This window comes from Perca flavescens, chromosome 8, assembly GCF_004354835.1.
Source record: "Perca flavescens isolate YP-PL-M2 chromosome 8, PFLA_1.0, whole genome shotgun sequence".
NCBI lineage: Eukaryota > Metazoa > Chordata > Actinopteri > Perciformes > Percidae > Perca > Perca flavescens.
The window spans coordinates 18,271,038-18,415,216 of NC_041338.1; the positions used below are offsets into that span (position 1 = coordinate 18,271,038).

The 144,179-nt window shown below is 40.4% G+C and overlaps 2 protein-coding genes and 1 long non-coding RNA gene across 3 annotated transcripts; 1 reads left to right on the plus strand and 2 right to left on the minus strand.

Moving 5' to 3' along the window:
* The first annotated feature begins 4,824 nt into the window (after positions 1-4,824).
* LOC114560872 (A disintegrin and metalloproteinase with thrombospondin motifs 20) lies at positions 4,825-88,802 on the plus strand. Its single transcript, XM_028586531.1, has 39 exons — positions 4,825-5,263; positions 5,444-5,805; positions 10,022-10,190; positions 20,259-20,512; positions 24,006-24,089; positions 24,593-24,717; positions 24,815-24,855; positions 25,193-25,298; positions 29,006-29,152; positions 32,281-32,422; positions 32,972-33,076; positions 43,098-43,243; positions 43,574-43,755; positions 44,535-44,671; positions 45,104-45,221; positions 48,753-48,848; positions 51,990-52,156; positions 52,436-52,565; positions 53,355-53,481; positions 53,580-53,790; positions 54,111-54,275; positions 54,912-55,082; positions 56,186-56,305; positions 57,301-57,408; positions 59,169-59,333; positions 60,011-60,280; positions 62,918-63,079; positions 63,382-63,558; positions 75,623-75,790; positions 80,411-80,584; positions 81,467-81,637; positions 81,925-82,131; positions 82,280-82,409; positions 83,278-83,372; positions 83,472-83,566; positions 83,751-83,884; positions 85,463-85,554; positions 85,747-85,851; positions 86,165-88,802. Exons 1-39 carry the CDS (start codon positions 5,173-5,175, stop codon positions 86,252-86,254), a joined length of 5,739 nt encoding a protein of 1,912 aa, XP_028442332.1. The 5' UTR covers positions 4,825-5,172; the 3' UTR covers positions 86,255-88,802.
* Positions 66,580-74,375, minus strand: LOC114560873 (uncharacterized). The gene is made up of 3 exons (XR_003693256.1): positions 74,098-74,375; positions 73,156-73,209; positions 66,580-68,874 (listed from the first exon to the last, which is right to left on the minus strand). It is a non-coding gene; the product is annotated as an uncharacterized LOC114560873 (long non-coding RNA).
* Positions 88,803-105,337: 16,535 nt separating the features above from the next.
* Positions 105,338-107,024, minus strand: LOC114560579 (SLAM family member 9). Its single transcript, XM_028586049.1, has one exon. The coding sequence runs from the start codon at positions 106,874-106,876 to the stop codon at positions 105,929-105,931; it is 948 nt and encodes a 315-aa protein (XP_028441850.1). The 5' UTR covers positions 106,877-107,024; the 3' UTR covers positions 105,338-105,928.
* Positions 107,025-144,179: the final 37,155 nt, after the last annotated feature.

The window sequence follows — 144,179 nt, forward strand, 5'->3', positions numbered from 1 at the left end:
GTTTGGGGCTGATCCAAGGAAGATGTTTACCCTTGACCTTTGTAATTCTCCAGGGAGCATGTTTGTCCACAACATCAATAAACTCAGAATGCAGAAAGTCCCACACATCTTTTACATCTGGTATTAATTAGTATCTGTCCCAATTAATAGCAGTCAAATCATTAATAAATAAATCTTAATTTAATTTCCTAAATTGTCTGATTTTGATAAGTTTTAGGCAATTTAGGAAGTTTGATTTTCCATACGCAGTAGACAATTGAGTGATCACTAAAGCAGTCAGGCATAACGCCAGACCTTATGATTCTGTTTTGGGGTGTAACAATTATCCAGTCAGACAAAGATTGGGTTCTAGGGGTGATTTGAGTAGGCTCATTAATTAATTGAGTAAAATTTAAACTATTAAATATATTTTTTTCTTTGTTAGATGACTTATCTAACCAATTTATATTAAAATCACCTAGTAAAAAAAATTCATTTCTACAGGAAATGGAATTAATAGTAGTGGTCTGGCAGCTAAAGGACTTCACAGGTGAAGAGGGTGGCCTATAAATACTACCAATAGTTAAACATTTATTTGCATGAAAGATAACCTTAACAAAGACACATAAAAAATGTAGAGGCTCAATTGTGGGTGTGATTAGCTCCGAAACGAGATCAGAGGAAACGTATATCGCCACCCCTGGAGCACCTTTCAGATCGATATAAGACATAATTTGTGAGGTTTATTTTGTTACTTGTTACTATGTTACTGTTAAGCCATGATTCAGACAGTGTAATAATGTTAGGTTTATGTAGAACAACCCAGGCAAGAAGTACATTTTTTGGCACAAGACTCCTAATGTTTAAATTAATTACTTTTAATCCTTTAACATCATCCATTAAAGGTGCAAAAATAACCAGTGGTAGGCCTACTGTCACTTATCAAACTGGATACACTGATGCAATACATGGTTGTAAAGATTCCGTAATTCACAAGTTTTAGCAGAACAGACACAAAAATAAATAACTAAATAAACACAAAACAGCCACACCCTTTAAGAACAACCACAGCAGCCCCAGACACCGTATTCCAGAGCATTTCCATGAGTAAACCAAACTATGTTGGTAAAGACCATCTATTGAACTCAAATGATTGGACTTCGCAAAAAGCACACTTCAAGTTTGAGGATTCCACAATATAAAAAGGTCTGAAGCACAAACTGACTCACTCATGTGCAGAGAGCGGACTCTGTACATCTGGTAGAAATTGAGGATGTTTCATCCATTAACTTTGGCATCTGTGGAGAATTAATGAGTATGTGGGTAGCTACAGTAACCCTAAATAAGCTATTCAGCGCAGTCATATGGCTAACTTTATAACGTGCCGTAGGTGATAAAAGTTAGTTAGTGGCTGGCTGGGTGAAATGAAGTTAAAGTGATGGCTAGAGGCCTTGGCACCTGTGTACAGGACCCAATTGGTAACATCCCTGCAGAGGTTGTTACAGTTTGCACATCTGGGGCTTATCATTATTTTCACCCAAAAACATTTACTAGCTATTCAGACTCCCTTTGCGTGTTAGGGCAAAGGGAGTTTTTCATAAAAAGGAAAAAACATACATTTGAGGTCATCATTTAATTTTTAAAGATGTGATTTTTTCTGTCCTTAGAATGAATACGTTTATTTTGTATATGGATATTTTATATATTATTACTTTTGTCATACCAGAAACATGTTTAAAACAGCATTTGTTTCTTATGTTTATACACACAACTTTATCACTTAAACACTTATACATTTTCTTATAAGCTACATATAAATATGCCTTTTTGTCATCTGGTTTCTGTTTTTCAAAGTCAATTATTTTTGCACATTCTCACTTGGCTCTTGATGATGAAAGAACAGTGACAGTGGTTTAGTAGAATGAATAGCCTCACAGGACGCTCGGAGACTAAATGAATAACACATCAGGGAGGCATCAGAGGAGTTAGAGTGGAGAGATTCTGCTCAAAATAACAATAACTTCATCTCAGGAGCTCTGAAACGCAGATGCAGCTTCAACACTGAGCATTTGGATTGAATATAACCATTATTTTATGAAAGTTTTCAACTAGGAAAATGGAACGTGTGAATCTTGTTTTATTAGCAAGTTTGAATTTTTTCGAGATGTGTTTCAATGTGAGTTCCCTTTGTAAGGGTTTATTATAGCAGATGTTTACACATTCAGATAGACATTGATCTCTATTAACATATGATAAAATGGTGCACAAAATATTTAAAGAAACAAAACATAAATGGGTTTTAGAGTTTCTCTCATATATTTTAGCTGTGAACATCAGCATATTTGCAATGATGACGGGACCATATCTGATATTCAGCAAAAACATGATGTGGCAAACCACTGACCACACTGTGCTTTTAGCTGAAATGTGTCCATGAAACCACTGAGAGAGAGAGAGAGAGAGAGAGAGAGAGAGAGAGAGAGAGAGAGAGAGAGAGACTTTTAAAAGTAATAGCCATGACTTGGAGACTAGATGTTTTGTGTCAAAGAAAGAGCTTATGGGGTCCAAAAGTGTTTCCGGTGAGCCCACCGAGTCTAATTACTCACAATGCTGTGACATTAGTCTTCAAAGGACATGAAAAACAAGACTCCTTTCATATGTCCATCAATTTTGTGTAAGACTTTACGTGCCCAAATGATTAACGAGAAGCTGACCACATCATGGCCAAGGAAGTCTAACTTCCTCCAATAGATGACAGTGAGGAATGGCTCATAATGCCCTCTGTGCTAATTACTTTGTGCTTTGATTGCCTAATATTTTCCCACGAGTTATAATTACATACTACTGTGAATACATCCAAACAATACTGCACTTTAAATGTACAATACATATAATATGGGCCTAAAGATTAAGATGGATTTAAAACTCTAATATTCTCATGAGGGTTAAATTGACTCCGGTCAGTGTGCATTATATAAACGCTATTAACACTATCATCGAGTTACTGTGCATTATATAAACACTATTAACACTTTCATCGACTTACACTGGTGATATTGCTGCCTCAATATGTGCATATGGTTAAATTACACTCATATCATAGTATTATTGGTGCAGCCAATATTAAGACTGTTATACCACTGGAGATAAGGATGTAAGAGGCTCCTACACACAGTTTCTAGTTTATTAGGTTCACCTGTAGCTGCATGTTGTACAATTCAATACATCAACCCTCAAGTTAATCTTTCCCTTATGAAGCTATTTACATTAAGTGTTTAAGGTCTGGCAATGACCCCTCTTGATTTCTTTTACTACTTACACAAACAGTACCGACAATAACGCAGTGACTCATACTCTAATCTGTATATTTATATTTATTCACCCATTGGGTGTACACATGTCTGTTTCTAATATTTTGTCCTGTCCATGAACAAAGTGACTATCCCATTGAATAAATACTTCTCTGGCAGTTTCAACAAAAGCTGATTATGATAAAAAAAATGTCAGTCTCCAAAAAAATAAAACTGATACTAAATGTTTGAGGCTGATGTTGATATTAATGTGTGGGAGTTAAAGAAATATGATACTCAGCTGATATTCATTTTGTTTTACATATACATTTTACATTAACAAACATTTCTGATAATGGATTCCTTAAATGTCCCTTAAATGTATTGAAGACCAAGCTACCGAGTGGGTCATTTAACTTTTAAAACAATAAACTTGTCAGCAACCGTGTTGGGCAAGTTTCTTAAAAAATGCAATCAGTTACTCATTACATATTGCTAATTGTAAACTTATTTACATTACATTACAAAATACTCATTAGAAAAAGTAATTTGTTACATTACTCATTCTCTCTTTTTTTTTTTTTTACAGCCCAGCTCAGTCAAGGATGCCTTTTAAAAACCTCCAAAATCCTTCACACCCACATGACATATCTGTATTTAACACAAAATAGAAAAGAAGACATTAATGGTTTAACATGCAGCCAGCCTACCTACCTCCTTGATATTTACTGACCATCAAGAGCTAGCTTAATGTTAGCCCCAGTGAAGTGAAGTCCCATCCTCACAGGGAAGCCACGGGGTTCACACTCTCCAGCTGATTCCTGAAAGTATCTTACCAGATGTTTGCAAGCTACAGTAGCTAAGAACACACAACCGAGTTATTGGGATTACTTAATGTAGTGTATTACTGAATTTCAAATTGTAGTCCCTTACACTACACTATACTTGTTACTGAAAAAAATTATTTAATTATTGCCATGCATTATTGAATACTGTTCTACTAAACACTGCAATGTCAGTGCTCTCTTGTGGACACACTATTTAATGGAGATAGAGATGACCTTAAACATATCTTTGGCATGTCTGTGCTGCAGTTTCTTTTTACTTACTGCCATTCATCCCTTACAGATATTATTATCGATGCTGAACTAATATTGGTAAATATACAGGCTCTGCCATATTGGTCTAACTCTACAGTGTACTGTGTAAAACAAACGTGAACTCGCTATGTAATGTACCACCTCAGATACATTACAAGTCTGTAATATTAGCCTGATATAGCAATGCTATTCATTTTTTATCATAGGAGATTTTGAAATTAAATAATTTAGTATTGCATAGCTTCAATGTCAGTGCCCTTTGACAGTTTCCTTGAAAGGTCATTCACATTTTGTATTAGCAATAATCACTATTAAAGAGGACACACTGGTATATTTTATTCCCTGGCGTTTTAACACTGCACCACTAAAGCCTGCCCCGTGTGTGGTGGTCGAGGCGCACTCACCATTGGCTCGGGAGCCGATAGGGGCGTTGCTTCTCGGTTGGTGAGTGCTTAGGGTGCACGGGGTGTGCTAGGGATGGCTAAGGGAAAGGGTACTGGGCAATGATCCCTCCTTTCAGTATAGACTGCAGTTTACATTAGGCAGCAACATTTTTTGTTTTGTCAGAGGGGATGAATGTGTCATAAATAGTTGGGTTTTATAGAGGGTATAGTTGATGCACGTTTAGCAATGCGATGAGGCCAATGCACTTTGCAAGACTTGCGCTGCAGAGAGCCTCCGCGGATCCCACGACCTGTTGCTGACAAACCGGGGGAAAAGGAGAGGGAGAGGGGGAGCCGCTCGGGAGAGACAGAGGGTACTGCCTTGGAGACTACAGCCTCGGGATCTTCGCGGAGGGAATCATGCAGTTTGCAATCTGGCTGCTTGGACTAATGTGTCATCTGTCAGCGCTTGTCCGGGACACTTTGCAACACCGATTGCATCCGAAACAAGGTAGTGTTTTGTTTTGATTTAGGAGTAGGGTGAAGTGATAGGCTACTGTTGAAGGTGTTTAAACAGTAATCTGTGGTGTTTGAGAATGATGCCTGGCACTGGCCGGGCTGTCAGGCTGCAGCTGCACTTATCAGGATACATTGACGCACTCTACTGTCTCTCTTTACTTTTTTTTTGCAGAAAGCTTCATCAAGCAGCTGTCATCGTATGAAATCATCACCCCGCTCCGTGTGAATGACTTTGGAGAGTCATTCCCCCACAAATTGCACTACAGAAGGAGACGGAGGAGTTTAAATGATGACCTGTCGGGATTACGGGTTTGCTACAGGATCGATGCATTCGGGGAACGCTTTCATCTCAATCTGACCGCAGACTCCGGCTTCATCGCCCCATTTTACAGGGTGACACACTTGGGAGCGGAAGAGAGCAACGCCACGGACAGACACGTCGTTGACCCGAGCGATATGCGCCACTGCTTTTTCCGCGGACAAGTCAACGCCAAGAGCGAGTACCCGGCCGTCTTCAGTCTGTGCACTGGCCTTGTGAGTATTCACATTTTGCTACATTTGTTTTAGACGCTTTAATCAAGCGATGCTGACAGCCCTTCATCCGTGCATGTCCCCCACAACCCACAGCTTCAAGTGAAGTGTGTAGGAGTGTAACAAGAGCAACTGGACTAATGTCCCTGAGGAGGAGAGCGCGCAGTGTCTGTTTGGAGATGCTGCTAGTGCACAGTGCAGGGGGGGGTGTAGTGGTTAGAGACAACAAGCCTCCACTCTGCTGAAGTGCTCTTGAGCATGACACACTAAAAATCGCCGATCAGCTCCAGCTGAGGTTGCTGCTCTTTGGCTGACCCTGCTGTGTTGCCACTGAGGATAGCAAGCAAAAAGGTTGATTTCCCTCTAAAAAGACCAGTAGAATTGAATCTGCAGTAGCCTATGTGCATGCCTGTGCTTTTACTTTATCAACCACTTCTTTGCTGCTACAAGAAGTACCTAAATATTTACAAAAATAACAGTAATAAACAGCAGACATGCTTTGGATAAAAGCATCAGCTAAATGACATGTAATGTAATGTAATGTAAAACAAGTTGTTAGTTAACCAATTAGTTAAACAAACGGACATTTCTAAGTAATCAATCAATCAATCACAAATGCCAAACATTTGCTGGTTCCAGCTTCTCAAATGTGCAGACTTGCTGCTTGAAATCATTGTGAGTTTTTATTTTTATTCATATAGGCCTAACATTTGTATTTGCAGTTTGCTTGTTTATTGCCCGTTATCATATCTTTTAGATCTTATGGGGCTGTAATAAAGTTGTTGGGATAATAATGATTTTACAGCCCCATTATACCATTTGAGGATAAAAATGCCCAAGTCATTTAGTTTGAAGACTCCTGTGTGAGAGAATTTGATTGTGTTGAAGGGGACTTCATGGGTCACATAAGGTTACTGGTCCAGGGGCAGGGGGTTGACCTCAGTTGCGCCAGCCAGATTCTGCCGTGGATTCTGCATGGTGGGGGTGTTTGGCCGGCAGGAGGACCATAGCCTTGGAGTCTCCCTCCCCTATCAGTGACATCATCCTTATTTTAGATGCACTGTGTACAGTACCAGGATAGCATGTTAATCCAGTACATTCACAATGCATACAGTAACTGCACTCCGCTTGAAATATAAAATGGTTGTATTACATCTTCCAGTAGTTGGAGTTTACTCCCATTCAATGTAGCTTTGGAGAAAAGAGACCACCACATGAATTTTTTGTTTTTTTTCATGTTTGTATAGCAATTTAAGACGTGCTGTATGCTGGATTGAGCAGGGTAATAAGCCTTTCATTGTCCCTTTTCCTAACTTTGATGTATGACTCGCTTATCCAAACATGTTGCATCCTTTTTCAAGCAATCTTTGTTGCTTATCCGCTTCATCACTCATTGAGAATGACAGGACAATGGAGACAGCACCAGAGGCTATTGGGTCATAAATGTGTCCGTGGTGAGTTACTTATATATCTGATCACTGGGGCTTCATGGCCAGGCACATTTTGTTGGGATGAGGTCATTAAGGAATAATTAAGCCCTAAAACAAAAGGGGTCATTCTAGAAAAAGCAGGTTCCCCTTTCGTCCAGAGTTGCTCAAAGCCATCCCCAGAGGGGTATCGGGGGGCGGGGTTGAGGAGCTTTTGGCCTTTTCAAAGTGAGCTGTGACGGGCAGAAAAAGGGAGAAATGCTGTGAAGAGGAGACAACTGCCAATGAAGGTTGCGAGGAACTTAAGGATTGCAGCTCACACCGTGGGAAATGTCCCTGAAGGCACCCAATCTCCCAGTTCACTCATGCAATAGAAGTGTGTGCTGAGTCAGCCTGTCCTGAGAAATGAAGCTATACTTTATTTAATTCTAGCACCAAGCGATGTACCTCTGTCTTAAGATCAGGCTCATGACACCTTTATGTCCTATTTAACTTTAGAAATTGACTGCAACTGTACGTCATTTTTGGATGACTCAGCTTTCACAGGGTTTAAAAGTGTCTTTGAGGGATTTAATAAAAACAGATGTGTGCCAACAGTCATTCCATCCATGTCATGATGGTGACCTTGCTTCAAATAGGAGTCCCTCAGTTGCAAGGTCCAGTTCAGCACCCGCTACTGAACAGCAACCATTGTGTGTGTCCAAACTTTTGCCAGATTTGCTGCTGAGCTAATGCTGGGAAACCCTGAAACTCTGCCCCCTCCATTGACTAAACAGAGCATTTGTCTGTTCAGCCTTCCGTTAACACCACATGAGAACTTTAGAAAGGCTCAACCATAATCATCTAATTAAAGTTAACACACCATAGATAGGGATTTACAAGATACAGGTAAACATCTACCTGTTGTTACACTGTAAAATCATTCATTACATTAAGATCACTACAACTGGTAGTTGTACTAAGGCTACAACATTCTCATATTTAATTAAAAAGTACCTTAAACGTTTTTGCAATCAGCAAAACCTTTGCCTTGCCTCACATTTTCACAGTCTAACTGAATTCTGTCAATACTTTGATTTATTCCTGCAATGCAAAGTTTCATTCATCCACACAGAAATGGTAATATCGTAGGAAAGCTTTCGAAGTACAACAATGAGAAACATTTTTTTTTTTTTTGGTGTGGTTGTTTCTATCCTGTGTCTTGTTTTCACAAGCTCATTACACTGCGGCACTGAACACATGTATCACTCAAGGCCTGTAGCACTTTCGAGGAAGAATGGTGCATACGTGCAAGCCAACTAATCCTTCAGAGGAAAAGTACACATACAGTTTGTACACGTTTTCCATATCCGATTTGTATGTTTTCCACTGTCAAACATCCATCACTTGCGGAGATGGTTATGGAATAATGCTGCCTTAAAGATAACATTCCAGTGTCCAATATCCTGTTTAAGTGTGCGCGGAAATTACCATACAAACACCATTGTGCCTCATGGCTGAGTGAGCTAAGAAGCTTTGAGCGACTGAGCTGCCAAATCAATATTAGCATTCCTCTGTCAGCAGCTCTGTCCATGTATGATGATGTCACTAGCCCCAGTGTCAGGTTGTGAGGGGAAATGCATTTTCACAGTTAGAACAAGCACTGGTAACAGCTTGTACACAAAGGCGTAAAACGATTTACTGAATCATGATGACACGTGCATTGATAAATGTATAAAAGGTTTAAAATTGTTCCTGATTCTCATGGTTACAATGTCAGCAATGAGTGATAGTAAGCTGTCAAATATTCTCTAGTCTCGCTTTGCCAGACCCTCCTCCAAAGCGCTCTGAAGGAGAGTCTGGCTACTCCACATAGCATACGGGGATGGGAGGAAAACGTGCTCTGGTTTAATGGCATTTCTTTAAACCAATCAGAATCGTCATGGGTGGTGCCAAATTCCACACAGAGCCGCTGCAAAAATAGTCGTGCGAGAGAAAACTCAGATTGAACAGATAGTCTAGCTAGCTGTCTCAAATTACCATGCAGAGATCTGATGAGCAATCAACCATAGTCCTCATAAATTTAAATTTTTATTTAAAATTCCAACACAAAGAAAGCGTAAGGAAACAAAAAATACATGCATTTGGCGGAATTTCCTGCAGCACCGGAAAAATCCCAGAAGTGGAACGCAAAGGATATAGACTAGGTATCTCTGACCTTTGTGAGTCAGCATGTTCTTTCCATGTGCACCTGTCAAAAAAAGCATGGAAATAATGTGCACAGTGTAGGGCCTGGCAATATATCGATATTATATCAATATTGTGATATTAGACTAGATATCGTCTTAGATTTTGGATATAGTAATATGACATAAGTGTTGTCTTTTCCTGGTTTTAAAGGCTGCATTACAATAAAGTGATGTACTTTTCTGAACTTACCAGACTGTTCTAGCTGTTCTATTATTTGCCTTTTCCCCGCTTAGTCATTATATCCACAATACTGATGATTATTTATCTAAAATCTAAGTGTGAAGATATTTTGTTAGAGCACCAATTGTCAACCCTAGAATATTGCTGCAATACCGATATCGAGGTATTTGGTCAACAATATCGTGATATCTGATTTTCTCCATGTCGCCCAGCCCTAGCACGGTGGTGCCCAAGTGCGACACAGTATGACTGCAATTAAACCGCAACCTCTTTATGAATGAAACTATGTATCTGCATATTAAACATACACACATACAGTACAATATGCACACATGCCAAATGCAAGCATCATACTTAAACCATCTCTTTTTTTTCTGCTCTAGATTGGAACATTTACGACACAACATGGTGAATACTTCTTGGAGCCTCTTTTAAATGCTGCGGGGGAGGAATTTGACGAAGAGCACATCAAACCTCATCTCGTCTATCGACATGAGAGGAAGAAGAACATCTCGCATACTGACAAAAACACAGAGCCCTGTGCTGCCTCAGGTAAGAGATTACCGACTGCCTAACTGTACTGCCTTTAACCACTGTCTGTCTGATTTTCAACCACAAACACTTACCTTCTGCATTCACTTTCTGAGCCATAGCAATAAACACTGTCCTCGAATGGAAACGATCTTTGGCTTTCAGGATACTCAAAAGATTTCAGCCTTGATTTAGGGGTGTTATTGAAAACTCCACAACTTAATTAAGAAAACAGCACTCCAATACTGCCTGGTGTTTTTGCTTATGTTCTGCTGGAACATTTTATCCCAGGTCTGTGGCAGTAGCTCAGAGGGAAGGAATAATTACTTTTCAGGTTGCAGTTGTGATGAAAAGAACTGGAGAGGTTTTCCGCATGGGAGGCTGCTTGAAAGTTCCCCCAATTTCATTTGAAATTTTATGGTTGAGGCCTTTGGGTGGCGGAGAGGCCCTCAAGAGAAAGCGGGGTGACCGAGTGGACTTCACCACGATGGAAAGCCATAGAGTCGTCCTCACAGGGAACTCCGTGTGCGGCCTTTGTTGTGTGATGCAATAAATCTTTTATTTGCAGACTGCTTGATTTGCTTGTTGTCTGAACCCGGCCATTGTTGCCTGGTGGTGGCCATTGTGTGTGGCTGTGATTTAAAGAACTTGGACGGACCTGATGTGCCAGGTCAATACCTCCTTAGTGTGCTTTGCCCTTTCACTCTCTGAGTCTGTGTGTGGTAAACAGGAGGGTCTCTCAGCCCCCACTTTAAGGTACTTTTAAAATATACTCTCCCTGAACAATGAGAGAAGGAATGATCCTCACTTCTGCTGTCCCAGGAAGATCCATTGTCTTTATTCAGTTATATTATGTCTTAGCCAGTTATCCTTTTAAATCCACTTACTGTAATCCTAAATTAGATACACTCTGACTTTTCATTGCATAACCTCAACTATGAAGCCCTTGTAGAAATGATATTCAGTGTAGCGCAGGAGATGCATAGATGGATGAGACACCTGTCGGGCGTCATCAAAGGGCTGCAGGTTAACAATAAGCAGCAGGATTAAAAGAAGCAGTGGAGCTGGGGTAGGACTGTGAGGTGTCCCAGGCTGTGGCTCCTCACTTTATCAGATAGTTCCCTCTCTCCAGATGCGGTGATAAATGTGCTCTTTGAAGGCCATACTAAGCCAAGACTAACAGGCCTGTCCTGTCTTTTTATGGGAAGGAGTGCAGTACACGCGGCTACTAGCTGGTTAGATATAAACACTGGCTTGGCACGTGCTGTTCTGCTTGCAAAACACTCGTAGTAGCTGCTCATGGTCTTGGATTTTGGACATTTGTCTCTTGGCTTTGGACTTTTAAGTGTTTTCAAATCTTTGAGATAGCATGTAGCACACCGCAGCTGTGTGTAGTATGGTATTGTCTCTCTCTAGCTTCTCTTGCCTCCACTCTACACCATGTATGTACAGTCTGTCTGTCTTTCTTTTCCTTATGTTCTTCATCAGACTAAATCTGTGTCTAAGTATGGGGCTGCTAACCACAGCCTAAATGCTGAGAGGGAAAACAAGTGTTGAAAAAACACTCTACCATAAAATAAAATACTTGTTAGCTAGGGCAATGATCTCTAAGCAGCAAAACCTTTTTGGACTGTGCCCTTAAAACGTAAATGTGTACCTTCTGTATGTTACAGCAAAGGTGATGGAGTGTGTAATGTGTTAGTATTGGATTGCAGTGAAACTAACTCTAACTGCTGATCCGATTATGCATACGCAATTCATGCAAATAGTAGATTATGAGAGTGTAACCCAGCAAATGTACTGTTTGTACAGGTGGATACATACTGTATATACAAGGTTGCCAATTATTACTGTAGCTACACCAAGGAGAACTAACAGTTTGTCCACCTCCAAAAAATGAATTTGTACTGGGCTACATTTGATTTAGAGTTATCTGATAAACTGGTCACTAAGAGGTTAACAGGTTTTCATTTCAGTTTAGTGTATCTGCTATCTCTTTAGTTTAACCCTCCAACGCAATGGATCTATACCAAGTTAAGAAACAAAAAACTCTGATTTATCTCATACGTAGATGATCGACTGGAGAACCTGTGGTGTTAGTGTGGGGGAAAGGGGGGGAATCCAGAATCGCCTCTTTTTTAGGGGCTATAGAAGCACTCTTTGTCAGGGTCAGTCATCTTATGGTCCTTTCTCTCTCTCTCTCTCTCTCTCTCTCTCTCTCTCTTTCTTTCAAAATTGGAAGCTGGAGTTTGAGTGGTGAGGGGTTTGGCAAGTTTGGGAATTTGAAGAGGTCTGAAGCTTTATGGGCCCTGTAGGTCTGAAACATGCCAACTATCTCAGTTTGTCCAAACTCATGGAAATGCAGCATGGTCGGCAATGCATCCAATCTGCTAACCAGACAGCCTTCTCCCATGAAAATACATTGTTTTTTGTTACGTTGTTACATCTTTTTGAATACAACAAAGAAGAAACAAGCTGCGTTTCATCAAGGAGACCGCCAGGAAACAAAATGTATATCACCAGAAAGATACCTCCTCTGGTGAGATAAGCATTTCCCTCAGATATGATGTATCATACGTTGCGTTACAGACAGTGCCAGAACAACAACTGCAACTTCTGTATCTATTGAGGCAGCAAGAGTTTCCAATGTTTGTACAGTCCCTGCACACCTCTGCAAAAACGTGTTGAAGGGAGAGGAAGGCAATGTTTCCTCATGAGTTTAACAAAGGTGAACTTTTGTTTTTAAATTTGTGCTTGTCATCCCTGACACGTACACATGGACTTTTTCGTACATGTGCTGTCACTACCTGTGAAGTGTCAGAAATAGAAGTGCACTGATAAGGGCTTTTAAAGTGTTGCCTTGATGGAAAATGATGTTTTGTTATTTCAGCAGTCATGACATGACAAGACTGTGTGTGTGTTCATTCTATGTGCTGATGAATGGATGTGAGTTTTAAATGCAAAGTTTCCAAAGAGCGACTACATTAGAAAGCCAACAGACTTCAGAAAAATTTGTGTCGCTCAGAAAAATCTAAACATTTGGTCTCACTGACTGACATTTCTAGCAACTCTATCAGTCTTCTGTCTGTGTCAGCCAACCTGGGTGGCTTCCCTGCTGTTTGGAATACCTCTAGTGTAGATAGCTGTTGCGTGGGTGATTAATGTTTTAAAGTCACAGAGTGCCTTGTTGTTCCTGGTTCTGGCTTTTAAAAGCCTCTGGGGAAGAAGCTTACTGGGCTTAAGTCACAGCACAGCTCCGACCTTTAATGACACATTCTACGGGGTATCTGTCTCCGAGCTTGCATGTGAATCCCTGCATCGTCCTTCGAAAGAGATAGCCAGAGGGATGAGGGTGGCTACAGATAGGGGCAGATTCTTCTCTCTCCGTCTCTTCCCTTTGCTCTCTAAAATCCATGTGAAGACAAGCAAGAGACGGAGGGAAGGGGAGCTGTGGCAGTATCTCTTTCTCACAGTGCGTGTCTAAAGCTGTGGGGTGTCATATTTTGTCTGAATTAGAAACAGTGAATTGAATACAGACAGCTTGACAGCAAACATCACCAGCCGTAAACCCAAACACCAATGTTCCAGTGTTGGCTCCCAACCGCTTCAACCAGTTTCTTGATGGCTAACCGAGGGCAGCTGGGACAGCAAAGTGACTGGCTTTGATGCTGCAATACTTGGCACACATGGCATCTTTGCCCCCTGACCCTCAACACAATCATTGTATAGGATTCCCCCCTTGGTGCCCACTGTGTATACATGGTAGTTCAAATGCTAGCATCAGGTTTTTGGTCAATGGGTTCATTTACATGGAAAAATGCCCTCCCCCGCCTGGGGTTTGAACTAGCCGACTTGAATCGCTGCCCGCTCTCCCTTTGCGCTTTCATGTATGTGAATGGAAGCACTTGTTGATTGTGACCTCACTTCCCTCTTTGTTTGGAATCACTCACTGGACGGGTCGATGTGACCTTGAGTTGTTCCCCTCCTAGAGGTGCGTGGTTACTGGGCTTGCTGGCTTTGTTTGCTGGGCCTCAGTTGCAACTATGTGTGTGTTAAGCTCTTTGTTTTCCTCTTAACTCTGGCTCTTGACAGGGGTCAGGAAAGGTGGCCTGCCAGGGTGCTGTTGAGGGGCGCTGATCACTTAGACAACCCCTCTCACCTTTAGGGTCTGGCTTTAGATGGTGTCGAACTTCCGAATGTCAGATGGCTCCAAAAGGCTTAGGCTTGTTCTGTGCCCTCATGCCCCCTGGACAGACTTTACCTCCCCCATTCCAGGAAGTACCTATTGTTGCTCAGAAAAAAAAGTTAGTTTTTGGCCTTTTGTGTGCATCCTAATATGTGGTTTGCTTGCGAGTGTGTGTCAGGAGTGCATGACATCTCCCTGACCTGTCCGTTGACAAAGAGTTGCGCTGAATATTGGGAATTGCTGAGCCAAGCAGTGCAGAGGAATGGAGATGTGTTTGAGCAGTCCCTGCCTGCGCTGCATGTGCCTGTCGGTTTTGCTCCAGAGCTTGGCAGAGACCCCAGCCTTTTCCCCAACTCCTACTGCCCGCCATTCTTTTTTTTTACACCTGCTTCTCTGAAGTAGCTTTCTCACGTGCCTTGCTATTGGTCTACATAGGAAAAAAAAAATCTTTTGTATTTTGATTGTCCTTTTGAATGGACGTAGCGAATTCTTTGAAACACCAAGATGATAATGTCTTAATAGTCTGAGTCATGAGCACTGACATTGAAACTGACATTGAACCTTAATCCAACATCCTGTCCCCTGCACATTCTATATATCCGAAACTGTTGCACATCCCTCTACATTTTTGTACATTCTGCACTAACCCAATTAATGCTGTATGTATGTATGTATGTATATATGTATGTATGTATGTATGTATGTATGTATGTATGTATGTATGTATGTATGTTATTTGTTTCTGTGTTTATTTTATTTTATTGTTTTTATGTATGCAATGCACCTTCAATCAAGACAAATTCCTAGTAAGTGCTACTTACCTGGCAATAAATCTCTTTCTGATTGTGAGTGATGATGAAATGAGTGGAAAAATGTGTTTTGCCATGCACTGACTGCAAGTCTTGAGCCAACGTGTGTTAGTTTTTCCTTCAGGCATGCTGCTTTGTCCCGTCATTGCCTTTCGTAATATATATATATATATATATATATATATATATATATATATATATATATATATATATATATATATATATATGTTCAGTAACACTGCATGATAGATAATGCAATCCGCTAACAATATGTCTCATTGCAGTCATTGGCATCGATTTTTAGCTAAAAGATACTCCGGTCGGGGGGGAACAGGGCTGGGCAACTACACAGACAGTCTATAACTTTAATAGTTGCCATGTGTCTGCCTGCCCGGAGGCCTCAGCCCTATTGAACCCAATGTGTTGTGTTGTTTCGGGAGTTCCCGTGACAGATTCCATCTGGGGCTATTTTCTGCCACTGTCTACTGTCTGGGCATTCTTAACAGATGGGGGCTGATTGGAATGGTTAGAGCAACTTGAGTGACAGTGACTGACTGCACGGTGGCATTGGTGACAGTCAGAGGTGAGACGGGGTGACAGGTGAGCGACAGTTTCTCACTGAGATGGACTGGGGAGAGGCAGTGCTGAGAGCTGGCCAGTGAAACATCAGTGTCATCGCCTGCGGCTATGGCTGTTTATCATCTGAAAGGCCAAAAATCACTCAAAACTGCAGACCTGCTTTGTGTATGTGAAGGCAGAACTATTTGTTTCAGGGTGCTTGCTTTAATAGGTTTTTGGGATGTTTGAAAATATGGGAGATGTAAGGACATTATCCACACTGACCGTGTTGGAGGAGCATTACTCCTATTAACTATCAACCTCTACAGTTGTATGTATTGAACTATAGTCATAAATGTTTTTCTTTTTTCTTTGTTTTCAAACTATATTCACAGTTGTGGCTTTCATAGGTCTTATTTTCATAGTTTTTTCCAACCTTTGATCATTTCTGAGATCTGGTAGCATGATGACATTGCTACTGGAAAGTCAATTTGTCTGACTCCGCAATGCTGTGAGTACAATGTCATTATTACCGACAGGGATGATGGCAAAAACTAAACAAATAAGATCCAAGTTGTAATAAACTGGAATTATCCTTTAAGTGCCCCTCTTTGAGGCTCTCGTTAGACGCCAAAGTCAGATGCTATGTTAATTGTTAGTTTTATGATGGCGTGGTTTATTTAAAAGCCTCTCACCTGAACGTTATGGCGTAAACCATAACCTCCTTTCTCAAAGTGTGTTCCTTATGCAATAAATAAAGACTAGAAATAAGGAGCTCTCTGTTATTAAACATGAAAAGAAATGTGTGCTGGCTTCGAGGAGGATGATCTCAGTCATCCATAAATCATGTAATCTATAGTATGTTATGATGAATTTCTTTCAATCTGATCAGTCATAAACTCTTACTTTGAGTCTGGCAAAAGACTACCGTATAAACCATTGCCCGTCATTAGGAGTCCTATCCATAAGTAGTGTTTCCTCTCCTCAAATGAGTTTGCTTCTCCAAACACATTCTTCAGCTGACCACCATGTTGTCTTTAGCATGTCTCTGAACTGAAAATAACAACTGAACCCTGAGAGCACTGTTAGTGTACAAAGCTCTTCCAATGAGGTCAAAAGCCATGCCACTTCACTTTTAAAAGCTTTTTTCAGCAGCAACAATTAGCTGCCTTTGCTCCTCTCTGTCTAGCCACAGAATTGCGCTTAATTGTGCCTCTGTCTGCAGGAGTTTCAAAATTTTTTCCCCTCTTGAGGTATACTGTCAGTAACCAGAGTGTCTGACCTTGTATAGAACCAAGGCAGTACCTATACTTAATGTAAGGTATACTGTCTATTTAATTGGCACCCGGGGAAAAGGGCGCTTTAACTCTCAGCGGGCCATTGTAAAAGAATGTTAATTAGTTCAACAATGAAATGTGTGTTCTCTATTGTCGGGCTTTTGGCATTGAGACTTTTGACAGAGAGCTGAAGGAGAGCAACTCTTTGATCTAGATTGAAATCTCAATGAGATCCTTCAGAACAGGCTGTATGTACATGAATGGGCTCAAACTGAAAGTGCATATACCATACATGTTAATGAGTGAATGTAAATAAGTGTAAACATATGTACGCATTCAAACCCCAACTAGAATATTGAAACATGTATGGAACTGTTGAAACTAGTACTTGGCGTGCAATTAAACGTGTTATTGAGTGAATAGAAAAACATTGTTTTACAATATTCATTGGTTTGATTATCTTTTGGCACAGTGATAAAAAGATTTGTTTTTAAATTTACAAGTCAAGTAGGCGTTAGTAGAGCAGAAAAGTGAGTGTGGTGTAGGTCTATTTCAGCTATGTACTGGAGCCAACCAAATTACAGCATTTATAAATGCTAACACTCATGCCGTGCGGGGCTCCTTTTATTGTTCTCTGTTATGAAGAACTGCTGGAGCTCGGTTTTTATAGGCTCAAGGTCGTGAAAGTTTTGCCTGTGTAAAAAGAAATTGAATGTATCATATTTTGATGTTTGGTAATCAATTTCAACATGAAAAATACAGCGATGTCGATGCGTAGATGATGCTGATATGATGCCAAATGCCCGAAGGGAGCTGTCATGTCTCTGTATGTCCGGCGCATCAGGGCAGTCACCCCTGTCTTCTAATGGTGTAAGTAGCAGCTCACTACCCAGTGAGAGGGGGATTTCAACCTAAGGCGATTTGGGAAAGGTTGTGTGTGGCTAATCTTCACTGATTCAAAGGCTATTATAACAGGGACCATATTTTCTCCTCCTCCTCCTCTTCTTCTCTTTTTTCATCTCACACTCACTTGCTCTGAGACTTAACACCAATTTCTGTAGATGTAGATACTCTTCTGTGCTTTGATAATCCCTTTGATGTCAGGCTGTCTGCAGTGATGAGTCTGTTTAAGGGGTTTAGTGTAGTGGGTTTGGCCTTGGAGAGATTTTTCCTGGAAAATACAAAGCTCTGTTCTGGCCCAGCTGCCCGGGCTGTGTGCACTGACTGGCTTGGCTCTGACTTGGATGCAGGCACTGGCATGGGGCTGGGTCTCACGGCAGCAAGAGCTGTGTGCCTTTGTGCCAGGGAGTCACGCTCCGCCTCGTGTGCCCGCTGGGGGCATCACTTGAATGATCTCAAAACGCTCAGAATCTTTCTTTTTGTTGTTGCTTTTCTCTGACCTAACAGTTTCACACAATCTCTCTCTGTGTGTGACTGTCTGGAAAGACTGAGTTTTCCGAAGACAATGGAACTCTTCACTATAATCGGGTTATCTAAAGTTGAGGAGGTTGTTTAGGATGACGGACTCCAAACTATGCTTGGCTCGTAAACACGGACATTCACAAAATGATTGAAAGTCATTTATTTACTAAATGTCATTTTATGTTTAATTTATTTCTCAGAATTGTTCATTCACACAAGTATGCATGTTTTCTTAAAGGCAATCACAAGACACTGCAGAAGGCTATGACTGTTGACATAAAAGTGTTAAGTGCATTTGAACACGTCAATATAAGTTGTAATATAAGTTGTGGATGTCAAAAATGTGACCCCATATTTGAAATTTTTTATATATAGAATAGGAACTTGTCAAAGAATTCTCTGCTTAGGCCCTTTGCAGCTGCCGTGTCTGTGTGTTTGCACGATTTACTATTCGCTCCTGCTACATTTATCTATCACTATGTCGAGTAGCTTCTAAATCTTAAATCTTCCCCTTGCTGAGAGATGGCAGAAACTACTGCAAGCAGTCTTTCTTACATCATATCACATGTGGCAATGCATCACTGCAAATCTGGACAGCAAAATAGCCTGTGTGCCAATACTTTGTCCTCAGATGGCCTATTACAACACAAAATGGCTATTGAAATCCATTGAATGAATAAATTCTGGATTGCGGTTGTAACATTTTGATCTTCAGAATATATGATTTTGGATGTTTTCATCATTAACGTGATTGATGATGTTGAAGAGATTTATCTTGAGAAAGATCTATCAATTAGTTTTTAGTATGGGATGATGTGCTAGTCATTACAGGAATATGCTGGAGCTGTGTGTCCCAAACTAAATTACACTTTATATTTTTATTTTTTTACAATTTGGAGCTTGCCTGTGTGAAGACTAGAAAGGCTCGTCCAAACTCTTTCAAAAGGCTACAATCTTAGAAAACACCCCCGTGGACATGGACAGTCATCTGTGTATGTGTAATTAAATCTGCTTCAACCGTAACCTTTGCAGATTTGTCTTTTCCTTTCTTCCAATGAAACAAGCTCTTTACGATTTCCTAGTCTGTGTCTGTGCCTCTGTCTACCTTTTTAAATTTCACTCTGTCATGGTGAAGGAATCTATCGCTCATGGCCAGCTCAACACGTGCAGTTCAGCTGAGAAAATGTCACTTGAGTATGCACAGTACATGGCGGATGTCCTGGTTCTTTTTTTTCCTCATATGAGGCTGGTGTTGAAAGTGTTCACTGCGAGCTTATAAATGAAACTGTTTCAATCTGGCAAATATATTTGATGTTATTTGTTTCAGATTATAAACTGGCCAGGTTGAGAGAGATGGGATAATTTGAGGATTTTTATATCCTCTTGCAGATTGCATAGTGAGGCTAGTCCTTTTAAGTTGGAAAAATGTCGCCATGGGATTGTTTTTAGTTTGTATGGCTTACATTCAAACAGAGGGGGAGCACATTGCCCGACCTGAAAACTTTTATTTTCAAAGCCCACAACTGACCCCGTGGTACAACTTTTCCTGAGCACTGGAATGACACAATAATATATGGCGGTTTTTTGCCAAGTCCAGCATGCTTCTGTTATGTCATTGGAATTCAGCTAAGCTAAACCCCTTGGCTCTTAACTGTATATGTACCATTCTCTCTCATTAAATGCCTTTATAACAAAAAGCAGTGGGTGTCCAGTGTGGAAGGATTTGAGCATTTGATGGTCCAATTCTCTCATATAATCAAGATTTTAAATCTAATGAATCCTTACAGCTTTTCCTCTTTACATCATCACTCATCATCATTTGTCTTTCTTAAAACAGAGAATTCCAAGAGGCCAGCTGCTTTTGAGAGCAATGGGGGTATGGGAGAGGAGCTGGACTCTCTCAGAGCCACCATAGATGATCAACACATTTATGACAACAACTCCACCAGCACGCACCACACATCCCCACACAGACGCAAGCGCTTCCTCTCCTACCCTCGCTATGTTGAGCTGATGGTGACAGCGGATGCCAAAATGGTGCGTCACCATGGACGCAACCTAGAGCACTACATCCTAACAATCATGTCAGTAGTAAGTAAAACAATGTTTCTAAAAATTATTATTTTGTCTTCATGTTGAGGATTATTTTTTTATTTTGTTTATTATTATGAGATGATTTGGTTTGAGTTTGGGGATGTTATCATTCTACGTGAATATATACATTTGTATACATGCACACTACTGTGTGTATTCTTACACATATGGATGTGCATACAGTTCATCTTTTGAAATGGTTGATTCACCCAAATTACAAAATAATCCAAACATGTATTTCTAACTACTTTACCTGTATTGGTATCTAGCCATGCAGATAATTGGTTGGTTTTACAGTATCTGTCCAGGTTTTCTGAGATTTCTTTTTCTTAAAGCCCTAATCACAATACAAAGTGACACAGCAAAATTATTTTTGTGCATCTTTGTGAAATAGAAGCTTGGTGACATAATGACTACTTGTAGGCTAGTTGGTTAGCTATCAAGTTAACCGCTAACACAACAGCCAACTGGCAACATGCTAATGCTAGCATGTTACCATGAACTCAGTTTTCAAGGTTCACCAAAGTTGAACTCAACGTGAGAGGATTTGCTGGACTTTCCCATAGAATTGAAACAAAATCATAAACACAACAGGGCATAAATACAATGGGGGTGAAAACTTTTTTTTTGGTTCACACAAAGTTGGAAAAATGTTATGTTAAAAATGAATCTTTTACTCTTGATAATCAGACCTCATAAACAGTTTTAATTAGACCTACATTTTCAGGAAGTACCTTTGTCTTTTTTTATATAGAGATGTTTCTGAGAGTTTTTTTCAATGCTGTGAGCAACACATAAAGAATTAAAGCTGCACTTCAGCTGGATGGTCTGAAGTGCAGGGGTGTGGTCAAAATACAGGGGGCGGCTCAATATCAAGTGTAGACTACATATTGTAAATTTCATGTAAATCGGATGATGTTTGTCATAAAAGACTGATTTCCCGTTGCCAGCAGGGGATGCTATGACTATGAGTCAATATTGACATGTAGATGTCCTCAGGCCTGGACCCTTGTCAATCATGTGAAATTTTGGACAATGTACACTCAAGTTACAACAACTTCCTCGTTCATCGCTAAACGTTAAAAATGGCCACCACGCCACGCCCACACTGTTCGACGAAAACTCAAGCTTTTAATAACTTTTCATCGATAAGGTCCTGAGATGGAACAGACAAATTTTAAAGTTGATCGGGTAAAGTATGTAGGATTAGTTCGTTAAAGTATAGCACCTTCAAGTTTAGGCCTACTTTCTGTTGCCATCAGGATGCACTATGACTATGACTTAATTTTGGCATGTAGATGTCTTCAGGGTTGGACTCTGATCAATCATAAACAATTTGGGGCAGATTACAAAATGTACACTCGAGTTACAACAACTTCCTGTTTTGATGGCAAAACAAAAACTCAGGCATTTAACAACTTATCATCTTAAGATGGCCAAATTTGAAGTTGATCGGATGCTCGGTCCCTAATTCAATTTACCTTCATGTTATTGGAGTGGTGGCAGAAATCGTAAAAACTTGACACCTCAAAACCTGGGGCAAATAAAACCCAAACTGTGATGGCATACCAGAGATAAGACATGTTTTCTTTTGTAATTTGGTGAACAACGGCTTTAAAATGTGAAACAAAATCCCCCAGTCCAGGTTTGTGTTTTCTAGCCTCAGATGTTACTGTTTGACAGTTTGGTTGTAAACCCTGATGTGACCCTAGCATTCTGCTGCTTCAACGAGAGTGGCCCAGTTAATTGGGAAAATCCTGACTTAGCAACTTGACCTCTTTATGAGTCCAATATCTGATGGGGAGAACTGACTGGTAATCAATCCAGTAACACTGGGATTGATCTCTGTATATATTAAAAGTGTAAAAGTGTTGGGGCAGTCTGTGTGTCAAAGCAGCATAGGTTATCAGTTGTACTGAACGATGTGTACTTTCTCTCACTAGTATGACAGACAGTTCAAAACACTCATTAACATGTAACGGAGTAATGATTGTCAGTGGCGTGTTATCCTTAAGTAAGACTGTGAGGGTACAGTCCGTGTTAAATGTGCCAGGCCAGTTTTTATTGCCAGGTTTGAAGTCAAAACATTAGTTCTGCCTTGCTTATGTCTGCAGACCAGTGGTGCAGACACACACACAAACACACACACACACACACACACACACACACACACACACACACACACACACACACACATACACGAACACACACACACGTTTTCTTCCTTTCCTCTTTCACAGTCTCTCAGTCATGTTAGCCACAGTTTAACCAAACCAACCAAAATCTGACAGAGCAATTGTAAGCAGAATAGAGAAATCCATCAAGTCCGATCCATTGGGTTTTTAGGTATTGGTCATGCTTGTTAAGTGCCTAAGTCACATCTCTTTTCCGCACATTTAAAATGTATGTTTTTTTGTAAATGGTCTCTGACTAGTAAATGTAATAAAATGTAAAATTCAATTTTTCCAAATTCCCCCCCAAAAAATCACCCAAGAATTGTTTGATGAGCCACCAACAAAAACTATGTGAAACACCTTTTTATTTTTATTAACTCAAAACAGTCAACTTTTTAAGATATTTTGTTTAGAAATAAATAAGCCTTACAAAAACACCATGTGTAAAATGCGTGTAATCGAACAATGTAAACTCCTCTTTGTGTCGTTTAACCCCAAAGATTCCCAGAACTATTACCAAGAATATGACCACAGAGGGTCCTTGGTGGTAGCTATGGCCCTGCTGACATTTCTTTGTACCTTCACAGCTTGTTCTTGGCTGTGTGAGATACTGTAGTGATGGTCCGGTGAAGGCTGCAGTCCTCCTCACTTCTGGTTCTTGCACTGATCATACAATAACATACATTAGGGCGAGAGCATACAGAACAATGTCCTGTGTCACAGATGGACTTAGAGCATGCAAAGACAGGCTCCCTTTGCCCACTCTGGACCGGCCTCAGCCACGTATACCTCCCCCTAGGCTAAGACAAGCTAAATGTTTATAGTGGACTAATGAGATCCTGTCAGGAGACTGCACACGGCCTCAGGAGACTGCTGGCCGACCGTGACAAGGGTGCATGAGAAAAGCAAGAGAAGCGGAGGGGAAAAACTACAGAGGGAATGTTTTGCTGTCCTCACAGAGGGGCTCTAAGCTCCAGCTTTGCTGAAGTTTCACATTTGTTGCTGGGTCCAGGTTTTAGTTTATTTTTTCTTTGCCAAGGTATGTGGGGGGATTGTAATTGGTTTTAATACCCTGTTGATTAAACTTACCTTGAAGGAGACATTTTTTGTTTCTTTTGACTTGAATGAACTGTTGCTATTTTGATTCAACCCCATGGAGCTTAACCAGAAAAGTAATGGCTGCATTTTCTTATTCATATTTTTCTTATTCCAAGTGTTGCGAAGTACACTAGCTTTCATACTTTTCCGTATTTGTGCTCTGGTTCAGCTTAGTGGAGGTTTGCATTTTTTGTCTGTGTGTTTTGTCTTTGTTACAGGTAGCAGCAGTGTACAGGGACCCCAGCGTAGGAAACCTCATCAACATCGTGATTGTCAAGCTAGTCGTCGTCCACAATGAACAGGTAAGTGTGGGGTCTTTAATGCTACCTGTATCCAAGTCTCAAATATGGCTGACGTCAGTGCAGGTGTCCCTGGCGTTTTCTCTGTGGGGCCTGTCTGAAAGGACACTGCCTGCCTTGTCAGTTTCATGTCTCAAAAGAGGTCTCCTTGGAAAACAAACGATACTATAGTGAGGCAGCTAGCCACCTGCAAATGTGAGGTGGCTGAAGAGGCTTACTGTAGTTTATTTGGTCACTGTATGTTTTTATGTACTGATTCTTAAACAGGTAAATTAAAAGGAACTAATTTTAATTGGAAGAATGGATGATGTTCTAATCTATTACATTTTTGGCAAAGACAACAAAGTGAGTAAAATGCTATCATGACCAGTAGTCACAATGGACAAAAATAAGAGAGGAAGACTATCCCTATTTCATGAGATTTTAAGACATACTTACTTCAGCTATTACTACATTACAATATGTATTTTTTAGTCACATCCACAATGGTGTTTCACCCAAAACAGGAAGGGCCCACTGTAAGCTTCAATGCTGCCACGACTCTCCACAACTTCTGCGTCTGGCAGCAGAGCCAAAACGTCCAGGATGACAGCCATCCCACTCACCATGACACAGCACTCCTCATTACCAGGTACACACTCATCTCCCATCCTCATTTTGAAAGCAAAGCCAAGTTGCTTAAGAAAAGTGAAAAATGGCTAACAGCATTGTATCTTCATTTGTTTCAGGGAAGACATCTGCCGTGCAAAAGATAAATGCGACACGTTAGGTAAACTTTTGCCTTTCTCTTTTGGAAAAATATGTCCACCTCAATTCCCTTTCAATTCACTTTCCTGTCCAGTAACCACCCCTCATAAACTGCACAGTATTTAGGACATACTGTCAGCTAATAATATTATAGTGACAGAACAGAGTGGTAGAAAAGGGAGGAGGGAGGGAGGATGGAGGGAGTCGGTGGCAGTGCTAATCTCTCTTACGGAACAGAAGTTTTGATGGTTTAATCGCCTTTAACACTCAGGCAGCAGGCTTTTCTTTCAAATAGCTGTGTGTCTCTATGAGTTCATGTACATCTGTGTGTTTCTCTGTGTGTGTACGTGACCCTGTAGGGCTTGCGGAGCTGGGGACCATGTGCGACCCGTACCGAAGCTGCTCCATCAGTGAAGAAAATGGAATTAGTGCCTCCTTCACCATCGCTCATGAGCTGGGCCATGTGTAAGTTGCAGCAACCCCCCACCCCTAGCCCAACATTCATTCACACACATACATACTGTACACACATGGCCTATCTCACCCCTCACAGCCAGCTTTGACCAACAAAAGCCCTCTTATTAAGAGACGTAGGGCGCAGCAGACACAGGTGCAGAACATAATAAAGTGAAAAACTTGACTTTTAATAACATGCCACCTTATAATACCTTACTATACAGCTCAAGAAGTTAACCCTGTATGTGTCGGAGCTTTGTCTTGAGAGGACGAAATGCTCAGATGAAATTCAGTGTGGATATGTGGTATAAAGATTGGGTTCTCTGTTCTCTACAGTAAACGCATTCACAGATTTGAAAGTGGCACACAAAATTTATCAGACCGTGCATTTGCTAAACATATTTAATGTTTTCCACCTCAGCCAGGGCATTTCTTTCGAGAAAGACAAAGCATCAGTCAGTCTACAGCCCCCCCCCTTCCCCTTACATCCCGTGTGGATCTGTTGCAAAAGTTCAAGGAGCTAGAGGCCCAGTTGTCTCTTGGTGTGGTTAATCGCTGCGTTCACAGGCGTGAGCTCTCCAGAGTGTTTAGCGCTCTGGGAAAGCCAGTGTCAGGTAGTGGGAGCCACTCGAGAGCATTGCAGATTAAAAAAAGATGTAGACTAATGGATAGGAGGCCTTTCTCAGATGTCTGCAAGGATGTGTGATTGCTAATAGCCATTATGGGGATTTTCAGGCGAGGCGGTGTCACTTGATAGCTGTTTAAAGGAGGCCCATCTAATCAAGTTTGTCATTAGATGATGCCAATTCTCTAAATGTCTTATACCACAAATAAATCTTCCTGACATTTTGATATGACATTAGAGTATTTAGCTTTCTTCTTTAACATCTTAAGAAATATGAAAGGCAACACCACAAAATGTATACGGACACACATAATCTCAGTGAGCTGGCTAAAGGCCGTTTTATGCTTCTGCGTCGAATTGACAGCGTACCCACGCAGACCCCTCTGCGTCTACGCCGGACCCTACACCGTAGCCTGCCTACATGTCGCAGCGACGCACGTTGCTCGGCCGTGGCTTGGTAGCGTTGCATTTACCCCGACTCATTTCCTGGTTCTTCTTCTCCATAAATAACATGAAATCAAGGAGAGGGGTAACTTTTCCTGCTAAAGATTTCCCACCTTGGTCAGAAAACACAGGGAAGACACTTTGTTTCTCTCACTATGACTCTAGAGTCGGTACTCTCTCCAAAGCTAATCGCCGTCACTCTCTCACTTCTTCCTCGCTCTATCACCCACTCCCCAAACACACACACACACACACACACACACACAAGCCGGCTTGACGCACACACCAGCGCACACGTATAAACATCAGGCCACTTACGTAGGCTACGGCGAAAGCTCTGCATGGAGCCTACGCAGAGCCATAAAACAAACTTAAGTGGATAAAATTACTAGATTAGATTATCAATGATGGTGTGTTTTGCAGAGCACTACATTTGGAGGAGCTAAAATGTGTAATCCACTGACAAGGTAGCAATCTACCTTGCTACCTTTTTTCCCTCTGGTGTCACTGAGCTCTGTCTCTGTTGAAGTGTTGATAAAGGCTGTTCCTGCAGACTGCGCTGTTTGCTCTGACTCTTATGCACACCCAATCTGCAGGAATTCAGGTCATCATCGCTCCAGCAGTATGCCTTACTCTCGCAATTTCTTAATAGGCATTTCAGCACAGAAATCTGTTTTTGTCTTGCTGGATGACAGCAAGACATGAAGGATGTGATGTGCAGAGAACAAAGCAGCTTGTTTTGTTGAGAACTCTGTCTAAAAGTGAGTGGGCTCTAACTAATCACATTTTAGTCTGGATGCTAATAATTAAGTGCTGGGTTTGGTACCCTCCCACTGGAATTAACTCTTCTATTGAGCTGTCCCTTGATGTTGCCAAACAGAGAGCCACAAAACTTCCTGATTTATTACCTAATTACACTAAAAGGCTCTCATCTCAGAATTTCAAGCCAGTATCCTAATTTGTGCCCTTCAGATCTGGGTCAACTAAATCATCATAACGTGGTAAGAGTACAAATTGTCTGGAGCTTGTCACGAATCCCTGTCACGATAATAAGAAAGTCTACATGGCCAAGTATTGAGCTGTGGATTTTCATTTTAAACATGCCTGTTACTGTCTGCATCACCCCAATACACCTGTGCACCATCGTAAGTGACAAAGAATAGTTTGAAATTACCATTTGAGCCAGATCTGATACTGTTAGCCTCAGCCAATAGCTTGGTTTGTGTGTGGAGCTCATTACTGTGCCAGGGGCTTAATTATTCCCTGGGTGTTTGCCTTCAGGCCCTCGGCCCCTGTAGGGCGGGCCTCATGCCAGCCATGCTAGGTCTTGTTTGTGTGATGGTAAGGATTGACCCTCAGCCACAGTCCTGAGCCCAGCCCTGGCCCACATCCTGTTCTAAACATCTCAGACATCATGCGGACACAGCATATATATATATATATTTATATATATATATATATATATATATATATATATATATACAACTTGCTTCATGAGACTGCCAACGGCAGACAGCCTGATGAATTCATTAATCTGCAGATGTCATGCTGTGTACTTCACTGTATACAGCTGTTCTTTTGTAATGTGTCTTGATTTATTGTTTTTTTTATGACTAACTAACTGAATCAATTAGCTGATTAGCTGATTAACTGATTAACTAGCCCTCCTGCCCTTCCCCTATGTGGCTTTGCCACTTGTCAAGCCGCCATTGCAAATAAGAACCTGTTCTTAATGACTTGCCTGAAAAATTAAAGGTGAAATAAAAATAAAATTACTGGATCAACAGAAAATGAATTACCAACTGTTTTGATTTAAGCTTTTAAGTAATTTGCAAACATACCAACCATTCTCAAATGTGAGGATTAGATGCTGTTCTCTGTTTTACAATAGTGCTAGACTGTTGGTCAGACAATGCAAGAAATTTGAAGATGTCACCTTGTGCTCTGGGGCATTTTTTTGACACATAAGACATAATTAACATGATGGGTAGATGAATAGATAATAAAAATAATCATTATTTGCAGACCTAATCATGGCTCTGGTAAAAATATATTTTTACTCTTACATGTTTACACACACAGCATATGTGTGTTAATGTGCACAGTACCTTTCCCTCTGCATTAAGCCCTTTGAGAATGGGATTTGGTGACCTTTGACCTCCCAGGGGTGAGCTAGAGGTGGTTCTCACTAGCATGTTGGCCATGATGTTGGAGGGGACAGATGCTGATAGATAAAGAATAAAGTTTTGCATGAAAATGCCGCCCCACCTACTGGCCAGTTGAAAGTTTATTGAAGCCTTTCTGGGATTTTTACTGTATAAACATTTGGGAGACGCACAGAAGGAGGTGTATGTAAAACTAGACAGAAACACTATTGAAAAAACAAATGAGCGGAGAGTAGGACGCTGTCTGTGTCGCAGTGTGTGTGGTATTACTCATTGATGTGTCTGTGGCTGCATCTGTGTGTGGCGGCCCACAGGGATGGTGTGGGGTGATCCCCTGTTAAAATAGGCTGAATGTAAATCCTGTGACATTTATCCGCCTTGCTACGACTCAGCCATTAAGCAGCTGATAATTACTTTGTGTGTGTTCCTTACATCCCTCTTTCTATCTCTAACCCCGCTTTTCTTCTTCCTCTCTGCACCAGGTTCAACATGCCTCACGATGACAACCCAAAGTGTCGGGAGGCAGGCATGAAGCACCAGTATCATGTCATGGCTCCCACCCTCAACTATGACACCAATCCCTGGTCGTGGTCCAAGTGCAGCCGCAAGTACATCACAGAGTTTCTAGAGTAGGTACCAGCTCTCCTCTCCAGTTTAAAACAAATGACTGATTGCAGGCTCTTCTCATGGAAGAAAGTGATTCTTCTCGATTGAGTTTCCAAACTCATAACATCACATTCACATCTTTAGTCCTCCATTAACTTGTTCTTGTTCTGGCTAAACAAACGTCTCTCGCAGTGCTCTGTAGACAGGTCAGCGCAATGTAAACTGTGTGGACTTGTTATTGCCTGGTGTTGAACGAGTATTTCCTGTTTGAATCTGGGGGTCTTCCTCAGCTGACCTGAGCGATGGATCTTCTGCATCCTCTCAGCTGTCTCCCCACTCAGACAGAGCCCTGCTCTCAAGATGCTGGGCAAACAGTAATCTAGTCACTGGCCTGCTTTCCACACCAAAACCTGTAACACGGGGCAACGGCTCATTCAGCAATTCCTAACCCGCACCGTGGTCACTGATCCTGGTGAAAGGCTTCCCTTTAAGATGGGAAATGTCAGTTATAATTATATCTTCCCTGGACATGAGCCTTTAATCTTTGCCTCCTTTCCTCTGTTAATTGTGGAGGCCTTCACAAAGGACGGCCTTATTGACCAGATGCATCTCAAGAGCGCATTGTTAGGCGACGCCTCGTATGAGGTTTTAAGGTTGTGCTTCACATAGTTTCCAGCCAGTGATGACCTCAACATCAAGTGGTCGGAACATTTAGTTGAAGATGAGGAGAATCTCCATGAATATCTTTATTATTTGGTCTGGTCCATCTCAGCTGGGTTGGGTTTTTGTGTTTGGTTTATTACTGCACAAAAACCAGGAGTATGATGTGAAATGTGAAATACATTTGTGATAAACTTGAACATTTTTTAACCATATGGGATACATAACAAACAAAGCAGGTATGAGGAGAGTGTTTCAGTGTGGGAGCCGCGGTGGTGGGAAAGGCCCCTCAAGACTGTCGTCCAAGTGCTTTTGAAATCTGTCTCCAGCCAACAATGAGGAGCATTGATTCAAACTACCACTTCTACAGTACCGCTCCTGCTCAGTGGGCTGACCTGGTCAAGTACGTCAGTGTTTTGACTGCCCATTCTCCCTAAAGAGCAAATTCAATCTGCACCACTCTTCTACCAGTTTAAAAAACTGAAAGGCCGCGCCACCTCTCAAACATCCCTTTTCAAAAGGGTAAGGATTCACCTCCTTCTCCCCCTTATCTCACTGTTGCTGTAATAATGTGCACTGAACTCCCGCACCTGAAAGCTGATGAAAAGCGTCCTGCTGTTGTGCAGTATTATTATGTGTCAGCCGCTTCATAAAGCAACCATTCATTCCCTCTATGGCGCTGTGCCATTTGATTTAAGCCTTAAAATCCAAATATAAAAGTAAAATGCAAATCTTTTACTGTTGCCACCCACTAATTGTTGTGTTCGCTGGGTGTTGAAACCACATAATCATTAGTAGTGGGCAAGCCCTATCATTTTCCATTACACACACAAAAATTAGTTTAACCACCCTAACAGCAAAAACTCCCATGTGAAATCATTTTTAAAACACTTTTTTCAATCTGTAATGTTCTTAATAAATTCAAGATGTAGCTTTATTTTCGGTATGTTTCTCCAAATTCAACTAAACCTGTGTCATTATCTTGTTCTATATCTCCCTGTACAATAATTGGTACATGCTGTCAGAGACAAAACTCTGATATGACAGCATCGCAGCAGTTTACTTGGTGCTGTTTGATCAAACACTGTAGAGTGATGCTCTGTGTCATTTCCTCTACAAAAAACATCACTATGACATATGAGTAGACTCCTTGCACTTTGCGGAGGGAAACCCAGTGTGGTGTACATGGAAACTATTATTGTTTAGTCTCTTTTGACAAGCACAAAACAGCCAACTGTAAGTCATCTTATAAATAAATTCACTTTCAAGTTCCCCAATGGCTGCCAGGTGTAGAATCTCCTCTGGTGCCAGAGAGGAATTGCTGTGCTGTCTCGAATCCACACAGCCCGTATTGAAAAAAAAAGGAAAAAATGTGGTTTCATAGTAGTAGTTTCATTTAAAAATGACCATATGGGCCCCTTCTCCCTCTGTCCGTCTGTCTTGTTCTTAATAATCATTCCATTAGGTTCTAGGACACTGATTAGACAGATGACCAACTGCTGAAAGATGCTGTAATATGGGACTATCTGTATGATTCCTTGACAGGCTACTCCATAGTTTTCATTCACAGTATCCTCAACTGCTGGTTAATTCTTCTCGTGCAATCGGCTGGAAATGAAAGGGGAAAGAAACAAAGTGACGGTAACTCAGGATAATCCTGTGTAATTATTGGCCTGTCACATCAGCTGGTGCTGTATGGAGCAGGTGTTTTAGCAACTCAATCCTGGATAAAATTTGTCAGAGCGGTGCAGACAGGTTGTGTAATTACACATCTATATACGTCTCATCTGCCAGTTTCCTTTCTCAAAAGTAAACAAAAAAAAGAAGAGATCCTTTTGAGGCTTGGCTGGCTCTGCTAACATGTTTGACTTGTGGCTTTTCACAGCGGTAAAGGCTGATGATTTTATATGCAGGCTGTTGGTACATACATTCCGTCCAGCTGTGCTTTTGTTGTCTCTGTTACTGTGTCGTGGCTCAGGGTGTGGCTGATATACAGCACAATCTGTCATTATACTACATTGCTGGCGTAGCCTGGCACAGATTTATGTAACTTAATCAGGGAGCTTTATGATTCCAAATTCTCTTGTTTTCCTTCAGCACAGATAAATATACCTCAGATGAATATGTGGTCACCGTGCAGATCCTTTTCAGTGTATCAAAATCCTGTTATATTCAGTCTGTGGCGCCTGACTCCAGTTTCATAGTGACAGCATTTACTAACAGGCCATTGAGGGGAAGTGGTATCAGTCTATCCGTTAGGTAACTTTACAGACCACCCATGGGGAACACACATCTGAGGATGATCAAAGACAGTGACATAGAAATGTTTACTTTGCTCTTTTGAAAGAGATGACACGTGTTGATACTTTTTGGGGTCAGAAAATACGTGATTATCCTGAAAATGTTCATACCATGAAAGTTTGTGCACATACTTGTATGGTTTTGTGCTTTTCTTTTCATCTGCGGTACACGCATTCTTACTTGTTTTTAGCACTGGCTATGGGGAGTGCCTCCTTGATGAGCCTGTAGGCAGGACATACGAGTTGCCCACCCTCCTTCCTGGTCAAATCTACAATGCCAACAGGCAGTGTGAACTGATGTTTGGACCCGGCTCCCAAATTTGCCCTTACATGGTAAGTTGGCTTGCAATCGAGGTAAGCAGAACCAAAAAACTGCAGGTGGAAGTAGATCTGAGATGGTTGTCGTCTGCTTAGACGTACAAGCAACATATATGAAACAGTTAATTGCATTTAGTTTTGTGACTTTTTATTGTAATATACAGTGGAATAAATTTTTTTCTGTAAATTCCCAATTGTGGAATGTATATCATGCATTTTACCAACACGCAATCTTGTTGAATGCACAGCCACTTATTAAAACCCGATGCTGGGCCATTTGAAATGAATCTTGCACATGTCTGGTAAGCAATAAAGCACAAAGAACTGACATATTGTATGAAAACACCAACAACCATATTTTGATCTGCAATTACACACTCTTCCTCCCAAAAGAAAGAAGGCAGTATGCGAGGAAATAGCAGTTAAATTCTGCCGTCAGCTCAATAAAGTCAAAAGTTGTCAAAAACATTTCTAGTCATAAGAGTATTTTGCATGTGTTATAGACATGCTCTTGTCCTCTTCAGCCAAAATGAATAATTGCTGGTGCTCAATTTTCTTCCACAGAAACAGTGCAAGAGGCTGTGGTGTACCAGTGCAGAGGGGGACCATAAAGGATGTCGCACACAGCACATGCCATTGGCTGATGGAACTGACTGTGGACATGGAATGGTAAGTCGGTCCACATGTGGATCTGTGTTGCAAATCGTTTGAGTACAACAACTTTTTAATTGACTCACAGATGTTTTATTTAGTAGAATTACACTTGTTGTGCTACAGTACATGTTCAAGGCCTGTCAGTTTGGGGGTGTACGTCTCAACGCAGCTGCAGTCAAGTTGTTGGAAAAGAATCACTGTATATTGTACAACATACAAAATTCCTTAACTCTAATATCTCCTTAACTCATACCAACAAAAAATTCTTCGCTTCTTTAAGTGGAATGAAATTCATCTGTATCTCACTACAAAACTTGATATACTCTTTTTATGGGGTAATTTGCTATTTGATTGATACACTAAATTATCCTAATGAATTAAAGCCCACCCATCTAGTTTTTAAAGTAGAGTAAACACAATTTAATGAATTGTTTGTAGCCACCATGAAACCACATTGACGATCCAAATATGGATTAGATTTAAATATTTGTTTAGGATCACCATATTGCAACACTGAATGCATTTCCTCTGTTCCCTAATCAGCATTGTTGTTAAAGCTGGCCTCATTGTATTTGTATTATAACCATGCAGTGCTGCTCTGAATCCTGATGCTTTTCCCTTCTAGTTCACTTCCTCTACCAAGAAAAAGGAATTATTTATCATGCATTAGTCTCCTGCCTTCATTCTGGTTGCAGAAACCCATGTAAATGTGGTCAGGTGATGGCCCTAGTTAGAAACTTGAAGCTTTACCCTCAGTGTTGTTACGGGGCCCCAACCCCCATTAGCCTTCATGTTCTCCTCGCTCTGGGATGCTATGCTAATTAGGGCTGAGACGGCGGGTCAGTCACTGAGGATACATGGAACGAAGGGCTTCAGGGGAGGGGGCAGAAAGAGAAAGAGAGAAAGAGGAAAGAAAAGAGAGACAGAGGGGGCAAAAAAGAGGGAGAGAGAGTCTTGAGAGGGAAAGGTAAAGACGTGGGCCTTTTGAAAGAGGATGCCACCCGCCGTTCACAGTTGAGTCACCGTGTTGTGAACCCATGACCCTAAAACCTCTTTAAAAGGCGGGTGAGTGGGTCAGTGGTCAGGTCGTAACAGAGCCCAGGCTGAGGCCAGCCAGCACTCTCACAAAAGACCTCACATCAGTGATTCTGCAGTGCAGGAGGCGGGAGGGGAGGAGGGAGGAGAGGAGAGAGGAGGAGGTACAGGGGGATAAGGATGTGGAGTGTTTAGCATTCGGAACATGCATGATGATGGAGAGAGAGAGAGAGAGAGAGAGAAACAGGGTTCTCTTCTCTCCTTAACCTTCTGCCCTCCAGGAGTCGTTTGCAGTGTTGGCCCATGTAAGTCTTATATTCCTTATATCCTTTTGTCTGGCTCCATCTCCCTCCTCACCATGTTAGGTCCTGGATCAGCCCTGTCTAGTAAGGAGGTTAAAAAGGGATGACTAACATCTTAATCCAACTACAACAACCAGACTAAACCGTAATGGTCCTGGGATCGCAGCCCCCATACTGCTCTCAGCCCGTATGTGGGAGAAACGGTTGAGGAGACATGGTGTTGGTTTAATCACACCAAGTGGTTTGCTTTAATAAGCTACAAACCCTTAAACCAAGTTGAGCTGCCTAAGCTACATTCTAATATATGTCTGGGTCTTCATTGAAGTGTAGGTTACATATAGCCATTTGTAATGAGGACCTACTTTACACTAAAATGTAGTCATGTAAAGGCTCTAACAACACTGTTATGTGCTAACCACGTTTAGCTGCATTTTATCCCAGCCCTCTAAAGTATGTTGATCGCTAAATTACACTGAAAAGTTAAGAGATCGCCAAAGTGATTTTTTTCATCCTCTGGGGAACACAATTGTATCAAATTTTATAGAAATCCATCCAGTAATTGTTAAAACATTTCACAAAAAAATCCAAAAATGTTAACCTCATATTGGCGTTAGAGGAAAGATCAGGGGATCACCAAAGCCATTAGGATTCATCCTTTGGGGACTACAAATGGCTGTACACATTTTCCTGTCAGTATATCTAATAGTTGTGATATTTTAGTCTGAACCAAAGAGGTGGACCAACCGATAGACCATCATGGCTTTGCCTAGAGCCCTAAGAAAACTAAGTTTAGTGGTAGTTAATTTCTATATGAACAAATACACAGTTTTCCTTCATTTCTTTGTGTGTCTGAGTGGAGGCACCACCTTTGTTAGTAGTGCTGATGGCCCAGTTTCATCCACATGCAGGGGGCTGTTTGAAGTAGTGTGAGTTGAAAGAGATTGGGACCCTGCACCAACACTCACCTGCCCATACAAGAGCTCTTTAATGTGGTAGTTTGGTATGGTGTGTTTGTGTGTGTGTGTGAGAGTATGTGTGTGTCTCAAAAGTCTGATAATCTGTCAACCCAGATGATTTTTCCTGATCTGTTTTACGTCAGTATTACATTGTTCTTTCCTTGTATCTCTTGGTGCCTGTCTTGCATTTGTCCACCATGTCTTTAGGCCCTGACACCCCAACCCGACGGCTGACCGTCTGCAGAAAAGGCAGTCGGACTGATCAGTCGGCTCCCCGAGGTCCAAAAAGTGCCTTGGAACACACCGAAGCGACGCCGTCTAGAGCGTACGTTCTGCGTGTGCGCGAGACGTAATACAAAAAATGAAAACCGGAAATGACAAATGCATTACGTGGGGCTGGCTTCTCTAGCTGACCGATAATGGCGGCTTGTTCGAAATACAATCTTGTATTTTACCGGGGGGGGTTACAGCAATGACCTCTATGGGGGAAACTAGCATCAGGTATTGTCTTAGCAACCACAGCTCCCCTTTAAAGATCTCTTTCGAAGCCTATCATTAGACCAAAGCCTGCCATGTCATTTTAAGCAATTACACGGGAAACGTCATCTCTCGTAAAACCTAAATCTTCTGAACTGTCACCAATTGTGACTGCGTTGTCTAGGGAGAGTTTTTGTTCTATTGAGTTACAAAACAAAGTTGTGACCTCATCAGGTAATTGAGGTCAGTGCCCCAAAAAGTGGGAGAGAGGCACGTCCTCTAAATGAAATTAAAATAAAAGTTTGTTTGTATACAGCTTAGCTGAAATAGGGCAACGGGCACCGCAGGTTCATGGTTCAAGACTCTCTCTCTGCTTCTCCGCTTCGGCCTCTCTCCCTTCCTCTCTCCCCTCGCTCCCTCTCTGTTACTCAATGGGCCCTCTCACAGGGCGCCGGAGTGAGTAATGCGGTCACATGACCTCTTGGCGGCGCGTCTGTCATCTGGCTCAGTGGGCCGTGCACTAACAAGGGCATCCCATCACTTGTTGTCTATAAATACTGCCACCACCCTCCCTCCCCTCCATCCTCTCTTCTCCTGCTTTTTCTCCTTTACTCACCCCCCCCCCCTTTTCGGTCCCTCTCAATCTTCAAAAGGATCCTGCCTGTGCATCTGTGTGTGTCTGTTTGTGTGTGTGTTTTGATTGTGCGTGCATACATGCATGTAATACTTGTGTGTTGCATTTAAATTCTTGCAGAATTATCTACGTTTAATGTAAGTGTAAGCACATACACACATGCAGGTGTGTGTGTGTGTGTGTGTGTGTGTGTGTGTGTGTGTGTGTGTGTGTGTGTGTGTGTGTGTGTAGTGTGTAGATTAGGGGCCAGCCAGCATGGTCAATAAGTGTCTGTCAAGCCAAAGCTGGGTACAGCTTAGGCCTGTATCCACATCCCCACCAATTGAAGATCGCTGCACTGCTTCTCACCACGGTGTTGCTCAGTGGGTGGCGAAGGGAAAGAAAGTGGGGACAGAGCTTGAATAAATTGGGGTGTTTTTATGTCAAAGTTCTTGTTTTTCTCACTTTTTATGTGGTGTTGCCATTTTTTGCAAAATGACAAAATATTCAAGTGTTTTTTGGTGTCATTCATTTTGATGACAATGATTTTTTTTTTTTTACATGTAAAACCCCAAAAAAATTCCCAGATTCTCTTAATAGGGGCATAATTGAGTGGTTAGTGTAAATGCATAAATGGGAAGTTGTTTTTGATTTCCTGAGCATTCCTCAGAAAAGAATGATGACCTGCTCTGGTTTCAGCCAATTAGAGATAGTGAGGTCTTGAAAAGTGAAGCCAGGGCAGAATAGAGTCTGTTGGCGAAGGCGGTGAGTGTTGGCTGGAGCTCCCTGGCAGTCTGACAGACTTGTCGTACGATGTGGAGACGGGCTGTGTGTTTGTGTTTGTGTGTGTGTGTGTGTGTGTGTGTGTGTGTGTGTGTGTGTGTGTGTGTGTGTGTGTGTGTGTGTGTGTGTGTGTGTGTGTGTGTGTGTGTGTGTGTGTGTGTGTGTGTGTGCCTGTACTAGAGTTTAGGATTGTGAGACTGGTATCAGTGTCACTCTCTGCTAATCTCTGGATATTTGCAGGATGTTGCCACTTTGATTTGCCATCATCACAGACATATCTGTGGATTTGGGCTAACAAAAGGGTTGTTGTTTTAGCATTCATGTAGTTTGCTGAAGGAATTAATGTGTCCAGTAGCCAGTGAGTGGAGCTTTCATTGTTGACTGTGTTGAAGGAGGAAAATGTATTTGGATGATTAGTACGGGGTCAAAATGTGGCAAAAATGTACACAGTTATTAAAATCTAATTATTGTGTCAAATGTGATACATTTAATTGAAACACATGGCAGAAGGTGTAAATAATGACAAAATAACAGGAACTCCACAAGAAAACCACTGCCTGCTGACTAAAACAAGGTTGATGAGATCAGAATTTGCTGGGCTTAATGCTGCTATATGTGTATATTGTCAATATTTTGTATTTATTGTGCTGCCCCCAAGTGGCCAAGAAATTAATGCAGGTTTAAAAGCAAAATAATTACCTAAAATCTCTTCACATTTATTTTTTCAGGCAAGTCATTAAGAACCGGCTCTTATTTACAATGGCGGCCTGACAAGTCGCAAAGCCACTTAGGGAAAGGGGAAGGAGGCCTAGAAAAATATAATACATTAGAAATACATAGAGTTTAAATAAGCGGTCCCCAACACGACAAGGTAAAATAATATGACAAGCATGAAAACACATATATAATAATATATATAATATGAAAACAAATGTAAAATGCATGAAAAACGATGAGCCCTGCGCTTGTTTCTGTGCAACCAAAAAATTCAGAATTGTTTATGCGGGGTGCTCGGTCTCCATGTGCAGAATACGTTTTGAAGGCTTCATTGCCTCATTTGCTATCTTGTCGCCACATATTATGCAGGCTTGGCACATGAGACTCACCTGTTGCGAAAAATCCATATTTTAAGTAGGACTCCTGGTATTGTCTGTTAAATTTCTTTTTCTTTGAAGTTGTAGGCTTCTCTTCTGTCTCGTCCTCCGCGGGCCTTTTCCCCTGAGCAAAAAAGCTCTGCAAAGACGTTTGTTTACTCATTTTGTGTATGTGTTTGTTTACTCATCAAGTTTGTGGGCTTCATTGAGAGGTAAATATCACTTGACGTGTCAAGAGGAAGAGACGCGCGAGAGACGGTAGATAATCTGTTCATTTTTCAAAATAAAAACATCTTTCAGACTAATAATCAATTAAACAGAAATAATGTTATTTATTTTTTTCTGTGTGGCCCAGTACCGAATGACTCACGGACCGGTGGTTGGGGAACACTGGTTGGGGAACACTGGTTTAAATGACATAAAATACAATTTGAAATACAACACAGACAGCAGTAAAACACGTATACCGAGAGGAACACACAGGTACGTGGGTGAGTAAGAGAGGGAAAAACCATACAAATATTGAGTTGGAAAATTATGACGTGGAGAAGCAACTGCAGATGTCGGTGAACAAGGATAATATGGCGGTTTTGAATGATGAAATGGAAATTAGTTTGTCCAGTTGCAGAGCATTGGCGGCAGATTGAAAAGATGCAAGACCAGAGGCAGAGTTGGTTTTGGGAATACTTAATTGATTATGAAGTGAGGACCGGGTGTTGTATGTCACAGATTTTGGCTGCAGCAGGTGACCTAAGTAAAGAGGTGATCGGCCAAAAAGGGTCTTGTAAAAGAAAGTGAACCAGTGAATCTTAACGGCGAGTGTGAAGAGAGAGTCAGTTGACAGATGAATAAAGGATGCAGTGGTGTGTCTAAAAGAGGCTAAACAATTTCTGTAGAGCAGCAGAGTTACATTTTTTTAACTCTGGTTTATCAATACAAGGGACACTTTTCACATTATATGTATACATATCATTTCATCTATTGTAAATACAAAACAATATAGATCTATTCGATTAAGAAGATGACAAGGGGTATGTGTGTCTTAGTAGTACTCACAGAGATGATGATAAGTGAGAAACACCATCAGTAAAAGTGTCTCTGAAATGTACGTGAATGGAACAGCTGACAGGGCTGCAACTGAAACTACTCATTCACTCCCAGAGAGTGAAAAAAGAGGATAGGAAACAAAGTAAGGATATTGTAAGAAGAGAGATTGGTTGGGGTCACTGTTGCATCATGTTGTCTCTCATGCTCACCTTCCCCTCCCACTTGTCATCTCTCTTCATCCTGTCTTCACACCCTTTCAACACAGAGGAAAGAGGAATTATGGAACTAACAGGGAAAAACATGCATGCCTTGGCTGAAAAATAAGTCTGTGTAAATCCAGTCCATAATAACAGCTGTCATTTGACTTATTTCGTGTCCCCTGCCTGTTCAGTGAGAGCTCTGCAGAGAATCCCTTAAAGCTTCATGGCTCTCTGTCGCCTCTCACCTCCAGGCCAAGTTATTAGACATGTAATAGTGGTGAAGGCCAGTGGTTCATGTTGCACCAGAGGTGACTCCAGATGTTTCAGGTTTTTTGGATCAGTCTGTTTTAATTTTGCATTGTGGAGAGGACTCGTCAGAGACAAAGACACAAACCCACAACAGGACAAAGCCATAGTGAACTCCAAATCCAGAGCCATGAGAAAGACACCGCAACATGAAAGGTGAAGCCTTTTGGAAATGGCCGTGTTAAAATGAGAGAGCGGAGGGCTTTTTAAATCAGTCCTCTGCCTTCTCATTCCTACAGTGATGTATGGCTTGGGTTCAGAAATGAGGTACTCTCTGCAATAGTTCCTTGGCAATTACAGGGCACTAACTTCCAAACCAGCCAGCTGAGGAGCTCAGAGCAGATGCTGCTGTCCTCAGATACTATTCCCACTGTTGGGGTGAGCTTGCTGGTGACTCCTCTCTGTGACTGTACGGCTGAGTTGGTTCAACTTTATTTAGTTTGTCGGTGTGTGATATGAGATAAAAGTGGCAAAGATATTGCGTGTGTTTTCCTGTTTTCCTTATATGTGTCTTGGTATACAGTATGTGCAAAAGGTCTTGGCATGAGTTGGTGAGTCAGCATGTGTCTTTGTGGAATTCCTAATTTGAAACAAATGCTAGTCACAGCTGCACAGGTTTCTCGCACAAGACCTTCAAATGTATCACCACATTCCCAATTGAGGGCACATTTTGACAATCTTTCTAGGAGAGGGTCCTTAATGCTTGTTTGAGCTTTGCCTTTCACCTTAACATTTTCCAACAGTGTGTTTGTGCACTTTGGAAGGAGAGGCTAATTGGAATTGAGCGTGGCCTCCATATGCCTCCAGACTCTGAGCAATCACTCTTACACTTAACACACATGTGTGCGTGCACGCGCACACACACACACACACACACACACACATACATCATCTCACACAGATGTTTTTTTTCCTTCCACTCCCCCCTTTCCTTCTTTCTTCTTTTCACCCACATCACCTTTTCAAGCCAAACAAAACGGTTGTAAACACAGGGTGCCAGCGGGGGGAGTGGAATGCCTCAGAGGCTTACACAAGCTTTGGTCCTCTCTGACCGACAGTCCACCTTGTGTTTGACAGTTCGGCGGGTCCTGCTGCCTGGTTGCACTGTGGTGGTCCCTGTGTGGCCCTTTTCAATAAGGGTGATGAATGGCTGAGGAGAGGAGGTATATTAGGGATGCTCAGGTCCCGGTTGACGGTCCCTAAGCTGAGGTGGGGGGAAGAGGTTGTAAGAGTTATAAGGGGAGGGAAACTCTTTGTTGTTTCAAAGGAAAACTTAAAAAAAAAAGTCTTAGAAAAGTCTTAAAATGTGTTTCTTTGACAGTTCCATTTACCCTGATTGTTTAGCCCTTTTGTCTTGAGGAGGTTGCTCAACCAATAACACCTGTTTGCCTTTTCGTGGTGTGGAAGCCATTTCCACTCATGTGGATGTTTTAATCCCATTCCTTTTAGTGACTTTTATTTGAATTGTTCTCCAAATCCATTGTTTGTGCCCTCAGTTTGCATTTACAGTGGAGCCAGACAGGAAGAAACTCAAACACGGTCTGCATTATGGAAATGTTTGTGGCTTGTTTAGTCCTTACCCTGCAGCTGTTAACACCTGTCTGTCATTGTGCAAAAGCCTTTACACTCCATCATTAGACCTGCAAGTGTGTAAAACGCACATGCAAACTAAGCCAGTACGGTAGAGGCACTGGTGCCAAATTCTCTGTATGTGTACATGTGTTTGTGTATGACTTTGCAATTTTGCAGGTGTTCACCTAAAGTAATGGCTGCAAGTTGTGAATGTTAAAGCAGAAACTGGTCGGATTATCCATTGTCCAGAAGATGACATTGATGGATATCCTCCCTTGTTTATTAGCGTAATTATGAAAATTCACTTACCATATGTTCTCAGGTCTCGAGTCTTTTTTTATCTGGAGTTGGGGATTGAATGTTGTGCAGTGGAATGGGTGTGTGGCAGTTGAAATGATAGTAGTTGCATTTCTCCTCTAGAAAGATCTGGCAATGGAAGTAACAACTTGTGCATCAACTTCTCAGACCAAACTGCGAGGAAACACAGTCAAAATGATAAAATTGAGGTGTCCTCTAAGAGCATCCTCCTTTCCAGGCAATAGGTTTAAAACTGTGTATTTGAAGAGATAGACAGCTGAACAGAAGAAGGGAGTTCCTGATGTCAAGCCAGTAATGAACTTTGTTCCTTCTGTTATCACAACTCTAGAGTTTCCTTATCACGGTGCCACTGCTCCCCATGCCTGTGTGCCCGGACGGCGGGCGACGTACCCAGACAGACGCCGTCTTGTCCTGCATTCTTTCAGTGAACAGGACCCTCCGATATCTTAGTCTTTGAGAAGGGGATTTGGTTACACACAAAGGGAAATGGGCCTGCCGTGCTTTTCTTATGAAAGCAGTGTTAGCACTTCTTGGCAAAGCTTGGTTAGTGGGTACACACTGTTTGATACCAGACGCCTTATTTTTTATGTCAAAGTGGGTCTAATATATATAAGATATATGAGAATATTATGTGATTTTGTATTTACAACCCAAGCCGAAGATGATTTAGAAAAAAATAGTCAGGATTTTCTTATAAAATAATTTTGTGTTGAATGTTGACCATTTCTATCAGTGAGTTGCATCCGGCTTATAGTATACCCTTTATGGGAAACAGAGAGCACATATGGAAAACAGTGTGACTTTATCCAAATACAAGAGGCTGTGAAACAGTAATGTGTTACATACATTGACAACCTGTGAGTCATAAACTTACTATAGACTTCCATATTGTGTTGATGAAATACAGTTTTCTCATCATCGCTTGTTTAATGAGAACCATCATTATATGGTGATAAGAACAGAGCAGCAACCCGACTGCTGGCTTAGCTCCCTTCTAAAAGAATTATAGATTTGGTTGACATCAAAGAAGTATTGTGGCACATACTGCACATTTCTGGTTTCTCTCATTGACACTTCCTGTGAACTATCTCCATTTGTATCTGTATCAATGCCGCTCCCTCCCTCTCCCATTTCTCTTTGGACAGCTGGAGGAGTTGGAAGCCTTCCTTGAGGGTAAACAAAAGCTGAATTAGGATTAGGATTCTTTTAAAATATAGCTTGAGATCTAAACAGAGGGTTAAGAGGGCAAAGCTGTGCCTGCACTAATTCTGCAGTCTGTCTTCAGGTCTGCAGGACTTGCAGTCATGGTTTTTGTGTGTCTTTTCACATGCAGTACTGCAGACACGGGATGTGTGTAAACAAGGAGTTGGACCTGCAGTCAGTCCATGGGGAGTGGGGTCCCTGGGGGCCCTACAGTGTTTGCTCCAGGTCCTGTGGTGGAGGAACTCGGAGCACTGCCAGAGACTGCAACAAGCCTGAGTAAGAAAGAATCAAACAGTTATGACAATCAAAGCCATGACAATATGGGTCAGACTGTGAACCAGTAGGAGAAGCAGTAAAAAAAACAGCAGTCATGCCTGAATAAGAGTTGTAAACAAGCTAAAGTGAGAAACAAACCTGCATGTCAGATTCGGTTAGCTTCAGCCTGATTTTAAGCAACAGTCACAGAGAGATTTGTTTCCTTAGTGTGAATTTAAATGTAGACAATGTGGGTTTGAAGTCATAGATCACCAGTCACACAAGAGCAAACATGATCCGTTAATTGAAAAGAAGTCATGCGCTCCTGTGACCCGTCTTCTCTTACTCTAGGCCCAGAAACGGCGGGAAGTTCTGTGTGGGTCGCAGGATGAAGTTCCGCTCTTGCAACACTGAGCCATGTCCGCGAGGACGGAAAGATTTCCGCGAAGAGCAGTGCTCTCAGTTTGACGGCAAGCACTTCAACATCAACGGTCTACCTCCCACCGTCCGCTGGGTCCCCAAGTACAGTGGCAGTGAGTACACCAATGTAATCCTAAAGTATGTCATTTAAATGTCTTGTGGTAACATGGGCTGCAACATCAAAGATGTATACTATATTTACATCAAACTAACTATACACTGTCCTTTGAATCCAGTGATACAGTAAGTTTGGTGCATTTAACATAAATGCCGCACACCACACTGTGTGTAGGAGGGATGTGGACATTGAATCTAATGTACATTTAATATATGAGGGGAGAAGATGGATATGGGTGATTGTGTAAGATAGAGTACACATCTGTGTTTGTGTCCTTCATCTGCCATACTTTGAAAAGCGCCGCCTGGGTTATAGTTGACACTAAACAACAGCAACATTAAAGCAACACACAGCCCTCCCATGTGAACCTCCTGGCAGCTTTCCCTCTTACAGCCGATCTCATTCTCTCCCGAGATGGCCTGCCCAGCTACATGAGATTACCATCTGGCAAAGACCACCATGTCTAAGTTACTGCAAGTGATTCATTCATTTAATTGAGCAAGCAAACAAGCCAAGGCCTGGAGCCAGTGTACTGTCAGATAATAAATGATTCTTCCAAACAACTGATACAAAATTGGCAATTCTAGCAAGAATCCTCTGAACGTTGCAAAAAAAAGATTCAAAATATGTTGTTTTGTTTTATTTCATCAGCACATGCAAGTCATCTCTTGGACTTTCGTCTCATTATTGTTCAGGATTTTATTTTATTAATCTCATTAATTTAATGAGCTGTATTCCAACTTTTTCCAGAGTTTGTTTTCTTTCTCCATGCAGTACTGATGAAGGATCGCTGTAAGCTCTTCTGCCGGGTTGCTGGGACTACGGCATACTATCAGCTCAAGGACCGCGTCATCGACGGCACGCCGTGTGGGCCAGATACTTACGACATCTGTGTTCAAGGCCTCTGCAGGGTATGATGAACTAATGCATACACGTACCAACATATGTGCATGCGGCACAAACACGCACGCACGCACGCACGCACGCACGCACGCACGCACGCACGCACACAAGCTTTAACATTTTCATCTTAGCCTTAACTTATTCTCATGCTATCATTATATGCAGTGTCCTATATCTGTGCAAATAAACACTGTCAGCCCACTCATACTTTTACATGATTCACATTTTGTTACTACTGGAAAGGATGTAGCATGACTTTTCAGTGAAGTGTTTGTAGGTCACAATCCAAAACACCTGCATTTTCAAAGTTCATGGTGTCCAGATGAAACACTGCTTACAAGCGTGTAATTCAAAGCATTCAAACTCATCATTTTGAGGACAGTATGTCATATTACATCAAATCACAAATGTTAATCTTCTTTTCATATGTGCCTCTTTAGCAAGCAGGCTGCGACCACGTTCTCAACTCAAAGGCCAGGAATGACAAGTGCGGAGTGTGTGGCGGAGACAACTCGTCGTGTAAAACCCTGGCAGGGACCTTCAACGATGCTCAGTATGGTAAGTCACGCTGCTCGGATTACGTGTACGGTACACAAATAGCTGACTGTTCACAAAAAAAGGTGTTGCTATTAAACATACTGTATGTCAGCAGCTTCTGCAGAGCAACCGTGATATATCTGATACGCAGTAAACATAGAAAAGCTAAGAAAGACTTCAGCTCCATGTGTCTGCAATGTTGACATGCTGTATGCACATATTAGGTGCTGATGTCATGTCTGGTTATGTTTAAACATATTAAGCTTGATTATCAGCAACGGTACGTGCTTCAGCCAAATTTGGAAAAACTGCACAGCACCAATCTTCAGGTCTTTCGATAGCAAGCATAAACCTGACATCACCCCTTTTGAACTGTCCTGCTTAATGCAGTGCTTCAGTGTGGGCCAACTGCTGATTGCATGCAACCCTTTTAAGGTCTGGGCAGCAAAACAGCAGAAACATCAGCATAAAAGCCCTGGGTGTGCCCTCGGCATTAGTTTGGCGCTGAGCTTCAGCATCTCTATCTATCTGCTTTCTTTCTGCACTCTGTTGGCTGTTTGGGGTACATGGTTTGAGGATTGTTTTGAACCAAACCAGGCACTGAGCTCAGCCCTGGAAATTTGGCTTGACCTTTTCGAAAGAGAACACAAGTGGGAGTGCAGCCCAGGCAGGATATCCCTCTGCTCATGGGTCTAGGCCTGTCTTTCTGTCTTCACCCTTTTTGTCCTTTTCTGCTCGATTATTTCTTAGTCTCTGCTTTTGTCTTTTTTGTTCACTTTCTCTTTGTCAATCTTTGCCTTTATCTCGTTCATTCTTTCCAGTCTTCACCAGGCTAGACAAACTACATTTGCAGGTAAATCCAGAGATGTTTTTTTTTGTCTTTTGGGAAAAGTTCAAGTCAAGTCACACCTTCATAAACACAGTTCAAGATTCTGACCATTGAAATGACATAGACATTTTGAAATGACTTTTTAACATTTTCTTATACGTATTAGAGTGCGGATCGGGACGCATTTTTCTGTCCGAGCCCGGCCCGCATCCGACAGAGCAGTAACCGAACCCGACCCGAGCCCGACAGTCATTAAGATATTTATGGCTGAGCCTGAAACAGTTGAAATCTCTTTTTTTCTCATACTAGTTTGTTTGTGTTGAAAGCCCGCTTTCATTAAGCTGTAGGAAATGTCAACAGATGGGCGCATCAGCGCACACGGGGCAACAAGGGCACGTTAACACACTACATAAGCGGTGTTAAATTTTAAATGTTTCAATGCCTTATCGCACTGATGTGACCGAGCCCGACCCGAACCCGAACATCATCTGTCCAAACCCGGCCCGGCTCAGGTCGGGTATCCATCCTCTAATATGTATTAATGGTGTCTTTATAGACCTAAGTCTTTTCAGTGCATATGATTATAATACATTCTGCAGCTATGCAAGGACTGCCTGTTGCTGTCCTGTCCTGTTTTTTCCCCAAGTATTAACTAACATAAAAACTTGACACTTTGATGTTTTTGCTCATTCTCTTTCCATGTCTTAAGATTGTGAAGTTTCAAGTAAGTTACGACTTAAAGCTATACCTGAGACTTACAAGAGGACTTAATAAAGGCTATAATGTACAGTTTCTTCACTTGAAGTTGAAGAAATGTGTGCAGAAATGGAAACAAGGAAAACAAACTTTGAGGTTAATGTCTCCTGTTTCAGAATGGAAAAATAATCCAATCACAGTAAATCACAGTAGCTACAAAACAAGCAGATGTTTGTCATCAACTCAGTCAGTATCGTCTGACAACTTGCATCAGGGTGAGCTTGTCACTCCTTCTAATTTTCCTCTGCAGGCTATTAATACATCATCTTCTTTCTTGCTAGTGGCAGAGGAAAGCATGTTTGAGGTACACCCCAGAGTTCCCGAAGTTCAGTATGGTTGTGTTTTTTTCCCCCTGAGTCGGTGTGTTTACTGTTCATCCCTGGGTCACTCTGTGGTGGCAGAGGATTTAGTGTGTGGTCAGTTGCTAAGCTGGCAGAGCTCAGAGGCCTCTGATGGCTTGTGGATAGCATGTGTTTCATCAGAGGGGGGTCCATGTTGGCAGTTTCTGTAGTTCATATGCCCCCTTTTTTATGAGCTTATCATGTCCCCAGTGTTTAGGGAGGGAATTTGACATGACACACAAAACAGTAACAGTAAATTGTATATAGGTTTTTTTTGTGTTGTGGTGAAAAGGAATATACAGTAGCTTCCTGTACAGTGTGGCCTCAAATGAAAAAAAAAAAGATCAGTCATGGTTGACATTACGTGTGTGTGTGTGTGTGTGTGTGTGTGTGTGTGTGTGTGTGTGTGTGTGTGTTTGTGTGAAAAATCTACATGGCTGATGAGAGAAAAATATGTAAACCAAGTGCTGCCCCCGAGTGGCTCAAGGTGTCAGGCTAACCATCAGATCACACCAACCCACACCTTTCCTCTCATTCCATTTAGTTTCAATTTTATTTTGAAGGCAGCAGTAAGTAGTTGGAAGGCCAGATGGCGTCTGACACGAGAAGAAGAACTGAGTGAATATTAACAGTCTCTAACTGTACCCAACAGCCATTACTACACCCGTGGTAATCTAGGTGAACCTCCAATGATTTACTGGACTTACCAAGAAGTACAAAGGTTTGGTTGCACCAAACAGTTGCTCATTATAAGATGTTTTATGGATGACACTTTCTCCTCTTCAATAATAATCCTCACAATGTTGCAATAATTCAATATGTTCTTACTCAACTGATTAAATAGCCGTTAAAAAGCAACTATGTCTTTGAGTTGGGTCCTTATTTGCTCTTTCCTTTTTCTAACTACAAACTAAAACTTTGTTATTTTGCTTTTTTTCAGTACCTTACTTGTATTTGGAACAGACATACAGTATATTTTTCTGCAAAACCTTTATTTTTTATTCATAAAATAACCTATACTTGTCAAATATTGAATGCTGTCTGAACATAAGTAGTTGTACATGAAACTAGAATTGGCAACATGATGATTTCAATCCAAAACTGGATGATCAAATTAAAGAAGAGTACAAATCAAATCAAGCATTCAATGTCAGCTAACAGTTTCCGATACTTGCTGCTATGAATACTTTTTGTTTGCATTTTTGTTGTCGCCTCTTGGCTTTCACATTCTCTCTCTCCCTCACGCTCACTTGTTTTGTATGTAAGTTTATCATGGGACAACAGGCCCGGTGTAGTAATTACAGGCCAAAGGTAGGTCCAGGGAATAATTACATATCATTTCATGGTCGGGCCTCTGAGACTAAAACAAGGCCTTCTGCAGGTTATTTGAGAGGACCAGACCTTTTTTTTGGTATTTTTCCAAGTGTGACATTTAATTCCCCAGCGGTTGGAACCGGACTTCCCTGACTGGGGTTTGGTGTAGCATAGTGAAACTATTATGAAAATCAAGGTGGGACCACTCACTGCTGTTATTGTAGGCACTTTGTTACCTTTTGAGAATTCTTAAAATTGTGTAACTTTTTGCTTGTTGCTCAGTCTGTCCCTCAATCTTTTCTTCTTCCTCAGGTTACAACACAGTGGTGAGGATTCCAGCTGGAGCCACCAACATTGATATCAAACAGGTCAGCTACTCTGGAAAGCCAGAGGACGACAACTACCTCGGTGAGTGTGCTCTCTCTCTCTCTCTCTCTCTGTGTGTGTGTGTGTGTGTGTGTGTGTGTGTGTGTGTGTGCGTGTGTCAACACTGTATCAAATTTCAGGTTTTCTTGGGACAATCAATCCAAAATGGAAGCAGTCCAACCTAATAAGATGTAAACATTTATTTTGATTGACTCCCTGACGAAGGCTTGTATGCCGAAACGCGTCGGAGTACTTTAAGATTTATGATGACTAAGCCATAAATAAAGGCTTTGTATTTTTCTAAAAGAGAGTGCCTTGGAGTTTCCTTATTGGTTTCTACACCCTTTCAGTTCTCATCTCATAGGTCAATGCCATTATCCCCTAACATGACCATAAACCACCCAGACTTGGTGACCCAGAGGTGTAGAGGCTGGCTTTTAATGAAGGAGGGTAGGAGACATGGGCCAAACTGTTGTCAAACTGTTTTCATAAAGAAAAGGAAACTGTCATTTGTACATTTGAGTGTATATGGAGGAAACGTGGAGGGGCGTTGGTCCATCTGGTCATGGCAAAGAGGGTTTGTTGGGAAAGCAAATGGAGTGTCAGCCCCTGAGAAAGATAAATGAGGCAGCAATAGGTGCTAATTAGAGGCATGTGGAACCCAGGCAGCATGAAAGTGGATATAGGGGTATAGGGTTAGATGGACCCACCAGGCTCAGAGTGTGAGTGTGAGTGTGTGTTTCTGTCTGTCGGTGTGTGTGTGTGCAATTGCACATGAGGAGAAAGACAGACAGAGAGAGAGAAACAGAAAAGGAGTTGTGCCTAGGTTGTGAGGGCAGGCGCCCATTTTCAGATGGTTCAAGTCAGGTTCAAGATGTTTTAAGTGAGATTGTCAGAAAACACATCTGGCAGCGGCTCACTGCCATGCTGTGAGAAGCTTGACTCCCGCTGTTGCTGAGTGCTACAACCACACATTGAGTGAGTGGTGTCTATATTAAACATGTCTTGTATTTGCAACGCCCTGTCAATTTTGTCACTCCAGCTGGTACAGTATGTAGAAATCTTTTTGAGAAGATCAATGCACTCGTGACAAAAAACGGAGACTGTGCCTTTGAAGTCATGGCTCCTTAACTTAAAAGCTCTCTCCCGTACATTTTAATTACCTGTTTACAATGCTATGGTGCAAAAAGTCTCTGCACACTTCGGGTCCAATGCAAGTATTTGATGACAAGGCCAAGTTTTTACCAACTGGACCTTTATCAGGGAAAGCATTACACGTATAAAAATGACATTTGCTACGGCCTCTACAGTCACAGATTTTGGTTTTGGAGCGATGTAATAGACCGTGCTCTTCACCGCTATCATCACGACACCAAATGAGAGAATATGCTGAGTTACAGATACTTTTAGAATGTATGCTAAGCCTAGAGAGATTTGAAGCTGTTCTGGAAGCTCATGGTGGCTTTTAAGACACTTCATGTTGGTTTCCTCCTTTTATTTTCAACCCATCTGTATTAAAACGTACAGGTATTTAGAACAGCTTGTGTACCAGACAACAAACTTAAAGGTCCCAAGGCATGAAAATTTCACTTTATGAGGTTTTTTAACATTAATATGAGTTCCCCTAGCCTGCCTATGGTCCCCCAATGGCTTGAAATGATGATAGGTGTAAACCGAGCCCTGGGTATCCTGCTTTGCCTTTGAGAAAATGAAAGCTCAGATGGGCCGATCTGGAATCTTCCCTTTATAAGGGGAAAGGTTACTTCCCCTTTCTCTGCTTTGCCCGCCCAGAGAATTTGGCCAGCCCATGAGAAAGAGAGAGACATCATGGCTTGCGAACAAGCAAAGCATGGCAGTTGGTCACACCCCCACCCTCCACCTTGCCCCCCCTCTCTCCTCCTCAATAGTATTTAAAGCTACAGACACAGAAATGGCATATACTAAGGAAAGCTCATTGTGGGACTGGCTCTAGTGGTGCTGCCTGCACCAAGGCTGAATTTCAGGAAAGAGACTTTAGATACAGTATTAAGGGACCACTAAGGCCTATATAAAGCATCCAAAAAGCAGCATGTAATAGGACCTTTAATCTTGTAATGTGCCCCCATGTCATGTTAACTCATTTTTGAGTTGACTGTTTAAGCAAAAAGGTGTAACTTTTTTCCTGAAAATAGGCTTCAGAAGAAGCTTCTCCTGGACATCAGCAGGCATAACACAACTGTAAGATGTTTATATATGTTAGTAACACTTTACTTGAAGGTATCTACATAAGAGTGACATGACACTGTCATGAACACATGACACTGTCATGAACACATGACTCTGTCATGACACAGTCATGACACATCTTTACAAAGAAGCGTTATGTTATAAACGTTTATGACTTGTTTATAATGTTTATGACACATCCATGACAGTGTCATGTCACTCTTATGTAGATACCTTCAAGTAAAGTGTAACCCATATGTTTATGGTCACTTTGTGTGTGGCTGTCTGCACATTTTCTAAGGCTTTTTCTAAATGTATTTACATTTCTCCGAAATGTCAATGATGACAACCAGAATCTGTAGATCATTGTTGAAACCCCACATTCATCTATAATGAGCTGGCATCCACCAATGTGTAGACCTAAATGTAAACAAATTTGCGTCGAGAGACTTAATCACTTACATTGTTTCGCCATGCACTCTCAGATTGTAATGAACTGCATGTTTTCTGGAACCAAAGTGTCGAGGGGGTGGTCGGGGTTTATTTTGGGTTTATGTACTAGTTTGCCAAGTGTAAGTGCTTATCCATGTGTTCCTGTGTGTTATTTGTGTGTGTATGTTTATGTACTTGTTTATATTTTCAGTCAGTGGAGGTTGTTTGTTTGCATTACAATGTCAGTCATTAAGAGGAGTCGCGCAGTCTAACTCCAAATAACTGCAATTTAGTGCCACCAGTGTTTCAACATACCTCCCCTACAACAATGGCTTTGCAGAACAATTAGGTTGGCAACTCAAAGACTGTTTACTTAACATTTAGGTTGAAATAAGAAATGCCACATCTCATAAACATTCCCAAAACCTCAATTCTGCGAGGGGCCAAACTCATTTTAGGAAACCAAACATTCCTTCACTTACGCTGAATTCTTTTACAATTTGGAGTTCTGTGTTGTTTATGGTTTGTGTCCGTTTCTTATTCCAGCATTATCTGACAGCCAGTCCAACTCCCTTCTGAATGGGAACTTTGTGGTGGCCATGTTCAAAAGGGAAATCACCTTCAAGGGAACTGTCATTGACTACAGCGGCTCAGACACAAAAGTGGAGCGCATCAACTGCACTGACCGCATCGAGGAGGAGCTCATTCTGCAGGTATTAGGAGGAGGCTTTCTCCTCTTTTTTTTTAATTACTATGTTTCCTTTATCAGTTAAATTCCTACTTTAGTTAAACTGTATATTCCTCTATTTTGCAACCTTTAGTCGTGACTTCTATATCTCTCACTGTTTATGTTTGCTTCCTTCTCGCTTCCTTACCACCTTACTGAGCTAGATCTCTGTTTAAAAGGGTGATATCTCTGTGTATACTTAGACAAAATAAGAAACGCACTGTTAAGTTTTTTGACCTTGCATTTCCCACCATTGTTTCCACAGGTCTTGTGTGTGGGAAACCTCTACAACCCAGATGTCCGTTACTCCTTCAACATACCCATCGAGCAACACAGGGAGCAGTTTGTGTGGGATCCCTCAGGCTCCTGGCTCGAGTGCAACCGCATCTGTCAGGGTAAGACCTCAGCTTGGCTTCCAAATCTCCACACATAGAAAGAAGAATATGATAACTTCTCTTTGGCATCAGTGAATCTTAAAAAGCTTGTTAGCAGTTATGATGACACACATAAGAACATATTGTATGTACTTTTAGGCCCATAGTTATTTCACAAGCTGCAATATTATTCCACGTAAAGAAAGGTTTATTTCTTTAGAGCCTTGTGGTCTAACGGACACGCACATTTCAAAGCTACTCTTGATATAAACAATACAAATTTACCATGAAAACAAATCTGTAAGAAGTGTAAAATGACCTATAATGTGTCTTACATCTCTTATTACATGAAAGTTGAATTACTTGGACAAGGATCTAAGTGTCAGGGCACATTAGGATTAGGATTTCTCTTGCATCACTTACACTCACCTCTTGATTTAGAAATGTACTCTCTCATCCCTTCCTTCCATAAACCCCCCCTCCTGGCAACCCCAGTGTGACCCTGGCTAATCACACCTTCCCCTTCGCCTGGCCCTTAACCCAACTAAGCCCCTCAGATTTCCCTTAGAAGCAAGCTAGTCAGGCTCCCAGTGGGTCAGAGGGCACAATGGTATCCAGTAAATGGATGTATTTGTGGGGTCTAAGAATGACATGGACATCTAAGGCGGTGTGATGAAGGACTGGATGTTGGAAAGCTGGTCAGACTTGTTTAAGGTGAAGAAATGTGATATTTTGGCAAGCAAAGTGTCTGCCAGATGTTATCTGATTTGAACCCTGCTTCTCCCCATCTGTCTACGTGCATGTGTGCAGGTGAGCGAAGGCGCAAAGTGGTGTGTGTGCGTAAGAGTGATCACCTCGAGGTATCGGACCAACGCTGTGAACATTTACCTCGTCCTGTTTCTGTTGCTGAGCCCTGCAACACTGACTGTGAAGTCAGGTGCGCATTAATACACAAAGACACACACATGCACCCTCAAAACAAATTCCTACAGAGCACACAAGGCCAAACTTTTTAATATGCATCCTCTCACACAGGTGGCATGTTGCTGGAAAGAGCGAATGTTCTGCTAAATGTGGCCCAGGCTACCGCAGCCTGGATATTCAATGTATGAAGTACAGCCTGACGAAGAGACAGAGTGGGAGGATGGAGGCCAACGCCTGTGGAGATGCCGCCAAACCTCAGACCAGAGAGCCCTGCCATGGGGATTGTCTGCTTAAGAGCTGGCAGTACAGCGCCTGGTCACAGGTACAGCCAGTGGAAGAATTGAATTATATATGCTGGGCAAAATGACGAACAGGGGCATATTTACCAATTGTTTATATATTATTTATTATGTATATATTCCTAATGTCTAATAATGTACACTACACACTGTATATTATGTGCATTTATTTTTCCATATTGTTTCCATGCATCTATAATGTATTATGTACCTGGACAGTAACAAATCAAAATTATTTTTGAAGAATATTTCTGATCTGTCATTTCATTATTGGAGAAAGTACAACATAGATGAACACATGACTAACTCGGCTGAACATGTTTAATGTATTCTTGTAAAACAGTGCTCTAAGACATGTGGACGTGGGAGCCGGAGCAGAGAGTCTTACTGTATGAACAACCTGGGTAGACGGCTGGTGGACCGGGAGTGCAACGAATACCAGAGCGTGGTCACTGAAACCTGCAGCGACCAGCCGTGTCCGAAGTGGACTGTTAGCGAGTGGAGTGAGGTGGGAACCTCTCAAGCACACGCATACACACAACCACACTTACAGAAGCAGTAAGAAGGTTAGGATATATCTTTACAAGGAGACTGCAAAACATCAATCTACAAACGTTGACGCACTTAGAGTAAGAAAAACTAGCCTTCAGTACTGCTTAGCACTAATATAGTTTAAGTCAGGGGTGTGTAATATGATACAGGGGGTGGACCAGAGCACCATAAAATATAATGCAGTTATTAGGTTACTTGCCACATCCAGTGCAGCCCAACATAACAGCCCTGCAATAAATCCTTCTTTATGAAACTTGTTTTTTTCGGGATTTATTGACACTGTCAGACTATACTATACTATTAATGTATCTCCATAATCATTTTAGAGGTTTAGTTTAGGTTTTAGGTGTAGTTTAAATTGCTGTTGCATAGTATTACGGTGTTTCTGATATGTTGTTTTCCCTCACTGGCATAGACAATTAGATTGGAAATGGTGGTATGCTATCAACTATTTTATAACAGGGGAATATCTGATTTTGAATGTCCACATGCACACACTCACGCATACTTTATATTAAATACTTTTTCTCAACCTTTTCCACCATCATCACACAACCTACCACACCCTACCACACACACCTTCCCCACCCAGTGCCTGGTAACTTGTGGGAAGGGGATGAGGCACAGACAAGTGTCCTGCAACGTGGGAGCTGGGGAGGAAAAGCTGAGCGAGCACTTCTGCGACCCGTCCAGCAAACCGCCTGCTGTGGGGAGCTGTGAGCTGCCCGAGTGTGCATCCTGGCAGGTCGGCGTATGGGGAGCGGTGAGTCGTGCAGACACACACGCACGCACGCACGCACGCACGCACGCACGCACGCACGCACGCACACACACACACACACACACACACACACACACACACACACACAGATGAGACATAGACACACCAGGGCGAGGTGACTTGATGGAGTGTTTGACTGAGGAAATGGGTTTCATGTGTGGCTTGCTGTCTATGAGTTTGACTTATATCTATTACATGTGTGTGTGTGTGTGTGTGTGTGTGTGTGTGTGTGTGTGTGTGTGTGTCGTCACAGAGAGAGAATGTGGTGTGTAGCAGGGATGGTGTGTGTGTGTGTGTGTGTGTGTGTGTGTGTGTGTGTGTGTGTGTGTGTGTGTGTGTGTGTGTGTGTGTGTAACCTGATATACCTGCGAGTTACGGAGGAGTGTGCTCTGACTCCAGCTGCCATTTCCTCCATGGTGCTTTCACTTTGCCCTCATATCCTGTCAGACTAAACCTGACCCACAGTGCACACATATACACACACACACACACACACACACACCTTCCTATGCATTCAAATCTCTGTATAGGGTTAAGCACAAATTGAATGAAAAATGTATGAATGGGTGTCTTTGGCCATTCATAGTCTAGTTTATACATACGTATAGTTTATATATACATATATACATGGATCTAATGGCCTCCCACATGCGTTTGTATGAAGTCAGATTGTGGTATTTACAGAGCTGGAATATATTGGTTCGTTAATGCCTGTGTAATTATAATTTGCTGCTCAAATAAACCTATCCTGTGGTACTTCCTCTGCTCTCGTGTTGTACACGAATGTGGTCGGATTGCCTCGTGTGCGAGTTAAGAATTGTGTGTGTGTGTGTGTGTGTGTGTGTGTGTGTGTGTGTGTGTGTGTGTGTGTGTGTGTGTGTGTGTGTGTGTGTGTGTATGCATGCATGCATGCATGCATGTCAGAGTCTTACCCAGGCTCTGCTGAGCTGAATCTCGAATGAGGCCCCGTCTAAAATATCAACCTTGACATACTTAGATAGAGTTTTAGATAACTTGCGGTTGACTAAGCTTCTCTCTTTTTGTATTCATGTGTATGTATGTATGTGTGTGATTTTGTCTTTCAGTGTGCAGTGACCTGTGGCCATGGTTACCAGATGAGAGCTGTTAGGTGTGTGTCGGGGAACTACGGTGACACAGTAGACGATAGAGAGTGCAATGCTGCAGCGAGGCCTAGAGACAGTCAGGTAAAAAAGTGTTAATAACTGCTCGTATACTCTCCAAACTGCTCAAATAACCAAACGTTCAGTATTCAAGGTTCACCCTTATTTGTACCGTAGCCTATGATTTGCTCTTGGGGTAAAGAAATACAATGCAAGTTATAAAATAAAAACACCATTAAATGGTTTATACAGGATTGAATGCAGATGTTATATTCATCATCTGAGGTCAGGACGTAAACAAGATACAAGGCTCATTATAATTGGTTATAAGGAAATTTTGCTTGGTTAAAGTTTTTTTTTGTGTCCAATAAGTTTACAATAAGCAGGGCCCTCTTGGACAGTTATAAGAATATGCCTCCCCTAATATAGGTTCAAGGTTAATTTATTATCATTGTACAACACAGGGTTGCACAAAGAAATGCAGTTGTAGTCCCATTATGCTACACAAGAAGAAGAAAGAAGAACAAAAGAAAAACAGTAGTGCATTCCTTGGATGTTCTGGGCAGATAATATGTCCGGCTAGCCTGGATGCCAGCCGAATTTAGCCCCGCCCACAAAATTCGAGGTGGGGAAGTTCGGTCTGGAGTCGCTCCGTTCTGACTAGAATCTGAGTATGACCACGTCAGGATAATGTCCGGTATCTTAACATAAAAAATTTGACTCTGCTGCTGATGAGAGCCGTAGGACTGAACATTCATCTTACCTCTGCTTACTATCTTGCCTACACATCTCGTAACTAATCATGGAACGTAATTATGTAGCAAGCTGATATTGAAAAAAAAAATATTACACTTAAACAAACACTTATTTTAAATCACTTATAACTTTGGGTAATGGAACTAAACAATAAACGTAAAGGTTTTCATTTTTTTTCTTCTTTTTTACAGCTGGGGCCATCCTCAACCTGGATCTTTGCATCCAAGGGAGTGTGTTTAGAAATATTTTTGTTTCAATGCAGTGATGTATGACTCACAATAATTAATAATTTTACTGTATTTGCACGTTGTTGTTTTTTGTAGGACTGTGAGATGCCGGCGTGTCCCTGGGCTTCTCCTGTACAAAGCACACCTCGTCCTGACAACTCCGCTCAGCTCCTGACTCAGTGGAGATATGGCTCCTGGACTGCTGTAAGGAAACAAATTGGGTTTATTGGGTCCATCGGAGCATATTACCGTCTGTGGGTTTACCTTATACAGTCCAAAGAATATACACAAGTGATGTGGTTTTTGTTGAATTGTAAACAAATTCTTGTACTGTTTCGTTCATCTTCCCGTGTGTGTGTGTGTGTGTGTGTGTGTGTGTGTGTGTGTGTGTGTGTGTGTGTGTGCGTGCGTGCGTGCGTGCGTGCGTGCGTGCGTGCGTGCGTGCGTGCGTGCGTGTTTCTGTTTCTGTGTGTTTCTGTTTCTATGTGTTTCTGTTTCTATGTGTGTTTGATTGAACAAAACCACACTCCAGTAATGATTGATCTTCTGCATGTGTGTTTGCAAATATTAGGTTGACATATTCAACTTTATTGTATATCCCAACATTCTTCCATTTTACAGGACCATGATCCTCTTTGGCATTGTCTCTTTTACCCCCCACTGCATCTACAATCTACACACACACTTACATGCACACACATATACGGACACACACACAAGCTCCACTGTCTAGGCTGAGAGGCCCCTCTGTCTCTCTGATACTTTGCATTGTTACTCGTCACAAATGAAAACCAGATTTCATCTAAACACAAGTCTACGGTTTCTAAGATTGAACCCCGTCTGTCAATCTGAAAGTCAGTGTGAGCTCACATGTCAAAGAGGCCAGCGCCACTGTGGTCTTACAGACACAAACACATACTGTAATACACACACCACACGCACACGTACACATGCATACATTCCCCCCAAGCAGCGGAACTGCCATCCTCTTTAGAGAGTCATTGATATGAGAGAGATATTAACATGCCTGTTTGAGCTGGAACCATTTGATTGCATTAGGTATTCATCCCCTCAGTAATGTTTACTACTGACACTAAATTTCCCTTGAGATGGCAGGCGTACAGCTATAGAGTGTAAGCAGGTGAAAGTTGATCAGGGAGTCATTTCAGGACACCAGCAACGGTAAAGAAAAGCATTTATCAGTCTGAGAAATGTAAGTCTACGACATGTCTGTTACAACATGAAAACATGATGTCAGGAAGTACTACTGAGCTGCAAGAAATCCTCCTCTACAAACAAGCAAAACATTGCATAATCTAGAGGAACTTGCTAGCATCAAACAAAGAACCCTAAACCAAGTCTATTTGTCAGATCAAGACCATTTGCCTTGAAACACGTTTAATAATCCAATGCACATTGTGCTTGACAAGATTATTTCTAAATAAAAAAAAGAAAGAAAGATTCAATCATAGAAAAACAAAAAAACAAAAACTTTCTTATTGTTTTGCATTGTGGTGGGAAGACTTCTCAACTCACAGGAGATGATAGAACATATTCTTACTGCACAGAAACATGAATCAAAGATTTTGTATCCTTTTATAAGAAAGAAGGAGCCATTTGGTAACTTGACATTTTACATAATTGCAGCTTACCAATGTCACTTTATACTATACAATATCTAGGTAATTATATGTCTACTACAGGTACTATAGACCCACAGATACATGATATATATTGTATACAGTATATAGTATGCTCTCATTACCATTGTGGGCTGCCAATTGGCAAACATTTTTGTTGTGCATTGTCTAAACAGTTGCACTCTACCTAATTATGTTGTGTCAGGATAAGTAAAATGCAGCTAATGGCATAATTTTTAAAATCACACAATACAAAAATAAAATGTAATTCCACATGAGACAAATATTTATCTCAGCTTTTGCTTGTATCTGCATGTACTTCAGTGCTCGGTGTCCTGTGGCAAGGGGAAGCGGGCGCGTTATGTCAGCTGCAGAGATGCCCAGGGAGGGGTCGCTGACGAGTCACACTGCACCCTCCTGCCCCGGCCCCCCGAGTCCTCCGCCTGCTTCAGCCCCTGTGGCCAATGGCGTGCCGGGGAGTGGTCTCCTGTGAGTAAAACATCCAACACTGTGTCCAATCAATACAGCTGTTTTCCACTTCAGAGACTTTCAGTAATTACTCAGTTTATTCTTCCCCCAATGTTAAAATCACTGTGAAACAAAATGGGCATTTGGTACAGCTAAGATCTTGGACAGTTAAGTATCGACTTGTGAATGTCAGCATGGCAAGAGCCAAAACTCTGGATGATGTCACTAAAAGACCAGTGGTGGAATTGTTTAGCTGGCAGTTAATGAGCCAGGGATGAGCTACAGATACTTTTCATGATCTTTTAATCAAGAGTTTATGTGAAATTAAGCCGTTTTAAATATATAAGCCCAAATTAAGAGTTGACAAAGTCTTAAGTTCATTAAATTCATGTCATATTCAGTATATCTCTACTTATGTTGTATTCATGATGAAGCAATTCATGGGCAGGCAATCTCCACTAACATCACGTAGCATCACATCAGTTTAGTACACAGTTCTCATAGCACTGCTGACCATAAAGTTGAGTCCATACTTTAAACAAAACTTCTACCTTCCACTTCTACCAAAGTGAATTGTCAAAATTAGAGGAAAATAATTATTATTTTCCAAGATTGTTGAAATTATTATTTGTTTATGAAATTGACAGTCCTCTTCCCTCACCTCAGTTAACACCTTGGTACTCTCTTCCCTGTCCCAGTGTTCAGTAACTTGTGGCGTTGGAAGAACCACCAGGCAGGTGGTCTGCTCTAACTACCACCAGCCAGTGGACCAGTCTTTCTGCGACCCGGATGAGAAGCCTGCGACAGAACAGGAGTGTACCGCTGCACCCTGCTCTTCTATCTACCACCGTCAGCGTATCAATGATCAGCCCTACGAACATCCCCAGGACCCAGGACGCCATCCTGGGCACAGCAGCTGGAATGTGCCCTCAGCAGACAACCAGTGGAGGACCGGACCCTGGGGCGCAGTATGTTCAGCATGTGATCTTTGGGGAAATAGGGCTATGCAGAAGTATTTTGTCTTGTGGTAGAATAAGTTTAGAAATTCCAGTCAGAAGTTGCATAATTTACTTGTCGTGTTCAGGAAACCAATGAAGATCTTCTCATGGAGCCTTATAAATATTCTTTATTGGCACACAAAATTTTACTTTCGTAAGTTTTTTTTTATGTAAAGCCAGCATTATACATAATATGTCATGAAGGCCTGTAAGTGTCTGTCTGTAAACACATTCTTGTGAACACATTCACTTGGAGGTAGCAGATGTTTCCTTTTCCCAGGGCAGAGGGCCATACATGGTAAAGGACTTTACAAACAGCACCAAGGGACAGATTGAAATGCATACTAGAGACTGCAGAGTGTGTGTATATATATATATATATATATATATATATATATATATATATGAGAAATGTATATGTATGTATGGGTGTGTGTATAGGCTGAAATTGATTGGCCACAAACAAACTCAAATGGTTCTGGGTAGGTTCCTAATTATCTTAATGTCCTTGGCCTTGGTCGTAAAAAGCAGGCACAATATTTTTTTGTCAAGTTCATTAATTATTTGCACTTAACTGTGTATGGTATTTTCAGATCTGCAAGGAATCTGCTTGTGCCAAAATAGATGTATTGGTGCAGTTGGGGTTGTGTCTCCTGTGTGTAGTTTTGTTTTGATGGTGCTATTTTGGCCGTGTATTTTGCCCCTTGTGTACCCAGCTCAATCTTATTGCAAACACAAGAGCAAAGAGCTATTTTTGGTTTTACACGGTGGAGGTGCAAAATAGTAGCCTCGTGAGACCGTCCTGATCTTGCGAGCTCCAGTTTTCCACTCGCAGATCAGTTTGGCATCTTGAGATAGAGAAAATTTGGAGCCGTTCGCCAAACGACCGACCAATCAGCGTTGGTTTTGAGGCGAGTTTAGGTGTGACGCAACGAGAAGCGTTCAGTCTAAACAACATGGCAACTTCCACGGATGAGATGAGCGTAGCTATCGCACAAGTTTTATCCAAATTAGAAAGTATTCCTTCAATGAAAGAAGAGCAAAAAACGGCACTGGAGACTTTTCTCGGAGGAAAAGATGTTTTTGCTCTTCAGCAAGAGTTTGATCTGATTGGTTGATTTGGCCCGTCTATCACCAGCATAGGTGGTGATAGACAGATGGTTTATCCAATCAGCTAACCAGTATTTTTGCCCCTTCCCAAAAGTTCTCCAACAGAAAGTTCCCAGATGGATATGTCGAGCAAATGCAAAGCAATCCATCTGGCGGAGTCAGGTTAGCAAAATAGACCTTAAAAGCAATAGGTAGCATGCGTTCTAATTCTTTTTTTAAATATTAATGTCACCCAAAACCACTTGTAGGATGCAGGAGGGCCTTTTTAGTTGATTAAATCTTCGTAGCCATATAAGTATATGGTATGTGCTCTTTCGCCCCGAGTTTGTGCTTTCACTTGTGCTTATGCACCGTTTCATGAAAACAGAGCCCAGTGTGTAGTTTTTAAAGAGAAAATCTGCTCTTTGCTAGATGATAATTGACAACATTTGTCACGTAATGTTTCTGTTTTTCATTTAATTCCCCTAATAAGCACAATTCTGTTAATAGATGGCTGTTACTCCATCAAAAATACCTGGTTATTATACTGTGAAACTCTATTTTATTGATCAATGTTATGTTTGTTAGAAGGATAAAATGTTTTGTGGGGTTTTATCTTGTTTTTCTGAAAGCCATGAAGCGAACATTGTTCTATTTTGTGAATTCGTCCTCCCCAGCAGAGGCATTCATCTGAGTACACTGTTCAGTCTCACATAATGAACTTGACTGGAAGCGTGCTGCTGTTCAGGCTCACTCTGAGCTGTCCTCCCTCATATATAGAGAGCATTGAATGTGCTCACCCCCATTGACAGTGGGGATGTGTCATTTTAATTGGATGCAGAGCATACCTACTGCTCTGTTCAAGGCTGTGTTGTTCAGTGTTTGAGATTGTCTTTGAGATGTTTTCCATCTTTGGAAGATAATTTTGAACAGTGCAGCTGGACTTGGTTTTGGCCAGACTCAGGTCAATTCAGCATAACAGGTTGTGTATTGTGTTTGTGTGTTTTGTATATGTGCGTCTGCATATTTCTGGTTTGTAAACACTGAAATCACAATATTTTATTCAGTGAAATCCTTGACCACGCTATATTATGTTAGATGGTAGATCAGTTTTCACAAATGTATCTACTAGTGCTTTCTGAAGCTTCCAACCATATCACATGGCCTTCTTCAGCAAATAGAACATGTGACATCATGTCATAATCATATATCAGTGATAGATTGTTTTCAGATTTTTTCAAAACTTTTCCTGAAAACTTTAAGGACATCACATCCACGTTGGCCGAAAACCTGAGCATGGAGAACTGTAGGATAAAGTCAAAAGCTCCAGAAAAAAATTAGAAAGAGAAGGTTGAGTTTAGAATATTTAACATAGCTAAGAAAAAATAATATACACATGGCAAAACTAAAATATATGTCCATTCCACCTATACCAATCATCTAACTAAGAAATTGTGTTTAATTACTCATACTAGGCCTTTCATGCAAAGTATCTGTTGCACCTTTTGTGCTCTGCAGTGTTCCAGTACCTGTGCCGGCGGCTTCCAGAGGCGAGTGGTGGTCTGTCAGGATGCTGATGGACGCAGCAACAGCTACTGCGATGAGAGGGTCAAACCTGCCGAGTCCAAGAGCTGCGACTCTGGGCCCTGTCCTCTGTGGAACTACGGTGTCTGGGGAGAGGTGAGGTTATATTTAGAGTCTGAAATGCTTTTTTTTTGTCATTCTCTTCCACTTTTTTTTCCCCACACACGTTTTGTGTTTCATCCCTATCGTCTGTTATTTCTTCTCTGTCTGTATGTCTGTCTCTCTCTTATCACTCGTTATACAAAAACCAGGCATTTGTCCAATCTCAGTCTGAAACAGATTGTATCTGTTAGTTAGGTTAGTTAGGTTACTGGTGTTCTAAAGTCAGTGCTGAAACTGTTCAGAAATGTCCCACTAAATTATAACTGAATACATCATTTTTTGTTTGCCACCCTCAGTGTACCCAGACCTGCGGTGGAGGAAGGAGGACTCGCCTGGTGGTTTGTCAGAGGCCTAACGGCCAGAGGCTAAACGACTACAACTGCGACATCCTGGACAAGCCACCTGACATGGAGCAATGCAACCTGCAGCCCTGCCCAGGCTCTGCCACCTGGCACCGCCGACCATGGAAGCCGGTACGATAGTACTTACTCATTTTCCTCCAACACTTATCTTCCTCACTGAGGGCACGTCACTGTGAGTAGACATGTATATGTGTTTAGCCTAAAACTGTGGGAGATCCTGAAGTGAACGCTGGGTATCTAGCGCCACTGTTGGCTAGCCATCTCCAGCCCACCCAGATGGGCCCTGCAGTGGCATGGTGCCACAATGCTGCTCCACTTAGGGATTCAGTAAAAACACATGGATCCCATTTTGAGTCAAGACTCAAGATTAAGACCTATAAATCAGGACAGTGTTGTACAACAATGCCATATATGTGTAGAGGGATAACTCTAGAAAATATTTATTTCATATGAGGCGTGAAGTAAATGTTCTTTGTTGTTATTGCTGTCTTCACCCTGTATCCGAAGTACACAAGTGTATATTTGTGTATAAGAGTTAATATTATGACCTTTTATTGAACAGCAACACATGACTGACGGTGTATTTTATATGTGTATCTTTGTACAGTATGATTTAATTTTTCAAGTAGCTGGTTTTCGTTAATGAATATTGTATTTAATAGTTTTGCTGGTGCTCTTGGTCAAACCTGCCGTATCTCTCTATGAGTAAATACACTTTGTACAGAGGAAAATATTTTCAAACATGTTTCATTTTTATTTTTGATAATGTGTTTTTTTTACTAAAGTTGAAATGCAAAACGGCTTTATCTTTGTCAGAATAAACCATTTTAAATCATCTACGTTGTCACGAAAGCAAACAAAATTATAAACAAAAGATACAAATACATCTTAAAAACAATATCTCAAAACTTAAAAGTACTGTACGTGCCTTAAAAGGCAGAATGATTGAAAAATAAGCCTTATACTGTGGGAAGCATTATTCTTAAGATATTAATTGTTATTTTAAGTTTTAATAAAGTATATTGTACAATATATGATGTAGTCTATATCACATAGGAAAGCAGGCATAAATGCTTATAAATTACACTGTAATTACCATTTATACATCTTTCTTCACCTGGTTCTTACTTTATGTACAATCAAGCCATTGGGCACACTCAATTGTTTTGTCAAAATGAATCATGTTGTCAAAAATGGTTGGCACTTTGGATTTAATCCTAACGTCATATCTGTGAAAGGAAGTAAGTCTGAGGTTTAATCCAGTTGTTCTGCAAACAGCCACATGAGCAAAAATGGCAACTTTAAAATCCAATTTATGGTCATATTGATATTCTTTATGATAAGGTGCTATTCAATTTAACATTATATAATGGTGCATTGTCGGTATCAGGGAGATAGAGTTTTCATATTTCCAGGCTTAGAATGAATTTATTTATTCTGTTAATGGTAGGCAGCATCAATGCAGTTTATTGAACATAAAACTGTCAGTAATTCGGGTTATCATTGGACCGTTCTTTTTCAACTTTCATCGTTGTCCATAAAACAAACTAAAGCACACAGATACCTCCTTATAAAGTTTGTGTCATTTGTTGCTGTGTCTCTTTATTCCTTTGGCTAGTTTTTGTATTTCTGAAGGATTATCTTTTTTTTAAATGAAACTTATTTATTTGTTTACAATAGATTAATTGTTGCAGCTTTAATGTTTTGTTCCAGATTAGATTGATGTAACACTTTACTTGAATTATTTGTCATTATAAACAGCACCACTACTGGTTGGGGCCTTTAACAGTATACAAGGAGAGTACCTGCTTGCCACTTTTGCCAGTGTCTGCAGTAATATGACCTGATCAGTGATATCAACATGCTATTCCAAGGGCAACTATATAGGCTTATGGGTAACAATCCTGAATGAGTGGCTTTGGTCCTGTTGTATTGAGTCACATACATTTTCAGATTCTAAGGCCGGCTTTGTTTCCAATCTGTACTTAAAAAATGCTACTATGATAGGCTAGCATGTGGAAATTATAAATGCTTGTTGGGAAGTGCAGATTTGATCTTAATAATATGGTCAAAGGAAGCTGCTCTTATCGCTTTGAGTTGCCTTAAAGAGCACCTTAAACCCTTCAACTTGCTGCAGGAATGTAAAGGTACAATCCAGGGTGTGCCAGTACAGCATGACATCGCTGATAGGCGTGGTTACAGGTGGAATTAGGCAGCGAAATACTGCTAGCAAGTATCTAGTTACACTTTAAGGTAATTTAGAGTTTGACAGCCATATGACGTCTTATGACGTTTCCCAGCAAATGTACAGCTTTCGCTCAATGCAGGAGCCACAGTATGTTTTGACCACATTGCAGTGGTTGTGCAGCTTTGCAGATTCAGGCTCCTGCAAACAATTTGTGACCAGTTTTAAAATGTGACATGTAAGCACCCTGAATTATATTTTGTTTAAGGCAACATGAAATTATCTTGACACATATTTTAGGTGAAGTGTTGCAGTTGGCTCTGTATTTATGTCGGTGTCCTCTCAGCGAGGATTTGTGCAGTCTCCTTCTTTGTTCCTTTGCTTCTCCCGCTCTGTGTGTGTGTGTGTGTGTGTGTGTGTGTGTGTGTGTGTGTGTGTGTGTGTGTGTGTGCGCGTGTGCGCGTGTGCACGTGCAAGTGAGTGTGTGCGTGTGTGTGTTTCATTCTCAACCAAGACTTCTACTACAACCAAGACTCCTCAGCCATGGCAGTTTCACTCCCAATCCTTCATTTATTTTAACCCTGTGGTGCAAAGTTGCTGAACTCAATGCAACAACTGTACTTTATTTTGCATATTTTGGTTGGTTGTTGTTCTTTTTGCTATTTATTTCATTCACATGCAAAATTATAAACATGTTGAATTGGCTTTTTCCCATTGTAAAGATTATTAAAGAAACATAACTGTGAAATTTGTGTTGTTTCTCAATGCAATATTCTGCTGGAAAACAAAATACAGCGCTGTACCTTTAACAACTTTAGTGCTTTCTACTCTAACGGAAGCTCTCAATTTGTGCTAGGTTATGAACACATACATCCTCCTGACATATCTCTAGGGAACAGACTTACAAGATGGGAAAACAAAATAAGACACAGTTCACTGCAAAATAGTAACACTTGGAATATAGTTTATTGCTTTAACAGTTGTTGACACAGTAGTTATTCTATCATATATAGTAGTTTTAAACACTTTTAAGACACTTATATGTTCTGCTACACCATGGACATGCAATACAACCAGCACTATATAGTGTGTAGCTGAGGTACTATAAAGGGTTCATAGAAAAGACTTGACTTGTAGGTGATTTTGTGGTATTTATGTATTTGACCTTCATTTGACTTCATTCTCTTTATCGGCCTTTATCAGTAATCCATATTTAATACATGCCTCTGCATAATGTAGTTTAAAAACACTGCAGGCCTTTTCCTATCATGTTCTTTTTAACATTTTATTTTGTAATGTCCCTCGAGAAAATATACGCAGTCCAAATCAAACTTTGGTGCTGGGTGGCACATCTGTTTACCATTGCATTAATGGAGCTCTCTGTAATGCATTTGGCAGGAGACCTACAGAGTATTACTTTTGCTACAACAATAATTGGTATTAATGCATGCTGGCAAGGGTTGTTTAGTTGAGGAGATCCAAAAGAAAGACATGGAAAGCAAATATTTAAAACTGCTGATTGAATTATGTATTTGATATTGTTTTGAGGTCATTCTTTAAAAGGAAACACACATTGAAATAGCTTTTTAAAGCACCTGTGTGAGAAGTATTATCTGACAGTATATTCAAATAATGTAGTTATTCAAGTACATAGTTTACCATAGGCTTCATGCAACTCATAAAAGACCATATCAGTACATGCTATTATAGGAAACCGCTAATTAACCAACTGCAGTGAAGCATATTTTTAATATGGCTCTATATAAAGCACCAGTGAAGCATAAATGTGATTCAACTAAAATAATTAGACTTAAATCAAAGGGTAACATTGGTTAGCAAATTATCTTTATACATGTGCCTTCTATCATATATTACAGGAAGCTGTCACACCATTTTTTTTTCTTAACTTTTTAATCATTTCATAGAACCAAACATTAACATTTTCTCAGTAAAATGGCAAAACTTTAGAAGCTGATGGTCTTTTAGAGGACAGAGGGTAATAAAATGGTCAAGGGGTTCTTGTATTACATACCATTGTCAACATATTTCTCATGGCTTCAGAGTGCGTCTTACCTTATCTAATGGCCTCTTCTGTTGGTAGTGTCCCCAAAGTATTCTTCGGTGCTAAATAAAAATACCTTTTTTTGCAACAGCAATATTGGTCACATCAGTTTGTAGCAGTAGCTCAACAAAAAAAATCCTGGTAGTTTTTTCAATATATCAAGTACATTCTTAAATATATATCACACATGAAAAAGATTTAATATTATTGTATACTGTTTAATCCCCTCTTGGGGAAGTAGTTAACACATTTATTATTCCACAGATACCATTACTTATAAGACATTTTAGCCAAGCCATTACTATCTATAACTTACTTACAGGGAAATGGCTTTTATTAATGATGGTATACTACCCTCTTGACAGTATTCACAAATCTGCACGGCTTTCTGATAAACATTTGATCAACGAGTAATCTTTTATGCTGGCATTCAATAAAAGAAGGACAATTATGTCCAAAACTATTTTTCAAATGTCATTTCATTTATTGCTTTAGTTTGTCTCTCCAAAATAATCTGCCTCCATTATGCTCCCTGGATCTTTAATCATTTCTAATTTTGCAGTGACAGCTTCAAAATGAATGAATGATTACCAAAAGCTATATTTATTTCCCAAATACAGGTCATCAAAACATATTTGTCATATAAAGAAGAAAAGACACAACACAATCATCACATTTATTTCACAAATTTATGATTGCAGACACAGTTCAACATAAACTATCAGGAATGTAAATATCATTAACTAATAGTATTTACATTAAAAGCAATGTCAAAGTCAGTGTGTGCAGGCAGCAACAATAAGGCTGTGTGTGATAAATTGGCAACCAAGGCACCATTTTAGTAATTTATGCCTGTTTGTTGCTAACAAAAACATACCATTTCCTGTCAAGAGTGGAGTTCCCATGGAGGGGGGGTTGGCAGTTGCGCGTCTGTGAACTAATCACGCTGCTTCAAATGAAATCCACATGCACAACATTGACATACTTGACTTTGGCCTGAGGGCAGTGGGCAAGAACACTCTCCGAACCTGTCACCCTGGGGTCAGTTGTTTGTGACATCATTGGGCTTGTGTTTCCTGATCCTGCACATGTGCCAGCCGAGTGTGAGCAATAGAAGCGGTGGCTGGAAGGTCCCCCTGGTCCTCACAAGCACGGTTCTTGTCATGGCTTTAATTTAAATCTGAGTGGGGAGATAATGTTTCAATTTGGCCTTTGAGAGAAAGCAAAATAGTTCAGTTGATGATTCGCTGGTTAAAAGTCAAGCACTATGGCCTACAGATTTTGGCACACCATTAAGACTTGGGAGACAGAAAACCAGATGCTGTTCGATGTTATCTGTTCTAAATATTTGGATCACAGCATGGCTTTCATATTAGGAATGGAAGTCTCTTTTGGGTTAAGCAGTCAAATAACCTGAAGATAGGCTTAACATATTACCCACTGTAATATAGATTTTGTTCGCTAGCACTTGCATAAACATCCTCACAATTATTTGTAGCTTAGAGAACCGTTAAAATATCATATTAATGCTGTCCCTGTAGAGGCTAAACCCAATCTGGAAATGAATAAGAGTTGACTCTGAACCACAATGAGTTTGTGCAGGGCATTAGAAGAAATTAAGAGAGAAGCCAATCTAGTAAGGGTAGATGTTATTTTGTGGGTGATCCGGGTTGGGAGCAGATGCAGTGAGATGAAATGAGAGGAGACAGGGCGTGAAAGTCTGGGAGCATTTATGTTGGTCTACCCAAGGCTCATCGAGTGATAGGGAACATGGCCTTACTTTGACACAGGTTAAGAGCGCCTGCTTTTCCTCAACTCATCGGACAAGTATTATGAAGTTCTTTTAAGCCTCTAAGAGTCACTTCTTAGATTCCACTTAAATGTATATTCTTCTCACATGAGGCTACCGCGTCAGACTTGTTGGGGCCTGGTCCTGTTCGGGCCTGTCGATGCTATCGAGTTGATGGAGTGAAATGGAGTTTATGGGACTCAACATCTCTGTCAAAGAGCTTTTTCCCCTCTTAGGATAGAGGCAGGGATAGATTGGTGTGTGTTCAAACCCACTTTAAGTAACAGAGAGCTAATAGTCCATTTCAACGTCGACATACAACACTGTGTAGCTAGAGATTTAGCTGTACTTGTTTCGTACTATCTGAGTGCATGTGCTGTACTTTCCATGTGACTTATACTTGTCAGGTCTGTTTCTAATGGTTCTATGTTAGCAGGGCCACTGGTCGACAGATGTGAGGAAATTCCAGTATGTCAGTCAGTACCTGTTACACTATTCATCAAAGTTGTTTCCACTTGCTACTAAAAAAAGAATTCACTGTTGAGTATTCCCGCACTGTATATTTCTAGGGCTGTAACGATTCTTGTCATTATTAATTAATCTGCCAATTATTTTCCTCATTACTCGATTAATTGTTTGGTCTATAGTACTGCAGTAGATCCTCACAATTGAGAAACTGAAACCAAATCAAATATTTGCCATTTTTGCTTGAAAATTTGACTTAATTAATTGATTGTCAAAATAGTTGCTAATACATTTTCTCGTGATCAACTAATTGATTAACCGCCTTTTTGTTGCAGCTCTATGTGCCTTTTTTCGAGATGCAACATTTCAGCACTCTAGCATGGGAGCAGTTAGAATGTGCAACTACTTTTCCTTCTTTATTTGTTAAAATGACAAAAGCTGTCAAGGAGGACCTGTATTTTGCATTACCAATGCCTCTATCTCTTGTCTTCTACTGTGGCTTTTTCTCTCGTTTGAGTGTTTGCCATTGATGAAAACTGGTGAGTCTACGAAAGGATCCTACTTGTTGAATCTGAGGGGCTAAAACCAAACCCTAATGTTTAATAATTGACATCGTAAACAGATGAAAATCATTTGTAGCTATGCTGGAAATATATCAACCAGGCAGGGTACATCAAGAACAGTTTATTTTTCACTTTTAATTTATTCATTTGTATCACTCATACATTGTTTTTGAGTGGGTTTTTCCACTGATGGAGGCATTTGTCCAATGTCAAGGCCCATGGTCATGGCCCAGGATTAGCAAAGCTTCAAAAAGAAATATAGTGGAAAAAGGGGTTTTGGTGGTAATTTATAAAAAGCAGTAGAATTTTGGTAAACACTGCAATTTGCACTTAAATACCAATAGAGCTCCCTATATCGCATCTACAATGCTGCCATAAAGGAATATTGTAATTAGTGTTCTGCTTTTGGATTTGTGGTAGTAAGACACACACATGAATTTTCCTCCATGTCCTATTTTTGTCCAAAAGACCATGGAAAACAATATTATTCTCCTCTCTCTTTGTATCTTTTTTTCTAGATACAAGGTCAGGATCGTGCACTTTCTGGAGCTTTTCTATACTTCGCTGTATGCAAGCTGTGGCAAGCTGGTTGCTCTGACAGATTACAAAAGCAGCTGTGTAACATTTAGCAGGAAGAGGGACTTAGACTTGAATGTTCGGTGTCAAAGGACACTATTTTATAACTTTATGGCTGGTCTGCTGTATGTAGTTCTGTCATCAAGAATTAGTTTTTTTCTATCTTTTCTATAGTTATTCCTCATTCCGATCTGCAGCAGAGTACTGATTTGAGCAGTGCTGGATGTTTCAGTATAACAGTAATGGAAAAAGCTCTAAGGGGAATGTTTGGACAGACAGAAAAACTCAGCTGTTTTGTCATATCGTTTTGACGTATGGTTTCTTGGTGTATCTATTCTGAGTGGTGTTGACTTAAAAAGGAAACTGTGTTGAAGAAACAGTATATGCCTACTCAACCAGTTGTTTATTTAACTTTTTAAACATGGCAAAGTCATACTTTGACATGGAGTGCAGAATATGTTTAGTTTTAGCCAGTCGGATGTATGCTACAGCTCTTGCCGCTGACTGTCTGTCAGGAACTGCATTGACAGAGACAGGAAATTATTTCCACATCATATAATCAGTCACATCCCACCGTGAATAATATGGCATAATCAACTTTTCACATCTGAAATTCACCACTGTACTGTGCTTAACTGTCAGCAAAAGATATCTATATTTTGCACGTGGATATATTTGCTTGTACTTTTGTTTGAATACATCTTATGGTCTCTATAGTTCAAAGCATGTTGTGAGATTGGTCATGGATAAAGTTAGTAAAGCTTAGCGTGAGGTGAGATGGATTTATAGGTTTCACACTGCTCCTGTGCGTGGTTTCAAACAAGTCTGGATAGCTGTTTTGGCCTGATGGATAAAAGATCTATGACTCTTGACATTCCTCTGCCCCATGACGCCGCTCTTACCAGCTGTTCCCGTGTTGACAACATGTGTTGTTTTGACTTCTGTCTTTGAAAGCTCCCAGCAAAACAAGACCATGAAGCAGCCTGAATGTTCTGTGACCCTTATCTTCCTCCCTCTTGTCACCTTCTTTCTCTGATTTGCAGTTTAAGCTATTTCACCAGAGGAAATGATGATACTGATTAAGCTATAACGAAAGACATGACACTATCTTAAGCATTCAGTTCCCAACTGTTACTGCTTGCTCATTGCATGATTTGTTTTACAGATAAATTACAGTTCTGCATGAGCATTGTTGACCATATAGAGCAGTTACCTTTTTAGTATTTCACAACCTTGACAACATGTAGCACAGAGTATAATTCTACACTCCCTTCACACGCTACACTTGCAAGTTTGTTCTTGCTCTGGGTCAACACTGAGCTCCTTTGAAGAGTCCATGTAACTACAATTACCATGTGCTTGGTATTACCACCCTCTGGCATTGCAAGCGTGCTGCAATGTGATTGGAATTCGATCTTGGCTGTCACATTTTTAAGATATGGTCTCACTTAGAACCATTAAATATCGGAAAGCTATAAACACAAACTCATTTGTGGTCTAAATTGCCTTTACTAATATCAACCTTTACTTTTATACTTAATAATGCATCATTTCTTCTAAACATTCATGGTACATTACTAACTAGTCCTGTTAGCAGATTGTGTTTCATAATACAATTAGTTTCATTATTAAAATTAAATGTAAGAATAAACTAGTATGTCAAACAATAATGTGAAATACAGATATCGTTATTACTGATCTGCCAAAATCTGACATTTGGCAAAACTCACATCAGATGTTTTTAAGGGTCTTTTTGATTTCTAAGTTGCAACATAAACCGTTGTTTTCAAAACCCTCAATTCTGCTTTTGTAGCGTAATTATAGCTGTCACAGTAATAAATGTTTTAATGCACTGCTTGAGGCCATAGTGGTCAGTGATCAAACAAATGCATATTCACACACAAAGCAGTTTTGATTGTTTTTTGTGGAATATACCTTCTCTGTGTGAGGTACTGTACAGTATTACTGTAGCTGCTTTGATAGCCATATTGGCTGAGTGACAGAAATGTAAACTCTATTCAAGTTTCTCTTGGTTGCCTAACAGTTTCCATGTGTCCTATTGGCTTACCTGTTCACAGTAAAGCAGTGGGTGGGGTCATCTTGAGGTTGACGCCTGCCAGTCCTAGACAAAGACATTATTGCTCAAAAAAAAGTATCTGATATCAGTCTGGTTATCCTGTTAGAAGTTATCTGTAAGACATCTTTTGTTAATTTAATCAAAATCAGACATTTATGTTTAAAACTCCCCAGGCTGTTTTATGGTTTAAATGGTTTAAGGCGTGAATTAGCTGGGTCTGGTTTAGCACTCAATTATGTTCCATAAATGTGAAACTCAAGAAAGCCACTTTAGAGCCACAAAGTCAAATAATTAAGAGCTGCTTGTTCATTACGTATGGCTTTAAATATCAATAATGGCTCTCTCTCTGCAGACGTTCTGTTCTGCTTGGATGAAACTTGTTTCCCCAAGGCAGTTGAGTCATCCCATTTCGTAGTAATCCACATTATGCCTAGATGATCCTCACTGGATTATAGTAGAATTAACCTGCCTAATCATGTGAAATTAATTGCTGGGACAACGTGGGCGGGCAAGAGTGTTTCATTTCCCGTGTGACCCATTGATTTATGTATTTTTTTTCAAAGAGTTGCTTCTCTCCTTCATGTTAAACTGAGAATCTTTCCATATATTCAAAACAGTCTCACACCTCAGCAACATATTATTGTAACACCACAGCACCAACATAACCTGTTCCAACGGAATTTGACATTTATAGTTCAGATAAAATACATGCACCAAATACTAAATACTATCATGATACAAAGCTGTACAAAGCATACATGCTTTTTTATGATCAGGTACCAACCCTCAAAGGACATGCAATCATTCATTTTAGATTTGACATTCACCAAACACGAACGCAACTATTTTTTACGCAAAGAAAATAAAGCAGCTAGACAGTAACTTGTCACACTTGTAGCGGCTGAAAGTAAGTGACAAGTGGAATAGTCTTACCTGAGTGGGTGCTGGTGAGTGAAGCAGCCCAGCTGTAGATCGGTGAAGCAGAGGTCCCTGAGTCCTTGCCCTCTTCTTGCTCTCAGAGGTGAAGCTGTCCTCTGGTCCCACGAGCTGTGCCAGCTCTCTGTGCTCTGTGTTACCAGCCCTGATTAACTAATGGCTGACAGATGAGGTTGGCAGGGTGGAGCACATCGCCATATAGCGTCTTTTCTCCCACCGCTAAAATGCAGAGACAGTTCAGCTGGGGGAGCACAGCCCGTATGGCTGCGATTTCCTTTCTTCCTCCCTTTTTTTTTTTTTTTTCCCTCTTGCTTTTACAGCGGTAAGGAGGGGCTACCCCTCTGCCTCACCCCCCCCCTCCCCAACATGTTTGCCTGTCTCTGGTCTTGTCTGAGGTAGAGGGAGTTCTGTTATCATTTTTGAGTGAGTGTGCAGCGGTGTATGTGAATCCGCCATGCTCAGGACTAGTCACTCAGCTCTGGCCTCTGGCTTTGATGTTCTCCGTCAGCTGAGCCGGCCCTGTGTTTAAAATGCCTCGGTAATTACAGTGTGTATGATGCATGTGTGTGCATTGTCAACCTTACCACACTTAAGAAGAAAAGGCTGGAGGTGGCTTCGTTTGAAGGGTTCAAATGGATCCTCAAACTGGGAAAACGGCCTTTTAGATGGAGAAAGAAAAGACAAAATCCTCAAGACATTTGCGAATTTAGATTTCCATGGTCCATCATCTGTAGTATGATCAGAACTATGAGCACACAAAAACAAAATGTGTGTTTGGTGTTATGCAACATTCTGAGATCATAATTAGAGGACAAGGCAATATTATGTTGATTATCTGGACTGGAAAATATGCTAAGACAAAATGCAACTCTCCTCGTCTTGTGTATTCGATTCCAGCACCCCATTTTTGGAGTGGCTTTGTATGGGGGCGCTCACTCGTCAAGCAGAAATAGCGGGCACCCTAATTGCTGTCTGGCCTCATGGGGACCAAAGACTAGAATATTTTCAACTACAGTCTCCGGCAAATGCCTTTTCAGAGCTGTCAGGGTGTCTGGTTTTTATTCATCGTGTTTTTTCCCTTACTTCGTTGTCGTCTCTATAGATTTCCTGAAGTATTTCTGGGTTCCTTATTCGTACCAGATGATTGTCTCGCCGTGTGCATGCATCCATGTTTGCGCTCTGCATCTTTTCTTCCTCTTGCCTCGGCCTCTGCTATTCACAGCAGCTCTAAAAGTAATTCCTCTGTTTACAGGTTAAATAGTTGGCTGCATTCCATCAGTGTGTGTTTGACAAAAGCCTTTGGTGAAATCCATTTAAGTTGCTCAGTTAAATTTGTTTGCAGTGTGTTCACTTGGCCATGAAATGCAACAAGGAAGCTGTTAGGTGCACTGAGTGCACTGGAACCACGATCATGACCACTGTCATTAGAGATTGAGAGCTATGGTCTTCTACAGGACTTTGCTAATATGCCTTTCTTTTCTCTCATTCTCCACCCATCCCCCCTCTCCCCTTCCCTCTATAGTGTTCAGTGAGTTGTGGTCGGGGGACCAAGCAGCGGGAGATAGCCTGTGTTTATCAGAACCAAACCAAAATAGAGGAGGAACACTGCGGTCATCTGCCCCGGCCGCGGATGCAGAAGGCCTGTAGGGTGCGGGGATGCCCCAGTTGGAAGGCCAACAAGTGGAGTGAGGTATGTTTGTTCTTCTCACCATCTCCTCTGGCTCACAAAATAGCCCCGGCACTCTCAGGGACCATACTAACAGTAACTGCTACTAGCAGCTGCAACACAAACACAGCAGAAGGTTTCCAAGAGGTTGCAGATGCAGGACATGTACATACATGGTCAAGAATAATGTGTCATTTCCACAAGTGTGAACTAAACACCACAGGCTGGATTTTTAAATGTGCAGTGCACCTGACATTAAGATCAGTCAGGTTTGAAATAGTCAAAGTTTTAAAGTAGTTGTGTAGTGTAATCTACAGATTTATGTTGAGCGAGTCCTTCTTTTGAAGCTTTTCGTCAGAGCACACACTGACCAGCATCTTTCAAGAGCATCACATGTTGCATGACGCACACAAAAGCTTGTACGCTCAAACCACATTCCATACACTTAATCTAATTTGTTTGTTGCTCAAAACACACAGTAAATATGGAGATCCAGAGTTGCAGCTGAGAGCAGCCCAGGTTGACATCCCATACAGATGAAAGCATGATGTTAAGATTGACACACGTCCTGAAGCACAGCAGCTTTCTGTACCATTGTAGGGTATAACCGGGACGATTGAAACGGGGGACGAATGAAACATTGCAGTTATCCCGAAAACCATACACGTTGCAAATGTCAAATTTCGTCAGCACGTAAAGCACACAAGATCTACCAGACCCTGGAAAGTTGGCGTCATGACATCATGCTGCTACAAAGTTAGACCCGCGAACCCAATTTGAGTGCGTCAAGTAAAATGTTTGATGCGGTAATTTCTTTTTAATGACAGGTTGTATTTATTGTTTCATGTACCGTTGGCATGGTCATATGACAGATTAATTTGTGTTTTAAAATGTCCTACAGTGTGGAATGTCACAGTTTTTTAGTTTACGAGCAAAATAGGTTTAAATGTCAATTGTTGCTGTCGGGACGATTGAAACAGCTGTTTCATTCGTCCTGACCAGGCAGTAAACCCCATGTATTCTAAGTAATTGCACACATATCTGTGTTTATACAATATTTTATACAGGTGAGACATGGAAAAGTGGTTTTAGAAAGATGTAAAGATATTTGGGGCTATCAGGTAGGGGGTCGAGTTTTCCCATGTTATCCTATGGAGACTGACGGGCTGTGGGTCACGAAGCGTACTTATTTAGATGTGCGGTGGCCTTACACACATAATAACCGAGCAAAATAACATTTGGTACTATAGAAACATTATATAATTGGAAACATGTATTATTCTAGCTATATAAATTGCATAGTGCATGGTATTTCCATAATTGCGAGATACGCGCTTCACAATGACGGCAATGAGTTGTTAACCGACATTCATCAAGACGTATAGCCCTGCAGAAATCTATCTGAAATAACACCTATCTAATGTACCATTCATGATATGTTGCTAAATATTGAAGTTGTGGGAAGTGGACATAGCTTAAACTGGATGTTTCATTCGTCCAGGCCAGGAGGGACGAATGAAACAAAACGCGCGTCAGACTACTGCTTAAATAACTCCCGAACGGTTTCAGTCAGAGCTGAAAATGCAACTGTATTTGACAGAGGACAGATTTAGGTTGCTAGTGACAAAATATTAGCTTTCAGTGTTTTACGATGTCTTTGTAAATGACGTTTAATTAAAAACGGTTTCATTCGTCCCGGTTCTCCCCTACATTAGTGCAACCAGACACTGGAAGGGCTAAGGCCAGGCATAGAGAAGTCGCTAGGAGCGGTGAGGTCACAGTCACTGCAAAGCCGACCACCCAGCTGCTGTATCTACTACCAAGAGGAGATATCTGCATGCAGCCGCAACACAGTTTTGGCTCAAAGTCACGTCAAAGATCCCACTGGGAAGAAAATATTCAAAACCAAATTTATCTCAAGTCATAGAGCAGAATGAAAGGTCTGTCATGCTCAGTCAAGTCAGATTACCCTAAGGAACAAGTATACTGTATGTTTAAAAAAACACAATAAATACAAAGAGCTTGCACTGGTTGCCTCTTAAACCTGCAATATCAAGGGGTGTTTTTGGCCACTTGGGGGCTTGGGAAACATCTGTGAACACAGCACTGATGTGTTATCAACTTTTAAGTTTATATTGCTAAGTGAGAGTAAAGTTGGCAGGCTGAAAAACCAAAACAATGAGGAAAAAGACATGAAGCTCTGTAGAACCAGGTGGTAATTTGTGGGTTCATCATTATGACTGACCCCTTTTACATACAAGTTCAAATGATATTGATTACAGCTGCTTTAAGGTGTGTTTGTGTGTGTGTGTGTGTGTGTGTGTGTGTGTGTGTGTTTAATTCAAAGATATTCTCAAAAATCTTTCTATCTCCTGTTTAAAAATCAACCATATCCCTTTTCCATTCCAAGTAACTGTTAAATCCCAAAAGGTCCATGAAGAACCACGTCCTCCTCCTTTCACAAGACTCCTACCACTCCCCTCTCTTTAAGGGTGTCCTCCCCTCTCTCTCCCTCTCTCTCTCTCTCGCTGGTGTCTGGAAGCCATCATTTTCCTCTGCATACCACCAGCAACCATGAAATCTTCAACTAAAGCATAAAGACATGTTTTATATCTTAATATCCATGCATGTGACAACTTTGAAACCTCAGCACCCACTGTTTGAGTTATTCCACAGCTACCCGGCCCTCTCAGTCACCTCTGAGTGGGGGTGTTTTCTCATTATTGACTAGAGCTGTCCAACTGTGCAGATAGTTTTGGTTTTATTTGCCCAAATATCTGCATCCACTCTAAAACAATTGAGGTGAATGGAATTTTGTTTGTAAGGCATGAAATATACATTTGGAAACATAAAAATGTGTTGTTTCCATGTTTCACCGGATAATCCACACAAATAGGGTCTATTTCTTTGGTAGAAAGAAGTTCCAAAGACAACAGTTCTCAGTGACTACGTTTACATGCATATAATATTCCGTTTTTTGCCCTAATTCCGAAAAAGACGATATTCCAACTAAATTCTATACATGGTTAATGAAAGTGAGTATTCCACTAATATTTCCGTTTACATGTAGCTGTGCAAAACAGTACTTGTTGGACCGTGCAAACACAGTGTCCCTCTTTCATTCCTTCAACCAGCTTCTTGAAAAGGTCAGCGTACCGATGTTTGCGCATATCCAAAAACCTGTTGATATCCAAGTCTTTGATAATGATTAAAAGTAGCTGTGTTTCTCCTTCTTATCGGGTCTCCAGCCTTGCTAACTGTTGGCTGGTTGGTTTGTGTACAGAAACCATAGCAACGCACAGAGCTGACCATAAGCCTGAGGTAAAAAAAACCGATTTAGACGCGTATTCTGAATGCTCTGTATACATGTCCAAACAATGCCTCTAAAAGCCGACTGTAACCGTTAACAGTGGCTATAATCACTTTAACAGCAGCTTTTATTTGTAATGCTTTTACAAAAAGATATTTTTTTATTATGAAGGACAGATTTCCTGTGGTGCTTTTTGATCTCTTTCCAAACTCAAGTCCTTGACCGTTCACATTCAACCACACACTCGGTAATGATAACACACAATTGCAGCGAGAAATGAACAACACAAACACATCTGGAAGTTTTCAGGAAATTGGATACTCTCTGTATAATGCACCGATTTTTCTGCATGTGTGAAATTGCTGAGGCCTGGCATGGTTCTTTGAGGTCTGTAGGAGAGTTGGAGAGAAATCAGGCTGATCAGCTCAGGCCTCAGTATGCAGGTATGCTTCTCAAAGCACATGAAAGAGATGCTTGAGATAGACCTTTGTCTGACCCCATATATACCGTGCGTCTCACAAAGAAGCGACAAACTGGCTTTGGATTTACAGAATTAAGTACATTGATCTGGAGCATCAAAACAGTAGATCAGACACTGCAGACCAAACAAACATTTTTTTGTCACATCCTAGCACATATGCCATGTTTTCTCTATTGGTTTGCTTCCACATTGGACAGCCCAGTGCAAATGCAGACTCATGTCTTTCCCTGAGCCCTCCAGACTGTGCCATATACTTTACATCGAGATGACATCTTGTACCTAAAAATAGCTTTGCTAGGCTTTAGGTTAAGTTTAACAACAATTAAACCTTCATAGGATCAAAATAGGAAAAGGTAATATTTGAATTTGTTTGCAGTTCAAGGTGTCCTCTTCAGCAGTTTTACAGACATGTCTTTTATAATGGTGGTAGATGAGATTTTTTGTTTTGCAGTACCGTAGTTAGCAACTGGGACAAATTGGCAGCAAATACAGAGGGACCCCAATCGAAGAGGCAGAGGCTGACTTATCCTGACTTTTAGTCCATAGTCCAAGATTCTACATTTTCTTTCATTAGACACCCTTATCTAAATGTCCACTTATTTTAGACCTCACCCTTCAGTTTGTAACACAGACTTTTTGTGAAAAATGTGTCTAAAAGTCTAATCCAAGATAACCCTGATGACATCATCAGTAGTACTCCTCATGACGACTATTGAACTTTATGTGTGATATCAGTGGAATGCTCCTTTAGGATCAGCTCTGTGAGAGGTTAGAAAATAAGTATTACTCTCCCATTAGATCCTTGGTCGTACAGTATGCTGTACAGATGTGTGTTCTGTGTCTGTTTTACTAGTGTTCTGTCACCTGTGGAGTCGGAGTTCAGAACCGAGATGTTTACTGCAGACTAAAAGGCAGCGGACGGGTCAGAGAGGATCTATGTGATGCTCACCAGCGTCCTGCCATTGTCCAGCCATGCCAAACTGCAGAATGCACACATTACACTTGGGTCGCTGGTGAATGGGAAGAAGTAAGTACAGACACATTTGTTCTCTCTCTTCCTATCTAAAATTCGCCCCTGAACAGATGTTTAACCATCTCATTAGGGTTTTTATTGGCTGAGATCTCTGCTCTCTCTCTCTCTCTCTCTCTCTCTCTCTCTCTCTCTCTCTCTCTCTTTCTCGGCACCATTAAATGGAGAACCCGCAGGTACCCTTGCTCTCTCACATCAATCGTGAGGGCTTTGGTGATAACCATCTGTCAGCAAATCATATCAAACCTCTAAGTACCGATGGCCATCATCCCTTTTGTCCTGTTGAATATCACTCTTCTGTGTCACGCTAGCAGGCTGTTTTTTTTTCTTTGGCTCATCTTCCTTTAATGTCCCGGGCTTTGTCCTCGAAAGTGAGGCATAAAAGAGGGGCACCATGTAGGGACATAGCACTGTGTCCTCCTGCTGCAGAATGTTTGCAGTGTTCAGAGTCCTGTCTGTGTTGCCTTGAGAACTTACAGCCTTGTTGAGTTCACAGTTGAAAATCCACACACTTTTTACATAATTTAATTTTAAGATTTGTGTCTATATCATTACTTTTAAATGCTCCTATAAACCATTACTGGGCCTGAGAGAAACCCCCTTAACTTTTATCTTTTATGGACACATTATCAACTAGAACACATGTTTGGGATTGTGCTTTTTAAGAGCTAATGTTGGCATTGTCACACAACACTTAATTGTCTCTACTTGTGTAAACCTTTATATAGTATGGAGTGTCCATTTGGAGGGGCTCTGAAGAGGTAAGCAGGAGTCTGAGAAGTAATTTATGTTGTTGGTGAAAGTACAACACTGCCCCCCCTCTGCTGGAACTCTTTTTCACTCTTGCTGATTTCTTCCTGTGTTACATTTTCCTTGTAGTGTAATGCAACCTGTGGACAAGGCGTAAGAAGCAGGAAGGTGAGGTGCATGGGCCCAGGAATTACACCCGTCCAGGATGATTACTGTGAGGCATCGTCCCAGCCACTATCACACCAGCCGTGCAAAGTATCTCCTTGCCACTTTATGTGGATTACAGGGGAATGGTCACAGGTAGGAATAAAGACTGAGCTTGGTTCTATTGCAAATACAACTAATGAGCAATCCAAATATCCAACCAACAGTCAAAAATAGCAAAAGTATTTCTTTTAAAATGAAATGAAAGCATTTAAAACCCCACTGGATTAGCTGACAGTGACAGTCTATATTTTAACAGCACATTTGCACCACTGAGGCCCAGAAGAAGAAACCCACCTTGGTATTTGATATTACTGCTCAGTGCAAACATTTACTCATGCTGGTCTTTAGTAACTGTCAATGTGTATCTGTGTGTGGCTCAGTGCTCTGCCAGCTGTGATGTGGGCTACCAGCAGCGTATAGTCTCCTGCTCCGTGATGCCCTCCTCTCAGGCTCTGCGCCCGTATGCTGCTGCCCGGTCCTCCCCTGCTAGCACCCACTGCCCTGAGCCCCACCCTCCTGGCTCTCGTCCTTGCCTCCTCAGAGACTGCCTGCACACAACCTACTGGAAAGTTGGCCCATGGAGCAAGGTGAAACAAAGAATGCTTGTTAGGCATTTAGAATGTATTCTGATGATAAATCTCATTTGTGGATTTTGATCCAATTGCAGCTTATTTGCTTATTGTTTTGTAGCTGTTGAAATTAATGCTTTTGTGTGTCTTTTTGTGTGTATACCAGTGCTCACAGACCTGCGGGGCAGGAGTGATGGAGCGCAGAGTGGAGTGTGCGACCTCCAAAGGCCAACTGTCCAAACACTGCCGTCCTTCAGAAAGACCTGAGTCTCAAGCTGCATGTCAAGACAGAGAATGTCAGTCAAACTCCTTTTCTTCTTATTCTTTTCTCTTCTCTTCCTTAATTTCAAACACCCACAGGTCTTTTTGGCTGTTATGTACACAACTCAAAAATGTTACCATCTGATCCACGTAGTGCTTACTACCAACCAGGAATTTATAGAGTGATGGAATTAAATTGACTGTGCTGTATATGGCAACCAGCACCGTGTCTGATTGCGTTTACAGAAACTCAATTTTTTGCTTTGTTTTAACACATTAGGCAGAACAGTGACCGCCACTTAAAGCCTCTTGGAGTGATTACTTAGTGGAACAATAAATAGACAGTCAGCAGTTTTCTACAAATTGTGAAATGGACAGTCTGTCAAAACGCCTCAGGGGTGTGTGCTGGGGCCAAGGCAGCCTTCATTGTGAACTTGCGAACGCTGTAAAACCCAGCAGCAGGCCAAAGTTTGTAGATTCACTCCCCCACGTTTCAGATTTTTCAGTAGTTCATTCCCGACTTGGCTTCTGCCAAGTCAGGCACTGCCGAAATTAAAATGATATGCTCGGTTGACAGCCAGTTCTGCCGTCAAGTATTAATGCTAATCAGCTAATCAGCCTGATATGAGCTCTACAGCAATCTGGGAAAACAAAGGAGGCACAAATAATGAGACATTTGCAACAGCTCTTGTTTAAGAAGACGAGAGCCAGGTTACAATCCTTTCTCATAGTGGTGTTTAATTACTTGTATCTTTTGCAATCCTTCTGGCATTTGTTGACAACAGATTTACTGACTGGCTTGCACAAGTAGAGTTTCAGAAGCGGTGGCAGACATCAGTTTCAGGGTCTATGTTGCCGTTGCACTGAAACCTCTCCTTCCTCTCTTCATATTTCTTCTCCCAGGCCAGTTGTTTGCTTCCTGCCGAGAGGTCCAGATGAGACTGGGTGTGAAGATAGATGGGGAATACTATCTCAAAGTCAAGTCCCGGATCCTACAGGTGTGCATGTTCTGTCAGAAATGCTCCGACACACATTAGGACTCAACCTCCAGCTTCCCCAAAGGCTTTCATGTTTTGTCTCCATGTGTTTGGCTTTAGATTTACTGTGCTGAGATGCAGACTGATTTCCCCAAGGAGTATGTGACCTTGCGCAGCGGTCAGACAGACAACTACTCCGAGGTGTATGGGCACAGGTGTGTATAATGCAGCGATGACTGATCGCCCCTTGAGCTGTGACTCTGTGATTATGTAATGTGTAATTCAGAATTACTCTGCTGCATATTACACCATGTGTGTAAAATAAAGTGTTTGTAGGAGTGTTTAGATTCCTGTGTGTGTTTTGAATAAATCCTGATGCTCATTGTCCTTAATACAAAGGTTGCTCAACCCCTTTGAATGTCCGTATAACGGCAGCCGAAGACAGGACTGCGACTGCAGGAACGACTACTCAGCAGCAGGATACACACTCTTCCACAAAGTTCGCCTGGACCTGAGCTCCCTGAGGATAATGAGTGCGTAATTACTGTGTGATTGCCTTAGAGTCTACTCTGTTGTAATGAGACCACACATCAGTGTTGTTTTGACCCTCGGACCCATAGTGTTAATACTGACTCATCCAAATGCAATATGTGCTGCTTTCCCCACACTCTCTGCACTGATGTCAATATGATGACCTTTCAGCGCGTCATGTTCACATCACTAGGCCAGCACTTGAAACCGGGCCTCTCAGCACAAACATGTGAGCACGAGAGTAAAGGAATGCGTGCGTGCAACATACAGACATGCGTGCCTGCTCACGAGCACAGACAGACAATATGTGATGCTGCCTCGCACGTCTTTTCTTTTGGCGAGCACACACAAGAAGACCTGAATACACAAGCACACACCCATTTATTCCGTTGCATCTGTATCAAACACATACTCATACTAGCATGCAAGCAATCCCACATTTCACAGACACACTAATACACACATCTTCAGGCCATATTCCTCTGCTCATTAAATTACAGTTAGCTCCACCTTCCCTGTTGTGTCCAAGTATGCCTTTGATTAAAGTATGTGGATTAGTACACTGTGTGTGTGTGTGTGTGTGTGTGTGTGTGTGTGTGTGTGTGTGTGTGTGTGTGTGTGTGTGTGTGTGTGTGTGTGTGTGTGTGTGTGTGTGTGTGTGTGTGTGTGCTGAGTGGAAGTTGGATTAAAACCTACACAGTCATCCTTCCATCTTTTCGTCTGGTCTGGGTCCTGACAGCACATGTTCCCGCACCCTCCTCTGAATGGTACTCATTTGGCTTTCAGGCAGCTTGAAGAGAGCCGAGGGGGTGGGGGGATAATGAGTTCAAGATGAAGGGAAGCATCTTGTGAACTTTATCATCATTTTATACAGGCAATGTGAGATGAGGGCAGGAAAAGGTACTGGTCATGGTTATCATGTGTGACAATGCAGGGTGAATAGGAATGAACAGGAGAGTTGGGAAAACAAGGTTCAGATTGAGTCACTGATTGAAAATGTTTCCTTACAAATCGACTGTAACGGTGGGGAAATACTGTTTCCGATAGCCGGTTTCATTATATATCCGTTTTCACATTGGTAAAATACCTGGATTCATAAGCTCCAAGGGTAATACATCTTCTATCAATCTTATTATCTCTTTGCTCTCTTTTGCACCAAACTGTTAGGAAGTCACTATTTAATAGCTACACATCATAGCAAATATGAGTTTTAGTTCTTTGAAGGTTTTACCTCTTGGATTTTAAGATATTCTTTTTTTTTTTATGTAAAACCATTAACAGAGATGCATTTGTGGATCTTAAGGGTTTAAAGAGGATATGCAGATTAATTTCTGTATTCCCATTCAAACCCCAAATCTCATTGCAAGATCTTTTGTTTGTGGAAAGGGCTTTTAGAAAGAAAAAAACATCTGGTGATGTGACAGTGAAGTGACATCAACCCTACAATGAAATGTAATTGCATAAACTGTAGTTGCTGATGCTCTGTGTGGTTATTTACTTTAGAGCAGCTGAATTCAGTCTGTTTACTTCTGCTGTTCTGCACATTGTAACTTTAGATTTGTATCTTTGCTGTTTACTAGTCACAGACCTCCAGTTTTCCCAGACTCTTCTTGGTCGACCTGTGCCCTTTGCTACAGCGGGAGATTGTTATAGTGCAGCCAAGTGTCCACAGGTTGGTGAAAAACTGTACATTGTGGCCTCATAAAAATGTTTAATGTGTCCTTTTGTGCCATATATATGTGTTAGTGGCCTGAAAGTCAAAGATTTTTACTAAACATTTGCTACAATAATTCCCTGGACCTGCCGGAAAAATGCCCTTTCCTAGGCAATAACGTCCAACCACTCTATTTGTGTGTGTTTTCAGGGCCAGTTCAGCATTAATCTGATTGGCACCGGTCTCAAAGTGGCTGAGGCCACCAAGTGGACATCACAGGGCAACTATGTTTCAGTCAAAGTCCACAGATCTGAGGTAACAGTAAATTTATTAAACGATTGTCTTTTGTATGACTTATGCCATTTGGCTCTTAAGAAATGTATGATGTTATATATATATATATATATATATATATATATATATATATATTTTACTGGGGTGTAATTGTGCTTCGTCTTGGAGTATTGGAATGAGATTGTTGCTCTGAAATCTAATTTGAATTTCCATGTTGTATTTCTGTCTGATTCACTGAAGAGGAATCCCCACTGACATTTACAAAGAGCCCATACTCGCCGTAAAAAGCTGGCCCTCGCCCACTCTTTTCTTTCTCATTTGTTTTTGTCTGTAGGACGGAACAAGAATCTACGGCCGCTGTGGTGGTTTCTGTGGGAAGTGCATTCCCCAGGCTCACAATGGCCTACTCCTTCAAGTCCACTGAGAGCCATGCCGAGACCAAACCCCTAAATCTATCCTGAAGACAGTAACCCAGGAACATGCAATGCTAGTGATTTGTTGGACCCCGTTGTCGTCTGTGAGTGTGGTGGAGAAGCATTTAACAGTAATTATCACATCCCCAGTTACCAAATGGCAGCTAAAGCATACAAGACACTATGTACTGTGCAGTACTACAGGGCCACTGTCAGGTCCTTCATCCAAACTGCTATCTCTAAAGAAGACCCAGCTATATTTGCATCCCAACAGTGTTGCAATGGACTTTCAAACACTTCTGTGCTTTGGAACCGAAAATGCATTTTTTTTATGACACTATTTTATGCATTTGTTTTAAGCATCATACAAAGGGATACAAAACTTCAAAATACTGGGAAAGCAACTACACAAGCAGTAGAAAAACCTAATACTTCAAGGAAGACATTTTCATTTTTCAAAAACACCTTTTCTTGTGGTTATTCTGTGAAGTGAAGTCTGGTATTTCCAGAATTTCATCATGAAGTACCTGGAACTAATCTTGTTATATGTGACCTTCCACAGTACATAGATATTTATTATTACAGCTACACTGTAAGAATTTAGTTACCATTTATCTAATTGACTTGCTATCAATGAGACAGTATAACAATCCATATACTGTATGTAATAATCATTGCACTTCTCTGGTGACAAAGAAGTGCTACAGACAGACATTGAAATAGTATGCGAGGGATATTGTTTTACAATGTGACGGCCAATTGGCTGATATATAAAAAAGAACTACAAAAACACTGTATTTTTTTTGAGACTACTAAATGAGCTACACTGCAGATCATCTTGGCCTTACACACGTTTAAAGGAATAGTTGACATTTTGGCATTTACTCTTATTTAGTTTTTTTGTCAAGAGTTACAGTAGATTAGAAGATCAATACCACTCACAGAAATAAGCGTGGTATCGATCTTTTCATCTTACTTACATCTTACTACATCTTACAAGAAAGTGTATTTCCCAAAATGTCGAACTAGTCTTTTGGGGCTCAAGACTTAAAGAAAGAGTAAACTAGCAACTAACTACTGATGTGACCTGCCTTATTTCAGAGGTCAAACTTTAGGAAAGCGCGAGGAGCCTTGAGATTTAAAACAACTTCAGATCATTTTAGTTTTCATTGTTGTGTATTTCTAAAGTCTGTCTGCTGTCACCTGTTGTCGGTTATTTCACAAAACTACTTAACCTGCAAATACAGTCCACAGACATATGACTGTCACATGGAGACAGAATAAATACTAGTGCTGTGAGGAAATAGCTAAAATATTTCAATATTTCCTAGTGTTTAAGTACGGTATACACATTTTCTGTGTTTTTTTTTTAAACCATGAGGATTCTGTTATAAGTGTTTTTCTTTAATCACGCCACACAGACAAGTTCTCATCTGTTACACTGTGACACAGAATCAGGTGTGATGTCTCACCTCACACCCTCCATTGGGCCTACTGTAGGTACCTGCAACCCCTACCTCTCACAAACATCCATGCTCTACTGAGATATGTGTTGTAATATATTTATGTTTGACCATATTTATTCTGTAATGATTGTAGATATGTTCTATGTTTTAAGGTACAATGACTACTACCAACAGAGAAGCCATTGTCTAATGTTGTGTCCTATTGTATATGTGCTTTGCTAAAAAAGAAGAAGAAGGTATTAGCCTACTACTATTTGTAGTGTGTAACCACTAACCTTAAATTAGGATCTTTTTAAATGGTGCTTTTGAACTACTGGAATTACCTCTGATCTTGAGAAGGAAAACACTGGCTTTTGGCTCTTTGGCAGATGTAGGATCTGCCTATAATGCACGTAATGGTCCTCTCATTAATGTAGCTGAAAATCTAGCTGCAAGGTTGCCAGATATATTGTATCCGATAAACCACTGCATGAGGAAAGTACACATTGAGTAGTAGTTAACTCATCATAAATTACTTTTACCATGACCACTACTAAAGCTATCAGGCCACCTAACATGCTGGTACTTGGATGTTAAGCTTTAACCAAAGTAAGAAAATAGATGCAGATTTTTTTTTCTCTCACAGACAATGCAGCTTCTTTTGATTAAAAGAATGACTGAAAAGATAGATAAATAAATATAATCAGTGAGCAGCTAGAAAACCTTTGGCCATCATTAATTTTTATGATGGGCAATTGTTCTATGAGGTCTGTATCAGAAATTTTAAAATACTTGATGCACTATGTGCCATACATTTTGTAGAAATGTAATCCTGTTGTTGTTTTTTTCTTTTTGTAATAACAGTTAAAAGTTGTAACTTATGACATGTGTATTTTTAATATTCATACTTGAATTGTAAACAGTGTGCTAAATATTGAATGGGCATTGGTACAGAATAAAGAAACAGTGTGCTTGTTTGCCATGCTTTATCCAAAGACATTTTTAAGAATCATATATACCTACAGTATCTATGTAGCCTGTATAAAAGAAATGAATGATTGATTCTGGTGCTATGCTTACTAATCATATCTATATTGTATGACTTGCTACTATACTAACGCTGTTAAAAATAAGTAATAATAAAAAAAATGCTTTTGAGCTGAAACACAAGTTGATTTATGTTTATGTTTAGCCATGCTAGCAGCGTATCTCTAGGGATGGCAATGTCGGCCTGTCTGTCAGTCCACTAATTTGGTTGAGAGAGAAATATATCAATATTGTATGGATTTCCATGATATTTTGTGCATTAATGGTCCCCAGAGGGTTAATTAAGTTGACTTTGGTGATCCCTTGACTTTTCCTCCAGCACCACCATGAGGTTGATATTTTTTTTGTGTGTAAAATATCTCAACAACTATAGGCTGCCATGATGGTTGTCATGAAATTTGTTGCAGAAATGAATGTCCCCCATCAGGATAATTTGTTATCACTTCAATTATCCTCTGACCTATCACCCAGCGCCATCATCAGGTTAACATTTTAATTTGTCCAATACTTTGGTAAGGCCTCAACTGCACTTTGTGTTTTGCACTAATTAGCAGATGGTAAATATGGCAAACATTATACCTGCTAAACATCAGCATGTTAGGATGCTGATGTTTAGAATTTCACTCTAATCACCGCTTTGTCCAATTACATCCTTAAAGAACCGCTTGCATGGCTGTAGACTCTCAGTCTTAACAACTTTAAAGATTCCCTCAACAAATGTTTTATGAAATATAAAAATTCTCTACTTGAACAATAACTTGTGTCTGATATAGTTTTTATACAAAAAAAGGTTGATTATGTCATTAAAATCTAAATTACATCTACTCCTCCCTCATTAAGAAAGCACAAAATCTTTGAATATAAAAATATTGTTTATTTCAAAAGTGTAACTACTAGAAACAACATGTCGCTTACCTCACTGAAAAGCCCATTCCCTCTGTCTCACTGGAGGCTTCAAGTCTGCACATCACACTTGTGTAAGTTGCATATTGGACCACATCTGGCTTTAAACTGTGATGTCACAAAATCCTGCTCATACGTACAGGTCTTAAACCATAAGCATACTCTACGGTAACCATAGAGAAATTTTCCCCTCACGACAGCAGGCTTCTAGAGTATGTACATCATGCTGCGTAGTGAAGATCAAACATCGAAGTGACAGGACAATAAGAAAAACACATTTTTGAATGGAGGGGGACATATTACACAGAGAAACATTTGTGAGTAAACCCTAATGTCTTTGTTATCGCCATAGCGAAGTTTCTCTTCACCACTGAGAGACCAATTGGTTTATAAAGAAAGGCAGCAGGTTAGCACTGGATGGGTGCTTGTGCTCGCCAGACTGCGGCTCCATGTGGATTCACTTAGCGGTGCAGGTTGCGTTTCCACAACATGACTCTAGAGTTCAGTTCCACTTAAGAGACACATAAACAGAGCAAATACCTTTAAATCCATTTCTCACTAAAGTACACATAGTCTTGTGTTCTTGAAACAGCTGTAGCTGTCAACTGCCCGATGACTCATCAAATTGTTATGTTAAATCAGTGAGTGAGGTAAGTTCCCAGTAAGCTTTGAAAACTTCACCAAGAGGTGGAAAGTACCATTGTCGAGGAACCATGTCACCAAAATGACTCAGTAATAAAGCTGCAGGTACTTCAGCAAAAGGCAACAGTTGATATACAAGCCACTTTTCCAGGGCTCATTGCACAGAGATAGCTTTGTACATTAAATGAAAACAGATACTTTGGTCTCTCAAGAACTGCTTTGATTTCTTGCCAGAAGCCTGCCCTGGTTCCTAAAATCTAATCTTAGGATTTAGAAGAGTCCTGAAGCATGACAACAAAGAGCAGTTTTCCGGTGAAACCAAGCTGCGCTGAGGTCCTTCCAGGCTCTCCAGGCTATGGACAAGTTAAGAAAAAGCATCCCTGGCCTGTTTACTGGGAGCGTAAACCAGACATCTTTAATGACTGAGCTGAAAAACACAAACCTGCACAGAGAATCCTCATAAAAGACACTAATGATTGATGTTCACCATGAAGCACAGTCTGCTTTGAGGTACAGACATTCCAGTGCAATCTACAGCTGCAACCTGTACTAAAGAGCATGTAGCCACAAACCACTATTCACCTGGTTTGCACAGACACTTGTACTTACATTTTGTGAAATGCTTAAGTTTAATGTTTTAACTTTAACTGAACTGCATCCCAGACGTGTTCTTGAGTTGTTGACAGTTTTAAATGCAAATATCATACATTAAAATAAGTACAGTCATATCTACATTAGTATTTCTTATTTAGCTACTGCAACAAAATTACAACCATATCTGATACTTAATACAGGTGTGTAAGGCTAACTGAATAACATTTAGCACATTACATTATAGTGACATTTCTGGTGAATTATGTTCTCATAAGGTATCCAACTAGTTACCCAATGAAACATGTATTTTGTTTAACTGAGCAAACAGTGACCCCTATTGTGTCAAACAAGATCTTACATCCCCTGTCTCTGTTGGATACATCGGTAACATGTTATGTTATGTTATTGTGAAAAGGTTGCAACATTAACAGTGTTTTTTGTGTCTGTGTAATTATTAGTCCAAAGTTTTAGTGTATCCGATACATTGTCAATCAGGTTATGGAAATAGCTGTTTAATTTCTTTGTTTTATTGTTGTTTCACAGGATTATGATCTGTTCATACTGTGTGTGAGTTTTCTTTATTTTGTCCTTCCTGGGATGTTGGTGAAGATCAGCTGCTCAATCAGGGATAGTGCAAAAAGGTTTGAATCATTAGGTCTTCTTAGCATGGAGGGGACTGTTGGATAGGTAAAATACTTACGTATTTAATTACATTCTATTACGTTTTGGTGTGCTTATTCTATATATTCTGATGTCAAATCTTACATCAATGTTTTGTTAATTATTTTGTTTGATTTTGATGCCTAATCTCTGTTTAGCTCACCCTGTACTTACCATGCACTGGTGGTAGGTTCCAGCAAGGTGAGGCTGAGAAGGTAAAATGCCATTTACTAGAGTTAGGGAGGATTAGGGAGTTTGAGACTGTAGCTTTCACTGTTTTATTCTTTTTTGCTTCAACATAGTTTTCTTAATTTCAGGGTCTTTATTGCCTCTGTTTCAGTAACCTTTTGTTAGGAAATACCAAGTTATTTGCACTATTACCTTCCTATTGACCTGTTTCTTCAACATACCTCTTAAAGTTATCAGTGCCAAGCAACATCATCTGCCCGTTATATGGTGTGGCAGCGTGACAGTTATGTTTTGTTATGTATGATTCATAAGAGCAGACTAAGGCAAACTTTAAGACAATGTGAAATGTCCACAGAAACCTTTAGCATATAAATCATAAAATAATATAAAGGAAGATTGTTACATGACCGTTCTGTTTTTTTTTTTGTAAATGGATACAAATGTAAAACCTAATAGCAGGTTAGACTGAGGACTGTAAAGTGTGTATGCTGTGCAGATCAATACAGATCTTCCTGTGAAGTGCAGGTGCATTCAATTCATCCTTTCTGGCTGAGACGAGGTGGAAGAGATCAAGACACTGTCGCCTTTGGACAAGTTACAACCTCAAGGTTGTATAAAGACACTGCATTTGTGTATGTTATGTGCTTTAACCCACTCTGTGTGCTTGTAGGTCTTTCTCTCTGCCTCTCCCTGAACCTGCTGGCTGGGCTGCAGGTAAGCCTCCCTCAGCCAGCCAGCTGGAATCTAAACCTTTCTAAAACATTATAAATAATATGCATGTATCCATAGCAGCCATGTGATCTGTAAGGGTGGGTAGCATTTTAATTTGACCTCATTTCTCCAGTTTTTCTAAGTTAAAAGTAAAAAAGTAAGGCAGATATTTGTCTTTTTGTTTAATTTTCATTGAGTGTGATGTCTTATATGTTTATACTGGCTTGGAGTATAGGCCTTTTTCACAGCAGACATACAGACTTGTGATTGTAGGAAAAGCACAGGTGTTACTAATAACATCAATAAGCTTTTATTTATATTATTTATTCAAGTGTCCCAGTAAGCCCTGACAGTGTGCAGTGATCCAGCATAGACAACACCAGGACCATGACACCCAGAGCAGGTAAATTAAATTCTTACTGTGACATGTCAAAATGGCTTCTGTAAAAAGACATAGTGAATTTCCCTCGGCGGCAATAGCGGTGATTTGCAAGAACACTAATAGTTTTTGAGTAAATATATTTGAAAATGATCAGGCATAATCACAGTCTTCTTGTTGAAATGCCTTTTAAAAACGAATGTCTTTACCATTCAGCTTTACTTCTTATTATCATTTACAATTCAACACAGGAGAATTTACTTTCAATGGAACTACACTAATGTAGTAATATGGTGAAGTTTTCTGTCAACATTGTAATGTATCTTTGTTACCGACCAGTAGATGGTGGCAAAGCATCACAGACTGGCTGTCCACCTCCATGGCGTTATATAGTGGCAAAAAACACCATTCAATGATCATGTTTTAGTTTTTAGTTTTATTTTTTTAGTTTGATTGATTGAAGTTATTTGATGATTAGATACTGGTAATATATGGTGGGTATTATCTTCTGGCTCCAGTTTTTCATACTTTCCAAACTCCAGCCTTTCCCTGCAGAGATGTATGCCTGTATAATCAGCAGTAAGCAGAAACATCTAGCCTCTAGAGTTCAACTTTTCTCAAAAACTATTTCACAGTGAAAGTTGTTGCAATAGGAGAATGTTGTTTAGGCGAGCTCAAATCCTTGTATACTTCACATACACACCCCTCCCACCCCTCACTCACTTATTAACACGCCATCCTATAGTGGAACAGTTGGCCTTGAACAGTATCAATTTCATCTTTTGATGCACCATGTCTGCTTCAAAATCCATGAAAACCACACACGATTACACAGTTATCTCCCCTGCCAACTGGGCTATCAGTAGTTTGGGGGTAGAAGCCATTGGCACTTTGCCTCACAGGCATTAGAAAGTGTACCGGCAGCCTGGCTGCCAGCGCTTTTGAACGAAATCATGACAGCTTTGACTTTAACTGGCTGAGACTGAATGAGGTCATATTTAGGTATTGTGTTACATGTCTAGAGTGTCCATTTTGTAACAGCTGCATGCGATGTGTGGCCGACTGCAGCCTTGGTCCAAAGCTGACCACCTATTCACTGCACATGGCCGGGCTGTATGCTGTCAGAGAAAGACATGGTCCAACTGGAGGAGGTATGAAGGGGGTGGGGGGTTGGTGTCAGACCCCTGGGGTACGCATGTATGTGCCAATAGCCCATATGCACATGTGGCGTGGTGAAAAATAGACCTGCATTGTTTGATCCATGAATGTGAGACTCTGGCGTGAATCACACATTAAGGCTCTTAGTGAACAGAAGACACTTACTGAAGGATTTTCAAATCTGCTCAGGGATCTTTGTTACAACTCCATGCAAGATATCTTACATTTTGTAGCTATTATTGAGGTTGAAGTACTCCATTTGTTTCGCAAACAAAGCTGTAGTTCTCACAGTGAACAAAGCAACATAGTCATAAAAGCCTGCTGACAGTCATTTAGGAAATGCACACATTATGACCAGTGGCAGTGTTTTCGTTGCGGAAAATACTTTCCCATTGTAAAACTTGAGGCTGTTAAGCAGCCTGGAAAATGTTGCCCGATGTCAGCATAGTTAGAATGAATGAGGCAAATGCCAGATTTGGCTCTAGCTGTGAGTTGTTGCCAGTCTTTTGTGTGTGAATTTAGCTGTCAAGACACTGGAAAACGTGTGTGTGTGTGTGTGTGTGTGTGTGTGTGTGTGTGTGTGTGTGTGTGTGTGTGTGTGTGTGTGTGTGTGTGTGTGTGTGTGTGTGTGCGTGTACGTGCGTGTGTGCGTAATTATTTTTTTAACAGCTTAACACTCTAATCAAATCAGCTTTCTGGAGTTTTTTACACATTGTTGTGGCTCATGTCACCATTAAACCTCTTAACAGAATGTCGCCTTTGTTCGCTTGCATTTCGTACTAACAAGAGGCCTGTGAGGTATATGCAGTATAAAATCCAGTTCCTCACACACACCCTGTCATGTGATGACACAAACAATAGACCATTCAAGCTTTAGCATTTTGAGAGTTTCATACTGTGTGCGAAAAAGAAGCGACGTGTTGTATTTTTTCAGTGGAAAGGTTTGCAGAGCTTATGAAAAATACATTAGCGGTCATGAAGGAATTCTTGACAAGGTAGCTCAGAATAGATTATGTCTTTTTTTTCATGCACAATTGTTTTCCTGCTTCAGAGGGGATGCATTAAACTTAAAAAAATACATAAAAAAATCACACAGCCAAAGAGCTCTTCCTCAAAGATAGATATCACCTCAAAAACTCAAATTTGTTGATTGACAATGTTACTAAATAGAATAATACCCTGACCCTTATGTTCTGTTTGGGGTGTTGTCATATGTACAACATACTACACATTGTCTGCAAATGACTTTTTGGCAAACAGAAATAATATGTTAATACATAATACTAACAATATTTCGGTATTCTGTCACCTTCAAATATTCAAGTCCAGTTTGTGGCAAGGGAAGGGTTACCATTTCAATACTTTTCTACTTATTGGGTTTAGAAGACAAAAACCTTTGATTATTATTATTATTATTATTGTTACTGTGACACATACAGCAGTACTGTGAGCCCCCAAACGATGAGGAATGAGCCACAGGAATGAACAAAACACAACTGCCAAATTCAGTGATTTGAGGCAGATAGTTTTGTTGTTGACATTATTGTCAACATGCAATATACTGTATTTTGCTCCTGGAATTTGTGTTTAGAGGATATTCACAATGGAGAAAAATGGAAACAGTTGCCTTGCTTAATATGAGATGAGGAGGGCACTGTTGTCCTCAGCAAGTATAAAATAAGCTAATTTCTGCAATTTTACTGCTAGCATACATATACCTAAAACCGTAGATTGATGAAGATATATTCCAGACATACATAGAGGCAGCAGAGTGAGAGCAAAAAGTGTATCAGTCTGATCTAACAGTGGTAGGTAAGACCATTTGAAAGTGATTTATGTCCCATTTTGCACTGATCCATAACCCTGTATTTGACAGGGTTAACTTACATCAATCACTTCTCTAAAGGTCCTCTGCTCTCAGAAGCCACTTTTTCTCTGCGCTTGACTAAATAATAGGTTCTGGTTTCTTGTACCCAAGAGACATGTAGACTAGCCTTCCTCTGTCAAAGGAAGATATGATCTCCGGACAAGAGAAAAATGGGAAATTCCTAGGCACTTAAACATTTGGTTGCACACTCTATCACTCGGGCTCAATGAAAATAACTTATGTTGTAAGTATCAATCATTCTTTCTTTGCATGATGATATTTATCCCACTAAAAGTCCCACTGTTGTCCAGCTATTCATCATTCAAAAGGCCCTCAAACCCTCAACAATGTCCTTCCCCCCAAAACATCTCCACCCCTCTGTCTACCTGTTTTAATTAAGAGCCAGTCTACTGTAAGTGCTGTCTTGTGTTGAGTCTTCCTGTCCAGATAGTGTGTGTCTCGGTATCTCTTTGTATGTACGTGTGTGTGTATTAGCATAGCAAAAGGGGCACTCCATCCAGTCTGTCTTGTGGTAGTGCTACTCAAACACAGACAAAACCACTTCAAAAGGCCAGTACAATAGTCGATGAGAAGCTTTCATCATTCTATAGTGCCTAACAAAGCTCTCCAGCCCCCATTATACAAATGTACTTATATTATTTTAAAGTACATATTTAGCCATCCACTCAGTGCCTGTAATACTGAGCTTTGTGATCAGTATTTAGGGGAGGAATAGATGTATTTTTTGAACTTGAGAGATGGAGGAACAGAGAGGCTTACAGCAAATGTCTAAATGAAACATATATACAGTACACACCTTATATATCTGTGTTTAAAGCAGCTGTTGACTTAATTGTAAAATGCTGCCACAATGCTGTGTTTACATGATGAAGCTGTGTAAGGAATGCTTTAAATTGTTTATTTGTGGCTAGCATATCCAGCTAACTACTTTCAGTAAGTACAGCATTACTGCCTAGGCCAAGAAAACAACATTAGCTCATTACATTATTTTGTGGGGTTCAATTTATGTTAGAAAGCCCTGTTAGGACTGACACATTCATTGTGTGAGAGCGGTTCTGGGTGTTACCATATCAGAGTTTAGGCTAACGTTATTTGCTCTGTGCTGCTCTTTATAGGATTTGAGGAAGATAAGTCCATTAAATCCAGCCAAACTCATTACCCGAGAGAGAGTAAAAGCTATAATGCGTATTTTCTGTCTCCCCCCATGAGGAATCTAAGTAATGACAACAACACTGTTGTTGCATCCACATGACGCAAGCCTTCGGTGAGCGTGCACCACCCCCACCCCTCCTCCACACAGTTGCTAGTAGCCAAGGAGGATATGGAGGATTTAAAAAACCTAATGGACTCTTTGGAAGAGGTAATTATCACCACTCGAGCTTCTGCGCATGAAAGTTGCCGGACTACACTATTTTGTAGGCATACATACATAGGTGTTTTGTGGAGCTGATAAGTTTAATTAGCTTTGCATTTACTCATTTGGCAAAGGCTTGAATGTAACGGATGTTCATTAATATAAAATAGTTACGCACTAAAGCTTTAACATTTCCCAAATTTTCTTAGTCCTCATCCTCAAAACCTCTTCTCTTGTAGTGTAACATTGTAAAATGTAATCATAATATTTTCAAATAAAAGCAATAAAGCATAAATCCGACCTCTGTGTTACTTGTCTAAGTATGTCTTTCTTTAGTAAGCATCCAAACAGGGTTAGGTTATGACAAAACATCCTAGTCCATTTGTTATGTATACTTTTATACTTCTAACTACCTATCCTGCAAGCACAATGCTGATCATTCATTTCCACATCTTCTGAATAATGTGTGACAATGCTGACTTTTTATCTGGGACATCATTCTTTTAACATGATTTAATTTATAGTAAACAGCATCTGCAGTCCAGTTCATTGAAATTAATCAATTGAAATTAAAAAAAATGACTGAAATTTGGAAATTGCATATGCACCGTGATGCTAGGTGTGTGTGTATGTGTGTACAAATTTTCTGAGGTCAGAATCTGTCTGCTGAGAGAATCAGTGTTCTTTAAGCAAGGCGTAAATCAAAAATGGTGGCTGCTCTCAAACATCCAAAGTAACCAACATGCATTCTCAATTTTCATGTCAGAAAACTCTAAAATGACCCATGTAGCCACCTTCTGTGCTGCAGCTTGTTTTCAAAGAAGTCTCTAATTCAATCCTAATGCCTTTACCACTGGCCTTTTGTTCCCATTTTGCACTGACATTGTTGAATGGAACATAATGATTTCTATAAGAAAGATTCATGAGCTGTTCACATGCCATGATGGCAGCAGGATTTTCGATTCAGTTTTAGCACTCCATATGGTACTGCAGCTCAACAACCTACACTACCCAGCTGCTTGTGACACATTTATTGGCACAAAGTGCCGCATCAGTGGCCACTTTGACCAGACTGTCTGTCTGTCAGTTGCCATAAGGACAAGATTTGACTCAGATTAATTGGCCCAGAAGACTTGTTAGACACATGATTAGATGTATTCTAATTAAACGGTCATGCTTGGTATAGTATCAACCATTGCATGCTGGTTTGTAGATTTAATGTGTGCTATTTTGTAACAGTCACTATCATATTGTAGTATACAATATGTTATAATGTGATATAGTATTGATATATTACTTTCTATTTATTTTTCCTCTCTGACCACTCCGGACTACAGACAAAAAACTTTAAAGGTGGCTTGTTTTAAATGGCTCAAACTTAATGCTCGGTTTAGGACTGAATAGAAAATATTGAAATTATCATGTGTTACGTTTTTACTGAGTAATTCACTGAACTAGTTTGTCTCCATGGCAGCAATAAATAAACTGCAAACACACATTTTCTTTCCAAAGATCTTATCTATTTTGGTGGTAAAGTACTTTCCAAGGCCATTTTCAAGTATGAGGCCACTGCAAGAAGCTGAGAACCCTTTCAAAGACATTCGGAGAAACCAAGGCCACACAGAGAGACCATTGGAGTGTTGTATTGATGCTCTGCTAGATAGGCATGGCATAGCCAAAGCAACGCCTTGTGTTGTTAGCCCTCTGTCACACCTTTACACTTCTCTCATCTTCAACTATTGTTGCGTGGCCCATCACTGACATGCTGTTATCCCTGCATGAATCCACACATACAATAAGGCTTAAGGGATCTAAGAGGCGATAGGCCCGTAGACCAAGACAAAGGCTTCAAACTATCCAAATTATCTCTTCTGGGTGTTCCTCAAAAGATATTACAACTATCTGGGTGAATCATCTTAAATGCTTTTGTCCCACATGTCAAAGCAAAAAGTCATATTGTGCAAAATGCACATTAGTGAGGTGTAAAAAAAAATCTTTTTTTGCCAGGTTGTAATTTTGTGTTGGCACACACACACACTATATCCCCAAGAATGTTACAGAATGTTTGATCTTTGTATGAATGTTGAGTCTGTGCACACAAGATGCTTATTAAAGTGGTAGGTGGAATTTTTCTTCCATCTGATTTATATCAGGTGCAAGACCATGGATGGGTAATTTGGCTGATAGAAGCACTTTTATTACAGAGCTCTGCTTGTAGTGGAAATGATAGGCCTGCTTTACAGCATCTGTGGACTGGAGGTTACCCCTTCTTTTGTCTACAGCTGATTCTCCTGGAATGTTTGTTTAGACTCATCCCCTGAATGTTAGCTTCACCTGGAATTTGTAGCAGCACCCAAGATGGAGACAAGCTGTCAGATGCACCTGGGGCCAGATGTAGATGTCCATTTAGGGCTGACTGTGGGATTGGATATGTTGCACTTTGGTTCCACAATTATTGAGATTTATAAAACAGGACCAGGCATATGAACTTTATTTTTTAATCTGATGCATATAATGCTTATGCCTATTTTTATCTATGCATGATCACAGAGTTTTAGTCGTGAATCATGAGTCTCATGCATCTGACCCCCTGTGAGGGATAACAAACAGACATAACATACAGTATCTTTTATCAATATATTGCAACTTCTATTCTTAATCGATGAATACACAACACACCACGTCACAGTAGTTCTTTGCTCCACTGAACTATTCTAAAGTATCTGCTGAGAACGGAGATGTTCTGTATCATTTTTGTAGACCTTGGTGCTGTCACATTCCTTCACTGGCTACAAATGGCAGCAGTGCTCCTGTCTGTGTCTGACAAAGGGCTGTTGTTTTCCCAGCCTTTTCTCTTTTCACACGCCAGCCTCTTTGGCTCAGGGCAGCTGCTGAGGCATTAGAATGAAATTATGGGAATACTTGTTCTACTCGCTGACACCGTCAATATGTTCTGAAAGTTGATTCTGTCCATCTCTTCTGGCAGTACACAGAGCCATAGCCAGATATGCATTTTTAGATTTCTCCAGCATGACCTCAGCAAACCCATAAACTAAATTCTAATGAGCTTGAAGTGCATTCGTTAGAATCCAAAAAACCTATCAAACCTTTCAAAGCAATCATTTCTGTTATTTTTCTTTTTACGCCTTGTTAAAAACATGTGCTTTCTGCAACTTAAAGTCACCCATGGGGAAAATGATCAGCTGACAGATGTGTTGGAAGCCCTCTTGTCACAGGTTTTCATAAAATCAGCCTCTGCACGAGGCTCTTTCACAATGTCACAGTAGACAACGATGGAGTATTTGGCAAGGGTGCAAGGAACAAACTGAAAAACTGCTTTGCTCGGGAAAACCAGTAAAAAAATCCTTCTATAAAAAAAGATTCAACAAGCTATCTTTGTGTAACCATGACAAAGAAGCACACCCAATGGCCAAACTTCCCTAGGACAGGATGTGCTGTCATCTGGGAATTACTGGAATTATTGGGTCTTTGTAAATTATAGAGTGTGGTCTAGACCTACTCTATCTGTAAAGTGTACTCTTGTTATGATTTGATACTATGAATAAAATTTAATTGAATTGAATCTGAGCTTTTGGGTTACACCTTATTTTATCCGAATGTCAGGTGACTTTCCCAGAGGATACTAAGCCTGTGCAAAGTGTACGTGAGCAACATGTAGCCTTATACTTTTCAGATTCTTAAAGGATACCAAGGATCCTCCAGTCAGGGTCCTGGGTTTAATCTCCATTGATTCCATGTCTCCCCTGCTGATGAAGACACTGATAAATCCCTTCTAGTCTATTATGTAGGCCTAGGTAAGATTCACACATTCCTATATTAGAACGGGTATTAGCGTTTCCCCTGCTGACCCCGCTCGGCCCATAGCCTTTACATTGGGATGACGTCACACAAATAATGTCCTGCTCTGGGAAGGTTTTACAAATATAACACCTTCTATGGATAAAAAAAAAAATCATAATACAAAGAGCAATAATCCACTTTGTTTGCTGTTTGAGGTGTCCTGTCAACTGTTTTAAGGACATAATGGTGGTCCATGGGGAAAATAATTTTTTCATTTCGTTTTCTCTGCAATACTACAGTAGCCTGGTCCTACCAGACTCTCGTACCACTCTCCATTGACAAGTGTTAACTTCCTTGAAGGTGGGTACTTTGTTGAAGTTTAAAACTATTGGATCTGCCCAGAGCTATTCTGCATCTGCCATAACCAATCACTAATGTTTGGTTGTGACGTATGTCATGGGCATGTGCAACAAGAGGGGAGACGGACAAGGCTTATATTTAGCATTAGCATTGCTAGCGTTAGCCTTAGCCAACTCCTTCACCACTAACGGAGCGAGCTGGAAAATCAAACATTTCCCAAACCCCGTGGGGAGAAGGGACACATCATCATGGCCACCAACAAAACTCAGCAAAGATTGTTCTTTCTCGGGTTTTAACTTCTGGATATTTGTCAGCGTTGCCACAACAGACCGAATGGCTTTGCTCACATATTTCTCCGCCGCCATTACGGAACTACAACTTTAGCGCACGGCCTCAACGTCTTCGTTCTCAGCAACTCCTTCTGTTCGCTGATTAGACCGCCCAAAAAATTGGCTGGAGAAAACCCAAGACTATACCGCAAACCTAGACGTAGTACTGCAGGGAAATGAAAATTGAGCGTAAGTACGTAGGAGGGCGGAGCCAGGCTAATACTACAGTGGCCACAGGGACAAATTTGCGAGGCCATGGTTCATGTACCGTTTGATGGTGATGGTCAAATGAAGCTTCGTGAACCATTGTCTTTATGTTCTGAGCTCACTAGATGGAGGAAAGAAAAAGGTTATAGGAATGGCAATTCATTGTGTTTTCAACCCTTTGTTGAAGAGAGAGCCTCATCTAATGGGCTCAGAAAAAAGAGAAAATGGTTCACAAAGCTTCATTTGGCCATCACTACCGTTTGAAAATAAAAGTAAACGGCAAGCATTTTTTTTAAAACAGGATAAAAAAAAACAAAGGGAGCAACGTAAAGTTACGTCTGATTTTAACTCAAACCCCGATCCTTTTCTAAACCTAGTAGTTTTGGTGCCTAAACATAAACAATTAATTTCTTTGCTTAAACCTAACCAAACTGGAACTGTTTCACAACATTAACAACTTTACATTCTCTGCTTTAGATATGAGGAGTGAAAACACTCCAGTGGGTCGTATTTCCTGCCACCGCTAGGGGGACTCATTTATGAAGTGCTCCCGCGGGTCGTATTAGAGCAGGGTGGCCAACCAGTTCAGCATAAAGAGCCACAAAAAAAACACAAACCATAGCAAAAAGCCACACAACACATGCACGTCCACATTACAACAGCAACAGTGACTTCCAGATCTAATGACAGTCATAATACATAGCAGTTTTAGGTTTTTTTTCTTACTTAGATTGACTCAGTGGGAAACCTGACAGTCTTTGTTATCCACAACACGTTTTAGGTCTGGTTGTACTCTGTTGTGGCCACTCGAAGGGACTCTTTCATTCATTTGTCACTAGAGGGGCTTTCAAACAATCTGATTCAGCAGTGAAAGGGTTAATGAGGAAGGTGATCTGTGGCCGCTTTTTTTCCTCAGGTTGCAGAATCTGTCCATAAAAAAAACTCAGCTGCATTACTTTTTATTTTAAAATAATTGGCAAATGTATTGGCAGATGCATTCAAATGCTTTTATTTTTTAACTTATCTGAAATGTTTCAAAAAGTAAAAAAAAATCCACCAATAACACAGCCCCTAGCCACACAGTAAGAGCCTCAAAGGAGCAGGCAAAGAGGCATACGGCTCAAGAGCCACAGGTTCGCCACCCCTGTATTAAAGGTTAGGAATAAACAATTTATATCGTCGTATGGTTTGGAGGACTTGTTGCAAATTTCCCCTTCAAAGATACAACATATTAACAAGTGAGATTACAGTCTGTGAGATGTTAGAAAGCCCCTTCGCACTGAGCATTGTTTTGGCCTCAGCCATCAAGTGTCTGTGAGGTGATAAATCTCGCTGAGTTCTGGAAAGTATTCTGCCTCCATTAAAAATCACTGCTGCCTGATTCCTCAGCAAATTTGTGGAATTGATTTGGTGTGTTGCAGACAGCCACAGACTGGGCAGAGCCAGTCCACAAATTGCATGTGCAGTGTGAATAAAGTGTGTGAAAAAAGTGAGGTTTACAGATGAAGTTAATGTGTTCAGCAAGACCACAACCCAAGCTCTCAACAAATTTTCCACATTGAATGGCTTTTAAAGGCTATTACTTTAAACAACGTGGTATTCAAAGTCATCATACTGTGTGTCTGTTTGTTTGATTTTCAAAAGTAATTGGCCACATTGCTTTGTCAATAAACGTGGGACTGATTGCAAGGTTGTCTTCAACTAACTCACTGCTACGTATGCTTTACGTTTCAGAAAAAGGACTGAGGTCAAAGAGTGCTAAATTGGCTCAAGAATGCTAATAGGTCATAATCATCTCTGTATTTTCAGTCAAATCTGATGAAAAAGGCCTGGCTGACCTCTGATTTTCTGATTTGGTTTGTACTTTTCCCAGACTTGGCAGCCCGTGACAACTAGAAAACTGTAATAAGAATGATCTGACATGAGTATAAATACTTTCAATGGGTAATTGACCCTTTTCCTGGACACACACACTCCGAGATCAAAAGGGTATATCCTTTAGACTCCAAGAGCAATGATTAAACACATTTCAGAGGTATTTCCCTTCCATTTCCAGGGCAGATCTGGCAAAGGCATATGAGATGTGTTTCATTAAGTTGTATCTCGAAATGTGTATGTGTGTGTGTGTGTGTGTGTGTGTGTGTGTGTGTGTGTGTGTGTGTGTGTGTGGAGAATACAGTAAGCCTATGTATATGCATGTGTGGTGCTCTGTCTGTCTATGTACAGTATATGGTGCACATTTTTAGCTGGTGAGGGGAAGTGACGTGGCGTGTTGCCAGCCAAGTCTCAGTGTTTCTCAAGAAAGACAAATGGCATTGTTCCAGGAGCAGATACCAGCTTTACTGCCAAATCCCTGCCGGCTGGACTGAAATTTCAGCCATGTAAAGAGAGCAGGAGTGGAGCAGGGCCTGACAAAAGATGACATTGGCTTGTAAGTTTATGGCGATGACGCTCAGGGGGATTCCATTATGTGGCTGTCACACAGCATTAGGCGAGACAGCAAACACTTTCATGTGTGGATTACCATTTACCCATTGGAGATAATAGATATTTGCCTTAGCTAATCCATTCCTCTATTGATTTTTTTTCCCTTTAATAACTTCTTGCAAGCAAGCAAATTTTAATAAGTGCAAGAATGCTGACATGTAAGAAGCTGGAACAAAGGGCTATGTTTAACACGGATAAGTTCTTCTTTTCCATACAAAAATTAGATATGAGATAATTTTTGACAACCATATTTAGTTTAAACATCATAAACATATAGTGTGATTACTGTATATTACAGATCACTAAATTTCAATCTTGAAAGATTCAAGTGTATGCAAATATTAGTGGAGCTGCTAAAATAGTCTTCATTATACAATGCTGTGAAGAATAGGTCGGTTGGTAAATAGTTGTGTCTCACACAGAAGAGGTCAAGACATGTTCACATTTTTGCCCATTGCATCTTTTTTGTGATACAATTGTTCTCATAACATACCATTACCATACTTAATATTTACAAAAACAAAAGTCTGGCAATATTCTTTATACTACTATATATCTGTCCGTGTATCCAAAGCCTGAAATAACGTATTTTTCCGTCCCATAGATGACCACCATTGTCCCAAAACTATTAAAAACACACCAGTAAACCATACTAATTGACATGTTCCTTTCTTACCACAAAGGTCAAGCTCACACACACACACCCTTGTTGCTGTAGTACTTGTCAGAGCACAAAATGTCTATCAATCCACAACTGAAATGAATCCCCAACAAATACACAATTTGTGTTTGAGAAACATTTGCTAAAAACTACAGTGCCCAGTTGTTTTTATAAAATAAGTAGTCTCTTTTTAAATGAATGTATAAATGTACTTTTCATGGGATTTGTGACAATAAGAAAAGTAATGAATATCATGAACCATATCCATAATCTATTATATCACGTTTTACACAAAACTCTCTTTTTATTTCTGGACATTGCTTTATTTATAACACAGAAGTACATTGGCTCTGCAGTTAAAGAAGTCATAATAAAACAGAAAAGATCATTAGTAACATTAACAATTAGAATGATACATCAATATTGAAATTCCTCAAGCACAGTTTCTTTTATTATAATGTGTACCAGTGATACCAGTGGGGGTCAATGCCTTGACCCCCACCACTATAACAGCTAAATTGAAAACAATAACAACAAAGCTTCAACATAGAAAAGCCATGAAATCATATTTAAAGTTGCTGAGAAAATAAAGATTATGCTGCTTCAAATTCTACCTCCCAGGTCCACAGCATATCATGATTATGCCCATTGTTTCTAAACACAGATACTTCAATTGTCAATTCACTGCATCTATATAGCCTAGGTATACACTACAATATTAAAGTGATAAAGAATGTGTAGATTAAAATTGTGGACAAAAGACATGCCCTTCTTCATTTTGGTTCAGTTTTATGTTCAATCAATCTACAAAACATGCCTTTTTGTCTTAGTTCTTGAAAGTTCCTGGGATAGTAAGAGAGGGAGGCACGTTCAAATGTTTGGTGTCTGGGGAGTTTTTGTCCTCGGCTTCGGCACAGGTGGAGGTTGTTGTCCTTCAGAAACTATGGAGAGCTGTGCAGGCCTGTTTTCAGTATACTCATTCGGGTGCATAGTCTCATACTCTGGGCTGATGGAGTCAGACTCTCGTTTCTTTAGAGAAAGCATCCTCAGCTCCCCTTTATCCCTGCGTCTCATTTGGGTTTTGATGCGTCTGTGGCAGCAACATAATATGATGATTATGATGAGCAAGAGCAGAATCAGACTGGCTCCACCTGCCAGCACTGCTACAACCGTTGTGGATGTAAAACAGAATAAAGTTGGTGGTGGTGGACCTTTGCAGGTTGGACGGACAGTGTCACTCTTCTCCTTGCTGACTTTGTTTGCAACACTACAGGTAAAACTCCTCTCCCCTTTCAACTGGGCCAGTGATATGCTCAGTGTTTGTCTTGTTTCGCTTGTTAAGGTCTTTTCATCAAGTGTCCATGAGAACACCAAACCCTGAGGATAGACTGCATGGCAATTTAGATTAACAGCACTAGACTTGGGGTCACACATGTAAGTGAGTTGAGGTTTTGATACCTTGTCCATCATACAGAGACGATGAGTCCACGTTTTAGCCAGTGTACCATTTGGATTCAGCAAATTAGCTTGGTAAGTCCCTGCACTTGAGAATTGTAGGTTCTTCAGCGAAAGAGATCCCGCTGCAGAGATGTCCTCTGACTTTCCAACAGACACTCTCCCTTTTTCTCTGTAGAAAATGATTGTGTTATTATGAGTCCATCTCAGCACATGTGAGTTTGCCAGTCCATCATACACAAACGGCAGCGTTAGATTCTGTCCAACTCCAGCATAAAGATCACAGGTATCCTTCTTTGCTGTTGAGAGGTTGATGAATCCCACCAGAATGATCACACCAAGTGTGGCAGTAAAACATGCCATGATGCCAGGATAATAATCCCTTATTTCCTTCCTTAGTCTAATCTATGATTTCTTAAGCCGTAAGCGAGAGACAATTGTGTCAACATGAGTCGTTTTGCCACTCACAATTATAACTGCCACATAAATGACAGATTTCGAGCCCGAGAGAGAGAAGTGAATCTTGAGTTGGAAGGAAACTCTATTAGTCAAGAGTCTGGTTTCAGTTCTCTGAAGATGACAAAAAGCAAGGTCAAAATCATGTGGCAACTTGTTTGCCCCCTCAGTAGCTTATTTATATACAGAGATGGGAAGTAGATTTTTCAGATATTTTTACGTTACTTTACTATTAATTTTTGTGCCAACTTTTTACTTTTACTCCTTCCATTTTTAACATGAATATTGGTACTTTCTACTCCTTACATTTTACAAAATTGGCTCGTTACTTTAGTTTCAAATAATTTCAGGGGAGTTACCGTTATTATTTTTCACGTCATCAATACCGAATTCAATATAATTGGATGGGAATATACGTTGCACTTGACGCACCACTACAAGACGACTCAACAGATTTGGCAGCATTCATTCGCGGCAAATCATTGCGGCTTGATGGCCGTAACGTTAGCATAGTAGTATGGACGGTGACATGATTGAAAATGAAGAAAACGAAGATCCCAGAGACTCGGCAGACAAGCAGCAAGACAATCCCAATCATCCTTGGCCTTATCTGAGAGAGAAGTTTGAGATAGTAGGCATCAAGAATGACTCTTGGCAAATGTGTTGCAAATTGTGCCAACCGAAACACCATGAAAAGCCATATTTGAGCACACACACATTCAAGTAGATTCCTTTAAATGTTAAGGGGAAGATTAAAAAAGAGAAACTGGATCTGTGAATTATCACAGAATCACAATTGAATTCATATCTTGCTACTCAGTCAGAATCTTATTAACCTGGAGTCCCAGTCTCTGTCACAATAATTATATATCTGATTTTTTTAGACCTATTGGCCAACATCCATTTGAAATGTAGCCATTGGCATATACAGAGCCTGTTTTCCATGTCCACTGAAGTTTCTCAGCTTGCACTCTAGTAACATTTGTGTGGTCCAGGTAGCTTTGCATAAAAAATGGTTGTCATTCGCCAGGCTACATTTACTTTTATACTTTAATTAAATTTCCAAGCCTGTAATATTTTTTAACACAAGTATCTGTACTTCTACTTGAGTATGGGAAGTGAGTACTTTTGCCATATATATATCTTTGTTGAAAGTCACTACAGATATGACTAGCTACATTATTTTAACCATGTGTGAAACTGTGTGTGTAAGTGTTTCTGTGTGTAGCTGGCTGTGTGTGGTGTACACAGCTCTGCTAGTCGAGAATCTAGCGAGCTAAAGACACAAATTTCTCTCAACAAGAGCAAAGAAACAAAACAAGGAAGGAACAATCTGTGTCTGCTAGCTATTTAAGAATGCAACTGTTTGCTAACATAACAACTTGATGAGCTGATATGGTATTAGTATCATGGCTGTGGGTCTTTGAGTTTTTTTAGGTGGTTGTTCCCCTGTAGTGGTGCACATACTTTGAATCGACATGGATTTGGAAGACACTACATGAATAACTCTGTCAGGTCATAACTGGCTTAATGTGTGTTCTGAAAACAGAACACAGCCACCAATACACAGTTTAATTTCAGCAAGTGAAGACACAGAGTATATAAAGTTACTGAAATATTATGAAAGGATTTCTGAGATTGATCATCAGCCATATATTTTCCTGCTAGCTTTTTCCATTATTCATCCTGGTTATTGGTTTTTGCCTGTCAAAGAATACAAATAAATTGGTTTAGTCAGGGCTGCCTTTTCTCATAAAGCAATTTAATAATGAGAGGTCACCGCCTCTTGTACATACTGTATCTGTTGCATATGCTTTTGTTTTGGTGCCTTTAGTTGACCAGCTCAACTAGAGAGTATTTGTATTTTGTAATTAGAGATGGGGATATGCTGTCAATTAAAAATTGTAATTAAATAATTTCAATAAATCTTCTCTTGAGAGTAGAGCTGTTGTACAGAAAGCCACACAACGTGCATTTTATGGTTAAACAAACGATAACAAAGGCTCCAACCAAACCCAGTTATATTATGACCTCATTTGACTTTCATCCGGGTCTCCAAGTGGCACATTTTTCTTCGGTTTTTAATTTGGTGGATCTGAAACTGAGTTGGCATTTTTTCATGCATAAAATCTAAAACAAATATGCACTTGCAATGCACCCCAATCATCATTATCAAGTGAGCTTTCTGTAAATCCCCTACAGCATTTCCAGTAAACCAGAGTCATTGTTCAGTTAGCATCTAGAAATACCCTTGTCATTCTATAATTCACGGCATCTACAACCCTCCAAAGTACTACTATAACTGTGTTGGCTCGATCTACACTAGAGTTCATTTTGCACCCCACAACTATAATTTTGTGCAATTAGCAGTGATTCACAATCTTTCTGTAACTCTCAGAACCTTCAAACAGAGATACCCATAGAGAGAAGAACACCTGTTTCTTTTAGTTTCACCATCATTACACTTTTTCCTACCCTGAGGGAATAGATTGTTGTTAAAATGTTAACTATTCAGAGGGGGCGTACTGAGAGCTGAATGCAATGAATTCCTTGTTACAAATGTTGTAAAGATTATATGTTCAAGAATTTTCCCTGCCAGCTCACAAATAGGAACGTGTGTGTGTGTGTGTGTGTGTGTGTGTGTGTGTGTGTGTGTGTGTGTGTGTGTGTGTGTGTGTGTGTGTGTGTGTGCTCAGCTGAAAGCAGCAAGTTCACAGATACAGGGAAAAAGCAGAGCAGATATATGGTGTGCTTGTGTTTTATAGCATAACTGACATGAGCCAAAGAAGGTGTGTATTCCCAATTCTCAACCTTTTTGATTGAATTTTGCAATAGTGTACCTGGCAACAAAAACGTACACAGAAATACAACAAAGGTTTTTAGCTGGAAGAGTTTAAAGATCCAGCTTTTGCTATTCCCCGTGTCAGCACCCATTGTAGTTGTGTCGGCACCAACAGCAAAACATCAATGCATTAAGAAAAAGGAAATGTTTATCTGATTACTTTTATATTATAATAGGCAATTAAATAATGATCCATCTTCCCATAAATTGTATGCCTGTGGTTCTCAATTCTCACAAAACAAACACCTCTCACTAATAAATCACTGCCAATTAAGAAAATTGCACCAAAATTCAGATTCTTAGTGATCTGTTTGAACTGAATATCCCCCAAAACGTTTCACATGCAGGGAAGTTTGTAAGTATTAGGACATGTTTTACTTTGTACGTGCCTCCGCGGTTCTGTGCTTTGTGTTTGAAATACATACATGTATGTATGAAGTCAACCCACCATCTTTCATTTTTAACTTATTGGTATTTATATCCATGTCTGATAAACCCAATAGAAATGATATCCATTTTTTAATATAAACCCCTCTCCACTACCCCCAAAGGTAAACATTTCTACAATATTCATCCAATATTAATGTGAACACCCACAACCTCAAATGTTTCATTTCAAATTCAATGTGCTGGACTAGAGCCAACACTATGAAAAACATATCACTGTCCTAATACTTACAGCCTGCACATATAAAGGACATATTATTTAGGGACATTCATAGCACCACTCTATGAAAACTAAATCAACCACAGTCTGCATCTTGTTAACCTCCACTCACAATCTATGGGAACAGGTGTTTCCAACTCATAGCTACTTTTTTTATAGAAAGATAAATAGTGAGGCATCTTTAGAGACATGATTTGATCAGTATTACATTTTATTGTAAAATTTAACAACAACCTAGTGTGATTGAGCCACATCTGTGATCATCTCCATCTGTTACAATAGAAGACAAAAACACCAGTCATGATTCTGTTCACTTTTGCTCCTTTTTTTTACTGTTTCCTGCCCTCATCTCATCTGCAGAAGTATTTCCTCACACTAGACGAGTGTCAGAAATGCAGAGGAGGAACCAAGCTGTTCGTAAAGATGACTGACTGACTGATGCCATAGTGACATAATCTGACATTGTGCCTGATGTCAAGGCATGAGTTTCCATGTTCAGTATTCAGTGGTTCAACAAAAAGAGCTCAGTTATTCTCAAATTACTAGAAGCAAATATTGTTGATGCTCTTGGAATCTTTAGGGAAACAAATTGACAAAATTAGTATTAACGATTATCCAGGGCATTCTGAATGTGTTTAGCTTATGATGACGATCATTGCCAAGGGCTCCCATTCAGTCACTATGACTTTATGCAAACAGTATCTGTGTGCCTGATGCCAAATCAAGCCCAACCGTTTTATCATCCCTTTTGATCCCCTTCTGTAATATGCCCTCTTAATTGGCTACAAAGTAAGGTCTGAATAGACCGGCCATGGGTTAATTGGCCCCAGTTCCTTGTCCCTGAAGCTTTCAGGCAACGGAGCCAGTCTGCCTAGCTGATGTTTAATTCAGGGGCCCAGATGGAGGCATAACAGCCTGGCTGTGAGATCCTCGACTCACACTTTCACCAGACGTGGCTGTGGCTCTAGGATGGCCCCAGGGGACGAGGGGGTCTAGGCCCTCCTGTTCTCCAAAGCCAATATAATCAGGGACAGTGATGTCACTCTGAGCCAAGGACATTGACATGGATGGACAGATGCATGCCATGGGCCATGGTCACACCAACATTTATAATGAACCGAAATAGATTGATTGCAGTTGAGGCTAAGACAATCCACACAGAGCTTTCACAGTATAACTTTTGTGAACTTTGATACAGGAACTTGGAAACCCTCTTAACAGTGCTTACATTGGAGTTTGTGGAACAAATATATTTCTTGTGTAAAATGATGGCCTGCCTAATGTGGTGGGCTTGCGCTAGGATGTTGCTGGCTAGCGAACATGTTACCGGTTAGCTCATAAGCAATCGTAGCATGCAAGTGAAGTAACTAGATCACCAAGCTATTTCATGAAAAGGTGCAAATTAATTTCACAGATTGACGAATGACAAACTGCATCTTTTGTTTGCCTTGTTTTAAATTAAGAAATCCTAATCTCAGGCCGCTAATTCAACACGTCGTAGTCACATCATCAAAGTGAGCGGGGTTAATTATAGGAGAAGGTTTTTTTTTATATAAATGAATTAGTCCAGACACAGGTCAGAAGTTAACTGCCACACATGCATTAACATAATGTAAGACAATTATTCACCATCCAACACTAAAAGTAATCTCATCAACCTAGTGTGTGCACACACAATAATAATCATATTAGCCTATATATTTGCATAATCCTGCATAATTCCTCATACAGCTCTATCCCATTAACTTTGCCATTTTGTTTGGATTATATGAGAACCCAGGTGATATTGGACAAAATGGGTCGCTATGACTGAAGGTTTACACTTGGGGGGGGACAAGGTAACTCAGATTATTTCTTTTTAGAAAAGTAAATATATCATGTGTGCTACTAAGACTTAAAAAATAAGAATGTATGTTCCTGGCAACCTCTGAAGTTGGATCCTTCCTTACCCTGTATCATTCTATTCACTGTCAGCTAAATCCAATGGGAAATTGTACATCCCGCGAAAATGTTTACCTCCACCTTGGGTACCGTCCAGGAAAATTTCATCTTTAAAAAAAAATTTGCTGGCGTGCAGTCACTGCAGCCTGTACTATTTTGCTCAGTGTGAGTTATTTGAGAAGCATCTTTATTTGGCTGTTGTGTCTGTCAACATTAGATGTTAAAGATGTGTGTTCGTTATTTGTTTCAGGAAGTTTATAAGCATATTGCAGAGTACTGTTGTGTTTCATTACACCCGTGGGAGTTTGTCATGATGGCTGATGTAAAATGAGCTCTCCAGATCTTCCACATGGGCAACAGAAGAACAAGGACACGATTTGTCAGACTTTAAACTCAAGAAATGTATCTTTTCACGTGTACATCATTTTTTATGTCCAATCACATCCTGCGTAGCTCTGTTATACTTCCTCCATTCTCCCTTGCTGACATTAAGGCATATTTGAATGCTTTCACAGATCACAGTCCCTGCAACTTAAAGTCACTCCCACTACTTCCCGAAAATGGTTGTAGAGACAAATGCCAGACCTTTTTCTTTTGACAGGGTTCAAGAGATCACAGTTTATATTTCCTCTTGCATTACATAGGTCTCTAAATTACCTGGTTTTGGTGGTGCTGGTGGTAGAGGGGGGGGATACTGCGCTTCAAACACAATATAGGCTGGGGCTTATCATTGTTGACGCCACCGAAGAGGAAGCCGCTTATATCATCTTTGTTTTGCTCTGGCCCAGCTGTTTTTGCTCACCGGGTTGACCAGTTATCTGCTGATGCTTAGGATCTTTGATGTATGTAGGGAGGCTCTGCATAGACGGGAATCACTCTGGCACCGATGACCCCAAAACCTACCTCCCATCAGTCTGTTAGAGTTCAAGTTTACACAACTGAGAAGGATTGTTTTTGTTCCCCTTTACCTATTTTATGGCTGCAGGACATCTGTTCTCTGGTGTCTTACTAGCCAATGAAAACTGAGGACAGTATTTAAGTGAGACATTTTGTAGCTGACCATAAGATCCGGACATGAACAACTCTCCATTAAGTCAATATAGTTGTGTATAATTAAGTCCAATCAGAAAAGCTACAGCATGCCTCACAAGTATAAGTTTATACCAAAACAATCCCTTAACAATTACTTAATTAAAACAGGATTTTAGGTCCCTCAAAGCCAACTTTAGAAATCCTGTTAAAGTTTGTTCAACAGCTGGGGAGACTAAACAATCACTTGTTTTACCACAGATTATGGCATTTGTACTTGCCAGAAGGTCATCTTTGCACTTTGCTTTTAGGACCAATAAACAGTACCACAGATGAAGAATCCCACTTGTTCTAGGGCCTTGTCTTTTTGCTTTCTGTGTGCTAACATTGCTGCCAAACCTGACTTTTATAATAAAGGCCATTCTTCTGCTCAGGAATTTTGACCTTTGTTCCTTTCATTTCCCCATTTTTCCATCTTACTTGGCACTTTTTCTGTGAGTGTAAAACCCCTATTTAAATATAAACCCATTTTATTATTTTCTTGTTTTCCCCATAATTACTTTTGTTGAAAATTGGCTTTTCTTCTCTCTGCCTTCTCTGCTAATGTAATGGCTTTGTTTCTTTATCATTGTATATTACAATTATAAGTTTGTATAAACACTTTTTAACAAGTGTTTGAAAACAACAACAGCACTTTCAGTGAGGAAGTGATGAAAGTTTTTTTTTTTATAAAAGGGATTGAGGGTATAAAACAGGAAGTATGTGATTAAATGCTTGTATATCTGCTTAAATGATTCTGTTGAACAAGCCAAGATACAGTGTTAAGGCCCTGACACACCAACCCGATGATCGAGGCGAGGTCGACTCGAGTCTGTTCGGTGTGTTCCGTTGTCCGTTGGAGGGGCCGACGGCCTTCATTTGGGCCGTTGCTTCGGTGTGTTCTGAGGCACTTTTTGGACCTCGGGGACCCAACTGATCAGTCCGACTGCCTTTTCTGTCAACGGTTGGCCGTCAGGTTGGTGTGTCAGGGGCTTTAGACTACTCAGCTCGAGGTGAGAAATGCCTGACTAAGTGCAATGAAAAATGGATCATGTTGACAACTCACAATTGTAAGATGTATTTAACTCAACAGTCTAGGACTATTGCTTTGCTAGGTAGACTAGCTTAGGAATTCCATCAAAATGTAGATGTGGTACTTTATACAGCTTATACCAGCATGTTTAGGTTTGGAAACATGACAACATTTGTTAATGTCTCTAGAAATAGTGGAGTACCAGGTCTTGGTAAAAGTTAAAAGTCAAAGGGATTTAGGTAGGCTCAAACCTTTTATTTCATCCAGGTAGTCTTCACTAATGTGAATAATGAGATTTTCTATATGTCCTTGATGGTTACAGCTCTCTTGACTTTTCCTTTGTTTCACACATGCTAAGCAGAATAGTTTGTTTCATTACTAACAATTAGTCAGTGGAGAAGTGGAGGTTATAAAGTAGGGTAGTTTGATGGTGTGTCTTCTTTTCTGTGGGAGGCCTTGCACCTCACTTTTGACAGAAAATAAATTTGTTGAAAGAGTAGAGAGATTTTAAGCCTCAACAGTTGCAAGTGTGTAAGAATTTGGTAGGAATATATCACGTGTTTGGTTAGGGTTACTGATCGCTAGAGGCAATCTAACAAGTTGTATTCCTATGAGATTTAAAACATGTTGTGGAAAAACATAAAGCCACATGCCAATGCAACAAGCTGCCTATCTCGCTTAAACTAAACCCAGTTAGAGTAGTTTTAAAATTAGATCCTAATTAAGAAATGGCTGTTAATTGTTGTATTTGTAGATATATAAGTGCCTAACATTTACTGACACTTTCATATTACCCTGAGTCATTTGATTCATATGAACACGTTTAACATTTTGGGGGAAAAGTTTGTATGTTTACTTGCTGAGAGTTGACTGAGAAGATCGATACCTATCAAGTTTGCACTCTGTATGGAGCTGGAGCCAGGAGGCAATTAGCTTAGCTTAGCATAAGGACCGGAAGAGGGGAATAACAGCTAGCCTGGCTCCAGAGATGGGAAGTAACAAAGTACAAATACTTTGTTACTGTACTTTTCAGACATTTTTACTTTACTTTACTATTTATTTTTGTGCCAACTTTTTACTTTTACTCCTTACATTTTTAACACAAATATCGGTACTTTCTACTCCTTACATTTTACAAAATTGGCTCGTTACTTTAGTTTCAAATAATTTCAGTGGAGTTACCATTATTATTTTTCACGTCATCAATACCGAATTCAATCTAATTCGATGGGAATATACGTTGCACTTGATGCACCACTACAAGACGACTCAACAGATTTGGCGGCATTCATTTGCGGCAAATCATTGCGGCTTGATGGTGGTAACGTTAGCATAGTTTCGGCAGACAAGCAGCAAGACAATCCCAATCATCCTTGGCCTTATCTGAGAGAGATGTTTGAGATAGTAGGCATCAAGAATGACTGTTAGTTGTAACTCTAGAAGTATGGGGAACTTCTTAATTAAAGTCTGTTTAGTAATTGATATTTTATCCTTTATAAATTTCATTAAATATTTTTTTCTTTCCAGAAGCCATATTTGAGCAAACACACACATACATGTAGATTCCTTTAAATGTTAAGGGGAAGATTAAAAAAGAGAAACTGGAGCTGTGAATTCTCACAGAATCACAATTGAAATTATATCTTGCTACTCAGTCAGAATCTTATTAACCTGGAGTCCCAGTCTCTGTCACAATAATCATATACAGTATGTGATGTTTTAGGCCTATTATCCATTTAAAATGTAGGCAATGGCATATAAAGAGCCTTTTTTCCATGTCCAATGAAGTTTCTCAGCTTACACTCTAGTAACATTTGTGCGGTCCAGGTAGCTTTGCATAAAAAAGTCATTCGCAAGGCTACTTTTAGTTTTATACTTTAAGTAAATTTCCAAGCTTTTACTTTATCACTTTTACTTGAGTAAATAAGTTAAATCAGTACTTCTCTTTTACCAGAGTATTTTTTAACACAAGTATCTGTACTTCTACTTGAGTAAGGGAAGCGAGTACTTTTGCCATCTCTGCCTAGCTCTATTCAAAGTTCAAAAATGCATCTTTCAGCACTTCTAAAGCTCACTAAAGGACACTTTCAATATTTTTTTTAATTCGTACACAAACAGAAATTAAAAACGGTGGTTTTACAGGTAGGGGAGACCGGGGATAGCTGTAACATTTTTTACATTTCTGTCTGCATCTCAGAGCTCTTCTAAACCAGCACGTTCAAAATATGAAAGAAACTAGTTACATTTGTCTGCTATTAAACGGTGTAGCTGTTATCTCTGCAACCCAAACAGAAAATGTATGGTTTACTCTCAAACACAAGCATTAAAATGTTACAATTTACCCCATAGTCTGGGTTAGTTGTACTGTACCATACCCTAGGGTGAAATTTAACATTATGAAATTAGGATTGTAACAAAAACTTGATATTGAAACTTTCATTCAACATTTAAATGACTTTTTAATATAATATTTGAGTGTGTATGGGCTGTGAGGCACGCCTCGGTCCGTCTTTCTTTTCCAAGACCAACATTTAAAGAAAAAAAAATTAATAGAACCAAAATTTTGCTTGGGGTAGTTTGTAACATTTTGTAAACCAGACTCTTGTTACAACTAACCCAGACTAGTATCGCCATGAACGAGCTTCATTTAAAGCTAACAGCCAATACATTAGCACTAACAACCTGCATGAAAGATATCCATAAAGACACACAGTAAACAAGATTTAAGTTTGTTGAGTTTAACTACAAAGGCAATGCTATTACAAAAATAATAAAAACGTTCTTATGTAAAAATAGTTTTTTTCTTTCTTAAAGGTCCAATGTGTAATATTTGTACTGTAATAAATCCAAAAATGACACCAATGCCTCATCAGATATTAAGGAAAAATGTTAAACTGAAATACTATCTTTTCTGACAACAATGCTAATTTCAGTATTTTTTCTTTTTGAAATTTACATTCCGTGACGGAATTTATGTTTATGTTTTGGTCTGTGTGTTGTTATCAATGGCCCAGTTTGACAGGGAGGCCGGGTTGCCAGATATACCTGTAAAAACCCAGCACGCTACAGCTGCAACGGTAGTACAGCCATGAAAGCAGCAAACAAACGAACAGGATCAACGGAGATAGATTCTACATGACATAAAAAAAAAAGAAAACAGCATGTTTCTAACAGTTGCTTGACCAGAGACGTAACAACCCCTTGGTAAATATTGGAGATGTATTTGAAAGATGGAGACAGCTTAGAGCCCAAAAGGATGCAGAGTTGGCTTATTTTCTCCTGAACAGGTAAGCATTAGCTTCAGGCTAATTTATCACAGCTACTAGGGACGGTCATTTCAACATTTGTGTACTCATATTGAATTATATAGCTAGAGTAACCGAGTTGGTTACTCGCAAAAACAATTGAGACATAGCCAGTAAAGTGATCCCGACTGGTCCTGGCTAACGCCGCCATGCTAACCCTGTTAACTGTTAACGTTACCGGGAGGACCAGGCAAGCAGCCAATGGCTGTTTACAGCGTGTAGCCTCTTCAGCGGCTGGAGCCGACAACGGTGAGTTATTTTTTATTTTAAACCACGAGAGGGGGGCTGTAAATCAGAAAGAGAGGACTGTGAGTTTGCAGTGTGTTTAGCGATTGTTGCCGTAATTCTAAGCCAATGAAGTGTGTTCCGTCGGCAAGGTAGTGGTATTTTTAGCGTTTCGTATTGTAATTCTAAGCCGAGGAAATGTGCCTGACTGGCGTGTGGAGAGGACAGTGAGGTTGTTGTGTTTTTAGCGGTTCATACTGTAATTTTAAGCCGAAAAAGTGTGTCTGTCAGTTGGTTACAGAGCTCCGCGTGAGCACGGGCTTTTATGACTGTCAATATAGCCAGCATCTAACGTTAGCTACTCCGCTGTGCTGTGGAGTAATGTCTGGCTATGTGAGACTAGCATCTAACGTTAGCTACTCCGCTGTGCTGTGGAGTAATGTCTGGCTATGTGAGAAAAGTGTCTAGCAACATTGTTGTGAATGCTGCGGTCTCAGCCTGGCAACCCCCGTGAACTTCGAGTCTGGGCAGGAGGGGGCTGGGGAGACGACTCTCCAGTATTTTGAATTGGTAGTGCAGTAACTATTTTAACCGCTAGCTGCCAGTATTACACACAATATTACATATTGCACCTTTAAATGTGCAGTGTCTGTCACAGGGGGCTGATTCTTCACACATGTATTAAGGACTAAACAGAGCATGTTTTACAGTGAATTAGGTGATTCAAAACTTGTTCCTGATTGGAGAAAATGGACGTGTTACAACTGACCCATGTTACCACCATCCCCGGTCTCTGTAGTTATGTTGTATTTCTTGGCAAACACGGCCAGGCGCCGTGACTTCCTCTAGTCTCCGAGGTTGCATAGCAACCTCACAGTGATGACAAGTCTGATACCTGTGTGGTCATTTTAGCTGTGAAATATTTTTCAGCACTTGACTCATATTCTCTATTTGTCAACTGCTTGATATACTGTATCTCTTATAGTAAAGTATAGTCAAGTATAATAATTACTTAAATTAGAATATCTGTTTATTTTATGTGAGCATAAAGACTATTTAAGATAAAAAAGTGAAAATATTTACTGAAGCTTTAAATGTGCACAAATCAACAAAAGTGCACTCAGAGCAAGAGTCAAACATAGAAGTGGCTGTAATAAAGCACAGTGACAGATTTTTAAACAAAGAGTTTGAATGTCATGTTGGAGTATACAGGCTTCACAGCACTGCAGGTCTGCCAATGCCACGAGCTACGTCTGTATGTCAGGCCATCCATCAATCTTCATTCCTCTCTTTTGCTTCTGCCTGGCTTGGATTAGCTCACATGAAGACAGTATGCCTAATGCTCCACCTTCTTTGAATAGCTTAAAGCCTTTGATGTGGGTTCACATGTGAGAAAAGATCAAGAGATCAAAAAAACCTACTTGCATCCAAGAGATAAAGCTGTCGGTCATGTCTGTCAAAGTTGAATCTGACAAAGCAATAGAAAGGCCATGTACTTGGTTTGGTGATAAGGTTGCAGGGATTTTAGTGATTGAGACTAGACAGTTTGGCTTGTGCGATGGTAGGGTGTGGTCTGATCTGATCAAATCCATGCAAGCAGCTACTTACATACAAGAAATTCCTCAGCAAAGGAGATAAACCAAAAGGAAACGAGTAATTCAGAAAGTGATTGTTCTCCACCCAGTTCTTTGAATTCTTTGGCCGATGTCTGCTCATGTCTTTTAATGTGAGGACGACAAGGGTGGAGCCTTTCCACAGATTAGCCTGTATCAGGTTCAACATTATCCAACCATTTCATTCGTATTGCCTGTTTTTTTGTTTTGGAAACCTCAAAGTGCAATATTTAATATTTTTTATTTTCCATTTAATCTTATACATAAACAGATAGCTTCCAAAGGACATGATTGCATGTATGAAGGTTGTATCAAGCGTTTACCTTAAACCTAGGACATTTTCCTCCAGGATTTACCTTTGACTCAATTACACATTTTTTTTAGTTTCTACAATAAGAATCATTTAAAAAGCTATAACGATATAACTATTCATAAACGACAAGATAAATGTTGAGGTTGAGTTTGTCTAACATCAAGAGAAAAATACAATCTTCTTCCCTCATGTACTCTGCCAAAATAAACTTCACAAAAGGAATTGTGAAGAACTATCATCAAACCCACGAAGAAAAGAAGCTGTTAAAAGGCCTCCTATAGAATATTTCTTGCTGACCAGAGATTCATTTAGCACAGAGCTTAACTTCAAATGATTTTTGAGAAGGATATAGTGACCAGAAAGAAGGTGTCATCCTTTCTATTCAGCCGTGACACTTTCATGTAGGTTAAACAGCTTACAGCACCCTGGTATGGTGCCCTGCTCCTGGCAGCACAGACTTGGCTGCCTGTGGATACAAAGAGAGACAGAAAGGGGGATTTAATTAAATGCAGGAAGAAGGCCATTCTGTCAGTTCCTTGTAATCCTCGTGCTCCTTAACTCATGGGTTGTAATCGGGATGCAGCATCGACCTTGCCAAACATTCCTTGAATACTGAAGCTTGTGTGTTTTGTTGATGGGAAAAGTTAAAAGACTGAGGAAGAGCCAGTTGGCTGCATAAATGGCTTGAAAGAGAATAGTTTGTTGGACCTTGGTCCAACAGAAAAAAAGAAAAATAGGATTTTCCATTTGCCTCTTAAAGTACACGCATGGCCTGATGTACTTGCATAAAGAATTAAGGTGGCCCTGGTGGATGGACTTGAATGAGTAGAAATATAAAGTTTCCAATTTTAATTTAATCAACATTGAGATTAGGTTTACTCAAAGACCTTGATGCACGTAAGTACTGACTTTATATGATGCTTACAATAATCAAAGTATGACCTTGAGGCCTGGTCACAACAAAAAGGTGCACAGTGAAATTCATCCGTGAAATATTTGGTTCTACAAGCCTGGTGGCCTAGTGACAACTCGCAAAACAAGTTGCTGAACTACCATAACTGCAACTACGCTTGCCAGCTGGGACATGCTAGACCTAGTCAGCTTCTTTCTTTTTTCCGTATTGTGTTATCTACTCTCCCTTGGCATTTTGTTCTGAAGATTAAACATAATTTCATTTAATAAAGACTTTAACTGAAGAGGGATATTCATTCTCAGAGTAAACAAGCTTGCTTAACCGCTGCCTGCCAATTAGTTAGCTCAGTCGCTAATATGGCATATAGGCTCTCACACCCACCTTTTGTGGCGCAGTTTATACTTCGCCAGAGGATCAAACATAAGGCAACATAACTAGCAAGCTACAATAGCTTCCTCCCTTTGGGCTCTTTGACTCTCCATTCCCTCAAAGGTCAGCACTAACAAGACAGCTTCCTATTGGTCAACGGCGTGAATTCACCAGTCACCAAAGTTGAACTCTGCTTTATGCAGCATTCAACAACACACCTCTAACACATATACTTTGTACTGTTTAAGATATGAAGAGTATATATATATATATATATATATATATATATATATATATATATATATATACAGTACAGGCCAAAAGTTTGGACACACCTTCTCATTCAATGTGTTTCCTTTTTATTTTCATGACTATTTACATTGTAGATTCTCACTGAAGGCATCAAAACTATGAATGAATACATATGGAATTATGTACTTAACAAAAAAGTGTGAAATAACTGAAAACATGTCTTATATTTTAGATTCTTCAAAGTAGCCACCCTTTGCTTTTTTATTAATAAGGGAAAAACTTCCACTAATTAACCCTGACAATACACACCTGTGAAGTGAAAACCATTTCAGGTGACTACCTCATGAAGCTCATTGAGAGAACACCAAGGGTTTGCAGAGTTATCAAAAACAGCAAAGGGTGGCTACTTTGAGGAATCTAGAAATATAAGAAATGTTTTCAGTTATTTCACACTTTTTTGTTAAGTACATAATTCCATATGTGTTCATTCATAGTTTTGATGCCTTCAGTGAGAATCTACAATGTAAATAGTCATGAAAATAAAGAAACACATTGAATGAGAAGGTGTGTTCAAACTTTTGGCCTGTACTATATATATATATATATATATATATATATATATATATATATATATATATATATATATATATATATATACTGTTCCATACATTAATCAGGTTCTTTGCTTAGGAAGGTAGATTTTCTATATTGATACCTAGACATCTTGTAAACCATTCTTAGCTGTTAATGAGTCTAATGAGTCAAATAGAAGATGAAGAAAAGCCAACAACTTCAAACCTGATTGGATCTCTAAACGAGACAGATTGTTACAGAATACTACATTTTCACTAACAGGGGAGTGCAAAAGTAAACACCAAGCAATTTATTCAACATATTTCAGTATTGTGTTGTGCCAGAGGGAACAGAGGTAAATTGGAGAATTTCAAAGTGGGTTGTACCTACAAATCACAGAGATAGTGGGCGCAATAGTAAATCTTGTAGATGGAGAGTTAAAAAATGTGACTCCATCTGCCCTGCAGTGGAATGCAGCGTTGTCTCCGATAAGAGTGAGGTCTCGCTGTAAAGCCTGAACATGCCATGGGGGCAGAGAACTTGGAACCACTGCAGATCTAATGATACGCTACACTTTTACTTGGCAAGGCTGCCAAAAGAAAGAGACAGGGAGGGAAAGTTTAAAAAAGAGAAATCCCCTGTTTGGAAAAGTATACTTTAGAAGCAACGCAGAATATTTCAGCCTAGAATAAATGTCTGCAGAAGCATGGTCTGTCTGTGTGCAGCAGGATTATTTTACAGTAGTTGCAGACACTTCCAAAGATCCTTAGTTCATGTTGGCATTGATTTGGCATTCATAAGCACTGCCATGAATCTCAAATTAAATTCTGGATGGAAACTTCCCCTGCCATTTAAAATCAAAACTAATAAATTACAGAAAATGAATGAAGTCCCTTTTTAATCTGGAATGATAATTAAATAAAGGCGAGCAATGTGTGTCACATGACCTTATCTCAGTGTTAGCCATGGCCGCCAACTATAGTATACCAACCAGGTAACATAGAGTTCAAGGATAATCCGGGGATAGCAGAGGTTTTATAAACTCTCAGCGTGCTGTGTTTGTGATAACATTCTCAAAAGCCTTGACAAAATATTGCTTGTGGATCCAAACTCAGTCTAGAGCGAGTGAAAGTAAATTGGTGTTTTTCTTTGGATAGTGTCAAAGACTACAGCTCTCAGGATACTCAAAATGCAATCAAATTTGGCATGTTTGTAAAGTCTTGCAAACAGTTGTTGCATACTACACTGCAAGCTAATGCCTCTGCACTCACTATGACTCAAGTTTTTTTTTTCCATGTGGTAGTGTCTACAGCAGATTGTGTTGCTTGTGAGATGCTATGATAAAGTGACAGAAATGGATAAACAGGAATCTTATCAGTTAAAGGGTAAGTTTTTTTTTTTCAACCTGGACCCTATTTTCCTATGATTTTGTATCTAAATGACTGATAGAAACAACAATCTTTGAAATTGGTCCAGTATAAAGCAAGACCACTGCAGTCAGCAGTGGCAAAACAAGCTACACTGTAATGTTATTACAGTGTGCAATTACAGTACACAATTGCGCATTTTCAATTTACGTCCACAAAAAGCGATTGTTTTGCCACTGATAATCTCAGATTATTATTCTAGGTGTCTGACCAAATGCAGGAAGGATGTAGTAGATGGGGGCTTGTTAGAATATATTTGTGAGAGTAAAGTAACAAGTTTGTAGAGTTCATGATGCTGACCTCGTTGCCTCGTTTCCCTGGTATATGAGAGGCTATCTGGTTTTAAAGTGATTAGACATTATAAAGAGAGTGTGAGAAATTGCCTGAAAAAAGGTCTTCTCTGATCGGGGTGGAGGTGAGGCAACAATGGTCAGTGTTTTGCAAGCGCGTGATTGGTGATAGAGTATGGAAATGACCTGGCTCTCAAGAAACTCCTTAAGTTTGCAGGAGATTAAAAACACAGGTGGCCAAAACAATAGCGGCTTGTCTTTTTGAGCTGAGAATGAGAAGTCGAGGTCAAGTTTTCATGCAGTGTGTTACATATCGTTAGCCGGCTGGAGCCAGAAGATCTGGACTATATCCAACTGATAACAGCACCATGGATGAAGCAGAGAAAGTGGATAAAAAGTGAGGGTTCTGGGCTAGCCGGCATCAGATGCTGGGGGAAACTCTGTCTGTTTGCTAGGTTTAAGCGATAGGCTGTTTGTCTTGAAGTAATCTGATCCTTGTGCACAAGTTTATTGTATTTTGCAATATCATTCACTAAAGCTTGTTAGTAACTTTAACTGGACGAATCTTGAGCCTTATTTTAAATCCTGAGTCTATTTCTCTGATCTACCAGTAAACGAACACTATTCAGAGCGTAGTGATCATAGAATTGGAGTCAGATTAAGTCTGGCCTTTTTAGGGCCAGACTGGTCATTGGTCACATTTTAGAATAAATCCTACAGGCTCTGCTGACTAACCTGTGTGAAATTTGGCATTCAAAGCTAAATGCTTGTTTTAGTCATAAACCCACCATTTTACTTTTGTGACCACACCAAACTTTATTTAAACTTAACTAAACTGTAACGTAATAGGAAGAATAACCCAATTTATTCAATATGATCTTTTCTGCTTTTATGATGGACAGCAGTATGTGTGTGTCTCAATACTGTTGAAATAACACTCAAAAGAAATGACCTTACCCTTACTTACTAAATGAAATTAGCATGTTTATAGCTGTATCAAATGGCCATGCTCAAATACAGGTTGAAATGCCATTATAGAAAAGGGCAAGATGCGATGAACAATGTGCATGCTGACGCCTCAATCTATTGCACCTAGAATCCCCTATATTTCCCCAGACACAACTACTATTGCAAGATGGTTACTCATGCAGTTGTTGATGAACTGCTGTCACAAAGCGCTTTCTTTATTTACCTCCCAATTTTTCCAAACTCTCAGCTTTTTGTGGCTTCTGTGGGAGACCGGAGTAGATATAGATCTATTATTTACACATTTCCATCTGAGTCTTTCTGAGTTTAACCAAAACACTATGGATCTGCTCTCTGCCAATTTGTTTCCTGTTGATATGAACAATATAAGTGCTTAGTATGGGGATCGATGATGCTCAGCCAGCTGAAAGCAATAAACCCTAGAGCAAGTGGAAAACATTGTAAGGACTGAATCATTTTGTGGCATAATCAGACCCAAAGGGAGTGTTGTTTATTATAGTATTTACTGACAAACACTGCTGAGTCGGAATTTTGATGGGCGACTCAAAGATTTATGAGAGACTACATATCTTACACAGGCATATTTAACAGAAGAAACATGTTCTGTAAGCTGGTTGATTAGCAAGCAAACTTGGCAGGATGTCTTGAACTCAACACAGCTGGTGGCAGTTTAAAATCCAGTCCTCTCTACTTTGCACAAAATTAATCTTGATGCAAAACATTAAAACGGATAGCAGGGCTTTCCTCGGTTTTCACTGTCCTGACCCAGTGAATTAAGACTTAGAGCCATTGTAACAGTGGCCTGACCCTCACCACTCTAATAAAAGTCAAATGTTATCAAGCTCTAAACAGAAGCTTAGCCCTGCGATTCTTACCACTTCCATGTTTACAGGTACGTTGACCCTGCTCTGAACCTTGACCTTTGGTGAGGAACTTTAGTTTAAATCAGGACCGGGATCAAGAGGGCAGAAATGACTAGATGGGTCGAAGGTCAGCCTATTGATTCCATGCTTTAAGTGAGACTGTCACACACACGTTACGACTGGAGTCAATCAGAGAAATTGAAAGCAAAGTTGTCTTTGATTCTTTTACCTTAACAAGGCTCAGAATGGCCTGTGACCCAACATGTGTGTAACTTTAGCTTACCACTAAGCAAAACAATAAGGTCACAAAGATGCTAGGACAAGGTCCCACTGGAGAGAAGCTAATCAGAAACAGTGCTACATTAGCTCTCACATTTATCTGCTACACTGTTCCTCTGTACACATATGTGTTTGAAAGTATTTTTATCTGTGTACTTAAGTATAGAAGGTTTGCAAACTTTTGAAGCACAGAATTTGCTACCCAATTTGCCAAACATTTTATAGTTTTTTAAGGTGGAATACATGTGGTTAGAAATGGAGGGTTGGCAAATACTGGGTGTATTTTACGAAGAAAGACTCTAATCTTCTCTTTCTAATCTTCTCTTTTTTAGGAACACGCATATCAAAGTCATCTCTACAGCAAACCTGCTTGCCGTGATCTCCACTATTAGAGTGAATAAAAGAACATAAACAATGGCATGTCAATAGTCTCCCATTGAAGACGAGAAAAGGCGTTCCTTCCATTGTTGCTCCATATGACAAAGTGATGGAAAGACTGTAAACACTGTAGGGTGAAAAATTAAAGCACATCCTAATCATCTACAAAACATTTGTGTAGTGTTATGGTGGTGCTATTGACACTGAACTATAAATCAAAACAAATTTGGACCTAATGCGTTTTTATCGAAACATTATATATGTCTGTATTGTAATTTAATTCAACCAACTAACTTTCTACAGCTAGCTCATCTCCTTCTGAGATGAAATAACAATTTAGGGTGCACATTCCCAGCCCTTGGGAAGTTATTTCCCATTTACAGGAATAAGGATACAGATCAAGATAGCAGATTAAGTAAAACAGTGCACTTAGAGTTCAATTAGAGAATTCTACTGGGGATGTCAATAAATATCACATTTACAATAAAACTGTAATAAAACTAAAATAACAATACTCAACCTGCACCTATTTTGGGTGAATTGACTGTCTCTTGGGTAAATCAATATATAAAAATAAAATCAAGTAAAGCACAGAAGAGAGATAGCATCGCATTGAACGAGATCTGAGCAGCTCTCCATGGACCTTACCACCCAGAGGCTTGCAGTCTCCCACTTTGGCCCACCCTGGACACTTCCTGTTGGGCCACTCCTCTCTTCTTTAGTTGTGGGGAATGCTGGATCTCAATGGAGTCTGGCAGATTTGTACTTAGGTAGCCTTGCTTGGTGTGATTGTGGCAAGGCTTGGAGAGGTGGAAGTGGGTTTGATGTTATCAAAGGTCCTGGTTGGTTGGGGTTGGGGGGTTGTCTTAAACGGGGTCAGCAGCCCTCTGTCTAATGACCCTCTGTCGGCTGGTAATTGTTGCCTTGGTTATGTTCAAGCCTTTGTGCGTTCCAGGAGCCAGCAGTCATGATCAAAGTTGTTCTTAACGTAGCAATACATTAATCCCCTCAGTATTAAACAAGGCTTGGTGACAGAGGCCGCTCTGGTTTCACTGTGGATTAAAGCGGCCATCCAAAGCTCCAGCTTCTTTTTTGATATCCTGCGTTGTGCCTTTAGCCAGACAGAACACTGGAATTTGCTCGGCCCAACCAGCAAATTAAGTCCCACCTGGATATGAGCCATGTTGGTTTGCCACTTATGTCCTTATGACCAATGATGGATACTCTGGTCAGAGAGACTGCTCAGCTTTACACAGAATCCCTCTCATTGACAAGATGAATGGTGCTATTCTTTATATCACCTGAGATACAGTATGGTAGGACACATCTTATCTGAGTGGAATTATAGATCAAGGTGATCTCATAAGAACTTCAACAAGCCGTTTAGCCATTCCATAGACTCCACTGATACCTGGGGAGGTATGGTAGCCTAATGTAAAACAAAGCCGTCTGTTGGGGATTGAGCCACAACTCCCTTTTTTTCTCAGACAGGCACCAATGCTGTTTGATTGCTTGGGTTAACAGTGTTTCCTTTAGGATTTTTTTTAGCAGTGGGGGCAGGTCCAAATGCTGGTAAAATATGAAAATGACTTGACATGATTTAAGACACAAAATAATAATTTATTAAATGAATCAAATTTGAACATATCTGCCAGTGGCTGGTTGACCTTTACATTGTAAAAAATTAATTTCCCATCCTGGCCTGGGACACACTTTGATACGGTTGATAAAGTACTTATTGGCCTTTCACTTTTCATTGCACTTACAATAACGAGTGTAGCTGTCCTCAATTGGTCATCGTGTAATTACCGTGTCATCTCCGGTTTTTCCTGCATCCAATCCAGCCTAATTGAGTTGGTTAGACTTTTCTGAACATATAATCTATTTACTGTTTCTGCTATATTTTTAACTGAACAATTGGTACTGAACACATTTTCAATACAATCCTAGAGGGTCAATGGACAGTACAAAAATTGCTGTATAGTTAGGGACACTTGAGCTTACCAGATCTCTCTAGCCCTCTCTACAGCTGCGGCTCTCAGCTACATTAGCGGCTACTAGTGTAACGCACCAACTGAACTGTCCACCAGGGGCATGTTCAATCTTAAAACGGTGAAAATGTGAAATGGTGTGCGATGGCTTTGACATATGTTTTCTCTCATTTGGTGGGTGTGTCTCTCGTTTATTGGCTGTGTCACAGGTGATACCCAATCAGCAGAGACATGTAGGCCTATGTAAACTTGTAGTAATAAAAAGGCAGAGCGCTTGCGCACACAACAGGGTGTTTAACGCCCCCCGTTTCAGTTTAAAGCTATAGTAAGTAGTTTCTGCCGCCCCCATGAGGAATTCTAAGTAATGACAACAAAACTGCTTCAGCAGAGCTGCTTATTGGACAACAGAGGACTGAGTTGGCAGCTCCCAGATGGACATGTTTGTACCTGTATGAATGAGGGATAAAGCAGTGCAGATGCAACATTCACTCAATTATTTTTAATTATAAACTATATCTTTCCTGCATTTGATTATCTGAAAATGCTCACCAATCACAAATCTTTCAGCGACACAAGCCGGTTTTCTGTAGAAGCCCAATAGGTTTTACTTTCCACAGTGTAAACGTGTTATTATGGCAGACAGTGCTTCGACAAACACATGCTCACTCACTGGCCATCCGACATGATTGACAGCGGTGGTGTGAGGGCAGGCGCCAATTTACGACTCTGAATGTCACACAAATATGCCACAATGTACTGAGTGTCGCCACAATGTTTCTCTGTGGAATATTTGGTCTGTCTCCATCCCATAAACCAAATGTGGCTATTGTAGACATCATTTTTGATATCTCCCATGATACCCACTACCTCTGGTAAAGATTGTAGATCATCAAACAATTTCCCAAACTTTAATTTATTAAGTAAAGAGCTTGTGAACAGCACTGTAAACAATAATATATGGAGAGATAGAGTTACAGGTAGATAGTCTATATTACAGACAGATATGAGAAACACACCACCATGCATAGATACAGACCTACTATAGACTCCATACCAGCCACAGCACTGGACACCTGTTTTCACTTACACACTTGCTTTAGCCAATAAACAGTTTGAGTGAATTATTGTACTGTAAAAAGTAAGAGTAGTCACAATTTTCCTCTTTTTTTTAAAGATTATTTCTTCGGCATTTATTGCCTTTATTTGTTAGGACAGATTAAGGCAGGAAAGTAGGAGAAGGAGGGGGATGACATGCAACAAAGGGCCACCGGTCAGAATCAAACCCGTGGCTGCTGCGGTAAGGACTGAGCTTTAGTACATGGGGCGCCATCTCTACCAGGTGAGCTACGAGGGCATCCCCACAATTTTCCTTTTAGTGTTGTAATTGTAATAATTTTCCACCTCTCTGATTAGGGTTTTAAATTAAAACTATCCAGATGTAAAACTCTTTATGACCATTGTGCTATGTCTATGTGAATAACACAATGGGGGGAAATAAATACTTTTAAATTTACCAAAATTGAGTCATCTCTGTCAAAAAAAATTCTATTTCTGCTTTTTGGTCAAATCAGAATTTTTTTGGAGCATGAACAAAATTAAAAAAGTGATTCATTCTAGATTCATACAGAGGCAAACACATAAAACATCATGTGAACTTTATTCACAACAGCACATTTTTATTATTTTTAAAACAACACTGCAGTCTACAGTAAATGCTTGTGAGTGGTGCTCTTCTTTCATCTCAGCAGAGACAGAGCCTGAAGTTCATGGTGCGTTTTGTCCCGTCTCACAAGCCCGCTGTCACAGCCATCATCGCACCAGAACAAAAGGCGTAAACAGCCAACTATTTCTGTGTTTGAGTTCTTATGATTTATTATCCAGCTGCCCTCAAATATGTACCAACTTGGCAGCGACTTCTGCTGAGGATTAGCAGCAGCCATGGCTAACAGGCAATTGAATATTTATATACTGCTGAGCAGCGGCAAACAAACTCCCTTTTGAGGGTCAGCAGTGTGAGCTGTGAAATTGCTCTATTTATGTGGTTGTATACACAACTCTTACAATATATTCATGATGAATGGATGCAAATTCTATATCAATCATGACCTAGCTCAGGGATTAAATGGTGACGAAATGCATAAAGTGCAGAGGGACAAGTCAAACAATGTGTTCTTTTTACACAAAGGGCTTTGAAATAGGGGTGGCCACACTCTGGTCAGAATGGCCTCTTGTACCCGCTACAGCCAATGAGGGCAGTGAAGGCCTCATGTTGTCCTCAACAGCGGACAGGCTTAGCAGCCACAGTGCAGGGATCTTCTTCTAGTCCCTAACCTGAAGGTGTGCGTATTGACTTTGTCTGGCTAATCCTTATGCCATAGAGAATAGAGGAGGATTAAGACTTTAACCCCTTCAGAGAGAGAGTCTCATTCTGGAGCAGAAAGGGCCCTTAGCCAGCGTCTCTCTGCTGGAGCTCCTCTCGGACTCATTGTCCCATCACGAAGGCCAGCTGTCAGTGTCCTTGGGATGACGAGATGAATGAAGAGCCCTTGAGCAGTGCGTCTGCTCCCTCTGTTTACTGAGGGGCCTCTTGCTGTGTAAATCACAACTTCAGGGCAGAGCAGGGCTTTACACTGGAAAAAATACCAAATGACTTCATCTATAAATGAGACTAAAACCTACAAGGCTGTTGTTTATTGTTTATTTATTTCAATCCCCATGAGCTCTTACTGGCCAACCCTGTCTCCTGAATTTACGCTTGCACTACTAATCAGCAAATATGTTTTGAGATAAATGTAATCCCACCTGAATTGCATTTTTATGAGGATTGTTATATATAATAAACAAATATTCTTAACCACAATATATTGCAATACAATATCCCCTCATAGCAACTATAGAATATTTTTTTTTTTCCTTTATGTAGAACAGCAGAAGAGAGACAGGAAACAGGGTAGAGAGATGGGGGATGATATGCAGCAAAGGGCATCGAGTCGGATTCAAACATGGGCCGCTGGCAAGGACTGAGCCTACATGGGGTGCACGCTCTACCAGGTGAGCTATGGGCCGCCCTGACAAAAGCTTTTTATCTTTAACTCACAAGTTGGTGTGAATGGTTTTTCCCACTTATCTGCTCATAATTATGGTCTGAACAATAATAATAGGTGAATGCAGCTTAAGGCCACAAGCCAAAACAGTTAGGAAACTCTGCTCTTTACCCACATTCTGTACCTGGAGACAATTTTTGGGCATCATTAATAATTAACATTCTGGTGTTAAATAGAGAGATATAAAGACAGAGAGACAGAGAAACCAAGGCAGAAGAAGATGGGACGAATTAAGACTTGGAGCTGACTGCTATGTCTTGGTACACCTGCACTCTTTAAGGGGGACTAGGAGGGGGGGATCCTACAACTGTAGGTGGTCTGGTCCTCACACCTGCCTCTGCATCCTGGACTTGTCAGCCACACAGCTGCAACACAGCACTGTCACTCACTTATCACCATGTCTTAACAGCGTTTCTGCATCACAGGTATTCGCCCCCTTGGGCTTATATGATGTGGAACCTGCGTGGGCTCCACTGAGGGATCAGTTATCAAACCACACACTCACTGATAAGGGTGCCAGGTCACCAAGCTGAATCACTCAACTGGGCTGCTGCAGCTTAAGGTCAATCAGTGAACCAATGGTGCTAATGTGTAATGTTTCGCTTCGCTGCTGTGCAATTGGTGGTCTTTCCTTCTCTTAACTCCTACACATCTTTCTTGACTTTTTCTCACTATTTCACATACACTGTGCCACCTGAGACCCCGCATGCGCCTGCATGATCACATCTCACTGTCACTCTCTCAGGTTCAATTTACAGCCAAGAAAATACCACCAACAGGAGTATTTCTCACAAACAGATGTCTTGAGAAATCCCTCACGTAGGCTTTCATAGTCACCCAACAAACATCCAAGACTCTCAAAGCTCCCATTGATGGTGTAAGCGTGAGATAACAGTAAACTGTCTGGGTTTGTGGTTGGCGGTAAGGGGAGTGTCCACTTCATTTAGTTGACTCAGCTCGTGCTAAATGGGATGAGTGACGGAGGATGGGTGGAAGGAGAGCTCAGGACCAGCTGTTTTCCTAGTGGTTACCACAAAGGTCTGGACCCTGTGAATGATCCTTACCCATCCTGACCTGGAAGTCAGTTCTGCTGTCAACAGCTCTCGGGAATGAACATGTTCATTTCTTTCATCTTGAAGTCTTGGTGAGACTGGCAGCACCTTCTCATCGCAGCTACAGTGAATCAGCAACTGTTGCCTGTGGGGGAAAGTAAGCTGATACTGCATGTTACAGTTTCAGCTGAGAATGATTTTCAGTTATACTGTTTCATCACTGAACTTTCTTTTCACAATAACAGTGAAATGATTTATATCTCCATTGATGACTCTATATAATAAAAATCTTCCAGATGCAGTCACCCCTCCTCACATTCAGAATAAACTTACTGGAAAACTCCTTGAGAAATGTCAGTGATACCTACAGGATGGTTATGATAGCATGATAGCTCCCCCTCCCCCAGACCTTCTGCCCACTGTTTCCAGTGCAAGTGCTCTCCATTTGTCTCTGTGGATCAAATGTCCCAGCGACTGCTCTGTTGATCTGCAAGCCTCCTTATAAGGTCTGAGCAGAGAGAGCCCAGCCTTGCGAGAGCCCTACCAGCCCTTTCCTTTTATTTACACAGACTATGGGTGCACACAAGCATGGAAAATCCACCCTATCAGACTTTCTTCCCAAGATCCAGGAATATTTTTAATGTCGAACACCCCTAATGTGGCACAACCAATCACTGCACTCTTATTTTATTCTTTGCATGTCCTCTAAATTTTTGTACCAGACGATTTACAAAACATTATGACTTTTGACTTTGGAATTGAATTATTTTCATTGCCATTCCATTATTAACAGTTGTAAATGTATGTGTGTGGTTCAGTATTTCAACCATATATAAAATGGTAAATGTCTGACATAGAAACCATTTCATAGAAACTCTTCCATCTGCAAGACTTAAACAATTTAATTTCATGTCCCTTGAATTTATAGATTGCATTCACAGAGGTTGTAACAGCACAGATCAAAATTCATATTGTGGCTAAAGACAGAGTCCCTCATAGCATGTGAAACAGGAATTTCCTGCGCTGGAGGGCTGTTAACCTGAATCTTAGGGTTAATCTGTTGAAAAACGGTAATATTGCTTTTTTCTGCTTAGATTTGGACATGTGACCGGTTGAGTAAACATGTATTCAGAGAGGGCCTTGCGTGAACAGTACCTGCATTCAGCTCAGAAGTCTCCCCTCGTCCTTTTAAACCACTAGCTATAACATGTGGTAACATGGCTTTGTACTATAAAAACTATTCTGAAGGGTTTTTAAACTGATTTTCAAGTTTTAAATAAACGTTCAATGCATAACTTACAAGGAATTAAACATTTCCACCACAGCTTGTTTCTTTTTCATCAGACATTTTCCAGCTCCTCTACATCTAGTTAACATGCTTAATTTGATGGCTCACACATGCTTAGTTTATGGGTGACCACTATTGGAACTTAAAGGTCCAGTGTGTAACGTGTTTAGTTGTTCATTATCAAAATCTGTGTTCCCCGTTCACAAACTTGTTCTTTTTCATAAATATTTACCACCACCATCAATTCCAAGTATTCCTTTTGGCTTGAAACTTTACATTTGCATTTGCATGAACTGGGGTAGACGCTCCATATTCATACGCCATCTTGAAATATGTTAGCCGGTAAGGGACATCCAGGACATACTGCTCCGCCTTTCACATTTTCGCTGTCACATGATAAACTCACAGGTGCTGCTAATGCTGCTAATGGGTGTCGTAGCTTCCCGGCCCCGGCAAGTTTGAAGAAGGAAACATGGAGGACCACACGTATTCAAAATCCAAATTTCAGGAACAGGAGTCTTCTTCTTTGCCCAGAAAAAGAAAAATTATATTGAAAAGAGCAAGAGACCAGCTTTTTGAAGTGAAGGCTACCATAGTTGTAATACATACTTTGAACTGCGTGGTGCGAGAGAGTTGATTGCGATATATGATCTATATGCTAGATGGGAGAAATTCCCACACAGTGGACCTTTAAGGTGTTGTGGGGCTTTGTCATAGTAGTCGCTCATTTGCCGGCACATTGTAATTATCACAAGTTCCAGTCTACCCCAGCCAATTAAAAATGATGCATGGTTTTATGTTAAGACGAGTGCTGGCTCTCAGGAAAGGCACATCCTTCAAGCCATGTTCATTTACCATTTAGACTGAAGATCGGGTCACTCTGACTGGCTGAAATGGCTGCTATGCTGAGACAACTTAAATTTGAAGGATTATTGTGTGTGAGAGGGATGTTTTTATGTATTAGAGTAAAACATTTTTGTTATGCCACCAGTTTTCTGTTAGGATTTCTTTTTAGGTTCTTCATGTTTGCAACATTTTGGGTTGCAGTCATTACATTGATTCACTTAAATTAAATTAGCAGATTATGCAAATTCATTAAATTTTTCACAGCCTTGCTTTGCCAAAAACTGAATTCCTCACTTCATTTTAATTTGACCACCCATACTCTTTCAGCATTGTCTCTCCAGATTCTTTGTTTCAATCCCTGACTAATCACCTGCTCAAGGGGAGTCACAATCCTGCACACACAGACATATAGAAGCATCACCGTACATGTAGTTAAGGGCAAAAAAGAGTGTGTGTGTGTCTGTGTGTGTGTGTGTGTGTGTGTGTGTGTGTGTGTGTGTGTGTGTGTGTGTGTGTGTGTGTGTGTGTGTGTGTGTGTGTGTGTGCGTGTGTGTGAGTGAGATAAGTCTTATAAAATCAAAATGATTATACTTACATTGTAAACCTTGTACAACGTGCTTTGGGAAAACGACTTAATGCCTCATGCCAATAAAGCAAATTTTTGATGCTCAGTGCTCCATGTGAGACTCCTAATTATAAGCTTACCACCAAATTTTATGAACATCAGAATTGGATCAACATCTTAACCAAATTAGTGATGCCAGACACACGTATTTATGTCCCAAAGGTGAATTATCATGGTTTGGATGTTTTTCTGCATTGTGGAGGCTTGGCTTGGCTGCTGAGCAAAAGGTCTCAGACATGCAGTTATACAGATAATGAGGGAGTGGAGCCGGACAGAGGACAATCAGACCTGTGTGTGTATGAGGGCAGAAAGTCAGTGCGTCAATCCAGCGTCAACGCTGGCAGACAGCAACAACTACTGCAACCAACAGCAGCATTCAGCGGTCAACACACCTTAATGAATGTATGCGAGGAGGCACTGAAGCTCCAATGCTGTAATTCACTGTGTTGCAAAAACATTTTGAATAGTTGACAAGAATGGAAAAATCCAAACACATCCATTAAAACACCTACAAGCTGCATTCCGTTAGAAAGAATCCCCCTGCTTTGAGTCTGACTTTTCTAAGTATGTGTGTGTGTGTGTGTGTGTGTGTGTGTGTGTGTGTGTGTGTGTGTGTGTGTGTGTGTGTGTGTGTGTGTGTGTGTGTGTGTGTGTGTGTGTGTGTGTGTGTGTGGGGTGTGTCCTTATGAATGCATTTCGATTCGTTAATGTTAGGAAATGCATGCATGTTTCTTTGTATGTCTGTTAACTAGTAAAGCCAGCCAGCCAGCCAGTCAGTTAGCCAGCCAGTCAGTTAGCCAGCCAGCCAGGCGGTGAGCAAGGCCCTGGGGCAGTCTGGGTAATTACTCGCGAGTCATGAAGGCCAAATGGAATGTTTACTCTACCCCGGGGTCAGCAGGCGTTATGAGAGCACACTTCAAAAAGCCTTGACAAGATTTGCAATGGGCCACTTTGTTGTTGCTGCCCCTCTTTAAAAGATGATTAGCTTTTCACTATGGCTACTTTTAAAGCTGAAAAGCTTTACTGTACCTTTTATCGCCTGAAGATAAATGCAGTTATTTAAGAGGCTGTTTTTGTCCTTCAATGAGGAATATTTTCTCACTTTTCTGTGACTTAGTTACTCCTAACTTCCTGTCACTGCTGTTAAATATCCTGCGTGTTGTAGTTTTAGAATAATAGGCTATAAATTATGTTCCAGGGGCAGGACACAGGTAAACACTTAGGCCATAAACAGCTTTGTTTGACAATCCCGCCCATGCTCTGTGTAAACCTCACAAATCAGCTTGCTGAGTATGATCTGTAAGCATAACTGTCAGATGCTGAGGCTGAGGCCTGGCCCTGGGCTCTTGACCCTTGACCGGTAGGCACTGAGTTCACGGAGTGGTGAACCTCTTGGCTCTAAGGGCAGACCCTCCACGACTGGTTGGGAACCAGGCAGACACCTTATGGTGCAAGGGGAAATATAACCTTGTGTCCATATGAGTCAGGACTACATAGACCTCAAGGCAGTAACAAGCTCAAGCCTTTCACATGTTCAACACTGCTGAGACTTTGAAATAATTCAATAGCAGCCAGCCAACTTCAGCATCATGATGTTCATCTGAGCCCTTGTGCAACTCTTCAAACTCATGTCTGTGCTTTTTATATTATCCTGTCAAGAGCAGATACTTATTGACAAAGCTGTAGAGGGTTCATATTTATGGGAGAATATAATATGGGAAAGCCTCCCTTCCAGTGACTTATGTTATGTGAGTACTGCACTGTTCATCCAAGTTACAACCATATGAAACATAAAAAATCAATTTAGAGCCAGTCTCAGAATGATGTTGTTTCCTCAGCTGAGTTGCTTTTCTTGGCAGTAAACAACAATCATGTCCAAGCCAAAGTCTGTGCAGTCATAATAATTTTCCCCTACATTCAGAGCCGCCGCTTTTGCCTTTAGCTTGTTTTCAACCGTCCAACTTATGGAGCCAAGTGAGTATTTGAAACTTGTTAAATGGAGAAGTGACTTGTTTTTAGTCAGGTCAAAACATTAACATGTGTTGTGATGTCTGGTACATTATCTTGGTGTGTGGGAAAGTTTAATCTTTTATTAGTTACACTTTGCATTATGTATCTCTATCTATATCTGACCATATGATGTAATGATGTGAGTTACTGTTGCCTTTGCAAACTGGTGGAATTAAATAAATATGGCTTAAGTTATCCCCACGATAAGATAAGATAGGATCTGTTTCCGCTGGGTAAGGTATACGGGAAGTATGGTGGTACAGTAGCAACCAGTTCAGAGGATTTCAAATGAAAGCCCCTCTTGTTGGCTTTCCTGCTGTCCAAAATCCATGCGAAAGAGATCTCTGTTGGGATAGCAGCGCTGCTTCCCACCACAACAAAGCACCCCCGGGGCCAATACACCAGCAAAAACTATGCTAGCACACATCCGCTGGAAGCTGAGCTGTGAATCATATCAAGATCTTGCAAGAAGGGAATGTATCTAAGTTCTCCAAACTGGACTTTCCAATGGTCTATGGAAGAGTGACCACTTGTAGGCCTGGGAAGAAAAGCAGAGACAAGACTAGTGGAAGAAGACATACACAGCATACTTTTAAGGTCTGGCAGAGTCATGGCATGCGGTAACCTTCTGCTGATACAGTGGAGGCTTGTTGAACTCATCCACAAATCACACCATCAGTAAGAGGAAACCGAACCGGCAGTGTTGTTTTGAAAGCCGGCCCTGTTCAGGGCTGTTTGTGTGGTGCTAGAATCTCAGCTCCTCGTCAGTACAGCGCATCTCTCTGGTATGAGGTCGGCTGTGTGATCCGGGATGCCATAGGGGCATCTACCCAACTACGAGACAGACAGTCATCCATGCCTCTCGGGAATGAGATATGCAGAGGCATTACCCCTTTATCACACCAGCAATCATACAAATCATTCAGTTGATATGCTCTTATAACACAAACACATGACAACACAGTCACACACAGAGAAGTTTAGGACTTTTCTCATGTTTGTGGTGAGAGATAATGATTTAACTGCTTTACTTGTAAATGATTAAATGCAACATTTTTATTTAAATCAGTGAAGTAACATAAAAGGAGATTAAAGATAAATCAAATTGTTTACCTTTATAATCAGCACTTATGAAGTCATTTATGGTTTAGAGATGAGCTAAAATCATATTGTAAATCATCACCACCAATGTGTAACACCAACGTGGGTGCTGCCAGATGCTTACCACACATCAGCTTGGTAGAGGAACATGTTTTTAGTGGTGGGGGAAACCGGAGGACCTGGAGTAAACCCACACAGACACAGGGAGAACATACAAACTCCACGCACAAAGGCCTGGGACGACCAGGGTTTAAACCGTACCTGCTGTCAGGCCACAGTGCTAACCACTGGGCCACTGTGTTAAAGGTGTTAACTGTGTTAACGTCTAAAGGAAATGTTACGCCAACTGATTGAGATTGTAAAACGTTGATGCATCCAGGAGCATTTAACATAAGATATATATAACTATGCTAACAGCTCTGTGAGGCTCAACTACAGGTATTTTGAGCTAAATGCTAATGTCAGAATGCTAACTTGCTCACAATGACAATGCTAGCATGCTGATGTTTAGCAGATATATTTGACCTGATGATAGTGTTACATGGAAAGTGGGAGACCACCAGAGTTGTTACAAATCATCCTGCGTGAGACCATGAATGTCTTTAGCAAATGTCACCGCAATCCATCTGATAGTTATCGAGACCTTTCACACAAAACCACAAATGTCACACTTGTGGTACCAGGGGAAAAGTCAGGGGATCACCACAGTTCTTAGGATACATCATATGGGAACCATGAATGGAAGGAAAAAGCAGGCCAAAATGAACATACAATTGATGATTTTTATCAAAAAATGATATTTTTAGCTGACTAAACTATACTGCTCACATTGTTAAATGTTAAAAGCCAAATAATATATTAAAAAAATAATATGGCTCATGATGACTAAATTCAGTCTGAATGCAATCCAGCAACATTGTTTATCCAATCTGTGTAAAGAATTTTAAATGTGTGATTAAGAAGAAGAAAAAAAAAACAAATTAAAAAGACAGATGCATAAAAAAATGTCCCCATGAGCAATGTGACTTGATTAAATCCAAATTTGGAACCAGATCTCAAAAATTCAAACAAAATGACAAGTTTAATTGTAGTGCTACGATTTGCTGAGGGCAGGAGGTGTTCAGCCAAATCTCATTCCGGTAAGAGGGCTGTGAGATGACACAACACGTTCAGCTCAAACCATCTGCAGAGCGGCTGGCCACACTCAGGATGTGCCAGAGCATGCCAACTGCTTCCTGGCTGGTCAGTCCCAGAATGTCAGAGGATGTCATCTGGATCAAAGCAAAAGGCCATCAAAGAGTCATTCACATCAACATGGAATAACAATGTTATGCCAGGCTTGATGAAACCCTGATATGTGTTTATAGAGGTTGCCTACTGAGGAGTAGAAAACCTAAAACTGGTTATTGGAAATCTTTATTTGAGGAAGGATCAAACGTGAGTTCCCTAATGAAAAGGTAATAAACGAATGTGTACTGGAGGAAGTCTCGTGTGTCTTCCATCCAGGCTGCACTCTGATCAGGAATGTTACTTAACTTCCTTACCTTCTGTATCTGACTGTAATTACAGGCCTTGATATTTCCTGCTTCAGTTTACAGTGCTAACAGAGTGATAGGGCCCCTCTGTGAGGGAAAAAAAATCATATTCATACGGTTATTTTCAGCAGCACTAATGGCCAAGATAAATGTAGATTTCTCTGATACATGAAGGATTAGGAAATATGTGTTTAATCAAGCTTCACCTACAGTTTGTTTGCTTGTCCTGTGTGCCAAAACGGTTTAGTGCAGAAGAAAAAATGGTGCATATTTTTTTGGGCTGTGCTGCATAATTGAAAAATGTTGGGTATCAAATGAAATGCCACAATCCAGGTGTGTGTAAGAGTAAATGCTAGCACTTTTTTTGCTGGAATGCAAAGACTTGAAAAAACATTTTTTGTGCACCTAGCGAAGGTGGGGGAATGAAAACAACATGGAATGAATGCAGGGCCTCAGAGTGCTGTGTCCGGCATGTGCTGACGAGAGCCAGAGACCAGACCTAATCCACACTCCCGGCTCAAACGAACACAAGCACATGCATACATGCAGAAAAGTGCCTACTCATGCACAAACACCCCAGAAAACTGCTAATGTTGCTCAAAACCAGTCAAATGGTATTGGGGTCAATTGGGGTATTGGTTTTTCAAGCTAATTGCTAATTACCAAACTAGACAGTACATTTACTCAATTACTGTATTTAGATACTTTACTTGAGTTTTTCTTTTCTTTGTTTGATTCTTTATACTTCCACCCCACTACATTTTGAAGGATGTAGTGCAGTTATTACTCCACTACATTTATTTAAATGCTATAGTTACTAGTTATCACATGATCAGTTTAGAAATGATGCATTGTTACAGATTAAAGTAATCAACAAACTGTATGGGGCCATTTTGTATAATAAATACTTTAACTTGTGTTACTTACATTTTGCTGCTCATACTTAAGTACTTTTACGACAAGTAAGATTTTGAATGCAGGGCTTTTACTCGTCATTTTTTACATATTGATACCTTTGCTTAAGAAAAGATCCTAATACTTCTACTACTGACTGTATCCAGTCAGGTAAGCATAAACACCAACGTTTAGGATTAAGGCAAAAGCTAAAAGATAAGTTTAAACATTTTTCCAACATGTTTAACATCTGCTGATAGTTTAATGGTTTAGAAAGCATTCCAGCAAGGTGATGCTCGGAGGATGACACATTAGGAACTGGAAAATCCTTCATTTCTGTGAGATGAAGTCATGAAATCACTCCCTTTGTGTGTAAAATGTAGGAGGAAAAATTGTACATTTACACCCTCTGATGACCAGACAAGATTATATCTTCTACAGGTTACTTTTAGATGCCCAAGCCTCGATTAAATTGATATGTGGTATTTAACAAACTCACTCACAAACCAATTTTCCATTTAATGAGACCGCTTGTTCTCTGCTGTCTGGAATAAGCTATATGCTGTGGTGCATGACTGGCGGTGCATGACTGGCCAAGAACCAGCAGGACCAAATGTCATAAAGCATCCTCTTTATTCATCAGAGAAAGCTGTCCTGCACTGTAAACCCAGATTTAGTTGTAATTAAATATTTCAGTGGTTACTACTTATTCTTTCATGTTTTGTTAAAAAACATATTCATTACTAAATCACATTAGTTGTTTGTAATAATCAGCTTAAGTATGGAGTGCACAGATCATATTAAGCAGAGATAACTGAGGATGTTAAAGGTGCTCTAAGCGATGTTGGGTGATGTCTAGGGATGTAACGGTATGAAAATTTAACCTCATGGTTATAGTGACAAAAATTATCAAGGTTTTTGGTATTATCGCGGCATTTTAAAAATTTTGTTCAATATGTTCAGAAAGCACTGATAGGCCTACACAAGCTGAAAACGTTTCAAAAAGTGTAACAGTGTTTATTATATTACAAAAATATAGTCAATAGGCTTGTAAAAACTATTGAAAACTGGCTACTGAAACACTGGCCCACTGTAGGGTGTCCAGTAAGAACTTGAACCAGAGATGTCTGACTTTGAGATCCAGGAAGATGTATTTACAACTCAAACATGAAGTTAACTCTGAAGTTATATTTTACGTTACATGTGAAGTTGGATGTGGTTCTGAAATATAAGCAAATAATAATGCACATTAATATTCATCTGACTTACTATGAACATTATTTACCAAAACTAAATGTTATAGCCACCAGCATATAACAAGAAACAATACTAAGAATTACATTAATTTCTCTGTAATAATTAACATAAATGTAACATATTGCTCAGTAACACAAACTGAGAATAAGCCACATCTATTACAGCACACATATCCGCACCTTTAATAGCTAAGCGCTAGTCTGTTTACTGGCAATTGCACGTTGCCAGCAAATTGCCCTAAAACAACCTGAATATCAACACGTGGCTGCACAATATTAAACAATCTGCACATCTATCAGCTATGCAATCAGAAACACAGCAACGGCAATATTATCAAGGCGATACTATATTTCTCTCTCTCTCTCCAAATAAATGTCTTGTCGTAACACGGGCTAAACTTATCCACGTCGTAGCAGAACACTTATTGAAATATGAATATGCATAGCTTTAACGTTTACACAGATAACGAGGCAGTAAAACCCATGACAGTTTAGCAAGCTACCGAACAGTGTTGGCAGAGTTACTTTGAAAAAGTAACTTAGTTACTTTACAGATTACTTGATTGTAAAAGTAGTTTAGTTACTTTACAGATTACTTGATTTTAAAAGTAACGAAGTTAGATTACAAGTTACTTTATTAGTTACAATCAGCAACTGCCGACAACACCCCCACAACCTCAACATAAAAATGACAACTGGTTTGCTGTGAGGCAGCTCAGCGTTGCCAGTAGTAGGATCTGGTTTATTATGGCACGAAAGAGAGCAAGTCTACCGTGTTTAACGGCAGCATTTCCTCTACAACATAGGCCTACTGCCCGACCAACTTCCTCAACTCTCCCCCACTTACTGGTTTTGCACTGAAGTCCAGCTTTATTTGTTTGGGTGGTGGGGGACCTCCTTCTCTCTGCTTCGCTCCACCTGCTGGGACTTGCTCTGTAAGTTTGACTGCAGCGCTGCGACTCCAAATGTTTCTTCAAATTTGACGTAGTCGCCACCAGCACAGAGATAACAATGGACCATAATATTGCCGTCTTTAGCTGACACAAACTCTAAATAGTGACTGTATTTCCTAGAAAACGCGCATCTCTCTCCTCCCTCCATTGTTGTTTACGTTTGTGTCGCTGCGTGGTACACGTGAACTGTCCACATGCTGAAAACGTGACTTGTTGCATACGTGACTTCACTCCCCGAGACGCAAGAAGAAAGCAAAAATATATATTTTTACTAAGGAAAATGACAAATAGTAACGCACAGTGACTTGGATAAGTAACTTTTATCTTATTACTGGTTACTCGTTAATGAAAAAAGTGCTCAGATTAGAGTAACGTGTTAGTAGTAACGCGTTACGTGGCATCACTGCTACCAAATAGTTTCAACTTACGTTCTGGGCTACACACATCACTTCAACAAGTCCAAAAACGGGAAAGTAATGATAAAGAAAAAAGTTTGTTTACAGCTGAGCTGTTGCGTTCTGTCCCCTTCTTCTGTCTGAGCGCAGTGCGCCTGCACGGCAACTTCAGGAGACTCGGATGAAGCTGGGAAGGATTAAACACAGGGTTTCCACACCGTGGTGAATGGTAATTGTTATCGTCAACATTTTTACCGTGGTTTACCGTTACACCGGTAATCGTTACATCCCTAGTGACGTCACTTCTTGTTGACGTTCAAAGTATTGTCAAACAAAACGGAGGCTAGCTTGCCCCTCTCTCCTCCTCATCCCGTCCCCTCCCCCTCCCTTCCGCGCACTAACCCCCAAATCCTTCTTGTCGGTTATTGACTGGAACACTGTTTGTTATGTTTCGTGGTGCAGGTTGGCGCAGTTTGTTTTTGTTGCCGTTTGTGGAGCCTGGGCTGTCTACAGAGACAACGTTTTTCTACAGTGTGTTCAGGGGACAGGCAGCTAGCGGATACTGAGGAGATGTCCGCTGTATGTGACAAAAATGTTGTAGCCTAAAAAACGTGTGACATCGCTTAGAGCACCTTTAAGTTTCAGTATGGGAGGGGCGGGGTCATTTCAACTTTTCTGCGCTGAAGTGGTGCAAAGGCTCATGGGAAAAGAAATGTTCTGAATGGTTTCTGTCCTGGTTAAAGTGTGTTTTAATAATGTTCTGTTAATGTTTTGGGTGTGCATTTATGTTATCTGGGTTTTAGTTGTCTATAGTATAGTTGT

Excerpts from the sequence above, each read along its gene's own strand:
- LOC114560579 (XM_028586049.1), bottom strand. The coding sequence starts at position 106,876 with ATGGCATGTTTTACTGCCACACTTGGTGTGATCATTCTGGTGGGATTC.
- LOC114560872 (XM_028586531.1), top strand. The coding sequence starts at position 5,173 with ATGCAGTTTGCAATCTGGCTGCTTGGACTAATGTGTCATCTGTCAGCG. Across the intron at positions 32,423-32,971 it reads CCCAAATTTGCCCTTACATG|AAACAGTGCAAGAGGCTGTG; the intron begins GTAAGTTGGCTT and ends TTTCTTCCACAG. Across the intron at positions 85,555-85,746 it reads GTGCAGCCAAGTGTCCACAG|GGCCAGTTCAGCATTAATCT; the intron begins GTTGGTGAAAAA and ends GTGTGTTTTCAG.